Raw genomic sequence first — 144,179 nt, forward strand, 5'->3', positions numbered from 1 at the left:
CATATCAAAGTTTGCAGATGATACTAAGATGGGAGGGAAAGTAGTGAGTGAGGAGGACATAAAAAACCTGCAAGGGGGCAACGGCAGGCTAAGTAAGTGGGCAGAGATTTGGCAGATGGAATACAATACTGGAAAGTGTGAGGTTATGCACTTTGGCAGGAAAAATCATAGAGCAAGTTATTATCTTAATGGCAAGAAACTGGAAAGTACTGAAGTACAAAGGGATCTGGGGGTCCTGGTGCACGAAACTCAAAAGGTTAGTATGCAGGTGCAGCAAGTGATTAAGAAGGCCAATTGAATGTTGGCTTTCATTGCTAGGGGGATAGAATATAAAAATAGGGAGGTATTGCTTCAGTTGTACAAGGTATTGGTGAGACCGCACCTGGAATACTGCATACAGTTTTGGTGTCCATACTTAAGAAAAGACATACTTGCTCTCGAGTCAGTACAAAGAAGGTTCACTCGGTTAATCCCGGGGATGAGGGGATGGACATATGAGGAGAGGTTGAGTAGATTGGGACTCTACTCATTGGAGTTCAGAAGAATGAGAGGCGATCTTATTGAAACATATAAGATTGTGAAGGGGCTGGATCGGGTGGATGCGGGGAGGATGTTCCCGATGATGGGTGAAACTAGAACTAGGGGGCATAGTCTTAGAATAAGGGGCTGCTCTTTCAAAACTGAGATGAGGAGGAACTACTTCACTCAGAGGGTGGTAGGTCCATGGAATATGCTGCCCCAAAAAGCTGTAGAAGCTACATCATTACATAAATTTAAAACAAAAATAGACATTTTCCTAGAAGTAAAGGGAATTAAGAGTTATGGGGAGCGGGCAGGAATTTGGACATGAGTCTAGTTTCGGATCGGTCATGGCCCTGTGGGTGGCGGAGCGGGCCCAGGGGCCGTGTAGCCTGATCCTGCTCCTATTTCGTGTGTCTAATTCTGTTAGATTCAGGAGATGGTTCTGTGATAGTAGATTGGCGGTTAGGATCAGATCAGCCATGATCTTATTGAATGGCGGAGCAGGCTCGAGGGGCCGATTGGTCTACTCCTGCTCCTATTTCTTATGTTCTTATGTTCTTATGTTTTCTGTTAACATTATAAGGTGGATTTACATTGTATCTTGCCCATTAATTTTATAACAACTGAGCTCTGGTTTGTTGCTCAGAACTTTCACGTCAAAGGTTATAGCTTAAAAATTTGGCGGACTCTTTTGAATCCCGCCACCACCATGGCATGTCATCGAGTCTGTGCCAAATCCAGGGATTGGGGTCTTTTAAATATTAGGGGTGGATCTGTGGTCTGCCCCAAATTGCAAATCCTGCCAGGATTGCACACCCAGTTTCAGCACCGCCCCCCCATACCCCGAACAAAATCCCTATCCTTATATCAGCAATATCAGATGTTGCCAATGACAAAGATTCCGTTTCTCAGTCAGATTCAGAGTCACTCTGAGCTCCATTGCTGCAGACTTCTGCCTCATCTGACTGAACCTTATTGCTGCTGTAGTCTGTACTGGAGTTTGTTTAATGCGTCATCTCTGGAAGTTCCAAAGTGTTGGAATGGCTGCTCACCTGGCCGGGTCACATTGCTCCACCTTCTTCAGCTCAAGTCTACTGTCTTCTCATTGAACTGTGTGATTTGCAGCTATTTGGTATAAAGGGATACCCATTGACTGCTAGTTCACCCTTTTCTACATTCCTTTCTATTAGCAAGAAGTATTTAATCCCTTCTATTGAGACACCTTTTACCTTCTGGTCATTATGCTCTGGTATTGATGCTCTTTTGATGCTATTTAGTAGCATTCTTCCATCTGCTGGTAACTACTGGTTAAATCATTCTACTTTCCTATTGTATCTTGGGTTTTCTGAAAAATGGCATGTTGATGCTCTCGGCAAATTACAACAATGACACTTGTGACTTATTATAAACTATCACTGTCAACGTTGGGCATGGTCACTAGGCAGCTGCACAGTCCCTACTGTGAGCAGATGTTCTAGTTTCCCTGGCAGAATTATGACATTTACCTTTACTTGTTCCACCTGTTCAGCACTCCTCGGGGAAAACATACTCAGGGAGGGTGGGGAGGGTTGGAGGTGGTGGTGGTGGAGGGAGTCACAGTTAGAAGGGGAGAAATTCGGTGGCGCCCACTTTGGGGCACTACTTTTAGCGCCCCGAAAAAGTTAGTGCCCCTGCGCTGTAAATTCAGTGGTAGTGCCCCAGGCAGGAGGCGGGGTGCTACTGGAAGCTCTCCACCTCCTTCCTGGGGTGCTACAACTGAACACCTCAGCGCTACGTGCAACAGCACCGCGGTATTGCAGGCCTCCCTCCCCTGATTAAAGGGGAGGGGTCTAGCGCTGCGCGCACCGGGGCCCTGCTAGACAACCGGGGAGCGGGGTGCCGTGAAAACAGCCTGGCACTCAAGAGGAGTGCCGGGCTGAGCGATCGCGGCCGGCACCCCAAATAGAAAAGGGGAAGGGGGCAGGTGCTGGCAGTTGGTCTAAAAAAAAGGCCGCCCGACACCTACCCTTTAACTTGCGCCGCCGCGGCTGCAAAAGTGGCACCCTGACCCTGTCGGACATAGCGTCTGGCGATAGGTCAGGGGGCGCTACCGAAGTTTGCGGCCGGGGCATGAGCGGGGCGCTGTGCACCGCAATGACATCATCGCCGGTGGCGCAGCACCACGGGGCACTACCAGCCACCACCGTCGCTAACCTCCTGATGAATTTTGCGGGAGGCGTTAGCGGCACCACGCAAGGGTGCTAGGGGCTTTGCGCCCTGTTAGCGCCCCCCCTAGGGCACAAAGCAGCCCAATGTTTCCCCCTAAATCTCTGAGGTGTTCTTCTGTCTAAAACCTTGTCTTGGTCTCAACACCAGAGTTTCCTGGGTTGACTAGAATACTCCCCAATTAATTTATTCTCTTGGAGTTTCTAACTTAACATCCTTATGTAGTAACCATAGTTGCTAACTGCTTTTGGAGCTCTTCAACAGTCAGCTTTTCTAGTCCCTGTTTGTGCTGGTTCCCTAAAAACAGTTTTTTTCTATTCCTGGCTGAACTCGCACAATATTCCACAGGGATTCTTTCTTCTGCTCATGTGCGGAAATGTCGTCCATGCACAGAAGAGGCGAGTCCCTATGCATTATGGGGGCAGGTTCAGCCAGAGCCAGAAAGGCTGTTTTTCTGACCTATGAGCAGTGTGAACGAGGACCGACAGGTATGTTAACATAACTTCAATATGGGGGGGTTTTCCCGCTCCGCCGCCATAACTTCACTGGAAATCCTGTTTACACACTTATGTGAACTTTCGCCGAAGTTATACCGGTGTAGTGGGAGAAGCCGCAAGGAAATCCATCCCCATAATTATCTCCTTCGCAGGAGCTGAAATGGAAAATAACCTCAATGTACAGGATTGCAGCTTTGCAGCTCTCGATTTTGTGCCGTTTTCTGTTTGCTGCTATGGGAGGGGAAATCTCGAACTGAATTATTTCTCTTCTAAATACCACATGGTAGACACTGTCAGAGACGACATCATTTAATAAAAATAAAAATCGTGGTTGATTCCCATGCCTGTAACAATACTTAATTCCAGTATCCTTCTGAAACAAACCTTCTGTGCGACTAATATCTTTATGAAGGCAAAAGGCTGCAGTCTGATTATACCAGTGTAAGACACTCCAGAAACTGTTTCTCATAGTTTCATTAATATTTATTAATCATTGTCAAACACTTCATGGCACTGAATAATAAGCAATTTAATGAATGCCACACCAGTGTACTGCTAATTCATACAGTTCAATCCAATGGATTTAAATGTTGTCCCTTGACGGGGAATTTACATAATGGGAGTGCATTAGGAGTAGTTTGGTATATTGAAAGTCTGTTTTTCCATAGTTTATTATGTAGTCTCATCAGATAAGCTTAAGCACTGAATTCTAATGTGTCAAAGCACTTTCTATTCACAATTTGGCTACCATTATAATCTATGAAACTTTAAGGTCCATTTGCTCATAGGGTTATGGCTTGTACAGTGATGGGCTGGAACTGAGAGGCTTTCTGCACTACTGTGTATTTCAGACTGGGATGTGGGTCTCAATATGTGGATGACAATCTTTCAACTTTGCAAAAATCTGCAGAAAAGGTCTCTTCGAAATGCCATTAAAATGCCGTTGCCAACCATCCACTTTTAGAGGAGAGGATCAGCTATTGCAGCCTCTGTTCATGCTGTTTGTATCAATCCCAGAATTCTCAGTCTTACTCACTTCCACGTTACTGCTGCTTTATTTTTCCTTCTAGCCGGGTTGACACCCACCACGGCTCATGTCTGTGAGAGCAGAGGGTGGGCTTGCACCGCCCCTCCCCTGCACCGTATGTCTGAGAGAGGGCCGTGTGTGTCTGTGGCCATGAGAGCAGCAGAGGGTTCTGCCCCGAAGCTGGCAGCTGCATTTCCACAAGAGGCATTTAGGATTGATGAGGTTCTGGATCTCCGTCAGCCAAGCCCCCTGAGGTACCAGCTTCAGGCTGTGACACATCTACAACAACAACACCAACTTGTATTTATATAGTGCCTTTAATGTAGTAAAACGTCCCAAGGCTCTTCACAGGAGTGTTATAAGACAAAAATTTGACACCGAGCCACATAAGGAGAAATTAGGGCAGATGACCAAAAGCTTGGTCGAAGAGGTAGGTTTTAAGGAGCATCTTAAAGGAGAAAAAGAGGTAGAGAGGCGGAAAGATTTAGGGAGGGAATTCCAGAGTTTAGGGCCTAGGCAACTGAAGGCACGGCCATCAATGATTGAGTGATTATAATCAGGGATGCTCAAGAGGGCAGAATTAGAGGAGCGCAAATATCTCGAGTGATTGTGGGGCTGGAGGAGATTACAGAGATAGGGAGGGGCAAGGCCATGGAGGGATTTGAAAACAAGGATGAGAATTTTGAAATCGAGACATTGCTTAACCGAGAGCCAATGTAGGTCAGCGAGCACAGTGGTGATGGGTGAACGGGACTTGGTGTGAGTTAGGACATGGGCAGCCGAGTTTTGGATGACTTTAAGTTTTCGTAGGGTAGAACGTGGGAGGCCAGCCAGGAGTACATTGGACTAGTGTAGGGGGAGCATCTATTAACTGGTTTATGGTAACATACCTGGCCAGCAGCCTTTTTGCCTGCTGCACTGTAAACCAATTTTAACAGCGGTTCCGAATCGCTACCCCACCTTTCAGTTCTGACTGGAGGACTTATAATGAATGATGTTAAAGCGGACAATTGGTTTGGATATGAGACAAGTCAAAATTTATTAAACTAAAGAAACCATAATCAAATATAAACTATACCACACGAACACAGTAAATGCAGTAAAAGTGTATAACAGAAGAGGGGGTACAGACGGCAAAAACGAGGGATACAATGACTACAATGTTATTTAAACAATCTTAGCAATTCCCTTAAATCACCACCCCAAACTCCTTGCTAGGTTGTCTTGTTGAGGAGTCAGAACACCCTGCTCACCTGTGGTCCAGCGAAGTAAAAAGAGAGAGAAAGATAGCTTCTCAGCAGCTATCTTTATACCTGTGTGCTGCTGCCGCTCTGTCTGGAAAAGTTCCCACCTAAAGTTCCAGTACACAAACAAAAGGACTATGATTGGTTGCTGAATTGCTTGTTTAAACATAGCCAGCCATAATCGGCCTCGGGTCAAGTGGGCAACTCCTGACCTCCCTGGTTTGATTGACAGGTCTTTCACACAGACACATTACAAGCTGCCTAGCTGACTGTGATTGGTTGCTGAACATAGCCAGCCATAACAACCTGTCTCTGTGGCCTCGGGTCAAGTGGGCAACTCCTGACCTCCCTGGTTTGATTGACAGGTCTTTCACACAAACACATTACAAGCTGTAAACCTCTGTGTTTGACCGGGCTCAAAAGAACAAATTTTAATCAAGATGTTCTTTCTCAATGTGTGTGAATACTTCCACGAATTTCCTTGATTCCGTTGTAGTCCAGCTCAGCCCAGCTCAGCAGTCTTTCGTGGTTCTGAGCATGCTTTAAAACATTGATCTGACCCAGAGGCAATTCAAAACACATAGGCCTGGAAATTGGGTTGGTAGCGCCGGCGCTGAGCGCCTAAAGAGACCTAGAATTGGGGCGAAGCCCTATGTTGGGGCGAACGCTATGAGGATAGCGCCGACTCAGAAATTGACTATACATTTAGCGCCTGCGCTAAGTGTTTGCGCGCGCCCGCGAGCGCAAGCAGCTCATGATGTCATTTCAGTGTGCAACGCCTTTTAGGAGCGCCTGAGCGCATATTGGGTGGCGCCCGGAGCCTTAGCGCCCAGCGCTATTAGTGACAGTTCGAGGGAGGGCTAACAGGCCCTTCTCGGAGTAGGGTGGCGCTATTTAAAGGGGACAGCTCTAGTGCAGAATCTTCTGCCACTTGGCCTGCTCATTGCGATCGTTGCTAGAGAGAGTTGGCGAGCTAATGTGGAGCGGAGTTCTGGGAATTTAGCTTTACAGTACTTGGGACCTTCAACCCTGTCCGAAGCACTTGCAGCACTACACCTAAAAGCCTTTTGACCAACTGGCATCGGAATGGGAGCTTGTTTGGAGGGCGATGGCCTCATCGCCCAACACTGTGAAGGGGCAGAGAGACGGCGGGAGAGAGGGCCGGGATTGGCAAGAAGGAGGAGGGGCAATGGAGGTCGGCCAATCCGACGGGATGCTGCGAGGGTCTTTAGGCAGCAGGTGACAAGCCTTGACATGTCGGAGGAGCAGTGTTTGGGAAGGTTCCGAATCTGGAGGGACATTGTTACTGATCTGTGCCACCTGCTTGGTCAGGATCCGCAGCCGCGTGAACGCTGCAGAACCTCTCTGTCCGTGATGGCTACACTGATTGATGGCCTCCATTTTTATGCCAACGGATCCTTTCAGTCAGCCATTGGGGACAATGCGACTGTCGCTCAGGCTGCAGTCCGCTGTTGCATCCGGCAAGTGACAGATGCCCTTTATAGGCGAACGCGTCCATTCATTACCTTCCCTCGGACCCTGCACAAGCAGGCGGAGGAGGAGGAGTATGAGGAGGAGGAGTATGAGGAGGAGGAGGAGGAAGAGCAGGCAGAGGAGGAGGAGGAGGAGGAGGTAGATGGAAGGGCTGCTGAAAGTGCAAGGTCCATACGTCAGAGGCTCCTCTGGACTCGTATCGACACCCCTGTGGCGGAATGATGAGAGTCTTAACTCATGCGCACTTTGGATGTTTGAGGGCCTCTGCATGCCAGCATCACTGAAAGTAGTCACATGCACCAAGCAACATTGAAACTTCTGTTTATTGACACAAAAGTCTTTAATTACAGCTAAACAACGTAATATGACCAGAAACCATAACTTTCAAAATAACTGTGACCTGTTCGGCAAAGCCGCAAAATTCAACAACCCTTCTGCAACTATAACAGCAGGTGAGGGTGTCCTTGAATTTGGACAAACAAACGTCTCAGCACCTCCCTCTACAACTGGCCCCTTGAGGGAGAACGACTTCTCTTTCGCGCCCGGCCCCTTCCCTCCCTGCTGCTCCTATGTAATTGCACCCCAGTGGCGGGCTCAAGGCTGGGGGATGCTTGCTGACTGTCTGGAAGCGCAGAAGCCCCTGAGGTACGGCCTGGCTGACCTCTGGGCTTGGAGGGTGCGGATGCAGGATGCTTGCTGTGAGCATGGCTGGAAGCAGTGTGGCCTGCAGGTGGTGGCACCTGCAATGCAGACGTCCCAGCGCTGGCATGTGCAATGGTCTCCTGACGAGAGAGGACACCTGCACCATGGTCGGACGACACACTGGCTATCTGAGGGGAGTGGCTCGGCTCATCTGCCACAATCGCAGGCTCCACAGATTCCTGGCCTTGTACGGGAGTGGAAGGGCCCGGGGTGATCCTATCTGATGCAGAGAGGGTGGCTGCAGTGAGAGATCGCGTTGCGTCAATCTGGCTGTGGAGGAGCCCAGCAAGTGACTGCGTGGCAACAGTGAGGACCTGTGTGCCAGGTGCCAGTGCCTCGGAGAACGCCTGGACAGTTCTTCCCATGGCTTCGGACAAGGCAGGAGCCGACCGCTCCACTGCCTCGGACAAGCCCTGCACAGACTTTTCCAGGGATTGTCCGAAGCCCTGAACAGTCCTTTCCATTGCTGACTCAAAGCCATGGACAGTCCTCTCCATTGTTGGGCCGAAGCCCTGGATAGTCCTGTCCATTGTGGCCCCGAAGCCCTGGATAGCCCTGTCCATTGTTTCCCCGAACACCTGGAGAGTCCTCTCCATTGTTGCCCCAAAGCCCTGCAGAGTCCTCTCCATTGTTGCCCCGAAGTCCAACATAATCCTAGCCAATGAGTCTATTGACTCAGGTATCTTCTCCACTGCAGCCATCAGCTCCGTGTGTCTGACCCAGGCCTGTTTGCTCATCTCTGCCAGGCGACGGACCTCATCTGCACTCTGTGCAGCAGTCATGACGACCTGCCTTGCCCTGCGGGGAGACGGTGGCCGAACTTGCCTATCCCCCCTGTGTTGCTCCATGCCGCTTGGTCCGGCAACTGGTTCATCCTCAGAGCCACCCCCCCTCCCCTCCAGGGGACTACTATCCCCAGTCTGCAGATGTCTCCGCTCCCCGGATTCTGCAATGGCTGGTCCGGATTCCTCCTGGTCCTCGCCTCCGGTGGCACTGGCACTGGCAGCTTCAGCGCGTTGAGCCCGAGTTGGTGCTGCTTCTTCTGAAAGTGGGAGGTGGAAGAGTGGCTTTAGCTAAAGGACAGGTTTGCTGAAAGGCATGCCAGATTGCGGTAAGGCTCTGACATGGCTGCACACTGAGGATGCATGCTGGCGGGGGGACCAAGTGGAAGGCAACAGGTGGAAAAGGTGAGAGTCTTACCCTCACTGTCGGTAATGGGGTCGGCAGATGCAGTGGTCACTGGACCAGACAGACGTCCTCCAAGTATCTGGTGCACTCTCTCCTCCAGATCCGTGAGAGTGACCACTTGTGCAGGTCTGCCACCGGTTCGACGCTGCTCCTTTCTAATCTGCGCCATCTTGGACTGCAGGGGAAAGAAGGGGAGGTTCTGTTACATGAGGCCTTGAGAGATCATCGCATGCCCCCCATGGTGCAAGAGCCCTTACATGAGGCCTTGAGACATCATCGCATGCCCCCCATGGTGCAAGAGCCCTTACATGAGGCCTTGAGACATCATCGCATGCCCCCCATGGTGCAAGAGCCCTTACATGAGGCCTTGAGACATCATCGCATGCCCCCCATGGTGCAAGAGCCCTTACATGAGGCCTTGAGACATCTGTCCATGTGCGTGGCCAGAAAGGGCCATGGGTGCATACTGACAGATGGCCATTGGCACATCATTGCAGCAGGGTGCCCGAAGTCAGCTGCAGATGGAGGGAAGCACAAGTTTGGTAAACCATCACTCACCCTAACGATCCGTGTGAGGTCGTTGAATTTCTTCCTGCACTGAACAGGGGTCCTGGTCGCCATGCTGCTGGAATTCACCCTCACAGCAACCTCCCTCCAAGATCGTCGATAAGCCTTCTGATTTGGCCTCTTGCCATTATCCGGATACAGGACCTCTCGACGGTGTTCAACTGCAGCCTCCAAGTGGTCCAGAGACTCAGTGCTGAAGCGCTCTGCTCTCTGCCTAACCTTCTCCATAATGCACAAGTTTCTAACGCCAGACAAGGACGAGCGCCAAATCTGAGGCCTACAGGGCGTTGGGTGTTGAAGCTCAGTCTGACTGACCCACCCCTTTAAGAGCCGGCCGGCGCCTGTAGGTCTCGTGCTTTCCCGTAATTGAGTTCACCTGCGCTGCGCCCGTCCGCGTCGAAATTGAGTAGCGCCTGACCTTTTGCGCCTTAAGAGCACCGTGCAACGGCTGATTTAGCGCCTCAATCCCCTTTGGGGGCGATGCAACCCAATATTGCGCCAGGCGGTGATAAGTTTCATCTGGCTATAAACTTTGCGCATCGCCAGTTCTAACGCCTCAAGCGGGGCTATACCCAATTTCTAGGCCATAAATCTTCATCCACGATGTGGACCAATGTTTCTCTTGTTTTCAGGGAAATTAGGGAAATTTTGCGAAACCCCTACAATAGTCAAGTCTAGAGGTAACAAAGGCATGGATGAGGGTTTCAGCAGCAGATGGGCTGAGGCAGGGGCGGAGATGGGCGATGTTACAGAGGTGGAAATAGGCGGTCTTAGTATGTGGTCGGAAGCTCATTTCAGGGTCAAATCTGACACCATGGTTACGAACAGTGTGGTTCAGCCTCAGACAGATGCTAGGGAGAGGGATGGAGTCAGTGGCTAGGGAACGGAGTTTGTGGCGGGGACCGAAAACAATGGCTTCGATCTTTCCAATATTTAATTGGAGAAAATATCTGCTCCACCAGTACTGGATGTCAGACAAGCAGTCTGACAATTTCGAGCCAGTGGGGGAGTCGAGAGAAGTGGAAGTGAGGTAGAGCTGGGTGTCATCAGTGCAAATGTGGAAACTGAGGCTGTGTTTTCAGATGATGTTGCCAAGGGGCAACATGTAGATGAGAAATAGGAGGGGGCCCAGGATAGATCCTTGGGCGACATCAGTGGTAATGATACGGGAGCGGGAAGAGAAGCTGTTGCAGGTGATTCTCTGGCTACGATTAGATAGATAAGAATGGAACCATGCGAGTGCAGTCCCGCCCAGCTGGACGACGGTGGAGAGACGTTGGAGGAGGATGGAGTGGTCAACCGTGGCAAAGGTTACTGATGTCGGTTCAGCCTGGCCCTCCTTGCTTACTGGATCCAGTGAAGTCATGAGAGGTGCGAGGAAGGACTGCACCGGTAGTGTTTCAACCATGAGAGACAAAAATCTCATCTGCCTGCAGTTCTACCCATCCCTTGCTGGGGGTCTGTGTGTCATTGTGCCTTAGGCTTTGTGTGGGAGCAGAGTCCATTAAAGCAATGACAGTATTGAAACCACTATCCATAGCTTTCCCCATTCAGCCAAGCTCATTTGACAACCTGTTCAAGGCATACATTATACTGCTGCCTAAGGCCTTCATGGCTTCAGCCTGAGCATTCAGGAAGAATGTAAAGACAAGCATAATGTCCTCTAATGCCATTAGAGACCACACAGTGAAGCCAACACTGCCTCTGTAAGGTGACATGGGTCTTTAAGAGCTGCAGTGGAACTGCAATTTCCTGGAGTTACTGTGCGTCCCGTGTCTAGTTCATGTAAATTAAGGGGTCTAGTAAATTGGTGGGCTCTTACAGTGCTTTGTGATAAATGCAGACTGCTGTTGCACCCCCTGCTACCTCCCACTCCCGCCAGCAAAATCAGAGCAACATTATGGCCTAGAAATTCACTGGCCTTAGCGCCGCTTTTGAGGCGCTAGAGGGCCTAGCGGCGAAGTTATGGCCAGTTTTGAAATTGACAGGGGCCCTAAATCGGCGTTAGGCCGGTAGCGCTGCGCCGGCACCGATGACGTCATCGGTGTGCGCAGCGTCCCGGTTGCCATGGTAACCCGCCCGAACTCGGAAATTGAGTTGCGGCCGCCTCGCCCGTGGCAGCCGCAAGCAACGTTCTGGCAGAGGTGCCTTACAGAACGTTGCGCCGGCGCATTAAAGGCCCCGCGGCGGCCGGCCGCTTTCCCGCCGCCCGCCTGGCCGCAGCTCCCTCCCCGGACTTCCCCCCCCCCCCCCCCGGAACAGAAGCAAGCCCGGCACTTGTCCGAGGTGCCGGGCTCATTTTTAAAAAGATTATCGCGGGCCGCGGCCGGGTGCAGGCAGCTCCTCCTTAAGGGAAGGAGGAGGCCTGCACTTCCCGAACCTGCCGCACCGCAGCGGGCGCCGCAGCGCCGGAATAGCGCCGAAATTCAGCGCATAGTGCCAGTTTTCAGGCGCTAACAGCTTTCAGCAGCGCCGGCAGCCGTTTGGGCGCAGAAGTAGTGAATTTTTGGCCCGCCCAGCGCGACTTAGCTCCGGCACTAACTTCCGGCGCTAAAGCCGTCGCTGCGCCAAAACCCAATTTCTAGGCCATTGTTTTTACATTTTTTTTATTTGTTCTGGGATGTGAGGGATGCGAGGCCAGTATTTATTGCCCATCCCTAATTGCCCTTGAGAAGGTGGTGGTGAGCTGCCTTCTTGAACCGCTGCAGTCCGTGTGGTGAAGTACTCCCACAGTGCTGTTAGGGAGAGAGTTCCAGGATGTTGACCCAGCGACGATGAAAGAACAGCGACATATTTCCAAGTCAGGATGGTATGTGACTTGGAGGGGAACTTGCAGGTGATGGTGTTCCCATGCGCCTGCTGCCCTTATCCTTCTAGGTGGTAGAGGTAGTGAGTTTGGGAGGTGTTGCCGAAGAAGCTTTGGCGAGTTGCTGCAGTGCATCTTGTATATGGTACACACTGCAGCCACGGTGGAGGGAGTGAATGTTTAAGGTGGTGGATGGGGTGCCAATAAAGTGGGCTGCTTTGTCCTGGATGGTGTTGAGCTTCTTGAGTGTTGTTGGAGCTGCACTCATCCAGGCAAATGAAGAGTATTCCATCACACTCCTTACTTGTGCCTTGTAGATGGTGGAAAGGCTTTTGGGGAGTCAGGAGGTGAGACACTCGCCACAGAATACCCAGCCTCTGACCTGCTCTTGTTGCCACAGTATTTATGTGGCTGGTCCAGTTAAGATTCTGGTCAATGGTGACCCTCAGGATGTTGATGGTGGGGGATTTGGCGATGGTAATGCTGGGTGGTGGTTAGACTCTTGCTTGATGAAGATAGTCATTGCCTGGCACTTGTGTGGTGCGAATGTTACTCGCCACTTATCAGCCCAAGCCTGAATGTCATCCAGGTCTTGTTGCATGCGGACACGGACTGCTTTGTTATCTGAGGAGCTGTGACTGGAACTGAACACTGTGCAATCATCAGCGAACATCCCCACTTCTGACCTTATGACGGAGGGAAGGTCATTGATGAAGCAGCTGAAGATGGTTGGGCCTAGGACACTGCCCTGAGGAACTCCTGCAGCGATGTCTTGCTTATACATAAGAACATAACCAGGAGAACAGCATCAAATCAGATGCAGCATGTGCATAGAGAACCAGGAAGTAAAAGATCCAACCTCTGTAAATTGCAACTGCTGCGTAGTTTATTAATCCATCTCTATAGAAGGCATATATGTGCACAGGCATTATAAAATCTGTTTGTGCTGGTTGAAAATCCCATGGTATGAGTTACAAAAAAATTGAACTACTCCTTGTACTGTGTCCAATTTTACTGCAAGCAAGATCTTTACAGGTAATTGCTTCTCACCAGGAACCAAAGAAGATCCCAACACTGACTCGTGTACTTGGAAGGAAACAGAAATTCAGATATGTCTTTTTCAGCTGGCACAGACATGATGGGTCAAATGACCTCCTTCTGTGCCGCAAATTTCTATGATTCTAAGTGCCGTAACCTACAAGGCTACAGACCGAGAGCTGGAAAGTGGGATTAGGTGAGATAACTCTTTTTCGGCCGGCACAGACAGGATAGGCCGAGTGGCCTCCTGTGTCGTAAATTTCTGTGATCTATGAAAGAGAAAAGAGTCAATTCCAACTTTTGACCACTGGTAAAACAATGCCATTGACTCCTTACGCTGTCTCCTTCCTATTCTTTGACATCACAGGGGTAATTTTCACCTTACCACCTGGCGAGTAATCTGGCAGAGCGGATTTCAATGGGTTGAGAATTGGGCGTGTTATAAAACATGGCGGCCAATCCATGCCGCCACATTGTTGCCCAGGCGATGAAGGGGAAAATCACCCCCACTTCAGATACGTGGCAGTCGATTTTCAACTTGCCAGCTAGACATAAAAGTTGCTTTGCGGATTGGCTGCCCGATATAGAAACCACCCAATTTTCATTTCATGACTGGAGGTTGATCCGCAACTCTAGCTTTGCACGCAGGGAGCAAGTTGAAAATATACCTTGTGGTTTCTCACAGAACAAAGAAGGTGTTGAAGAGCTGGAGACCGAGCTTCAAACACTGAGACACATCAGGGAGGGGGAGAGTTACCTGGACACTGTGTATCAGGAGGTAGTCACACCAATTAGATTAATTAATTCAGATGTAGTCCGTGGCCAGGGTCAGGATGGTGTGACTAGAAGTGAGGCAGGTACGGGGATCCAGGAGGTAGTGTTGGAGGAGCCGCAGCCCTTGCACTTGTCCAACAGGTTTGAGGCTCTTACTCCCTGTGAGGATGGGAACAGGGACTGCGGGGAGGATGAGCAACCTGGCCACAGCACCGTGGAGCGGGGGGCCATTCAAGTGGGGGGAGTTAAAAGAAATGTTGTAGTGGTAGGGGATAGTATCGTCAGGGGGATAGATAGAGTTCTCTGCAGCCGAGAGCGAGAGTCCCGAAGGCTGTGTTGCCTGCCCGGTGCCAGGGTTAAGGACATCTCCTCTGGGCTGGAGAGAAACTTGGAGTGGGAGGGGGAGGATCCAGTTGTCGTGGTCCATGTTGGTACCAACGACATAGATAGGACAAGGAAGGAGGTTCTGCTGAGGGAGTTTGAGCAGCTAGGGGCCAAATTAAAAAGCAGAACCACAAGGGTAATAATCTCTGGATTATTACCTGAGCCACGAGCGAATTTGGCTAGGACAAATAAAATTAGAGAGTTAAATGCGTGGCTCAAAGACTGGTGTGGGAGAAATGGGTTTTGCTTCCTGGGTCACTGGCACCAGTACTGGGGCAGGAGGGAGCTGTTCCATTGGGACGGGCTTCACTTGGCCAGTGCTGGGACTAGAGTCCTGGCGGATCATATAACTAGGGCTGTAGAGAGGGCTTTAAACTAACTAGTGGGGGGGAGGTTCCTAGAGAGCAAATAATACAAATGACAACAGAGAAGGTCATAGACTTAGGTAGCAGTGGGGAAATTAAAAACCAGAGCATGTCAGGAAGGGGCAGAAGGTATGGAGTAAAAGGTAAAGTAATAAAAAGGGCAAAAGCAGGAACTAAGTGTCACAAAACATCTTTGAAAGTTCTCTATCTGAATGCACGTAGCATTCGTAACAAAATAGATGAGTTAATGGCACAAATAACTACATATGGGTATGATCTTGTCGCCACTACAGAAACATGGCTGCAGGGTGACAATGCCTGGCAATTAAACATACCAGGTTATTTAACGATCAGGAAGGACAGGCAGGAAGGAAGGGGAGGTGGGATGGCTATGTTAATAAAGGAAGGAATCACTGTAATACAGAGAAATGATATTGGGTCAAAAGATCAGGATAATGAAACAGTTTGGGTGGAGGTAAGGAATAATAAGGGGAAAAAAACACTAGTGGGCGTAGTCTATAGGCCTCCGAGCTGTGGCAACTCTGGTGGACGGAGTATCAATCAGGAAATAGTTGAGGCTTGTAATAAGGGAACATCTATAATTATGGGGGATTTTAACTATCATATTAATTGGACAAATCAAATTGGGCAGGGCTGCCTTGAGGATGAGTTCATTGAGTGTATTAGGGATGGGTTTCTTGAGCAGTATGTAACTGAACCGACCAGGGGGCAGGCAACCTTAGATCTGGTCCTGTGTAATGAGACAGGATTAATTAAAAATGTCCTAGTAAAGGATCCCCTTGGAATGAGTGACCATAACATGGTTGAATTCCACATTCAATTAGAGGGTGAGAAGGTTGGATCTCAAACAAGCGTGCTAAGCTTGAATAAAGGAGACTATGAAGGTATGAGAGCGGAATTGAGTAGAGTGGATTGGGAAAATAGATTAAAGGGTAAGACGATACATGATCAGTGGTGTACATTTAAGGAGTTATTTTACAACTTCCAAAAAATATATATTCCACTGAGAAGAAAGGGGTGTAAAAGAAAAGAGCCATCCGTGGCTAAGTAAAGAAATTAAGGATAGTATTCGACTAAAAACAAGGGCATATAAGGTAGCCAAATCTAGTGGGAGGATAGAGGATTGGGAAAACTTTAAAAGACAGCAAAAAATAACAAAAAGATTGATTAAGAAAGGGAAGATAGATTATGAAAGTAAATTAGCAAAAAATATAAAAACAGATAGTAAGAGTTTTTATAGTTATATAAAAAGAAAAAGGGTGGCTAAAGTAAATGAATGATAAGGTTGGCCTTGATGGTGCTGGCGTAGTCACACTGCGAATATTTATAAGGCTTCTCATTGGTATGAATTCTGAGGTGAGCTTGAAGTGAGTGCATGGTTTTATGAAGGGGAAGTCATGTTTGACAAATTTGCTGGAGTTCTTTGAGGAAGTAACGTATAGGGTGGATAAAGGGGAGCCAGTGGACGTAGTGTATTTAGACTTCCAAAAGGCATTTGACAAGGTGCCACACAAAAGATTATTGCTCAAGATAAAAAATCACGGGATTCGGGGTAATATTCTGGCATGGATAGAGGATTGGCTATCTAACAGAAGGCAGAGAGTTGGGATAGATGGTTCATTCTCAGACTGGCAATCAGTAACTAGTGGTGTTCCGCAGGGGTCAGTGCTGGGTCCCCAACTCTTTACAATCTATATTAACGATTTGGAGGAGGGGACCGAGTGTAACATATCAAAGTTTGCAGATGATACTAAGATGGGGGGAAAGTAGTGAGTGAGGAGGACATAAAAAACCTTCAAGGGGACATAGACAGGCTAAGTAAGTGGGCAGAGATTTGGCAGATGGAATACAATACTGGAAAGTGTGAGGTTATGCACTTTGGCAGGAAAAATCGTAGAGCAAGTTATTACCTTAATGGCAAGAAACTGAAAAGTACTGAAGTACAAAGGGATCTGGGGGTCCTGGTACACGAAACTCAAAAGGTTAGTATGCAGGTGCAGCAAGTGATTAAGAAGGCCAATGGAATGTTGGCTTTCATTGCTAGGGGGATAGAATATAAAAATAGGGAGGTATTGCTTCAGTTGTACAAGGTATTGGTGAGACCGCACCTGGAATACTGCATACAGTTTTGGTGTCCATACTTAAGAAAATACATACTTGCTCTCGAGTCAGTACAAAGAAGGTTCACTCGGTTAATCCCTGGGATGAGGGGATGGACATATGAGGAGAGGTTGAGTAGATTGGGACTCTACTCATTGGAGTTCAGAAGAATGAGAGGCGATCTTATTGAAACATATAAGATTGTGAAGGGGTTGGATCAGGTGGATGCATGGAAGATGTTCCCGATGATGGGTGAAACTAGAACTAGGGGGCATAGTCTTAGAATAAGGGGCTGCTCTTTCAAAACTGAGATGAGGAGGAACTACTTCACTCAGAGGGTGGTAGGTCCATGGAATATGCTGCCCCAAAAAGCTGTAGAAGCTACATCATTACATAAATTTAAAACAGAAATAGACAGTTTCCTAGAAGTAAAGGGAATTAAGGGTTACGGGGAGCGGGCAGGAATTTGGACATGAGTCTAGGTTGGGATCGGTCATGGCCCTGTGGGTAGCGGAGCGGGCCCAGGGGCCGTGTAGCCTGATCCTGCTCCTATTTCGTGTGTCTAATTCTGTTAGATTCAGGAGATGGTTCTGTGATAGTGGATTGGCGGTTAGGATCAGATCAGCCATGATCTTATTGAATGGCGGAGCAGGCTCGAGGGGCCGATTGGCCTACTCCTGCTCCTATTTCTTATGTTCTTATGTTCTTATGTAAGGTATTGTGACTCCAGTCAATCCATTCTTTCACTTTAGAGACTTAGCAGCCATACTGCAAACATTGATATTGGCCTTGATGCAACACATCCAATCTTCCCACAATGGAGTAAAAGGTTGCTTGAGAAGAGCATAAAAATGTGTTTATTGTTCTAGGATGAATGCATACTAACAGATTACATTAAGAAATGTGATGCTGTCAAAAAACAGGAACAAGACAATGAGGCCGACTCCACCTCTACTTACCATTCTGATTTTCCTCCCAACTTTCCTGCCCACCACATATAAATCTCAGCAGGAATGCAGGGAACATAGAAATATAGGAACAAGAGTAGGCCATTTAGCCCCTCGAGGCAGTTCCGCACCGGTGTCCCAGCAGTATTTCCTCCTGTCTGTCCTTCTTATCATTGCTCCACAGGATTGCCTGGTAGAAGGTGGTAACAGGCCTAGGTTATCGATGGTAATGGCCCCAAGGTCTTCTGATGGAAGGAGTAGGCCCAGTTGAAGCATCCTCTCCCTCCATTTCAGCTCAATAGACTCACTGGGGGAGATTTGCGGTTTGGGTGCTGAACAAGCTTGATATTGGCGATGTGCCCGTGGTGCCCGCCCAATGCGTCAGTTGGGAGTCCCAAACCACTTTCAGGTTTGCACCTCATTAACATTTTGTCGGAGGGCTGCGGGCACCGAACGGGCCGATCAACTGCAGCGCTCCGTCTGTAAGTCTGTTCCAAGTGTTGATCGCTCTCTAGAGGAAGAAGACCCTCACAAAGTCACTTTTTACTCATTTCAACCTGTATGCTCTTGTCCTACTCTCATAGTTTAATTTAAAACAGTATTCTGGATTAACCTTATCCATACCATTTATTAACTTACAAATCTCTATAAGAACACCACTCAGATCCCTCCTTTCCAGGCTTAGTAGCCCTTAGGGGGTTCAATTGGATAACCTCTGAAAACGGGCTCGGGGATTGCGGTACGCCCTTTCAATGCGCTGCAGGCAGGACATTAAACTCGTGCTGCCTGATGATTTAAATGAATACTGCATGCAGCCAGTCATACCTACGCTGTTCATTGGCTGCAGGTGTCAGCAGGGAGCCTGATATTGTGAGTAGCCAGCGCTACTTAAAGGCAGCCTCTTAAAGGGGAGATGCGCTGTGGCTGCAAGAAGGGGGGGGAGTCGTTTGTGAAGTGAACTTGTACTCTAATATTTTGAAGAATGGCTGAAGCTGGGAGAACGCATGCACCAAGGTTATCTGGTGCGGCACTGAAGGCCTTAGTGCAGGAGGTGGAGAGAAGGAGAGACATCCTGAATCAACCAGGGGCAGGAGGCCCTCAAAATATATGACGAGGAAGCAGTGGGCAGAAGTAACAGAAAGAGTAAACAAGGTTAATGTAATGGATGTAATATATTTGGACTTTCAAAAGGCCTTCGACATAACATCATGACTAAGGCCAGAGCATGTGGAGTCAGGGACAAGTAGCAGAATAGATCCCATGGCAATATTCGAAGCAGAGCAGGGGAATTCTCCCGGTGTTCAGGCCAATATTTATCCTTCAAACAATATCACTAAAAAAAAATGATTATCTGGTCATTACCACATTGCTGTTTGTGGGAACTTGCTGTGCACATATTGGGGCCGATTTTCCCGCAGGTGCGGGGAATTGTCGGGTTCCGACACGAATCTAAATGGGTCTGCCAGCTGGACGCAATTTTCCCTCAATTGGCCAATTAATTTCCAGCGTGTGGGCACCCTTGCTAATTGTCCATTTCCAGTCAGAAAGCCCCACAGTATGATGTCATCATTTGTGGTGCTTTTAAAGTCTCCAGCAAGCTTTTCAACCTCTGCAGGCTTCCCAACCAGTCGTACAGAATGGCAGAGGAGCCTGCACCAGCTGCTGCCAGCAGCAGAGGCCGAGCTGCCGCCAAATTTGATGAGACGTCACTGCAGACATTGGTGGATGGGGTTAGGGCCCACAGGGAGGCCCTCTTCCCTAGCTCAGGGAGGAAAAGGCCTCCCAAAGATACCAGGGCTGCTTGGATGGAGGTGGCTGCAGAGGTGAACTCTCAGGGAGTCACCCGCCGGACCTGGATGCAGTGCAGGAAGCGCTTCCATGACCTTCACCGTACAGGAAAAGTAAGTATGAAGTTTCCATCACCCTCAACCTGATCCACATTCCCTTTCCCCAACAGCACTCAGCTTCAGCACTCTCTTCCTCCACATCCCACTTCACAGTCACATCCATGCACCCTTACCCATTCCCTCTCTATGCTCACATTCACATAACTATTCCAACATGCAGCCCTCACACTGCCTCTCACTCTGATGCTTGGAACACAACTGACAACACACAGGGAGGGCCCTTGGTCTTGCAGCCTCACACCATCTTTGTCTCCTTCTAAGTATCTATGCTATGCAATCTCTACTCTCACTCCTGCACTCTCACTCAAACTCCACTTGTCTCCCTCATTGCAGGAAAAGAGAGCTCACAATAGGAGAGAGCGAGCGAGGACTGGAGGAGGACCACCCTCAATCGCCCACCTGACCCCTTGGGAGGAAGCAGTGATGTAGATTGTTGGGGCTGACGTGGCTGCGGAAGCTGGGGAAGGAGAGACAGGAGCAAGCCCGCAAGCTGGTGACAGAATAGTTCCCCATCTCTCTCATTGACACAGCATGAGTCGCTGATATGATTCTGAAGCTACATCATTTGGACTTATGAGCATCTGCCAAATTCAATGTGCAAGTAGCCTTGGCATCAGATCTCTAACTCTTTCCTTTACTCCCCCACAGGACCATCCAGAGCCCCCGTCCCCACTGTCGAGGAGGAAGAGGCTGTGCAGCCAGACTCCTCAGAGGAAGCTCCAGCCTCTGAGGGCACAGCGTCAGCAGAAGTAAGCGCACCCAGCACCAGCACAGACACTCACACCGCGGGGGGGCCTTCGGGACATAGAGTAGTGTTGTCACCTGGTGTTTCACAGCTCACAAGTGAGCATCAGCAGATTGTGGAGACAGGGACAGCAGTGGAGAGTCCTCGTTGGAGGGCGCAGGCCTCTGCCAGCTCAGCTCAGCTGCATGTCGACCCTATGCCTCTGGGTCCATCCGCAAGAGCGAAGGTGATGGATCTCCATGCACAGATGCAGGAGTCTCTGGCAGGTTTTGTCTCCAGGGTCGCTGCAAGTGTGGAGCGAATGGAGGAGTCCATGGCGAGCATGAGCAGAGCCTTATTGGAGTCATTGGCGCATGAAAGCATCACCACGGAAAGGATGGCTACCTCCGTGGTAAGGCTGGCTACCACCGAGGAGAGGAGGGCTGCGGCCGAGGAGAGGAGGGCTGCGGCCGAGGAGAGGAGGGCTGCAGCCATGGAGGAGCTTAGTCGCCAGCGTATTGAAAACTTGGTGAGTGCTCAGAATAGAATGACATCTCTTGAGAAGCGATGGGCATCTATTGAGCACCGAAACCAGACCTTCACGGAAGTCCCTCTGAACAGGACTTCCAGTGCAGATACAGGTCTCCATGGCCCTCCTGATGTGCAGCAAGGTGCTCTCCAGCCACTTGCAGGTGCTGAGGGGGAGCTGACCCATGAGAGGGAGGTTGTTGGCACACCTCAAGGAAGTGGGGGCTCCTCTCCACGCGCTCACACTTCCATGCCACTTCAGAGCCCTCGGTCAGAGCCCCACCGGAGTCCACACCCAAGTGAGATAGGAGTCTCAACCCCTGCACAGCCGCAGGAGCAGCAGACTGCTGGCGAGCCCTCACAGGCTCGCCACCCCAGAGGACGCCCGCCAAAGGTGTCAAGACCGGAGCAGCAGGAAAGTGAGCAAGGGGCCTCCACATCTGCTGAAGCCACAGGGGTACCACTACGTAGGAGCACGCGTAAGAGAAAAATAAAGCACCACTAATCACAAGGGTAGTCACTTGGGTGAAAAGTCTTGTGTATATAGTTTTAATGCCATCAGTTTGTTGTACATAAAAAATCTGGTGGCAACTGCTGCAGTTGTGGCGTCTGTCATTTGGCGAATGGGGATTTCACATTGAGGCCTTAGGATTACTTGCAGATGTCAGCAAGCTGGTCAAATAGGTAGAAATGCGCAGGGATGGGCCACTGTCCATGGTCAGTTAAGAAGCAGCGAGGCTACAGTGTTTGATGTACCAGGCTACGCAAATCTGGCCAGGATGAGTGCGTTCCTTGCATTCCGCCCAGCAATGTTCTCGCGCACTGGTGCCGCTGGTTGACAGGCCTCTGCAGGATGCTCATTTCTGTCCTCCTCCTCCTCCTCCTCCTCCTCCTCCTCAGCATCATCCTCATCCGAGGCGGCTCTGTGAGGAGCCTCTTGATCCTGCGGAATCGGCAAGCCATGACGCTGTGCCATGTTGTGAAGCACACAGCAAACCACGACAATTTTGAAGATCCTGGCTGCTGAGTACTGTAGGGCTCCACCTGATCTATCGAGGCATCTGAAGCGCATCTTTAGCAATCCGATGGCTTGCTCGATAATGCACCTGGTGGAAATGTGGCTGGAGTTGTAGCGCTCCTCAGCTTCGTTGGCTGGTCTCCTCAACGGTGTCATTAGCCAAGTCCGCAGGGGATATCCCTTGTCTCCAAGTAGCCATCCCTGAAGTTCGTTTGGTGGACTGAATAGCAGAGGCACAGTAGACTGGCGCAGTATGAGAGAATCATGGCAGCTGCCAGGGTACTTGGCACAAACATGCAAAATCACCTTCTTGTGGTCACACACCAGCTGAACGTTAAGGGAGTGGAAGCCCTTGCGGTTGACAAAAACTCCTGAATTGCGGTGGGGTGCCCTAAGGGCCACATGTGTGCAGTCAATGACGCCCTGCACCCTTGGAAAGTCTGCCAGCTGAGCTAATCCAATCTCTCGCGCCCTCACACTTGCGCGATCCCGGGTGAAATGGATGTGATTGCGCACGAGGGCAAAGAGGGCATCGGTGACTTGTTTGATGCAAGTGTGCGTGGCTGCCTGGGAGATGCCGCTGATGTCTGCTGCTGATCCCTGGAAGGAGCCTGAGGCATAAAAGTTGAGTGCGGTGGTGACTTTGATGGCCACTGGTAAGGAGTGTCGACCTGGTGCTCTGGGCTCCAGGTCTTGCTGTAGCATTGCGCAGATGTCAGTCACTACCTCTCGCGAAAGTCAGAGCCGCCTTTGGTACTGCTGCTCAGTCATGTTGAGGTAGCTCACCCGGTGTCTGTAGACCCTGTTTGGGGGGTATCACCTGCGCCGACGGCCTTCCATGCGCTGGCCCCTTCTGGCCTGTGCTGCCTCAGGTGGCTGAGCCGCAGCCTATCGCTCCTGCTGGTGCTGCTGTTGCTGGTGCTGCTGTTGCTGGTGCTGCTGTTGTTGGTGCTGCTGTTGCTGGTGCTGCTGTTGTTGCTGGGTCTGCTGCAGCCTCCTCTGCTGTTGAAGATCCTCTAATGCCAAGAAGGGAAGGAACAAAAGGCCTCCCATGCTTCTGGCAGATGCCTCCGTTGAGGAAGCGCTGAGTTAGGGTGGTGAGAGGGGCTTCCCAGGAGCTCACACTGGAGCAGTGTGTGAGGCTCCAACCTTCCACAGCTGTGCCTAAGCCTTGAACAAGTTGCCCCAAGCCTGGAGCAACAAGGTCCTGCAGCCTACAAATGCTGTCTGATTAAATCTCTTCATTCCTGATTGACCTGCAGCTAAAAGTAAGCAAGCCGACATTTTTCACGCCAGGTTTCATCAGTGGTGTTCCCACCAGGCGTGGTTTACGTGGGGAAAGGCTGAAAATTGCAAGGGCCCCTTAAAATTGGATTACAGATGCCAATTATTGCTGATTAGGCTCCCGATGACCAGTCCCACCTGCTGCGGGCGACCAGTCCTGCCTGCTGCGGGCGAACTGATTCAGGTCACTTTGAAACACCAGGGCGAAAGTCGGATGGGGTGGGGAATCGGGCGGTGGGGGGGGGGGTCGCGACCCCCTATTTCTGCGATTTTCAACCCCCGCCCGCCTGAAACCCCGCCTGACAGCTCCAGAAAATTCGAGGCCATTGGATGCCGTGTTTCCTACATTACAACAGTGACTACACACCAAAAGTACTTAGTTGGCTGTAAAGCACTTTGGGACGTCCTGAGATCATGAAAGGCGCCATATAAATGCAAAGTCTTTGGGGGTGAAGTTGGGTACCTTTGTGCTTCCCGTTAGCACCCCTGGGGGGCACTAACGGGCAGCAAATGGCTTTGCGACCGGGCGCGGCACTGACACTGACTCCCGCCATATTCAGCGGGAGTTTTGCGGCGGTGCTACGGCGTTGTGCCCTAATCTCCTTCGCCCAGAGATCGTGACGTCATCGGCCTGCGCATCACCCCGGACCCAAAATTGACTTCCGCCCCCTGCAGCACCGACAGCTGCAGAAGGCGTGCATCGGGCGGCCGGCCGCTTTGGGGGCGATGATTAAAGGCAAGGTGGCCGAGGTAAGTAAAAAAATACTTACATTTCTTGTTCAAGTTTTTTTCACAGTTTCCTGCCTGCGATCGATCATCCCGGCACTCTGCCGACTTTTTATATATATAAAAGCACCCAATTTCACCCTCAAAAGACTTTGCATTTATATAGTGCCTTTCATGACCTCAGGACGTCCCAAAGGGAGGGAAGGAGCCTTTGAACGCGGCAGCGCTGCACGGCCCATTGTGCAGTGCTACACACCTCCTGCCCCGCCTGCTGCTGATTGTGCTCCAAGAAGGAAGTGAAGCGCTTGATTTTGCGCTCCACTTCCTTCTTGGAGCGCAAACGGTGAATTTTTCACCTGGCAGTTTTTGCCACTAGCACGCTTAACTGTGGGAAAATGGAGGGGGAAGAATCAATAGAGGGGCCCCTTCACGCCTTCACCAAACAGTCCCCTATCCCGAGAGAAAGCCACCTGTACATTTGAGACACGATTCAGACTCTTGTTCAGCAGGGTGTTCTTAGACCTGGCACTTTCACAACCAATTCACCTGCCTGGCCTGTAAAGAAGCCAGACGGAAGCTGGAGGCTAACCATTGACTATCGAAAATTGAATTCAGTAACTCCAGCTTGCTAATGTTCCAGAGAACAGCTGACGCCTGGCCGGCGGTGTGTGTGTGACACCAGTGGTGGGCGAGGAACTACTCTCCCTGTTCCATTCCCACCCGCTAGGCGGGCACTATTCGGCTTCAATGTTAGATAAAATAGCTGCAACGGCAAGGTGGCCTGATATGCAAAACACAGTAAAGCTATACGTATCATGGTGCCTACCCTGTTTGCAATACAACCCTCCTGCACATACTAATTGAGCCCTCCTCAGGAGCGCCCCTCCTCCAGAGGGACCGTGGGCCCACCTTCAGATTGATTTTATTGGCCCACTTCCTAAAACACAGGGCAACTACTCGTATGGCTTGGTGGTGGTTGGCCAGTTTACTAAATGGATAGAGGCATTCCCGTGCTGCACCAACACGGCGCTCACTGCCGCTAAGATTCTATTGAGTAAGGTGTTCTGCAGGTGGGGACTGCCATTACAGGTAGACAGCGATCAAGGGTTACACTTCACGGGAAAAATATTCACCCGTTTGCAGGAAATGATGGGAATTAGACATTAATTACATATTTCTCACCATCCACAGTCACCTGGAGTAGTAGAAAGAGGAAATCGAACCCTGAAGACCATGTTAAAAAAGTTATGTGCAGACCACCCCACGCAATGGGCTAATATGTTGCCCATGTGCGGCATCGGCAGCGGGTGGAGGCGGAGCTGAGCGGCAGAGCGACTACAAGAGGCCCCAGAGGCTCAGGTAGGCCCCAGTGCAGCATCGGCAGCGGGTGGAGGCGGAGCAGCGCGGCAGAGCGACTACAAGAGGCCCCAGAGGCTCAGGTAGGCCCCAGTGCGGCATCGGCAGCGGGTGGAGGCGGAGCTGAGCGGCAGAGCGACTACAAGAGGCCCCAGAGGCTCAGGTAGGCCCCAGTGCAGCATCGGCAGCGGGTGGAGGCGGAGCAGTGCGGCAGAGCGACTGCAAGAGGCCCCAGAGGCTCAGGTAGGCCCCAGTGCGGCATCGGCAGCGGGTGGAGGCGGAGCTGAGCGGCAGAACGACTACAAGAGGCCCCAGAGGCTCAGGTAGGCCCCAGTGCAGCATCGGCAGTGGGTAGAGGCGGAGCAGCGCGGCAGAGCGACTACAAGAGGCCCCAGAGGCTCAGGTAGGCCCCAGTGTGGCATCGGCAGCGGGTGGAGGCGGAGCTGAGCGGCAGAGCGGCTACAAGAGGCCCCAGAGGGTCAGGTAGGTTTACCAATCTGCAATCTCAGGGAAGGAGAGAGGTAAAAAGTATTCAAGGTGTGACGTCACCACAAAGCGGGTAAGTGATTGGTTGGTAAGTATTTCTCCCTTTTTAAGCTTAAATCTCCTTGCTTTATAGTTTCTAAGGTGTGATATTCACCATCTAGAATCGAGGCAGAGGGTATTTAAGAATAATATTAATAAATTTAATTAATTACATAGAATGGGAGATCAGGCGATGTGTTGCTGCTGCAATATGTGGGAGCTGGTGGACACCATTGATGCTCACGGTGATCACATTTGCAGTAAGTGTTGGCTGCTCGAGGAATTCCGGCTCCGTGTTGAAGAGCTGGAGTCCGAGCTTCAAACACTGAGGCACATCAGGGAGGGGGAGAGTTACCTGGACTCTGTGTATCAGGAGGTAGTCACACCAATTAGATTAATTAATTCAGATGTAGTCCGTGGCCAGGGTCAGGATGGTGTGACTAGAAGTGAGGCAGGTACGGGGATCCAGGAGGTAGTGTTGGAGGAGCCGCAGCCCTTGCACTTGTCCAACAGGTTCGAGGCTCTTACTCCCTGTGAGGATGGGAACAGGGACTGCGGGGAGGGTGAGCAACCTGGCCACAGCACCGTGGAGTGGGGGGCCATTCAAGTGGGGGGAGTTAAAAGAAATGTTGTAGTGGTAGGGGATAGTATCGTTAGGGGGATAGATAGAGTTCTCTACAGCCGAGAGCGAGAGTCCCGAAGGCTGTGTTGCCTGCCCGGTGCCAGGGTTAAGGACATCTCCTCTGGACTGGAGAGAAACTTGGAGTGGGAGGGGGAGGATCCAGTTGTGGTCCATGTTGGTACCAACGACATAGATAGGACAAGGAAGGAGGTTCTGCTGAGGGAGTTTGAGCAGCTAGGGGCCAAATTAAAAAGCAGAACCACAAGGGTAATAATCTCTGGATTATTACCTGAGCCACGAGCGAATTTGGCTAGGACAAATAAAATTAGAGAGTTAAATGCGTGGCTCAAAGACTGGTGTGGGAGAAATGGGTTTTGCTTCCTGGGACACTGGCACCAGTACTGGGGCAGGAGGGAGCTGTTCCGTTGGGACGGGCTTCACTTGGCCAGTGCTGGGACTAGAGTCCTGGCGGATCATATAACTAGGGCTGTAGAGAGGGCTTTAAACTAACTAGTGGGGGGGAGGTTCCTAGAGAGCAAATAATACAAATGACAACAGAGAAGGTCATAGACTTAGGTAGCAGTGGGGAAATTAAAAACCAGAGCATGTCAGGAAGGGGCAGAAGGTATGGAGTAAAAGGTAAAGTAATAAAAAGGGCAAAAGCAGGAACTAAGTGTCACAAAACATCTTTGAAAGTTCTCTATCTGAATGCATGTAGCATTCGTAACAAAATAGATGAGTTAATGGCACAAATAACTACATATGGGTATGATCTTGTGGCCATTACAGAAACATGGCTGCAGGGTGACAATGCCTGGCAATTAAACATACCAGGTTATTTAACGATCAGGAAGGGCAGGCAGGAAGGAAGGGGAGGTGGGGTGGCTATGTTAATAAAGGAAGGAATCACTGTAATACAGAGAAATGATATTGGGTCAAAAGATCAGGACAATGAAACAGTTTGGGTGGAGGTAAGGAATAATAAGGGGAAAAAAACACTAGTGGGCGTAGTCTATAGGCCTCCGAACTGTGGCAACTCTATTGGACGGAGTATCAATCAGGAAATAGTTGAGGCTTGTAATAAGGGAACATCTATAATTATGGGGGATTTTAACTATCATATTAATTGGACAAATCAAATTGGGCAGGGCTGCCTTGAGGATGAGTTCATTGAGTGTATTAGGGATGGGTTTCTTGAGCAGTTTGTAACTGAACCGACCAGGGGGCAGGCAACCTTAGATCTGGTCCTGTGTAACGAGACAGGATTAATTAAAAATGTCCTAGTAACGGATCCCCTTGGAATGAGTGACCATAACATGGTTGAATTCCATATTCAATTAGAGGGTGAGAAGGTTGGATCTCAAACAAGCGTGCTAAGCTTGAAAAAAAGGAGACTATGAAGGTATGAGAGTGGAATTGAGTAGAGTGGATTGGGAAAATAGATTAAAGGGTAAGACGATACATGATCAGTGGTGTACATTTAAGGAGTTATTTTACAACTTCCAAAAAATATATATTCCACTGAGAAGAAAAGGGTGTAAAAGAAAAGACAGCCATCCGTGGCTAAGTAAAGAAATTAAGGATAGTATTCGACTAAAAACAAGGGCATATAAGGTAGCCAAATCTAGTGGGAGGATAGAGGATTGGGAAAACTTTAAAAGACAGCAAAAAATAACAAAAAGATTGATTAAGAAAGGGAAGATAGATTATGAAGTAAATTAGCAAAAAATATAAAAACAGATAGTAAGAGTTTTTATAGTTATATAAAAAGAAAAAGGGTGGCTAAAGTAAATGTTGGTCCCTTAGAGGATGAGACCGGGAAATTAGTGGTGGGAAATATGGAGATGGCAAAAACACTGAATGAATATTTTACATCAGTCTTTACAGTAGAAGACACTAAGAATATCCCAACACTGGACAAACAGGGGGCTAAAGGGGGGGAGGAGCTAAACACGATCAAAATCACTAAGGAAGTGGTACTCGATAAAATAATGGGACTCAAGGTGGATAAATCACCTGGACCCGATGGCTTACATCCTAGGGTCTTGAGGGATGTGGCGGTAGGGATTGTGGATGCATTGTTAATAATTTTCCAAAACTCCCTGGACTCGGCAATGGTCCCGGCAGACTGGAAAACTGCTAATGTAACACCCTTATTTAAAAAGGGCAGTAGACAGAAGGCTGGAAACTATAGACCGGTTAGCCTAACATCTGTGGTAGGTAAAATTTTGGAGTCCATTATTAAGGAGACAGTAACAGGACATTTGGATAATCATAATTTAATAGGACAAAGTCAGCATGGTTTTATGAAGGGGAAGTCATGTTTGACAAATTTGCTGGAGTTCTTTGAGGAAGTAACATATAGGGTGGATAAAGGGGAACCAGTGGACGTAGTGTATTTAGACTTCCAAAAGGCATTTGACAAGGTGCCACACAAAAGATTATTGCTTAAGATAAAAAATCACGGGATTGGGGGTAATATTCTGGCATGGATAGAGGATTGGCTATCTAACAGAAGGCAGAGAGTTGGGATAAATGGTTCATTCTCAGACTGGCAATCAGTAACTAGTGGTGTTCCGCAGGGGTCAGTGCTGGGTCCCCAACTTTTTACAATCTATATTAATGATTTGGAGGAGGGGACCGAGTGTAACATATCAAAGTTTGCAGATGATACTAAGATGGGGGGGAAAGTAGTGAGTGAGGAGGACATAAAAAACCTTCAAGGGGACATAGACAGGCTAAGTAAGTGGGCAGAGATTTGGCAGATGGAATACAATACTGGAAAGTGTGAGGTTATGCACTTTGGCAGGAAAAATCGTAGAGCCAGTTATTACCTTAATGGCAAGAAACTGGAAAGTACTGAAGTACAAAGGGATCTGGGGGTCCTGGTGCACGAAACTCAAAAGGTTAGCATGCAGGTGCAGCAAGTGATTAAGAAGGCCAATGGAATGTTGGCTTTCATTGCTAGGGGGATAGAATATAAAAATAGGGAGGTATTGCTTCAGTTGTACAAGGTATTGGTGAGACCGCACCTGGAATACTACGTACAGTTTTGGTGTCCATACTTAAGAAAGGACATACTTGCTCTTGAGTCAGTACAAAGAAGGTTCACTCGGTTAATCCCGGGGATGAGGGGATGGACATATGAGGAGAGGTTGAGTAGATTGGGACTCTACTCATTGAAGTTCAGAAGAATGAGAGGCGATCTTATTGAAACATATAAGATTGTGAAGGGGTTGGATCGGGTGGATGCAGGGAAGATGTTCCCGATGATGGGTGAAACTAGAACTAGGGGGCATAGTCTTAGAATAAGGGGCTGCTCTTTCAAAACTGAGATGAGGAGGAACTACTTCACTCAGAGGGTGGTAGGTCCATGGAATATGCTGCCCCAAAAAACTGTAGAAGCTACATCATTCCATAAATTTAAAACAGAAATAGACAGTTTCCTAGAAGTAAAGGGAATTAAGGGTTACGGGGAGCGGGCAGGAATTTGGACATGAGTCTAGGTTCGGATCGGTCATGGCCCTGTGGGTAGCGGAGCGGGCCCAGGGGCCGTGTAGCCTGATCCTGCTCCTATTTCATGTGTCTAATTCTGTTAGATTCAGGAGATGGTTCTGTGATAGTGGATTGGCGGTTAGGATCAGATCAGCCATGATCTTATTGAATGGCGGCGCAGGCTCGAGGGGCCGATTGGCCTACTCCTGCTCCTATTTCTTATGTTCTTATGTTCTTATGTTCTTAATGGCCATACGGTCAACACTGCACAAAACAACGGGTGTCTCACCATACCAAGCCATAACAGGTAGGCTTATGAGAACCCCAGGCCACCTAACCCTAACCGGGACAAGCCCCCTAACTCAGGAACTGTGTAGTTCTAAGTGGTTGGAACAGGTGGTGGAATACACCAACCAAATGTTTGTGGCCCAAAATCTAGGAACGTCAAAGAAACAGATTAAAAAGTACTCTGACAAGAGAGTATGGCCTTTTGAATATCAGGTGGGAGATACTGTCATGGTGTTTTAAATTATGGGAAGAAGGAGAATGCCTTTGAGCCCAAATGGAGGGGACCCTACCCAATTGTGGACAGGTTGAACTCAGCAGTCTATCTGATCTAATTACCAGAAGGGGATAAAAGCAAGGAAGTGGTATTATATATGTAGCCTGGCGAAATGGAGCAGCACAGGACACGAACTTTCGTTTTTGGGGTTTTTTATTCTGTATTAATAACTTGGGTCTAGGTTTCGGATGAAATTGTAAATACATAAAACACAGTCGACAAAATACGGCAGTGGCTTGCCCAACTCTCCTCAGAGCACACCCCTCACGCTGGATCTAGAAAATGGAGGCTGTGAAGAAAGGGGAGGTTCCTTTGGCATCACATGGCCCTTCCCATAACCCTTTTCTCCTTTTTTCAAATTCTAAAGGGGAAAATGAACCGCGCCATCTAGTGGACTTAAATATTCACTGCATTTTCCCACTTGGCTACATTCTCCCCTGCTTTAAAGTCAACGTCCTCGGTGACTTAGCACCCGTTTTTCACTTCTTTTACAGCTTCTCGAAAAAATGCAGTACCCAGACTCGATAAAACATGAGAGAACACCTCAGGACTGAGTGAGACTGCATTACAGGCTGACTGAGGCAAATGGTATGGGTTAGGGTTTACCCCAGCATTGGCTCTTTTAGTTCTGCGAGGAGCCGGAATGGGTACCTCAACCTCAGTCCCACACTCAGAAGGATCTGAATGCTCTGGCTCAGAAACAGCCTCTGATTCCTGTACATCTTGGGCGTTACCAACAGGATCATTGTTTACTTTTTCCTCCTGAGTTAACTCTGGATAGGTGACTTCCTCTACCACAACAAACTCAGTATCAGAGGGCTCTGGCAACGATTCTGTCAAAAGAGTGACAGGGGGTACGGTGACAGGGGACTTGGTTCTCGTCCGCCTAGGCTCAGGGACAGGGGTAACACATGGCCTAAGATTAACTCTATGGACCCTTTTTAAAGGACCGCCCTCTACAGGCTCAACTGCATGTGTAGTACCCTGTACCTCCACCACTCTGTACACAGTAGGACCCCAAGCATCCTGAATTTTGTTCCTACCCAAAGGCATGTGTCGTAAGTATACCAACTGACCCACCTCAATGGTTGGACAGTACACTTTGTCTTTGTTAAGTTCAATTCTTTGAGCTGATTTCTTTTCAGTGTACTCTCTTGCCCTTGCATGTGCCTCCTTCAAACGCTCTTGGTGGACAACCAACCACTCATGTTTCTTGTCTAACACTTGCTCCTGACCTAATAAAGCATCTACAGGAAGGTGTGGATGAACCCCGAAAAGCAGATAGTACGGTGAGTAGCCAGTCTTAGCATGGGGTGTTACATTGTAGGCATACACCAACTCAGATAAGTGCTCAGGCCAGCGGCGCTTCTTTTCTGGAGGCAGTGTACGCAAAAGATCATGTAAAGATCTGTTGAATCTCTCACATTGAGCATTTCCTTCTGGGTGGTGTGGGGTAGTGCGGGTTTTCTTTACACCATAAAGCTTACACAGCTCGGCAATGATTTCACTCTCAAAATTTCGACCTCTGTCTGAATGCAATCTTTCTGGGACCCCATACTTCATGAACCACTCTTTGAGAAGGACTTTTGCCGTGGTATCAGCCTTTTGGTCCCGAGTAGGGAAGGCTTGTGTGAATTTAGTGAAAACATCGGTCACCACTAACACATTCTCACGACCATCGGAGGCCGGTTCCAGCATGGTGAAATCTACAGCAACTACTTCAAGGGGCCGGGAGGCTAGAAATGATTTCATAGGGGCATGTATCTTGGGGTGGGGCATTTTTGTCAAAACACACCTCTCGCATTTCTTGACCCACTGTTCCACATCCCCATACATCCCAACCCAAAAACATCTCTGTCTCAAAAGGTTCTGTGTGCGCTCTATTCCCTGATGGCCCATACGATCATGCACACCTTCAAGCACGACTTCTTTCAAACAAGAGGGCAGTAGTAGCTGGTGACACTCACCAACATGGACATCCTTGATTACACGGTACAACAAACCATCTTGCTCACAAATACGGGGCCACTGCTTTAACGTGGATAATACTAGCTTGGATAACTGCGACCTCTCCTTGTAAGTTGGCCTTCGCTGCTCACCCCAAAACTTCCTAAACACGCTGAGGGTGGGGTCTGTGTCTTGAAACTTACGTAGTTCCTCTTTAGAGTAACCGGGAAGTGTTGGTGTATTACCCTGCAACTCACTACGCTCAGTACTTTCTTCTGCGTCCGAAACACGGATCTGTCTGACTTTACAGCACTTGACTCCTGCTGTCCCTAAGTCTGGTCCTAGAGCTGTTCCCTTGTGAGTGACATTACATATGGCCACACAACCATCATAGTCCGCATCCCCACTGTCTGACTCGGGCTCCCCTGCTAACGGCTGCCTAGAGAGGGCATCTGCTGCTGCATTACAGCGGCCTGGGCGGTACTTGACGTCAAAGTCAAAAACAGCTAACTGAGCCACCCATCTTTGCTCAACAGCACCTAACTTAGCTGTAGAAAGGTGACACAGGGGGTTGTTATCTGTTATGACAGTGAACTTGGAACCTAGAAGATAACCTCGAAATTTCTCTGAAACAGCCCATTTGAGGGCGAGGAGCTCTAGTTTCATACTGCTGTAGTTTCTGTCATTTCTTTCAGCATTATGGAGCCTCCTACTGGCATATGCTATCACTCTCTTCCTATCTCCCTGCTGCTGGTGGAGGATGGCACCTAATCCTAGGTTACTGGCATCCGTCTCTACAATAAAAGGCTGAGTGAAATCTGCGTAACCTAACACTGGAGCACTGATCAGCTTTTCTTTCAGCTGTTCGAAAGCAGCTTGGCACGCCGCTGTCCATGAACCTTCAAACAACCGTTTTGCTTTTGCTGGGCTGTCTTCCCTAAGGCATGCATTGACTGCGTCATGGAGAGGGCCAGCTCGTTTAGAAAAATCCTCAATGAACCTCCTGTAATAACTACAGAAACCAAGAAATGACCTCAGATCTTTGACTGTACTGGGGACCGGCCACTTCTTTACGGCGGCAATTTTCTCTGGATCTGTCCCTATACCCTCCCCTGAAATTTGATGCCCAAGGAACCTGACTTCCTGCTGCAGGAAGTGACACTTTTCAAGCTTTACTTTCAAACCTGTCTCTTTCAGTCGTCTTAGAGCTGTCTCAAGCCTCTCTAAATGGTCCGGGAAGGTCTGAGAGAACACAAGGATGTCATCTAAATACACTAATAGGATGTGGAACACTAAGTCGCTCATAGTCGCTTGCATAAGTCGTTGAAAAGTCGCAGGTCCATTACAGACACCAAAAGGCATTCTGAGGTACTCAAAAAGGCCAAAAGGAGTTGTAAAAGCAGTCTTAGGCCTGTCACTTTCACGAACAGCAACCTGGTGGTACCCACTTGCAAGATCAATGGTCGAGAAGAACTTTGCACCATGAAGGGCATCAAAACTCTCGTCAATGCGGGGCAAAGGAAATGCGTTACGTCTGGTTTTTGAGTTTAGTTTCCTAAAGTCAACACATAGTCGTATGTCTCCATCAGTCTTACGAACTACCACTATGGGTGAAGCGTATGAACTATTGCTCTCCTGGATGACACGCTTTCTTAAAAGCTTAGTGATGTGGTCCCTCACCTCTTTGTACAGTGTAGGTGGGATACGACGGTATGGCTCTGTAACTGGTGCGTCATCTACCAAGTTAATCTCATGCTCAACTTTATCAGTGTAGCCTAGGTCCTCATCCTTAAAAGCAAATACTTCCGAATACCTGGCTAAAAGTGCACCTAACTCTGCTTGTTGGCCCTGTGTGCCACCTATGTGTAGTTTGTCCAAAAGCAACTGAATGTCTTGGTCTGTCATCTGTCCTTCTTGTCTGCCAACAGTTACTTCCTCTGTGTCAGCGGAGATGCGTTGAAATCGCACCTCACAGAAGTCCTTGTCTACACACTCTGCCTGAGTCGGAATACCAAGCCTGGTCCTGGGGTTTAACCACACATCCTCCTCAGAGAAATTTACCACCTGCACTGGAAATAAATGTCCCTTTGATTCAACTAGAGTGGGGACAACTACCAGGCCACCTGGCAATGGTGTGTTACCTGGCTCCAACAGCATTTTAGTGCTGCCGCCTGACTGAGTTTTAAGTCCCTTTACATAGACTGTAGCTATGGAAGACGCAGGCACATGTACAGCACCCCTACCAGCTACACGGACAGAAGATGACTTTGGAGTGATGTTACACTGTTGTACTTGCTGAAATGCTTCCCTCCAATCTGAATCCAACTTTCCCCCTAGAGTAGTGTCAAACTCAGCATGAACTAGTTGTCTGCATCGGCTGATGATGTTCATACCAATAAGACCTGGTGCTGCAGGCTGTGACTGCTGATGCTCTTTGACTACCAGGAAACCACATTCGGGTAAGGTTATGCCCATAGTTTCAACGTCTAACTCAAGGTAGCCCAAGTAGGGAATGTCCAACCCGTTGGCGGCAGTGATCTTAAGCCACCCGGTTGTAGGCAGCATATCCTCATCCCTCCCAAGTAAGTGCTCTCTGAAAAAAACTTCAGTAATAGTGCTGACTTGGCTCCCGGTATCCAGTAAACAGTTAGCAGTAACCCCCCCAATCTTGAGATCTACTACTGGACATTTACCTACTGCACGGTCAAGAAATCTGTCACGAATACCAGTACTGTTCTGAGAGCCTGCAGGTTTTCCTCGCATTGCCCGGCTCATGGCAATCGCGGGAGTTAGTTTTCCTGCACCCCAGCCAGCATTGGTGGATGTGTTTGCTACCTCGTGCTTCTGAGGACACTGTTTGGCAATGTGCCCCGCCCCGTTGCACTTAAAGCAAATAGGCTGACCTTCATCAGTGAACTTTGGCTTGGCTCTAGATTTCCCAACCTTGTCACTACCCGTGTTTTCCTTCTGTAGAGCAAGACCCCGTACTGCCTCTGTTAGTTCCCCGATAGCTTTACCCTGTTCCGCCACCACTTTAAGAACATCCTGTAAAGTGACAGCCTGGCTGCCTGGTACCCCAATGGCAGAACACTGAAGATCCCTCCCCGTACTGTCACACACTACATTCTTGCTCTTTGCAACTTTAGTGCTACAGGGCTGGTCTTCTAAGGACCATAAGACAGCTTCCTCACGTACATCGAACAGGGTAGACTGGGGGTTGTCTCGTACAAACTTGCGCAACTCTCTCCGAAGTGAGGGATCTCTAACACCATCAACAAATCTGTTTCTGACAACCCGTTTTGTGTCCGGCACAGCATCAGGTGATTGCTTTACCAAAGTTCTAATAATCTGAGAGAGTGCATGTGAGTATTCTTGGAAACCTTCACCCTCTTCTTGCTTGCGTCCATAGAAAGTTTCTAACAGCTGGGACTCACTGCGTTTTTCGGTGAAAGCCCCCCTTAGGTAACTGAACAGGTCACTGGGCTGCTTAGACTCTCCACCCAACCGCAACCTAATTTCCTGTAGGGCTGCCCCCCTCAACAAAGATCGAATGAAATCTACCTGCTCTGCAGGAGTCTGATCTCTAGCTCGTAGTACACTTTCAACCTCTTCAATGAACTCATCAACTGAACGACTATCTTTAGATACCTCACCACTGAATGGTTGGATCTGACGCTCTCTGGGTACATACACATATGACTTGGTTGCCCCATTACCTAGAGTGGCAATAATTGCCATTGCTTGGTCATGGTTTTTTTTCAACTCTGAAATCTGTGCCTTGAGTTGATCTATCTGGTTGCCCTCACCCACACTCGAGGTATTGTCCTCACTATCCGAATTGTGAGCTCCACCCGCCTCCTCAGGAGGGTCTAACATTTTGACTCAGTTCACAAGTCCCTGACAGTCACTGAATGGGATGGCCGCTGTGACGATTCTTCTCCAATGGTGTCCCTCCTCGGTGCCTTGATGGGTCCTCTCCCAGATTGGTCCTGGCGCCCTCTGGATCCCGTCTGTCTGGTCTGGTCCTCCTTAGCAACCCCAGGCAGCACTCTCCATCCGTCTCCAGGTCCACTTGGCACCACACCGCTCTTCCCCCACTGCCGTATTTTATGTAACTTTCCCAAACCTGAGAAACTCCAAGCTAACAGACCCCACTCCTGGTACCAAAATGTGTAGCCTGGCGAAATGGAGCAGCACAGGACACGAACTTTCGTTTTTGGGGTTTTTTATTCTGTATTAATAACTTGGGTCTAGGTTTAGGATGAAATTGTAAATACATAAAACACAGTCGACAAAGTACGGCAGTGGCTTGCCCAACTCTCCTCAGAGCACACCCCTCACGCTGGATCTAGAAAATGGAGGCTGTGAAGAAAGGGGAGGTTCCTTTGGCATCACATGGCCCTTCCCATAACCCTTTTCTCCTTTTTTCAAATTCTAAAGGGGAAAATGAACCGCGCCATCTAGTGGACTTAAATATTCACTGCATTTTCCCACTTGGCTACATATATAAATCAGCTAAAAACTGTGAAAAATGAATATTATACTCTACATCAGGAAAATGGTGACGTGTCTAAAGAGATTCCAGGTGTAGGCGATGAAAGACCATGGCGGGATGTAGGATTGGATATTGACATTCCCCCCTGGATACATATGATTTCACACACCTTGGTTATCCTGCAGGTGCTTGTGTTGGTTGTATTATTAATTATTATATGTCGCCTAAAAACTATGGTCAAGGAAGTAAAAATTAAACTGATCATCGCTACCACTGTAAACCCACATCCGCCATTATATCAAACATTAAAGCATCGCCTCCAGTAAGAAAGTGAGGAATCGGTATGAAACCTCATCCTCAAGGTGGGGACTCTGTAAGGGTTAATGGCTGTACAAACTATGCTACTGTAATCATGTTAAAGGCTGTACCAAGTATACGCCTGTAATCACGTTAATGGCTGTACAAACTAGACTACTGTAATCTCGATATGAAGCATGTATGTTTTGAATGACTGTACAAACTATACTACTGTAATCATGTAATCATGTTATGAAACATAGATCGAGAACATGATGATCACGTTCTGTGAATGGTATAAAGGAAAGACCTGCCGGACTCTTGGGCGGCTATAAAGAAGAAGAAACACATGGAGAAGGAGAAAGAAGTGAGCAGCCAGTAGTTACAACTACTGAGCCAACGCGCTCCGTCGTCCCTGGTTGTACGGGAAGTAAAACCTGTATTTTTAACCAGCTAATTACTGTCCAAGTTTGTTAGTGCATGTTGTGTGCGTACAATAAACTGTTCTGGATTGCCGGACAAGTGCCCTTGTCGTCAATATTTATGCCAGTCGAAACCGAGTGAACAAGGCAAGTCCTTTTGCCTACACAAGACCACTCGGCTCCCGACCTCATTACAGCCTTGGTCCGAACATAGACAAAGGAGCTGAATTCCAGAGGTGAGGTGAGAGTGACTGACCTTGACATTAAGGCAGCATTTCGAGTGTGGCACCAAGGAGCCCTAATAAAACTGAAGTCAATGGGAATCGGGGGGGAAACTCTCCACTGGCTGGAGTCATACCTAGCACAAAGGAAGATGGTTGTGGTGGTTGAAGGTCAATCATCACAGCCCCAGGACATCGCTGCAGGAATTCCTCAGGGCAGTGTCCTAGGCCCAACCATCTTCAGCTGCTTCATCAATGCCCTTTCCTCCAACATAAGGTCAGAAATGGGGATGTTCACTGATGACTGCACAGTGTTCAGTGCCATTCACAACTCCTCTGATAATGAAGCTGTACATGCCTGCATGCAACAAGACCTGGACAATGTTTAGGCTTGGGCTGATAAGTGGCAGGTAACATTTGCGCCACACAAGTGCCAGGCAATGACTATCTCCAACAAGCGAGAGTCTAACCACCACCCCTTGACATTCAACAGTATTACCATCGCCAAATGTCCCACCATCAACATCCTGGGGGTTACCATTAACCAGAAACTTAACTGAACAAGCCACATAAATACTGTAGCCACAAGAGCAGGTCAGAGGCTAGGTATTCTGCGGCAAGTGTCTCACCTCCTGACTCCCCAAAGCCTTTCCACCATCTACAAGGCACAAGTAAGGAATGTGATGGAATACTCTCCACTTGCCTGGATGAGTGCAGCTCCAACAACACTCAAGAAGCTTGACACATCCAGGACAAAGCAGCCCGCTTGATTGGCACCCCACCCACCACCTTAAACATTCACTTCCTCCACCACCGGTGTACCGTGGCTGCATTATGTACCATCTACAAGATGCACTGCAGCAACTCGCCAAGGCTTCTTCGGCAGCACCTCTCAAACCCGCGACCTCTTCCACCTAGAAGGACAAGGGCAGCAGGCGCATGGGAACACCACCACCTCCAAATTCCCCTCCAAGTCACACACCATCCTGACTTAGAAGTATATCGCCGATCCTTCATCGTCGCTGGGTCAAAATCCTGGAACTTCCTACCTAACAACACTGTGGGAGTACCTTCACCACACGGACTGCAGCAGTTCAAGAAGGCGACTCACCAAAATACCGGTGCTGTCAGCGCTATTATTGCGGGCGGCCATTAACTGCAGCCGACAGTGGCACCAGCGGGTTTCCAACCTGCTCCAATTTCTAGGCCTAACCTTTTTTCTGGGCCTCGCTTATCCTCTTAGATTATCCTTTTAACTTGTTTCTGTGTGATCCTATATTTATCCCAGTGAGCCCCTTCTCCTTCCTGCAGGATTTCTGCAGGTCATTTTTCCTCTTTATTTCATTTTTAATTTGTTTGTTAATCCATTTGGGGTCGCATTTGTTTAGTCCAAACTTGTTGACCTTAGTTAGGTGTTTGTTCTGCAATCGAGCATTATTACTTTAAAGATGTTCCATTTGTCATCCACCTCCAATCTATTTTTGTCAATTCTTCCCTCATCTCTTTGAATTTAACTCTTCTAACGTTATATACCTAGCTTCTGGTCTTTGCTGTAATTGGGTCCCAGATCATGTTAAACTTGATCATTCTGTGGTCACGGTCCCTCAGGGGTGCTATGACTTCCACTTCTTGTGTGTTGTCTGGGTAATTTATCAATACCAGGTTAAGGTGTGCACTGCCGCTTGTGGCTTCCCTTACGCACTGAGTCAAGAAGCAGTTATATTTAGCTGACTCAAAACTGCTTCAGTTGCCCAATTTAAACCGAGTTGCTTGAAGGCTCCCATTAAAGTAATTCAGCTAGCGAGTTCCATTGAGGCCCTTCAAGGCCATGGAGAGCAGAATTTCCCACGGAAGTCCAGTAACTCCCAGCATGAACTACTTGATGTAGGAGGTCAGGTGGAAGATCTGCCCATGCTCCCCAGACCCGAATTTAAAGGGATGGTCTTAGAGGAGCAGCGTTCCAACAAAACTGGTTCCACAAACCACACCACCCCCCCAACCTGCCCTCCCCTGGTTAAAAATCAGGCTTTCCTTCTTCTCCAGCCCAAGAATTTTGGGGTCTATGGGCTAGATTTTCAGTTGCTTGCGCCAGCAGTTAGCGCCTTAAGAGAAGTGATTTTTGGGCGCTATTCGTGTAGCGCCCGGGCGCAGCGCAGTTTGCGCCCCGCCCCAAATTAAGTTGGCCGTTAGCGCCGGCGCAAAGTTTAGCGGCCGCCCGGATGCGCGCGCAGAAAATGATGTCACATCCTCGTGCAACGCCCTTTGGCCGCCCCGATTCCAAACTTCAGTCGGACCGCCCCATTGTGCGGCTGGCATCCAGAGCGTTTGTAAAATGGAACGCAACACACCCTGGGGAGCGCAAATTAAAGGGCACTCCTCCTGCACTATAAACGGCAGTTTGCATGTGTTGTGTGGAAGGATCCAGTGTGTTGTTGTGAACGGTGTATTTATGTTTTCCTCCTCCTCCTCCTCCTCCTCCTCCTCCTCCTCCTCCTCCTCCTCCTCCTGCTGTTCTGTTTTGTCCCCCAGACTCTGCCTTTGAAAAAAACACATGCACCCTTCCCCTTTAAGAGCTCACTGGCACCAGAGTGTCTGCCGTGCGCTGCGCCCGAGCTCGGGTGCTGCGCTCTGCACCGCCGGCTTAGCGCCTAAAGGTAGGAGTGGAACGCCTCTTTTACCGCTCCACCAATCTCTTAGGGTGAAGCCACTGAATTTCCGGCAACGGGGCGCTACTTTGGAGCGGGCGCTAACTTCGGGCGGGCGCTAAGGTTAGCGCCCCAAAACTGTCTATACTGAAAATCTAGGCCATTGTGTTTTAGGCCATGCCTGCTCTGACTTACATGTGCAATGCCATGAGAGATTGGTTAGTACAGTATAGTGTTGAGTCGAGTGCATGTTTGGTCTGTCACACTTTGTGCTTCATATCTCCTATGTCACACCTTGGATGTCATACCTCAGGCATGAAATTTGATAAGCAAAGCCTGGCCTGGATTTTCCATGATGTAATTACCCATATTTGGATAATATAGAGGCAGTCTTGCATGTAAAGTGGGGCACAATTTCCCTCTGTTACCTCAGCGTAATCTTGATCCATCTGCCCGAAGCTGCATTTGAACGTGGCGGTGTTGGGTCCAGGTCAGGAATCAGAATCAGGAAGATCAAAGTTTACATAAAGCAAAATGCTGCGGATGCTGGAAATCTGAAACAAAAACAGAGAATGCTGGAAATACTCAGCAGGTCAGGCAGCATCTGTGGAGAGAGAAACAGAGTTAACGTTTCAGGTCACTGACCTTTCATCCCAATTTTCCAGGCATAAACTTAGAGGAGAAAATTCTGAGGGAAATTACCAACATAAACATAGAAACATAGAGATAGGAACAGGAGTAGGCCATTCGGCCCTTCGAGCCTGCTCCGCCATTCAATGAGATCATGGCTGATCTTGGGTCTAAATAATGACACTCAGTATTTAGCATTAGTCATCATTTTAGATGTAAAATTGCATAAAATATTGACATTTACATTATATTCCAAGAAAAATCTTTACTCATAAATTATCCGCTCAAATGCGAATTGTTGCGTGAACTACAGTTCTATGACAGTAACTGTTGCTTTATTTCGATTGCTGCCACCAGCCCAACTGGCTTAGGAACAAATACGGAGCAATTGCGTAATTGTGTTCAACATGCTGAGACAGCTAATATAGATTACAGATGTATCCAGGGAGAACTTATGACTAACATGTTAAATGTCAAGGTGACTATGTATGTTTCCTTAATACAAGCAAAGATCCCATGCTGTTGCTGGCAATGAGTCAGAGGCTACATTTTTGCAAAGGAAGGGGTGCTTGAGTGTGCAAGTGGAAAAAGTTGGACATCATCGCTGAAAGAATTTGGAAAGAAGTTTATACAAAATTCACTCGCCATATTCCACCGCCCCTCCCCCCCCACCCCCCACCCTCCCCACTGTTCCTGAAACACTGAAGTAGGTATTTTAAATCAGTTCTAGAAAATAGTGTTTTCAGTATCTATTGTAAGTAGTTAAATAAATATCACAGTTAATTAAATACATTTCTGCATGTAATGTATGGGAGTAGCTATTTACTATCAGTCTGTTTAGGTTGTAGCTTTTTAAAGCGAAGGCTAAGAAATATAAAAAATATTTATTATTTACATCTTTTCTTTTAACAAATATCACTAACAGTAATTAGTCTATTTAAACAGAAACTGTTGTTAAAAACTTTTGAAGTTCAGAACTTTTATTCAGAATTCCTTCCAACCTTGAATAATGATGCCGCCCTTCCAGACATTGTAAGATGTTTAAATTCACCCTTGCCCTTTAACCCGTCCAACAGTTTCCAAAGTTCAGACCCGTGGAGCAGACAACACAAAACACAAGGATTCGAGAATAACTTTCTTTTTACTTAAATTCAGCAAGAGGTTACAAGTAAGCTCACACAAAACTGTTGCATATAATACTCCTGATTATATCTAAGCATACACAGGTTCATTCCCTTACTTTAAGATCAAGCGATAATAAGCCAACACTACATACATACTAACACCAGCGAGTGGTCAGTTCGGTGATGGCTAGACGTATAGCTTTAACTGGCAACTGACCAGGTCGCCTCCCCCGACTGCAGCCCTGAGTGTCTTAAAACAGCATCTCTTATACCCTAAAAACAGTGGGCAGGTTCCTCAATGCGTATGTGTCCCAAACTGTGTGACAAATGGTCGGCAGTTGTTTTCCTCTTATCAATGGGTCCCAAGGCCCTTCACACCACTTGCCTGAAGATGTTCCTGTCTTTGTAATGCCCAACCATTTGTTCCTGCTCAGGGTCTGTCGCTTCCTTATTTGATTAACAGCTTTCGTACAAAGTTCCCACAGGAACCAATCTCTCAGCCTCCCGAAGCATGCTGGGATATTAAATTTGGTCTGTAGGAATTGATGTATTCCTAACTAATAACTGCGGTCGACTCAGGAGAACAATCAAACAGGTCTTTAATGTTGGATTTGACAAATTCCAGAAAACAACAAAGATCGATGCAGGAGAGCCATGGAGCATGGCAAGGCAGTCCCGTGGTTCACGTCGTGACGTCATCGCGTTTGCCCGCATTTTCCCACGCTTGGGTGGTAACGTGATTTGCGACGTGACGTCATCGCGTTTGGGCGGTCACATGATTTGCGACGTGACGTCATCGCGTTTGCCCGCATTTGGGCGGTCACGTGATTTGCGATGTGACATCATCGCGTTTGCCCGCACTCTTAAAGGGGCCACGCCCCGTACATGCAAACTCTGTATACAAAACCCAGTAATGCCCAACTGAATGGTACAGGTTAAGGCTGGTGTTAGAACATCATTAAAGGGAATTATATACAGTTAGCTAGCTTAACCCAGTGGTACCACCACATGCGCCCCCTCAGAATTCGCTTTAACGGACAAAGTCAAACGGTGAGGTGGTCTGACGAGCCTGTCCGAACGACTCCTGTAGTCTCGAGGCGGAGGTTGCTGGGCGGCTGGCGGTCTGGCGGGCGGTCGCACTTGGTCTGCCGTAACGACGATGGGTGTCCAACCTCATCGCGGCGGTTGTGCTTTCTCGACGTGGCGGTTGAGGTCCAAAGGTGCTGGTCCCAAGCAGTCGACCGAAATGTGGTGGTCTTGAGCGGATCCTTACGTGCGGCATGGCGAATAAAACGTATTCAGCCTTGTGAAGGACCGTAGAAACATGAGGCCTCTGCAGCCCGTGGTTCGAAACAGGCACCAGTGTGAAACAGCTGGCCGCCTCGTAGTGACTGGCAGGTTGGGTAGACATGGACCATGGCTCTGTCGATGCTGTTAGAAAGTCCCCTGTCGAACAAAATATCTGTGGCAATGCCAAAACAGGCGATCCAGGAGGAAATGAACGTGAGTCTTGTCAGGTCGGGGAACTCGCCGAGCAGGCAAGCAAACTCTTCAGGAGTCGGGAACGCACAAACGGTGTGTGCAGTAACACAGAAGAATTAACAGTTGCTGCGTTGATCAGTCGCCGGTTCAAGGGTGAGGCCGTGATCAGTGATGACAGCAATTTTCCCGCGTGGCCGATTGCCATCGCGGCCGCAGGAGGCCCGTTAGACCCGTACCTCGTTCGTCACAGTGTTGGTTGTTGTTTCGTTCTTGGGGAAAACTGCCGGGAGGGCGGCAACGCTTCGCTTTCGCGCCGGACTGCACGTGGTAGATTACACAACCCAGCAGGCTGAGGAGCTGGGGCGGTGTCTGTGGGGGATGAGTCGTCGTGGTTCGCAAGGGATGAGTCCTCGTGGTTTGCGAGGGGTGCGTCCTCGCGGGTTGTGAGGGGTGAGTCCTCGTGGGTTGCGAGGGGTGAGTCCTCGTGGGTTGCGAGGGGTGAGTCCTCATGGGTTACGAGGGGTGAGTCCTCGTGGGTTGTGAGGGGTGAGTCCCCATGGCATCTCCGCGGGGGCGCGCTCCGATCTTGTGGGCCCGAAAACCTGCAGTACCCGCGTTTCGAGGGATTCATACTTGCTGTTCTGTTGGGGGATGTCGAGGAGGTGGACGATCCGAGAGGCGGTAGAGCTGTCGAGTGCGGAGACCACGCACCGGTGTTTGGTCTGCGCCGCATCGATGTTGCACAAGGCGAACGGGGCTTCTACCAAAATAAAGCACGATGGCGCTTGCTGCTCCCTGAAATGCGGTAGCTTTTGTGAAACGGCACTTGCTTCCATGGCGTGCTTCTTTTGTGAAAAACGTTCACAAAAATCGGGGTCCGGCTGCGCTGCTTTCGTGAAAAACGTTCACGAAAAACGGGGTCACCAATGTAGGAATTGATGTATTCCTAACTAATAACTGAGGTCGACTCAGGAGAACAATCAAACAGGTCTTTAATGTTGGATTTGACGAATTCCAGAAAACAACAAAGATCGATGCAGGAGAGCCATGGAGCAGGTCTTTACCGAACGGGAATGCCACAAGGACTGGCTAAGCAGTCCCGTGGTTCGCGTCGTGACGTCATCGCGTTTGCCCGCGTTTTCCCGTGCTTGGGTGGTCACGTGATTTGCGACGTGACGTCATCGCGTTTGCCTGCGTTTGGGCGGTCACGTGATTTGCGACGTGACGTCATCGCGTTTGCCCGCGTTTGGGCGGTCACGTGATTTGCGACGTGACGTCATCGCGTTTGCCTGGGTTTGGGTGGTCACGTGATTTGCGACGTGACGTCATCGCGTTTGCCCGCGTTTGGGCGGTCACGTGATTTGCGACGTGACGTCATCGTGTTTGCCCGCGCTCTTAAAGGGGCCACGCCCCGTACATGTAAACTCTGTATACAAAACCCAGTAATGCCCCACACAATGGTACAGGTTAAGGCTGGTGTTAGAACATTGTTAAAGGGAATTATATACAGTTAGCTAGATTAACCCAGTGGTACCGCCACAGGTCAACTTTTTAAGTTTGGTCAAGTTATAGCAAATTCTTACAGCAAGTGGCTTATTCTTACAACATTAGAATTGTAAAATCATAGAGCATTACAGCACAGAGGCAATCCACTGATCCCATTAAGTCTCTGTTTTAAAAAAAAGAAAGACTTGCATTAATATAGTGCCTTTTACGACCTCAGGATGTCCCAAAGCGCCTTGCAGCCAATGAAATACAGCCAGTGAAGTTATTCTCTACATGAGTCATAGCATTATAGAATCATAGAGATTTACGGCACAGAAGGAGGCCATTCGGCCCATTCTGTCTGTGCCGGCTGAAAAAGAGCTACCCAGCCTAATCCCACTTTCCAGCTCTTGGTCCGTAGCCTTGTAGGTTATGACACTTCAAGTGCATATCCAAGTAGTTTTTAAATGCAAAGAGGGTTTCTGCCTCTACCACCCCTTCAGGCAGTGAGTTCCAGACCCCCAACACCCTCTGGGTGAAAACTTTCTCCTCAATGCCCCTCTAATCTTTCTACCAATTACTTTAAATCTATGCCCCTGGTTATTGACCTCACTGCTAAGGGAAATAGGTCCTTCCTATCCACTCTATCTAGACCCCTCATCATTTTATACCCTTCAATCAAGCCTCCCCTCAGCCTCTTCTGTTCCACAGAAAACAACCCCAGCCTATCCAATCTTTCCTCATAGCTAAAATTCTCCAGTCCTGGCAACATCCTCATAAATCTCCTCTGTACCCTCTCTAGTGCAATCACATCCTTCCTGTAATGTGGTGACCAGAACTGTACGCAGTACTCTAGCTGTGGCCTAACCAGTGTTGTATACAGTTCTAGCATAACCTCCCTGCTCTTATATTCTATGCCTCGGCTAATAAAAGAAAGTATCCCGTATGTCATCTTAACCACCTTATCTACCTGTCCTGCTACCTTCAGGGATCTGTAGACATGCTCTCCATGGTCTCCCTGTTCCTCTACACTTCTCAGTACCCTACCATTTATTGTGTATTCCCTTGCCTTGTTTGCCCTCCCCAAATGTATTACCTCACACTTCTCCAGATTGAATTCCATTTGCCACTTATCTGCCCACCTGACCAGTCCATTGATATCTTCCTGCAGTCCACAGCTTTCTTCCTCACTATCAACTACACGGCCAATTTTCGTATCATCTGAAAACTTCTTAATCATGCTCCCTACATTGAAGTCTAAATCATTGATGTCAACCACAAAAAAGAGTCACCCAGTCTAATGCCACTCTCCTGCCTGCTCCCTATATCCTTTAATTTTCCATCTTATTCCACATTCTAACTCCGTTTCAAAAGACCTCACACTAATGGATGATCTCATACACTAGATCCAAGACCTCACACTAATGGATGATCTCATACACTAGATCCAAGACCTCACACTAATGGCTGATCTCATAGAATCATGCAGTATTACAGCACAGAAACAGGCTATTTTAAGGAACACAACTTGTGTGAGTTTCAATACATGTAGTGCTCTGCCTCCCCAGCTTCACAATGATGTGAGTAGGTAATGAAAGCATGGCTTCCACTTCTATCAGTATAATATTAATACTTTTGCCTCTTCTGTTTCTCTACTTTTTCTCTTTCTTTCATATTTTTCTTTTCCTCACTTCTTTTCCTTCCATTTACCTGTTTCTTTCTATTTTTGTCTTCACATTCTGCCCGGCTGCAGGATAGCTTATTTGAAATAAGAAAGAAAGACTTGCATTTCTATAGCACCTTTCACGACCTCACGACGTCCCAAAGTGCTTTACAACCAATGAAGTACAATGCGTAGGGATGGCATGATTAGAGGGCATGCATATAAAATCGGTAGGCAGAGAGCTAGTTTGGATGCCCGGAAGTATTTCTTTTCACAAAGTCATCGCCCGCTGGAACCGACTGTAATGGAATTTACTACTGTCTTTTAACAGGGAACTTGATAAATTCCTGAGTGGAAAGGACATTTCCAGTTAAAGAGGATAAGTTGCTAGTTAGCTGTGATTGTGAAGAGTTATGGGCTTTTGGCCTTAGGCAGTGATAGAGAAGAATTTCTCACAATTTTTCCTGAATTGACCGCAAGAGCATTATCAAACAAACTTTGACACTGAGCAAACATGACGAGATATTAGGACAGGTGACCTGGAGATCAACAAACTCAGCACAGCACTCTGCAGCCTTCCGGACTCCATATCGAGTTCAACAATTTCAGATCATAAGCTCGGCCCCCATTTCATTTTCTCTTGTAATTGTTCCACTCCTTTCCCCCCCCCCGCCCCTTTCCTTTTGTTTCTCTCTCACACCTGGCAGCTATCTTCTGCCCTGCCAGTACACTTTACACCTAATCTCAGCCTATTACCATCTCGTCTAGCTTCTAAACTCTTTTACTTCTTTTGTTTCTTTTATTCTTTTGTCCGATCGCAGCCCTGCCTTCGATCTAGTTTCTTTTCTTTCCAGTTTTGAAGAACGGTTCGACCCGAAACGTCAACTCAAATTTCTCTCCACGGATGTTGCCTGACTTGCTGAGTTTTTCCAGCATTTTCTGTTGTTATTTCTAAAGATGTCCCTGATTGGTATGGGTCTGTTCTGGACCAAGCTGTGTATTTGGCATGTGAGCCATTAGGATGTTCCCCGAATGTATCTTGAATGTTTCTGGCCATTTTTGAATAAAGGAAGGTTCACAGACTGCCGTCTTATACCTGGATAATTATACAAAACGTTTCCAGCCAATACTGGGCCAAGTTATCATTTTTTTTCCACAGTAACAGATTTCACAAGTTACAGGAGACAAAAGATGTACAGTGGCTTCAGGACAAAGATTGCTTTGCTTACCTTGGCAAATTTTTCATGAATGAGATGTTATAGTGATCACGCTAATCATCACTTTTTGATTACCTGGACTGATCTGTTTCAGCATGTTTACATGAGTAGTAATCCCTGCATTTCCCCTGGTGCTAGTTGGGTCAGTGAATAAAGGCCCTAGATTTTGACTTTGCTCCTCCTCCACGTGGAATGGCAGGGATTAGGTGAAAGTTTACCGAATGTTTAAGCTTTCTAGATCATTGTGGTGTCTTCACGAGACATTGTAAAACCAACAGTAGAAATCAATGTTGGCAATATTAGAAAACACTTAACATGCTTGTATGATATTACTTGATCATCCATTTCAGTCCAGACTTCGACCAGTTTATTTGAAGCAAGTTAACACCACTTTTAAAACAGTGGGTAGTGTAATTTGTTTCAAAATTTGTTTCAGTTAAGTGTGTCTCAGACATAAATTTCTTTTGCTTTGTGGTAGGGACATAAAATAGCTCAGATATCTGCATTTTGATGAGTTGTGGTGAGGGGAGGGTGGGAAAGCAAGAGGTGCATGCCAGAAGGAGGATAATGCATGAGAATACCAGCATCTTGTATCCTTTCTGCCCCGCCGCTGGCCAAGGGCTCAGCCATGCCCCTGCCAGGAATGGCCTGCACCGTCTCCTCCAAGGGGGTGAGGTGAAGCTAGGAATGGGAGATGTGCCTCGTGATTGGTACAGATTGTTGGTAGATGAGTGATTGTGAGGGGTGGGGCAGGGGAATTGTGCATTGAGTAGTGTGTGAGGCTAGTGGTGCAGTTGGTAGGAGACGGCTTTTGAAGATGCATTCACTGACCCGTGACCAGTGGTCTGAGGTCATGAAGCTTCTTTGGGCACTGGAGCCAGGTTGTGGGGGGACGACACTGCTGGCAGTGACGGCCTCGGTAATGCGGTCCCATCTGGAGGGTCTTTTGGCCCCTGTGGGTAGAGGACCTCTCTTGCAGTGTTGCCCCCCTGCACAAAGCTGGAGACCCTGAGTGCCTCTTCCCTGGATTGCTGAACCATTTGTGTTAGTGCTGAAGCACTTTTCCCATTTTATGAGGTTTGGAAGGGAATTCAGCTTTAAGAGCTGAAGACTCCCATTGGGGACTTCTTTCCGATGTAAATTTTTTTTTAAAAAGGCAGTAAGGGCTGAAAGCTGCATTTTTTTCACTGCATTTTAATTTTTATTAGTTCAGAAGGCATTTTAATGCATTGCCCTTTTAATTTCCCACAATGCCTAGTGAACTCTATAGCCTCGCTCCCAGAGTCTGCTAGAAGCTGGAATGCTGGTCCTGGATGGGAACTTCGACTTCCATGCCTGCAGTAACGCCACCAGGAGAGTATTACATGGTAAGTTAGCGTGGGGCTAAAAATCTTTAGCCCCCCCAGTGTGAATTTTTCTCCGGTAGTGCTTCATCCATTTTCAGCGGCAACTCCCGTGGCGGCCACGAATTTTTCACCCAATAACTTTTGGTTGGTGCTACAAGAGCAAGGCCTCCATTCCTTTGACCACTGCTCTCCCAAGTGCAGCCCAGTCATTCATGTCCTTTTTTCCTTAATATTAAGTCATTGTGGTGTTGTTATAAATTGTTGAATGTCGTGATAGAATGGTGTATAGGCCAAGTTGTGTGGTTTGGAATGTTTGTTGTTCTGTAGTCTTGCAATGTATCATAGCCAGTATATTATATCATACGCATCATCCTTGAGACCGTCTTCTTCTATTCAGTAATCAAAGATAACAAGGACTGCCTGTGACACTCTTTGCCTTTTCTGAGGATGCAGTAGTTTGTCATTGAGGTGCTGTCACTTCCCCATTATTTGAAAGCTACACAAAAATGATGAAAGGTCATTGACCTGAAACGTTAACTCTGTTTCTCTCTCCACAGATGCTGCCTGACCTGCTGAGTATTTCCAGCATTTTCTGTTTTTATTTCAGATTTCCAGCATCTGCAGTATTTTGCAATTGTACAAAAAAATCGTAGTTACACTCATACAGCATTTCGGGATGACTGTGTACTTTTATTGGAGCAGCAACTTTTCAAGGTTACAGGACAAAACCGATGTTAACAGGCTGTATGTTTATTGAGTATCTGTGCTGGGAATCTTTTCACCACTTTTTGTGAGGGGTTACCAATAGATTCAGTTTTTCTTTTAGAAATCCCCATTGTGTTAATGTATTATATGAATGTGTACAATAAAATAGATCTGGCTTTGCACCATTCAAAAGCTTGTCTTGCGTCAGACTATGTGCTATCAAAATACAATCAGGTCATTGAGAAGTGTGAAAAAACTATTAAGCAAAATTATAACTGAAACTGCCTTAATTTATATTTAATTTATGATATGCATAACAATTCATTAAACATATTAAAAACACATAAATAACACTACAGAAAATGAAACTATTGGTGCATTTGTATATTTACCGAGGCACAGGTATTGATAAAAGTGTCTTTGATTTTGGGCATCTGCCACTGACGTTTAGGACCTGCATTCCTGATTTTCAGTTATGATTTCTAAACTCACCTAAATGAACAGTTCACTTCCCATTATATTCAGAGGAAATTAATCTTCAAAAAGGAATTTAAACACATCTTTGCCACGGTCATGTAGCATGTCAGTGAAACGGAGTCACAGTAAATTAGGCGTAACAAGGAAAAAAGGATATGAATGACTGGGCTGTCTTTACTTATCTTACTTGAAAGCTACTGTGTGTATAGTCTTACAGTTTGCCTAAGGTGGAAAATAACTTGCTTATGGATGGTAAGTGAGTGGGAGTTTTCTATGCTGCTTTCACAAGACATTCTTTCCTAATCATTCTAATAAAGCTGAAACAGCAAAGAAAGACTTGCATTTATATAGCGCCTTTCACAATCTCAGGATGTCCCAAAGCGCTTTACAGCCAATGAAGTAGTTTTGAAGTGTGATAACTATAATAATGTAGGAAACGTGGCAAATAAGATCCCGCAAACAGCAATGTGATAATGACCAGGTAATGACCTGTTTTCATGATGTTGGGGAATAAATATTGGCCAGGACACCAGGGAGAGCTCTCCTGCTCTTCTTCAAAATAGTGCCATGGGATCTTTAACGTCCACCTGAGAGGACAGAAGGGGCCTCGGTTTAACATCTTATCCGAGAGACGGCACCTCTGACAGTGCAGCGCTCCCTCAGTAATGCACTGGAGTGTCAGCCTAGATTTTGTGCTGAAGTCTCTGGGGTGGGACTATGAACCCACAACCTTCTGACTCAAGAGGTGAGAGTGTTATCAACTGACCCACAGCTCTCTCCAATTAAAAAAAAAATTCTCCCTAGGATGTTAAATATGGATTCTCTTTCCTCTTCATATTTAAGAGGACAGCCGGGGGCTCAGACCCCGGTAGCACGGTACTGCATCCTTCCTTGGGACATTGTAGCAGAAACAGATCCTACTTATGTGAGAGCACATTAAATTAGGAAAAAACTGGAACATATTCCAACTTTATAATGACAGCCACAGATCATTCTTGGATAAGTGGATAACTGCAGAGCTTAACATTCAGCTCTCAAAAAGACTACGGGAGCTCAACGGCATTTTAGAGACTAATGCTTTAACTAACGCCCTCTCCTAACAGTGACCAACTGTTTGGGAGTAAACAAGGTGCTGTTGTCGATTTCAAGTGCTACTTAAAGGGATATGCACCACTTAAAGGGATACTCACATTTTAATGTTCACTTGCTGCTGGAGCTGTGAAGAGGATCTCTGAAATACACTGGGAGACTTTCTGGGACACTTTGTCAAGACTTCACCAACACTTGAGCAACTTTTATTCAGGAAATTCTCTGAGGACATCACCTAAAAAGAGTAAGTGCTGTGCTACTCCACCTTATTGGATACCTTATAGGGGTCACCAGGAGAAAGGGAGTGCTTGGTCATGGGATCTTACTAGGGGTCTCCCTTGGTCTGGATGAGGAATGGGAGGAGGACATGAAGTCAGGCAGAGCAGCACCAGCTGCTGCAGGAGATAAGAATAAGAGACCTCCAGTGCCACGTTTGAGAACCTGTGCACCCTCTCCCTCAGTCCCTTAGCCATCCTGCAATGTGCCACTGTGTGCCAGCCAGAGCACTCCACACCTTCAGTGGAAGTGGGTGCGAGGAGCCCACATATACTGCTCCATAAGAAATAGGAGCAGGAGTAGGCTATTTAGCCCTTCGAGCCTGCTCCACCATTCAATAAGATCATGGCTGATCTTCTACCTCATCTCTACTTTCCTGCACTAGCCCCATATCCCTTGATTCCCTTAATATTAAAAAATCTATCGATCTCTGTCTTGAATATACTCAATGACTGAGCCTCCACAGCCCTCTGGGGTAGAGAATTCCAAAGATTCACCACCCTCTGAGTAAAGAGATTTCTCCTCATTTCAGTCCTAAATGGTTGACCCCTTATTCTGAGACTGTGACCCCTGGTTCTAGACTCCCCAGCCAGGGAAAACATCCTCCCTGCATCTACCCTGTCAAGCCCTGTAAAAATTTTGTATATTTCAATGAGATCACCTCTCAATTTTCTAAACTCTAGAGAATATAGGCTCAGACTACTCAATCTCTCCTCATAAGTCAATCCCCCCATCCCAGGAATCAGTCTGGTGAACCTTCGTTGCACTCCCTCGATGGCAAGTATATCCTTCCTTAGGTAAGGAGACCAAAACTGTACACAATACTCCAGGTGTGGTCTCACCAGGACCCTGTATAATTACAGTAAGACGTCTTTACTCTTATACTCAAATCCTCTTGTAATAAAGGCCAACATACCATTTGCTTTCTTAATTGCTTGCTGTACCTGAATGTTATCTTACAGTGATTCGTGTACAAGGACACCCAGGTCCCTCTGAACACCAACATTCCCCAATCTCTCACTATTTAAATAATACTCTGCTTTTCTATTTTTCCTACCAAAGTGGATAACTTCACATTTCTCCACATTATATTCCATTTGCCATGTTCTTGCCCATTCACTTAGCCTGTCTATATCCCCTTGAAGCCTCTTTGCATCCTCCTCACAACTTACATTCCCACCTAGCTTTGTATCATCAGCAAACTTGGATATATTACATTTGGTCCCCTCGTCCAAATCTTTGATGTAGATTGTGAATAACTGAGGCCCAAGCACTGATCCTTGCGATACCCCACTAGTTACAGCCTGCCAACCCAAAAATGACCCGTTTATTCCTACTCTCTGTTTTCTGTCTGTTAACCAATCCTCAATCCATGCTAGTATATTACCCCCAATCCCATGAGCCCTAATTTTGTTTAATAACGTCTTGTGTGGCACCTTATCGAATGTCTTCTGAAAATCCAAATACACCACATCCACTGGTTCCCCCTTATCTATTCTGCTAGTTACAACCTCAAAAAACTCTAACAAATTCGTCAAACACGATTTCCCTTTCATAAATCCATGTTGACTCTGTCCAATCCTATTATTATTTTCTAAGTGCCCTGTTACCACGTCCTTAATAATAGATTCTAGCTTTTTCTCTACTACTGATGTCAGGCTAACTGGTCTGTAGTTCCTCGTTTTCTCTCTCCCTCCTTTCTTAAATAGTGGGGTTACATTTGCTAACTTCCAATCCACGGAAACCGTTCTAGAATCAATGGAATTTTGGAAGATGACAACCAATGCATCCACTATCACTATAGCCACCTCTTTCAAAACCCTAGGATGTAGGCCATCAGGTCCAGGGGATTTATCGGCTTTTAGTCCCATTAATTTCTCCAGTACTATTTTTTTACTAATACTAATTTCTTTCAGTTCCTCATTCTCGCTAGACCCTTGGTTCTCCACTATTTCCGGTTGTTTTTGCATCTTCTTCCATGAAGACAGACACAAAGGGCACGATCTTGCCTGCCCTTGGGAGGTGGGTTTGGAGGCGGGACTGCCGGAAAATGTCAGGATCTGGGAGCAGGTGCCCAACCCACCCCCAACCCGCCTCCGTGCCATCTTCCCAGGCGGCGGGTAGCCAACCCGCACTGTGTCCCATCTCCTGGAGGCGGGAAGGGGGTTACAGCCACTTAACTGCCTGTTAACAGGTAGTTAACAGGCAGTTAAGAGGATTATCACCATTTTACCAACAGAGGCGCGGGCTTCCTGACATCGGGAAACCCTGCCAGGGTCATTGAGGCGAGCAGTGGGTCTGCGGGGGTTGGAGGGGTGCAAAGGTGCACTGTGAAGGTAAGTGATGGGTGCAAGTGTGGAGAGGTAAGTATGTGAGGTGAGTGGAAAGTGATAGAAAATGTTTACTTACCTTTGTTTCTTCCTGCAGGCTTCAACAGTTGGGGATGCGGAGAGTCTCGCATCTCACTGGCAGAGATGACAGATGGCTGCTGCATTCTCCAATGCAACAACCATCTAATTTCTGCTCACAAAAGAGATTTGATGAGTCTGGAATACAAGAACTCATCAAACAACATAGAATGTCAGTGTTTGACAGCTTCACAGAGCTGTCAAATGATGACAATTCATTTGTCAAACATTTTTGACAGATGAAACGTCATACGCTGACATTCTCTGTAACCGGCTTCCCCTTAATTGGCCTGCTAAGCCCGCTGGTCAATCAAGGAAAAATAGCATGGGTTGGCCACAAGTCGATGGAGACGGGACTGAAACCCAACAAGCAGCAGCCCTGCCTCCAACACGCCCCCATTGACAAAATCACCCCTAAAGTATTTGTTTAATTTCTCTGCTATTTCCTTATTCCCCATTATAATTTCTCCTGTCTCAGCCTGTAAGGGACCCACATTTACTTTCGCTAATCTTTTCCATTTTACATATCTAAAGAAGCTTTTACAGTCTGTTTTTATGTCTCTCACTAGTTTACTCTCATTCTATTTTCCATTTCTTTATCAATTTCTTGGTCCTCCTTTGCTGAATTCTAAAATCCTCCCAATTCCCAGGCATACTGCTTTTTTGGCAACATTATAAGTCTCTTCCTTTGATTTAGTACTATCTTTAACTTCTCTTGTTAACCATGGTTGGACCACTTTTCCTGTGGGGCTTTTGTGCCTTAAAGGAATGTATATTTGTTGTAAATTATGTATTGATTCTTTAAATGCTATCCATTGCTTGTCTACCATCATATCTTTGAATGTAGTTTCCCAATCTACCTTAGCCAACTCACCCCTCATACCTACGTAGTTTGCTTTGTTTAGATTTAAGGCCCTAGTTTCAGATTTAACTAAATCACTTTCAAACTTAATATAAAATTCTATCATATTATGGTCATTCTTCCCTAAGATCCCCTTTACTATAAGGTTATTAATTAACCTTTTCTCATTGCACAATACTAGATCTAAAATAGCCTGTTCCCTAGTTGGTTCCTCAACTTACTGATCTAGAAAACAGTCTTGTATACATTCCATGAATTCGTCCTGCACACAATTACTGCAAATTTGGTTTGCCCAGTCTATATGTAAATTAAAGTCCCACATGATTACTGTATTACCCTTGTTACATGGGTCTCTAATTTCCTGATTTATATACTGCCCTACATTACAACTACTGTTTAGAGGTCTATAAACAACTCCCACCTATGTTTTCTGCCCCTTGCTGTTTCTAGCTCCACCCAAATTGATTCTACTTCTTGAATTTCGGAGCTAAGATCCTTTCTCTCTACTGTCTTTATCCCACCCTTTATTATCAGGGCTACCCCTCCTCCTTTTCCATTTAGCCTATCTCTTCTAAAAGTTAAGTATCCTGGAATATTTAGTTCCCAACCATGGCCACTTTGCAACCATGTCTTCGTTATGGCTATTAGATAAAACCTATTAATTTCTATCTCTGCTATTAATTCACATGATCGCTTTGCATGGCGGAGCAGGCTCGAGGGGCCGAATGGCCTACTCCTGCTCCTATCTTCTATGTTTCTATAAAGCCACTGTTACATTTCATTTAATCAGTATATATCTTTGTAAAACACACTACACCCTCCTAGCTCTAGCACTGGGCCATTTTCTGCCAACCAACATATTTCTGCCCTCCCAATAATGTCAACATTTCACTTGCCGCATATAAATTTAATTTCAAAAATGTATTCCTAATCCTCTTTGCAAAAGTATCAAACAATAGAACTTTTCCATCATTACCTTCTTATGCCTGGTTAATCCTTTTATTATCTTCGTATATTCTTTCCTTACCCTGAACAATATTAACCTCCTCTTGCCTCCTAATCAGCAACAACCATTTGCTCATGTATGCTTACAAAGTATTAGGCCAACTCCTTCAAATCTAGTTTAAATGGACCACAATTACAGTTCTTATTTTTTATGCTAACAGTTCAGTAGCCGTTAAGATCCACAGAAAGAATGTGCTGAGTAGTTTATAGACTGTAGTTAGCAATGCTTGGAGATACCCTTAACTAACAAAGAATAATATGGAATATAGAGCTAGCCAAGGGTCTAAACATAACATTAATGGAGGCATTAACACATCCAAAATAAACAGACTAATTCTCCTATTAAAATATATCACAGCTCCCCGAATGGTTTGGGAATATAATTCAGTGCAGCTATTCGGACCAGGAATGTCAAAGGGGGCGATTTTCTCACTGGAGGCAAGATGGAGGCAGCTTTCATTTTGCATGACTTTGAAACCCACCTCCACTGATAGTTTTCAAAAATTTGTGATTTTCCCCTGATTGGTCACTTGATTTCAGAGGTGTGGGATGCCTTTGGTCAATTAATATTTTGGGACTGAAACTCGCCTCTGCTGACATCACTTTTCCTGTCTGATTTAATGGTTTCTTGCTGCCTTGGCTCATTCCACAGCATTTCTGTCAATGCTGCACCACCTGCAACATATTCTGAAAAACCACTATGTCCAATTCCAAGGCAAGGGCCTCCCCGAGGCTCTCGGATGAGGCACTGCAAATGTTGTTTGAGGGGGTGACAGCTAGCATGGAGGTGCTCTTCCACTCATCTGGGAGGAAGGGGCCTGCCAAAGAAACCAAGGCTGTGCGGGTACAGCTGGCAAGGGATATAACCTCCAGATCTGTGTGCAGATTGGGAGAATGTTTCTGTGTATTGATGAAATGCCATCCCTGTTGGAAAGCATTAAAATGATTTGAAGCCAAAATGTTGGCGTTATGGCATCTGTTCTTTCACCTTAGGCAGCGCCACATTGCGGGCTCCACCACACTTGCGTTGTCAAGTTGGTGGCCTGAGTGAAAGGAGGCCAGAGAGCCATGTCCATTGTCAATGATGTCCTAGGATGGAGCCAAGGACATGTGCCAACTTGGGCAACCTATGCAAATCTGGCCATGATAAGTTCATCCTTTGCATCTCAGGCAGCCATGTGCTCGCGTGCTGCTGCTGCCGTTGGTTGATACACCGGCGCTCTGACCTCCTCCTGCTCCTCCTCCTACTCCTGCTCCTCCTCCTCCTCCAAATCCTCCTCCTCCTCCTCAGCCTCCTCCTCCTCCTCCTCATCCGAGGAGGGCTGGAACTGAGCCGCTTGCTCATCAGGAAGCTGCAAGCCACGACGCTGTGTGATGTTGTGCAGTGTACAGCAGGCCACGGCCATTCTGGAGACCCTGTATGGTGTATACTGCAGGGTTCCACCTGATTGGTCAAGGCAATGGAAGCGCATCTTCAACAACCCAATGGTTTGCTCTATGATGGACCTGGTCAAAGTGTGGCTGGCGTTGTAGCGCTCCACAGCCTCGTTAGCTGGCCTCCTGATCGGCGTCATTAGCCACTTCTTCATGGGTAGCCTTTGTCACCAAGGAGCCATCCGTTAAGTTGGTTTGGTGGATTGAAAGGCGGAGGAACACTAGAGTGCTGCAGGATGAAAGAGTCATGGCAACTACCACAGAACTTGGCGCAAACATGCAAGAACTCCTTCTTGTGGTTACACACCAGCTGTACATTGAGGGAGTGGAAGCCTTTGTGGTTGACAAAGATAGCTGGGTTGTGATGGGGTGCCCTAAGGGCCACATTTGTGCAGTCTATGACATCCTGCACCATTGGCATGCCTGCCATATTTGCAAAGCCAACCGAACGGGCAGTTATACTTGCTTGATCCCTTGAGAAGTGGATGTAATTGTGGGCCTTAGCAAAAAGGGCATCGGTAACCTGGGTGATGCAACTGTGGGTGGCCGACTGGGAGATGCCGCTGATGTCTGCTGATGATCCCTGGAAGGAGCCTGAGGCAAAGAAGCTGTGTGCGGTGGTGACTTTGACAGCCACTGGTAAGGGGTGTCCACCCGTTCCTCTGGGCACCAGGTCTTGCTGCAGCAGGCCGCAGATCTCTCGGACAACCTCTAGCGAAAGTCTCAGCCTCCTTTGGCACTGCTGCTCACACATGTTGAGGTAGCTCATCCTCTGTCTGTAAACCCTCTGTTGGGGGTATCTCCTGCGGTGAGGTTCCTCGATGTGCTGGTGCCTTCTGCCCTGTGCAGCATCAGGTGGCTGAGCAGGAGGTTGGGGCTCCTGCTGATGTTGCTGCTGAGCTGCCTGAGCAGGAGATTGGGGCTCCTGCTGCTGTTGCTCCTGAGCTGCCTGGGCAGGAGGTTGGGGCTCCTGCTGATGTTGCTGTTGAGCTGCCTGAGCAGGAGGTTGGGGCTCCTGCTGATGTTGCTGTTGAGCTGCCTGAGCAGGAGGTTGGGGCTCCTGCTGCTGTTGCTCCTGAGCTGCCTGGGCAGGAGGTTGGGGCTCCTGCTGATGTTGCTGCTGAGCTGCCTGAGCAGGAGGTTGGGGCTCCTGCTGATGTTGCTGTTGAGCTGCCTGAGCAGGAGGTTGGGGCTTCTGCTGCTGTTGCTCCTGAGCTGCCTGGTTCTGCTGCTGCCGTGGATGCTCCTCATCCTCATCTGAGGTCCATGCAGAAAGAAAATGAATGGTTCCCATGCTGCTTGCAGATGCCTCCTTTGGGGAAGCACTCATAACAAACGGGGAAAGGGTCTTCCAAGGAGGTCCCACAGTTGATAGATTCAAGCTGCAGCACCTCTGACTTTGGAAGGCCTTTTAAAATGCTCAGAGACCTTTTAAAGCAAAGGTCTGGCACCTGCAAGTAATCCTTGATGCAATAAACGATGTCTTGTTGGACCTGCAGCTATGAGTCAACCTGCCAGGTTTACCTGGCATGGTTTAGGTGTGTGGAGCATGCCAAAATGCTCGAAAAATCACAAGGGCCTCTCAAAATAGGCTTAGAGAGGCCCTTAACGAGCATTTAATGATCATAAGTGTCGCTATGGTCAGCTGGAGGCGGGACCGTTTCCTGACCTCTAAAACCGGCACCGGCAAAATCTCACGGAGGCGGGTTGGAGGTGGGTTCCGAACCCACCCTCATTGAATCTGATTTTCCCGCCTCCAAATCCGCCTCCTCCGACGTCAGAAAATCGCCCCCAAAGGTTCGAACCCTGATCAATGCTGACCTAACTGATCTCAGCCAAACCGAGAGTGCAGGCACAATTGACTTCAGTGTCCCTGAGCTAAGGAGGGGAAAATCAGCCAGGGTTCCTGCTTCTGATTGCCAACTAACCACCCAGCTGGATGTACACGTGTGAGCACATTAGGTCAATACAAGATTGCACTCAGCTGTGATTTTCCTGCAGCTCGATAGCTTATTGACACACAAGTCCCAGTTTTAACTGGGAGGGATTCGGGAATGTTAATCCTTTTATTATCTTCCTATTTCTTTCCTTCTAGGACCTGAAGTATGGTTTCTTGGGGCGACGATTTCCATGTCCCTGCCACCTCAGTTGTGCTGAAGAATGGGGCGGTCGTGGGACCAAAATTGAGAGCACAACCAAAGTGTCAACTTACTGACAAGTCCCCACCCCTGGCAAGAGCTGCCGCCAAAATCAGGCAGGAGCCTCGTAATAAATACAAATCAGTATCGAATGACATAGTTACAAACCCTGTCAGGTAAAACTCTAGAAAGTTTTGGGAGACATTTTATTGGATTTTATTATTGTATTCATTTTTTTTAAAACTTGGATAATTTCAAAGTGTTCATAGTCGCTGATGGACATTTTGAACTCTTAAGGGACTTCTGGCAGTGCCCTTCTTTCTTCTGGTCATTCTGGGATTTCCACTCTGGCAAGAGAAGGATGAGGAGGAGCAGGAGGAAGAAGTATATGGAGCTTCAGTTGGCAGGAGACCAGTTAGAAGGAGGTGTACTCACAGGAATATTTACTCCTAATAGAGATCATAGGTTAAGGATAACATACCATGCAGTCCTCTGAGGAGCAGTGCAAAAGGAGGCTGCGCATCCCTCGGGAGGCTGTCACAGAGTTGTGCCGCCTCCTGCAACAAGACCTGCAACCAACTGCCACAGCTAACACAGCATTGCCTGTTGCTTCAAGGTCACTGCAGACCTCAGCTTCTTTGCCTCTGGCTCGTTCCAGGCTGCCACAGGGGATAGCAGCAACATCAGTCAGTCTGCAGTCCATGCTTGCATTGGGCTGGTGACTGATGCCTTGGCATTGATCACCTTTTGCTATGGACATTCAGAAGAAGAAGGATAGGGTTCTGATGTTTGCGCAGGTTGCTGGGTTACATCAAGTCCATAGTGTCACTGACTGCATCCACATGCCTTCAGCCTGGCCAACTCCGATGCTGCCAATAATGCCGATGGTGGCCTCTTCCAATGGTCAGTATCTGTAGTGTGGCAGGATGTCCTCCTATGCTGGAACTCTCCATGCTGTTGTGTGTCAACTTCTCCTGCAGGAAGAGAGGAAGTGGATTAATATATGCCTGCTTAAGGAATTTCAAGATGTATGAGGCAGCTTTGCATAGTGTGCATGATGACAAGAAGGAGTGGCAGGGATGGCCACAAAGGAGATGCACTTGTGAGGGCAGTAGCAGGTTTGATAAGTGCTTGATAATGATAGTGCTTAGGCTAAAGTAGGGTTGTGCAGGTCTGTGCATAGTGTGTGAGATGGGAAGGTGAGCCTGACTTTGGCAGTCCTGGTCAGACCATTAAATGTTTTCTGCATTTTATCCAGGTGCTGGGGCAATGCTGGACACATTTACATTTTCTGACCTCTCTCTCCACATGCCTTGACTGATTTGTCTTGTCACCCGTGGCCCATCCGTTGGGAACATGATCTGTTTCCTGCTGGTTATTTGTTTAGTCAGCAATCCAGTACTGCATTGAAGAACTTTGGGGCCCTGTTACAAGTCATTTTGTCTGTTGCTGCACAATCTTGCTTGTTTCTGTCCCCCACGAGAAAAGGTACCTCGCTTTAAGGAACTGCCGCAGGCCTTTAAGAAGCAACCACCCTACTGGATTTCCCAGCCTCTTAATTGTCAGACTGCCAATTGGAAGTGTGCTTTGTGCTGGCAGTTCACGGATCTAATTCAAATCAGGGCTGACAATGAAAATTGCACAGGCTGCAAGCGATTCCTCCAGGTGACTGCCCCCCTCCCCCGATCCACATGAACCTCATCCCCTTGATGTTTACAATGGTGCTACTGCAGTCTAAATACCATTGCCATTCACCATCGCTGCAATAAGGCAAATTTATTGAAGTAATGACTTGAAGTAAAAATATTACAGGCTTCACTGATTAAGGATACATCCTCAGAACTGTACTGAAATCTCAGCCTGAAATTTTGGGGCCAAATACTGGAGTGGGCCTGAAACCACAACCTTCCAATGTAGAGGCAAAGGTGAGGGCAACTGAGCCCACTTTACGATATGCGCTTAAGATGTAAACAACTTTGATTGTTCTTCGTTCCTCAAAGCCTCATATTTCTAGTTATATAAAGGATTTTTTTGTTGTACCTCCTGTTAAGTCTGTGTGTTATAATGAGAATTATTACACAGACCACAAGAGTAAATTTTAACAGGTCTTTACTAGTCGAAGGTCAGGGCAGAACTGCCCAATAAATCATCACACAGCACTTATATACCGGTGTGGTCACCACCGGTATTACAGTATACAGCAGCCAAGATAAAGTAGTGCAACTCTTAAAATAGTTCTCTTAAAGGTGGAACGGTTCTCTTAAAGGTGGAACGGTTACATACACTACAATCCTCCCTTTTTAGCTTAACCGTATATATTCCCCATTAAACATAACATCATAACATATATATACACAACTTCATGTAAAAACAGTTCACAGATTCAGTCTCTGAGGCGGCGCCTCCTGCGCCTCCTGACTCGGTCCGGATAACGCCTCGGTGGTGTAGTAGTTTTCGGTGGTGTAGTAGGTTCTCGTTGCTGGGGTGACTCATCTAATAGTCCTTCACTGGACTTAACAGCTTGAACTTTCGTAACTTCAGAACCAGCATTGCTGACTTCTAAAGGCTCGAGTACCTTGGGAAGTTTTTCTGCTTCCAGACTGATTTGGCTCAGTTCGGAGGGACCACGTGCGTGACCTGGTAGGGGTGATAATGGTACAGATGAGTCATCATCTTCTGCTTCCTCTCTATTGTCTTCTATTTCCTCCATCACTTCAGCTTTTGCCTCTGCCACCAATTCCCTGAGTGGCTTATTACTGCTGACACTGCTCACAAAAGGGTGCTCGTTCTTCTTAGCTTTCAACTGATCGATGAATTTGACATATTCCCTTTCTTGCTCAGCTTTGATTCGTTTGGCCTCATCGCGCAGACGGTTTGTGTGTTCCTGCTCCATTTTCTCAATCAGCTGCTTCTGCTGTCTTCCCAGATTCTCCAACTCTGTGTCAAAGAACTTTTTCTTTGCATTCATCTCTTGCTCAAAATGGCGAATCATTTGTTCTAATTGCTGTTGTAGTTTGAGATTGAGTTGAGTTCGAGCCCGGTGTTCCTCAGAAATGTGCATGTCTGTAGACTGGACAGACTCAGAATTCTCTGTCAAACTATGTTGTTGTTGTTCAGTGGAATTCTGTTCTGATACTTTGTTCTCTTCTGAAGCATTTATGCACTCCATCGTTTTTCCATCATTAGTCTGCAAGTCCATTTTAGACTTGTCTTTTGCACATGGGCTGGTCTTACCATCATCAGTTCCAGAGTCTGAGCTGATTGTCTTCACCGAGTTCTCAATCTCTTCTTTGTCACTGTCACTGCTGCATATGCCCTCATCCAATATTCTGGACAATCGTGCAGGTTTGACATTTTTTTTCTTTCCGGAATCTACCGTTATTGCTTTTAGGGAGTGCCAGTCCATATTTATTTTCCTGATCCACTCCCATCCCAGAAGTGGTGGACCTCCCTCAGGTAATACATATATGTCCATTCCTTGGTGTTCTTTGCCCTTGTGTACCACCTTGACTTTTATCTTTCCAATGGGGTATACTCTTTGCCCCGTGTATGTCTTTAATACTATCTCCGTATCCCGTAGGGGAATATGTGTGAATAACCTTTTGTAATCTTGCTTATTCATGACCGTCAACACCGATCCGGTGTCCAATTCCATCTTCACTTGGACTCCTGCTATCTGCAGTGTGGCCCAGATAGTTTGTCGGTCAGCTTCCTTACTCACATTGTGAATTCTCAGACTACCCAGTTCCTTGCTGTTGGAGTCTGAATCCGAATTCTGTTCATCCGAACTCTTCTCAGCCACCTTATGTACCTTTCTGCACTTTTCCTGCGGTGACTTTTTGTTGCTGGTCTTCTTTCCTGACCGGCATACTTTAGCTATGTGACCAAGCTTGCCACATTTTCTACATTCCTGGTTTTTAAACCAGCATTGGTTCTGATCGTGTGTTGTCTTCCCACAACAATAACATTTCGTTGTACCCAAAGCCATTTGATCTACGCTGAGTACCGCTGCCTTCAGCTGCATTTCCACAGTGCCTCTCGCTGCGGCTTCGTGCGATGCTGCAATAGTGACAGCCTTATCAAGTGTAAGATCATTCTCTTCAAGCAGCCGCTTTTGTGTTCCTTCTTTTGACAATCCACACACGAATTTGTCTCTCAGTGCCTCTGTCAGTCTTTCCCCAAACTGACAGTATTTCGCTAGCTTACGCAGTTCAATTAAATACTCCGCGTTGCTTTCCTCTTTCAGTTGCGTTCTCGCATAAAATTTAAATCGTTCCGCTAACATCAGCGGTGTGGGGTTCAAATGATTTTTCAGGACAGCAACAATATTAGCGAAAGTCTGATCCGCCGGTTTAGCTGGTGATAGAAGATGCTTCAATAGCCCGTATGTCTTCGCACCCATTGAGTTTAGTAAGGTTAGTGCTTTATCTTCATTTGATATTTTATTTGCCTTACAATATATCTCTATGCGTTCTACATACGTGGCCCAATCTTCAACATCGGGATCGAAATCGTTGATGTTACCACGCTTAGGCATCCTCGCAATCTTCTTGAGAGACAAAAAGAAATTTTTCTTTTATTTTTTTTTAAAATGGCGGTTTCCCGCGCTCGTCTTCTTCCCCCGCCTACGAAAATGGCGGCTTCCTGCGCTCGTCTTTCTCCCCCGCTGGCTGTAATGGCGATTGCCGTATTGCTGCGTTCGCCCTCCCCAGCGGTTTTCAAATCGTGCCTCCCAGCCCCTCTTGCAGTCCGGTCCTTTCCCCCCCCGGCTGCGGCTGAGTTCTCCGCGTTTTTTAAAAAATTTTCTCCCGTGCTTACGCTGTCCCGGTCGCTGCGCCTCGCGGCCTCGGTAGCTGCCCGGCCTTTTTCACCGGTCGCGGTCGAGCTCTCTCTCGACGCTGTTGCGTCTCCCAGCCCGCTATTTTCTCCCGCGCCTTACGCTGTCCCGGTCGCTGCGCCTCGCGGCCTCGGTAGCTGCCCGGCCTTTTTCACCGGTCGCGGTCGAGCTCTCTCTCGACGCTGTTGCGTCTCCCAGCCCGCTTGTAGCCCGGTCTCTCACACCGGCTGCGTTTGCATTCACCGCGGCTTCCGTGCCTTACGCTGCCCCAGTCTCAGCGCCTCTGGCCCCGACTTCTGTCCGGCTCTTTTCCCCGGCCGTGGTCGAGTTCTCCGCCCTTATATCCTCCGTTTTTCCCTCCCCTACTTCACAGCCAACGTGGCCGACTGGCTGCTCGTCGCTGATCGGCTTACCCACCGTCGTGATAGAAGGGATGATCACTGCCTGTTGCTGATGGAAGGCTTCGTGTCAGAATTCTTCCTTTGCTCTGCAGACCCGAGTCTTTTCTCAGCAGAATGATGAGGGCGGATGCCTCTTCTCAACGCCCGTTAAACTGCCTTGGATGTATCTCTGCCGCAGGGTAAGATCGTACTCGTCGCCACTGTTAAGTCTGTGTGTTATAATGAGAATTATTACACAGACCACAAGAGTAAATTTTAACAGGTCTTTACTAGTCGAAGGTCAGGGCGGAACTGCCCAATATATCATCACACAGCACTTATATACCGGTGTGGTCACCACCGGTATTACAGTATACAGCAGCCAAGATAAAGTAGTGCATCTCTTAAAATAGTTCTCTTAAAGGTGGAACGGTTCTTTTAAAGGTGGAACGGTTACATACACTGCACCTCCCATGGTGGTTTTGTAGTATTGCCTTAACTTTCATTTCTTCATTTATTTTGAACAGGTGATTGTTCCCATAGTCTGGGCCTGACTGACTGATGGACTGCCTGGCTGCAATGTTCAAGGACTATAGTAAAGTTCTGCATAAACACCCCCGTCTGACCCTGGCACAAACATCATTGCCCCCACCCCCCACCCAACAACACAAAAAAAACCTTATCCCAAACGTCACCATTAACTCAGACTTTTTACCCAATGATTGAATCATATAAAAAGCTAAAAAAAACGTTTTACTTTTCTGCAACTCCCCTCTCATTGTTGCTATTTGTAAATTTTCTGCACTTTTCCTCACAGCTGGTGTGGGATGAAAACTACAACTCCCATAATGCATCTCCGACACAGACACACAGGAGCTAGAATCCCCTGGCCTTGCTGTCTCTCAGTCATTGGGCAGGTCTTTCTCTGGTGAACTTTGCCATTTGTGGTTCCACAGGATCAGATTAAAAACGACGGGGTAGAATTCCACCATAACTTCTGCTATTTCCGCCGTTTCTCAGGAGTTTCCACCACAGTTACGGGAGATGATCACAAGAGAACCCACGTGGAAATTACTGCCGTACATTTCCCACACTGCAACTTCCTCACACGCGTGTACACATACAGTGCACACACACACACAAAATACGCACACAACATAACACACAACACACACATACACACCATAATACACATGCATACACAACACATGGTAGCATAATGGTTATGTTAGTGGACTAGTAATCCAAGAGATGTGAAGTTCAAATCCCACCATGGCTGGGGAATTTAAATTCAGTTAATTAAATAAATCTGGAATAAAAAGCTAGTATCAGTAATGGTAACCATGAAACTACTGGATTGTTATAAAAACCCATCTGGTTCACCAATGTCCTTCAGGGAAGGAAATCTGCCCTCCTTATCTGGTCTGGCCTATATGTGACTCCAGACCCACAACAATGTGGTTGACTCTTAATTGCCCTCTGAAATGGCCTAGCAAGCCACTCAGTTGTCTCACCACCAGCTTCTCAAGGGCAATTAGGGATGGTTTATAAATGCTGGCCTTGCCAGCGATGCCCACATCCCATGGACGAATAAAAAAAAAGGGACACATTTAGAATGATGTGGTTTTAACTTTGATGGTTTTTTCTAGCTATGTACTCTAATGTAAGTGAAAAATAAAAGTAGTGGATGAAAATTGTGCACCTTTCACTGTAGGTGAGGTTAACATATCCTAGGGGTCACACATTCCCACAGAGAGTCAGAGACATGTTCAGTGGCTAATAAAATAATTTTAAAAACATGCGCCAAAGATTCTTTCTCAGCTGCAGTAATGTTTGCTGAAAGTGTCTGCATTCTTCAGGCTCAAATATTCCTCACTTCTGTAACTCGTACAGCTGAAAAATCATTCTAAGTGACTCTGGTGTATTGAGAGCATAACTGTTAGAACTTGAGTGCACCAATGCCACTGGCCTTGATTTAAATATATTTAAGGTTGTTCTGTGGGGACTCGGGGCAGATTGTGGGAAGGCCCAAAACACAATCGTGAGCCTGGGCATTCGAATTTGGGGTCTAGTAAAGTGCCCAGCCCTGATTTTCAGCCCCACAGATGGCAAAAAGTAGCAAAAAGTTTCAATTCCAATACTTCTTAGCTTTATGTACTTTCAAGGCTCAAAAGGAAACTTTGACAATGATGATACGTCAACAAAGTTACAAAAGAGACATTGAAGGGATAATTACTAGTCCTAGCCCTTTTCAGGCTACCCTGGATCAGGCATATTCCCCAGGCGTTCACCTTCAACTAAAGTTAGAGATAGCCGAATTCTATAAGGTGCTTAATTGGGTCTAACGGTCCAGGCTATCTCTCTCTAAAGGAAAGGAACGACTTGAAGACGTTACCATCCTTCAGATAGCACTTTTAATAAGTTTAACTAGACTGTAACCTTCCGGATATTATGAGGGTCTGGAAAACTCCCTCAGAATTCTGTAACTCCTCACCAAAGAGTGTACAGAAATTGAGTTCGCGAGTTTGATACAGAAGTACTCCGTGTGACAATTCTAAAAAAATATATAGATTTATTAAAGAACCGACATGTAGTTAATAGCTGGTGAGTCAATCGCAACTTTAACAGTTCAAAATACAAATAGCTTACATTTCTTATTATCAGAGATCCTTATTCTCAAATCTTAACTTCGTTACATTTTACATTTCTACTTATTTCTAATCCAGGATATCCACCAAAATCAAATAAGAGCACCTTTTGATCCCCGAGACTCAAAGAGTTAAAAACTTACAGAGCCTGCCTCTGAAGTTGAGAATTGCTTGCCCCTTCCAGCGACTTCTGACTTCCTATCTGAACGTTCCATATTTTATACTCTTTTTGCGGGGGTATATCCTTTGAAGTTTTCTGCTGATGTAAGCTAATTATCTCTAGTCATTCTTTCTGTTGACTTCTTTCTAACCTTACTGTCAGTTCAGCTGTTAACTGCAGAATCCTGTCTCTGCCTTTAGGTGTTCAAATTTTATCATAAAAAATGGTTATGACAGATGTATCTATTTGATGCCATTCTTACGAAGTTCTTTCATTCAATTATTAAATCACCTTAGCTGGTTATAAGCCAGACTTAGTGTCTCCTAACTGTTCCAAGTTCAATACAAAAACCATGTGATTGCTTGGTCCATCTATTGAAGTCATATTTGCAAAATCTTCTGTTTGTACCTTTTACAATATGTAAATCAAAAACACTTCAACTAGGGTGTTCTATGCATTTCTTAGCTACTTCAATTGGTTGTATTAAGAATTATGTCTCCTGTCTTTCATTTGATATTACTTTTACAAAGGCACATGTTCCTTTAATGTTCTGTGTTTCTGTTCGAAGTGTTAGTTTTTAACACTTTAAACTGGGTAATGGTGTTGTGTTTCTACCAAACTGCAGACTTCTTGGAAACTCCAACCCTTTGCTTCAATAGGGCCATTGTCCCAGTTTAAACAACCAATTCCCATTTCAAAAGCTTGTATGGTGTTTATAGCTCGTGTTAAAACTTCATCTTATCTCAGAAGCCTGTATTCTGTTTACAGCCTTTTAGATTTTTAAACCCAGTTTTCATGTTTTAATAAAGTCAGAATTCTGTTCATAGGATGGTGTATCTCTTGGAATATGGCTATTTCCTTTACAACATGAAGCACTACTATCTGTATCAAAGCTCTTATTATTGAATAGCTATGGTATGAGAGGTTTGAATTGCTGATGAAAAGGTATTATTGCTATGGCTTAACAAAAGGCAGTAACAGACTTCAGGAGGACATAGACAGACTGGTAAAATGGACAGACACACGGCAGATGAAATTTAACGTGGGTGTGAAGTGATGCATTTTGGTGGGAAGAATGAGGAGAGGCAATGTACATTAAATGGTCCTAATTTAAAGGGGGTGCAGGAACACAGAGAGCTGCGGGTCTATGCACACAAACCTTTGAAGGTTGCAGGATAAGTTGAGAAGGCTGTTAAAAAAGCATACGGGATCCTCGGCTTTATAAACAGAGGCATAGGGCTCGATTTTGCCATTGGGGGTGGGCTGGGGGCGAGTCAGGTGGTCGTCGTGTCAGGATCCCGACTCCGATGTGAAGTGGGATAGAAGTGCGATTTTGCCCTAATTGGGCACTTGATTTCCAGCGTGTGGGGACCACTGGCCCAATGAGTCTTTTCATACAGAAAGTCGCCTCCGATGACATCATCAATGCTGCTGGATTTAAGGCCTGCAAGCAGCCTTGCTTCTTTTTCAGCCTTTAAACTTTATGCCCATTGTCCTTAGCGCTTCCTTCAGCAACTATGTCCAGCAGTAGGCCAAAGTGTGCTCCAAGGTTTGATATGGAACAGTTCCCATGGATTGGAGGGTAGCTAATGTTACCCCACTATTCAAAAAAGGTGGTAGAGAGAAAACGGGGAATTATAGACCGGTAAGCCTGACATCGGTAGTGGGGAAAATGCTAGAGTCCATTATAAAAGATGTAATAGCAGAGCACTTGGAAAACAGTGACAGGATCGGACAAAGTCAACATGGATTTACAAAAGGTAAATCATGCTTGACTAATCTACTGGAATTTTTTGAGGATGTAACTGGTAGAATAGATAAGGGAGAACCAGTGGATGTGGTGTATTTGGACTTTCAGAAGGCTTTCGATAAGGTCCCGCATAAGAGATTAGCGTGTAAAGTTAAGGCAAATGGGATTGGGGGCAAGGTACTGACTTGGATAAAGAACTGGTTGGCAGACAGGAAGCAAAGAGTTGGAATAAACAGGTCGTTTTCCGAGTGGCGGGCGGTGACTAGTGGGGTACCGCAGGGATCAGTGCTAGGACCTCAGCTATTCACAATATATATAAATGATCTAGACGAGGGAACTAGATGTAATATCTCCAAGTTTGCAGATGACACAAAGCTCGGTGGGCATGTGTGCTGTGAGGAGGATGCCGAGAAAATCCAGGATGATTTGGATAGGTTAGGTGATTGGGCAGAAGCATGGCAGATGCAGTATAATGTGGATAAATGTGAGGTTATCCACTTTGGTGGCAAAAACAGGAAGGCAGATTATTATCTGAACTGCAATAGATTGGGGGAAGGGGAAGTGCAATGAGACCTGGGTGTCCTTGTGCACCAGTCGCTGAAGGTAAGCATGCAGGTGCAGCAGGCGGTTAAGAAGGCGAATGGTATGTTGGCCTTCATAGCGAGAGGGTTCGAGTACAAGAACAAGGATGTCTTGCTGCAGTTGTACAGGGCCTTGGTGAGACCACACCTTAAGTATTGTGTGCAGTTTTGGTCGCCTTATCTGAGGAAGGATGTTCTTGCCATGGAAGGAGTGCAGCGAAGATTCACCAGACTGATACCTGGGATGGCAGGAATGACGTATGAGGAGAGATTGGGTCGATTGGGCTTATACTCGCTGGAGTTTAGAAGAATGAGAGGGGATCTCATTGAAACTTATTAAATTCTAACAGGACTGGACAGACTGGATGCAGGAAGGATGTTCCCAATGGCCGGGGAGTCCAGAACCAGGGGTCACTGTGTAAGGATAAGGAGTAAGCCATTTAGGACAGAGATGAGGAGGAATTTCTTCACCCAGAGAGTGGTGAACCTGTGGAATTCTCTACCACAGAAGGCAGTTGAGGCCAATTCATTAAATATATTCAAGAAGGAGTTGGGTATATTTCTTAAGGCAAAAGGGATCAAGGGATAAGGCAGGGACAGGGTACTGAAATTGGATGATCAGCCATGATCTCATTGAATGGCGGAGCAGGCTCGAGGGGCCGAATGGCCTACTCCTGCTCTGGTGGAGGGAGCAAGGTCAAATAAGGAAGTGCTCTTCCCTTCTTCAGAGAGGAAAAAGCCTCCCCAGCAGACTAAAGTTGTGTGGCTACAAGTGGCCCAAGAGGTAAATGCAATTTCCATGTGCAGCAGAACCTGTCTGTAGTGCAGGAAGAGGTTTCATGACCTTCTCCGCACAGGAAAAGCGAGTATGACATTCCCATCAGCCTCAATCTGATCCTCATCGCCTCTCATCACCAGCACTCTGCATTGCCAACCTCTTCCTCCACATCCCACTTGACCCTTACATCCCTGCACCCTTACCCATTCCCTCCCTCTCTATGGTCTCATTCACTTAACTGTTCGACCATGCAGCCCTCACACTTCCTATCACTGTGATGAAATGACAACAACTTACAACACACAGGGAGGGGCCTTTGTCTCCTGCTAAGCATCTATGCTATGGATTCTCTACACTCACTCCTTCATTCTCACTCAAACTCCACTTGTGCCCCTCATTGCAGGAAAAGAGAGCCCACAATAAGAGGGAAAGAGTGAGGACAGGAGGAGGGCCACCCTCAGTAGCCCAGCTCACCATTTCGGAGGAGGCAGCCCTGGAGATTGCCAGAGTGGAGGACGATTTGCAAGTGGGGGATGGACAGACGGCGCATCACAGCAAGTTGGTGACAGAATAGTTTAGCATCTCTCTCATTGACATTGCATGAGTGACTGATAATGATTCTGATGCTCTAACAGATTGACTTATAATCATCTGCACAATTCAATGTACATGCAACCTTTAACTCACGTCTGATGCGCTATCAATTACTGAGAAAGACTGGAAGTTAAGAGAGTAACAAACAGGCTTTTATTAGCTAAAGAACGAAGGCATGCCTCGAGTGGTCAACCGGTCCTGAATGCCTGGGGAACTGCAGAGCAGCCGCCTTTATACCAGGGCATATGGGTGGAGCCAGGGGCGGAGCCAGCTGAGGCATGCACAGACAGGTACAACAATGGGCAAGAGTGAACAACAGTGAAGTGAACAACAGTGAACAACAGTGGAGTGAACAACAGTGAACAACAGTGGTTTACCACAACATCTCTAACTGTTTCCTTTACTCCCCCACAGGACCATCGAAAGCCCCCATCCCCACTGTCCAAGAGGAACAGCCTGAGCCTCAAGACTCCTCAGAGGAAGCTGCAACCTCTGAGGGTGCAGCGTCAGCAGAATTCAGCGCACCCAGCACCAGTGCAGACACTCACACCTCGGTGGGACCTTCGCAAGATAGAGCAGAGTTGTCACCTGGTGTATCACAGATCACAAGTGAGCATCAGCAGATGGTGGAGACAGGGACAGCAGTGGAGAGTTCTCGTCGGAGGGTGCAGGACTCTGCCAGCTGAGCTCAGCTGCATGTCGACCCTGTGCCTCCGGGTCCATCCAGAAGGAGAGAGGTGCTGGAACTCCAGGAACAGGTACAGGAGTCTCTGGCAGGTTTTGTCTCCAGGGTCGCAGCGAGTGTGGAGCGAATGAAGGATTCTATCACTAACATGAGCAGAGCCTTTGTGGAGGCATTGGCGCATGAACACATCACCACGGAAAGGATGGCAACCTCCATGGCAAGGCTGGCTACCGTAGAGGAGAGGATGGCTGCGGTAGAGGAGAGGATGGCTACGGCCATGGAGGAGCTTAGTCGCCAGGGTATTGAAAACATGGTCATTGTTCAGAATAGACTGACATCTCTTGAGGAGCGATGGTCAGCTATTGAGCAGAGAAACCAGACCTTCATGGAAGTCCTCTGGAGTAGGTTCGCAACCCCAGAGGACGGCCACCAAAGGTGTCAGGACAGGAGCAGCAAGAAAGTGAGCAAGGGGCCTCCACATCTGCTGAAGCCACAGGGGAAGCACCATGTAGGAGCACGCTTAGAGGAAGATAAAGCACAAGTACTCACAAGGGTAGTCACTTGGGTGTTCTGTTGTATTGATATTTGACAAGCCATCCTTGAATTGTTATGATAAACAGATTTGATGGCAAACTGTTGAAGTTGTGGCCTGTGTCATTTTGCAAATGGGACTTACACATTGAGGGCTTAGGGCGACTTGCAATTGTCAGAGTGATAGGAATCCGCAGGCTCTTGTCCATTGTCGATGCTCTGGTAAGAAGGTACGAGGCAAAAGTGTTTCATTGTGCAGGCTAAGCAAATCTGGCCAACATGAGTGCGTCCCTTGCATGCCGGCCAATGTGGTCGCACGCTGACGCCTTCTGGCCTGTGCAGCTTCAGTTGGGTGAGCAGCAGCTTGGTGCTCCTGTTGTTGCTCCTGCTGTTGGTGGTGCTGTTGTTCAGGGTTCTGCTGCTGCCGCGGCTGGTCTTCGTCCGAGTCTGATGTCCAGGAGGAAAGGAAATAAATGTTTCCCATGCTTCTGGTATATTCCTCAGTTGAGGAAGTGCTCAGTCAAGGTGGGGAGAGGGGTTTCCCAGGAGGTCACACTGGAGATGGGTGTCAGGCTCCAAACTTCCACAACAATGAGTAGGCCGCTAAAAGATCCCCCAGACCTGAGACAACAAAGTTCTGCTGCCTGCAAATGATCATTGGTGAAAACTCCTTTTTAATGGTGGAGCTGCAGCTGTTACTAAGCAATCCAATTGTGAGGCCGCCAGGATTACCTGGCATGTTCCAGAGGAAACGTGCAGGACGGGGGAAATGTGTTAAAATCAGAAAGGCCTCTCAAAATGGGATTATAGAGCTAATCAACTGGTTGTTAAGGGCCTATCCCGCCTCTTGGAGGCGGGATGGAAATGGGGTCTGAAACCACAAATGTGGGAAAATTGCTCAGAGGCGGGATGGAGGCGGGATCGGACCCACTTGCCATTTTTTGTGATTTTGACCACTCACATGCCTCCAAACCCGCCTCCTCGGGCCTGGTAAAATCGAGCCCATAGAGTACAAAAGCAAGGAAGTTATGCTGAACCTTTATAAATCACTAGTTAAGCTACAGCTGGAGTAATGTGCCCAACTCTGGGAACTACACTTTAGGAAGAATGTCAAGGCCTTATAGAGAGTGCAGAGGAGATTTATTAGAATAGTACCAGGGATGAGGAACTTCAGTTATGTGGAGAGCCTGGAGAAGCTGGGGTTGTTCTCCTTAGAACAGATAGGGTTAAGAGAAGATTTAATAGAGGGGTTCCAAATCATGAATGGTTTTGATAGAGTAAATAATGAGAAACTGTTTCCAGCGACAGAAGGGCCGGTAACCAGAGGACACAGATTGAAGGTGATTGGCAAAAGAACCAGAGGTGACATGAGGAAAACATTTGTTTACGCAGCGAGTTGTTGTGATCTGGAATGCCCTGCCTGAAAGGCTGGTGGAAGCAGATTCAATAGTAGCATTCAAAAGAGAATTGGATAATTACTTGAAGGGTAAAAAAACACAGGGCTATGGGGAAAGAGCAGGAGAGTGGGATTAATAATTGGATAGCTCTACCAAATAGCCGGCACAAACACGATGGCCCAAATGGCCTCCTGCAGTGCTGTATCATTCTATGATTCTAAGTGAACACTTTTGGAATGCCAGCTGTTCATGTAGAGAGTTTGCATGTATGCTGAAGCTAAACAAGAAACAGTCAGTGAGATTGAATCTGGAAATAAAGCAAGTGAACAGCCATTAAAGCTATCTGTGGACCTGCTGATGTTCTTAGAATACTGCATTGTGTAATACTGTTCTTAGCGTCAAGCACGATGGGTGGGGTACTTTAACAACCGGGAGAAAAACACTTTCAGCTTATAATTAGTGGAGCTAGTTAAAGCTAGGATACCACAACACAGATGACAGGTGAGAAGCACCAGCAGTTAGTTCAACTGTTGAACAGTTTGATCAATGGCGGAAATCCATAACTGCCAACAAAATAGCTCTTAGCCATTTAGGAGTATATTTAATCTCCAGGTAAGTTTAACTGAGAAACAGGTATGAGTAAACCGGTGAGAAAACTATTGGAAAGTGTATTCACTGCAGATTACAGCTTTGCTTCCATGCTGAAATGAGATAACAAAAATAAACCAAGCAACCATTTTTCTTACTAAGGATTCTTAAAGTCTTGCTAAAGGATCATTTTACAGGGATAAAGGGTTAGAACCTTTTACAGTCACTCAACTCAGTCTAACAACGCTCTATAGTCACATCGAGACCTACGAGTTATAATGCAAAGGTAAACATGCAACACTTTCACCGAAGCATACAAGAGCATAGGCCTTACACTAAACATCCGTAAGACAAAGGTCCTCTACCAACCTGCCCCCACCACACAGTACTGCCCCCCGATTATCAAAATCCACGACGAGGCCTTGGACAACGCGGACCACTTTCCATACCTCGGCAGCCTACTGTCAACAAGGGCAGACGTCGATGACGAGGTCCTACACTGCCTTCACTATGCCAGTGCAGCCTTCGGTCGCCTGAGGAAGAGAGTGTTTGAAGACCAGGACCTCAAACCCGGCACTAAGCTCATGGTCTACAGAGCAGTAGTGATCCCCGCCCTGCTGTATGCCTCAGAGACATGGACTATGTACAGCAGGCACCTCAAACCACGGAAAGGTACCACCAACGCTGCCTCCGCAAGATCCTGCAAATTCATTGGCAGGATAGGCGCACCAACATCAGTGTTTTCGCTTAGGCCAACATCCCCAACATCGAAGCTTTGCCCACGCTCGATCAGCTCCGACGGACGGCCCACATTGCCCGCATGCCCGATACGAGACTCCAAAAACAAGCACTCTACTCGGAGCTCCGACACGGCAAGAGAGCCCCAGGTGGGCAGAGGAAACATTTCAAGGACACCCTTAAAGCCTCCTTGAAAAAGTGCAACATCCCCACTGACACCTGGGAATCCCTGGCCCAAGACCGCACAAAGTGGAGGCGAAGCATCCGGGAAGGCGCCGAACACCTTGAGTCTCTTTGCCGGAAGCCAAGCGCAAACAGCGGAAGGAGCGCACGTCAACCCAAGCACCCCACCCACCCACCCCTTCAACCACCGTCTGCCCCACCTGTGACAGAGACTGTAGGTCCCGCATTGGACTCATCAGTCACCTGAGAACTCATTTTTTAATGTGGAAGCAAGTCATCCTCGGTTCCGAGGGACTGCCGAAGAAGGAGAAGAAGGAATTGGAGATTGTCAGTATCATCCATTTAAATCATTTGTAAGGCAGGAGTGGGTGCTGTTAGAACCAATCAGATGTTACAATCGCCTGCTGTTGCTTGAGCACAATAGTGAATTGGAAAAATTAAAAGTGAGCTAATCGTTGCTGGAAGCTGCAGTTACAGGAGGTTGTTTTAGTGTTTGTCACCAGATAAGTCAAATAATTTAAATAAGCTGATACAATAGAGGTCTTAAAAACTCCTCACAGCAGATTTTCCTGTTCCTATGCATGGACGTATTAGACCACCTGTGTTAGATCCGTGTATCTTAATGTTGTGTCCTTCAATAATCAGACAAAAGACTGCAGGGAACGATCAACAGGTGTTTACTGAATGAGGGTTCAAACTGCAACTGACTACAGATCACTACTCAGGGTTTATATACAGGTGTGGTCACTGCCGGTACTACAGGATACAGGAGCTGTAAAAAGTAGTTCTCCCCCTTAAAGGTACATACATTACAACCTGGGCACCGTGGACACAGGAAAATTGGGCAGGGCGATCACACGCCCATTATAGAGACCACCTGACATGCTGCCCATTCCTTACAGGCATGTGCTCCTCCCTGCCCAATTTTCCACTGTGCCCAGAAAGTTCAAAGCACCCAGGTTCAAGAACAGGAAAATGTGCCCCATCACTTTTCTCAAAGGAACTTTCTGGAGCATGGACCCCTTTGTTTTTTGGGGAAAGTTTTTTTTCAAGGCTGGTACCTGCTTCTCTTTAAGATAAAGCAGATAGTTCCTGACATGACTGTACTAACTGGTTTTATATTTCAGCATTTCTGTAATTGCTGTGGTTTCTAAATAAAATGAGGAGTGGAATGGAAAGTGCTGCAATTTAATTAATTTTAATAGAACACAGATTTACACTCAGAGTTTACAGTAAGCTTCAAAATGCTGGAAAATGCACCAAATCATTGTCAAATTCTTGAGTGGGGTGATGACCTCAAACAACCCCTGCCCCTAGAAAATAAACCTCATGCTTTAAGAATTCACATACCCTTCAACAACTTCAAATCCACCACTGCTGTAAACTATGTTTTTGTTTGTTCCAATTAAATTGATAGAATTTATAAGGGTACACCTGCAACTTAAGTACAACAAGCTCACGTCCTGCTGCACACTCCTTTTTTCGCAGTTGGTGGCAGAGCCTTCAGCCACCTGAGTCCCATTCTCTGGAACTGCCGCCCTAACCTTCTCCAATTCCCCGTCTCTCACCCCACCTTTAAAAGCCTTCTGAAAACCCATCTCTTCAGCCACACTTTTGGTCATCCCTCCCAAGCTCTCATTTCCTCGTACCTATTTGTGCAGTTTCTTTAGCATAAAGGAACTATAAAAATGTCAGTTTGTAGTATTCTTTGTCCAAATATATAAAAGGGCTATCACATCCTTGGGGTGGTGTCAGCTCTCCTCTTAAAGATGTTGGCCAGTTTTTGCGAGTTTCCCGCGTTAGCATGTTTCTTCTTCTTAGGCACCTTCTTCTTGGCCCGCAGTGGGGTAGGACCTTGGCTGCTTGGGCCATAGGTGGTCTTGACTGCGCTAAACAATCCATGCACATCGTGGTTGTCGGCTAGCTGCTGGATCTCCTGTGCCTTCTCCACCCACCATCTGTTCTTTAGGTCGCAAGTTTTTTGATGAACCTCAGCCTTCAGGCATCTGTAGAGCTGCTTTCTTGCTCTCGAGTTCTGTTGCTGTTTCCAGATCAGGAATGACTTGCGCTTGCGGCTTATTAGCTCCTGGATCTCCTGGTCGTTCTTGTCGAACCAGTCTTGGTGTTTCCTGGTCAAATGACCAACATCTCTTCCCAGGTGCTGATTTTGGAGGCCTTGACTGCAGACCAGGCGCTGTGGACACTCTGGGCTGGATTTTGTTAATGGAGACGTGATGGAGGCGGGACTCCCACTTTTTGGGTTGTAGTCCCCCCTCCATCGATTTGTGGCCAACCCATGTGATTTTCCCTTGATTGACCTTGTTGAGCTCGTCAGTTAAGGGACACCCGGTTACAGGTGACGTCAGGGATTGACATTTCATCTGTCAAGAGCTTTTGACAGATGAAATATCAGCATTTGACAGCTCTGTGAAGCTGTCAAACACTGACAATCTGTCTTCTAACTTGAGTCCTTCTCCACAGACTCAGTTAGAAATCTCTCCAGAACAGAAAGCTGAATGCTGCAACTTTTGACAGCTCGCGGCCATTCTGCTTTCTGTGCCGGTGAGATGAGGGGCTCCCGAGATCTGAAGGAAGGAAGCCTGCGTTAGTAAGTAAAGGTAAGTAAAACTTATTTAAACACTTTACACACATCAAACACACTTACCTCTGCACTCATGCACCCATCACTCACCTGAACACCGGACATCTCGAACCCTCCAAGCTCCAAGCCCTTCAGCCCGACTGTCCGCCTCGCTAACTTGGCGTGGTTTGGAGCCGTCGGGAAGCCCACACTTCAGGGATAAAAATAGGGATTAGGCCAAAAACTGTCTGTTAACTACCTGTTAACAGGCAGTTAATTGGTACTAATCCCCTTCCCGCCTCGGGGAGGCGGCTCCCAGCACAGGTCGGGTACCCGCCTCCTGGGAAACGGGCATGGAGGCGGGTTGGGGGCGGGAAGGGTTCGTGCCCCTCGATTCTGCAATTTTAACACCCCGCATGCCTCCATTCCTGCCTCCACGGCCCTGTGAAATTCGAGCCCTCTGTGTCTCTGAATCACTGGGGGTCGTCAGGTTAGTTGTGAGGCGCAGGCTGAATAGGGATTTCTTAGCGGGGTCTTTGAGTGCTCCAGCTTTGATTTTCCTGTGGCATTGCTTCTGTTGCCACCACAGTTTTGGGGCTATGTTGATGGAGATGACAGAGCGGATTAAGCGGTGGTCTATCCAGCAGTCATCAGCTCCTGTCATGGCGCATGCGATGCGGACGTCCTTGCGGTCCCTCGCTCTGATGATGACTTAGTCCAGCAGATGCCAGTGTTTGGAGCGAGGGTGTTGCCATGAAGCCTTGTATTTGTCCCTCTGACGGAACAAGGTGTTGGTTATGACAAGGCCATGTTCTAAGCATTTCGACAGGAGGAGGGTACCATTGGAGTTGGCTTTCCCCATCCCCTCTCCGCCGATCACAACTCCCCAGAGGTCTGTGTCCTTTCCAACTCTGGCATTAAAGCCGCCAAGGAGGATCAGCTTGTCGCCCGTTGGGACTCGGGACAGGGATTGTTCAAGGCTGGAGTAGAATTCTTCTTTGGTCTCGTCTGTGGCTTCCAGTGTTGGGGCGTACGCACTGATGACCATAGCGCACTGGTTCTGGGCTAGGGTGAGCCGAAGAGTCATGAGGCATTTGTTTATTTCACAAGGGGAGTCTCTGAGACGTTCAAGTAGATCATTTTTTATGGCGAAGCCTACCCCATGGAGGCGGTGTTCTTCTTCAGGTTTACCTTTCCAGAAGAAGGTGTAACCACTGCCTTGCTCCTTGAGCTGGCCTTCCCCTGCCCACCAGGTTTCACTTAGGGCGGCAATGTCTATATCGAAACGTCTGAGCTCCTGGGCAATGATAGCAGTACGGCGTTCTGGTCTGTCGCTGTTGGGGTTGTCCATGAGGGTCCTGATGTTCCAGGTCCCGAACTTCATTTTAAAGGGTGGAAGATGCCTGTGCGTAAATTTTTTTAATGTGAGGTGGCCGTTGCACACCAGCTACCACACAGGCTTGACAGAGCAAGGTCTTGGTCCAATGGCAAGGGGATCCAAGATGATTGGAGACCAGGCTCTGCTACATCGGCCTAGCACACATACACAAACATACTCCTACTGTCCTCCTCCCTCCTTCCCACAGGTCCTCTCTGCCTGGGTTTCATAGGCTGCAGTGTGGTCCTCCCGACCCCGCTGCTGGTCCACGCTGCGCCACTCCTGGGCCTCGACCTCGCCAATTCCAGTGACTTACTGACAAGCCAACATGAGACTTGAAACACTGACTGTTAGCAAGGTGTCCATGTTTCCCCACGGCATTGGAAGAATTGAATAAACAGTAAGCAGAGTTTTCATCATTATAATCTGGGTTCATTGGCAGCACACAAACACTGCAGCCAGGGAGACCTGTGTGACAGGGGCCTCATAGCACTGTGCATAACACTGTGCTCTGCTATTGGGTGCTGTTAAAATTGATTGGATATATTTACAGTCACAGAACTGCTCATTGTTTTACCTATTTGTGCCTAACAATTTCCTACGGTTGTTATGGAAAAACTCCTTTTCAACACACATTGCAGGAATGCAAATAACATGCATTCCAATATGTGGGTCTGATATTTTAGTGCATGTGACTTTCCAGTCCATCGAGTGTGAGTTTTCGAAGTGCTTCAGTGCTTTAAAGTGCCCTTTGTGACTTGTGAACTTCTTGTGTGCCCTGTTCTGAAATACTCCCCTAGTTGATGGATTAGCAGTGGGGGTTGACAACTGGTCCAACTGGTGAGCTGCCTGAGAGCCGGATGGCTCACTATCTGCATCTGCAAACTGTATATCATCCAGTTCGAGTGTCCATATAGGGCAGAACATAACCTGGAAACATTAGCTGGGAGATCTATATTTTTTTAAGTGCTACCAGATACCATTGGAAGCAAGGTGGTGGCACAGAAATGACATGACCATCAATCGACTGATCCTGTGCTTCAGGTAAGCCACTACTGAAGGCCATTGTCGCACAAGGCCCAACGATCTGAAACCTGATGGTTGCCTTTAACTCCATGTGCTGCCCCAAAAAGCTGTAGAAGCTACATCATTACATAAATTTAAAACAGAAATAGACAGTTTCCTAGAAGTAAAGGGAATTAAGGGTTACGGGGAGCGGGCAGGAATTTGGACATGAGTCTAGGTTCGGATCGGTCATGGCCCTGTGGGTAGCGGAGCGGGCCCAGGGGCCGTGTAGCCTGATCCTGCTCCTATTTCGTGTGTCTAATTCTGTTAGATTCAGGAGATGGTTCTGTGATAGTGGATTGGCGGTTAGGATCAGATCAGCCATGATCTTATTGAATGGCGGAGCAGGCTCGAGGGGCCGATTGGCCTACTCCTGCTCCTATTTCTTATGTTCTTATGTTCTTATTGACCGCTTCTTCGATATAGTACCACAAAAGTATCTGCACCAATAGTGCTAGCATTCATGAGATACCACTACTGTAGCTATGATGACCATTGTCACTGCAGGTGGTTTGGTTGCAAAATATGCTGGTGCACCAACAGACTGGTCGACAAAGCATTTTCTCCCCGTACAGGTTCCCAATCTCAACTGGGGCATATGGCAGAGTTGCCAAGTGGAGGTCCATCCTCAGAGATGTGAATAATAGACAATTCAGCCCACATAGTCATCCACACCGCTGAGCATTAGCTCAAGAAGTGTCTTAGTTGGGATATGGCCAGTGGCATTAGGGGAACTAAAGAGGGGCAGAACATAACCTGTAAAAGAGGTCATGGGGTAGATTTTAGCTTTTACTACATGTGTATTAAGCATCACCTGGGTGGAGTGCAGAACGATAAATCTGTTAGGGAGGATCATAGGCTGATAACAGAATCTGCTGGATTTTCCTTCCATTTAAATGAGTGGGAGGATAATTTGGCAGATCGAGTTAGGAGCGCACGAATCTCCTCTGCGTGCCCCACACAGGCAATGATTAACGCCTAGGTGGAAAAGATGAAAAGCCCCCAATGATTCTTATTCACAAGGCTTTTGCTGATCTACTGAAGTGCAGTTTTCTGCATTGTTTGTCAGGTATTTTGTGGACAAGTTTATAGCAAATTGACTGTAGTAGATGTGCAGAAGATCTATGGCCAATATGTTTTGCATCTCTTATGTAGTGGAAAAACTTTACAAAATGATTTAAAATCAAGAATCACCCATTTCCTTAAGAATGTATTGAATCTCTAACATATAAGCAGATTATATATGTCTGAGATAATGCAGGATATTAAAGACTTTTGCTAATTTTACTCCACCACAAGCAGGAGTTGATTTATGCAGTTAAATGATGATGTCCCATACTGAAAGACTAACTACCTGTGGCTCCCTTGCAATTAAGTCATTATTCATTGGTAACGCATTTCGAAACATTACGTGAAAGTGAAACTGCACACTTCTGTTGTCTTGCAGTTAAAAGATAATTACCTATGTAAATTCAATAAGCAAAGGCACGACAGCAAATAACGCAGAGAGGTTTCACCAATATAGTAAACATTTTGGGTTTCCTGCAGTAAATGTTGTAATAAAACTGACGGGTCTGGTAGCATAGTGGTAATTACTAGACTAGTAATCCAGAGACCCAGACTAATGATCCGAAGACATGAGTCCAAATGCCACCACAGCAGCTGGGGAATTTAAATTCAGTGAATGAAATAAATCTGGAATTGAAATGCAAGTATCAGTAACCATGAAACTATTGGATGGTTGTAAAGAAACCCTTTAGGGACGGAAATCTGTCATCCTTACCTGGTCTATATGTGACTCCAGACCCACAGCAATGTGGTTGACTCTTAACTGCCCTCTGAAACGGCCCAGCAAGCCACTCAGTTGTACACAATCGCTACAAAGAAGTATACTCACAATGGGAGTACCTTCACCGCATGGACTGCAGTTCTTCACCACCACCTTCTCAAGGGCAATTAGGGATGGGCAATAAATGCTGGCCAGCAACACCCACATTCCATGAACAAATAAAAAAAACTTGGTGGATTTGGACTATGAAGAATGAACTTTTGCACAGTGGTGTTTGTATTTGTGATTTATTCATGATGATAACTACAGATTATGTTGAAGTATTATGTTGAATTCCCTAATGGACAGCTTGAAATACACATAAATTAATGCATTTAAACTACGTACGGTCCCAATAATCCATGGTAGACACGCATAAAACCCATAAAGATGAAGATTATGGATGCGCCTGCTCTACGTAACTTGATGAATGTCTACAGCGTTATAATAAAAGCAATAGTGCATTAACAAACTGGAGCAGGTAACACCAGTGAGGTGGCAATACGAAACACCACACTCCAAATTTCTATTCTTGTGAACACAATGGAGGGGCTTTGGCATGTCATCGATGGTAAGAAAACTGCTTCTTTTAAGTTGGTTTGCGAAGAAACATTTATGCATATGAACATAGGAATAGGAGTAGACCATTCATCCCCTCATAAGAATATAAGAACATAAGAAATAGGAGCAGGAGTGGGCCATTTGGCACTTTGAGCCTGCTCCGCCATTCAATAAGATCATGGCTGATCTTCTACCTCATCTCCACTTTCCTGAACTATCCCCATATCCCTTGATTCCCTTAATATTCAAAACCTATCGATCTCTGTCTTGAATATAGAGTCATAATGGCACAGAAGGAGGCCATTTGGCCCATCGAGTCTGTGCAGCTCTCTGTAGAGCAATCCAGTCAGTCCCATTCCCCCGCTCTATCCCCGTAGCCCTGCAAGTTTATTTCCCTAAAGTACCTATCCAGTCTCCCCTTGAAAACATTGAGTGTCTCTGCTTCCACCACTTCCATCGGCAGCGAATTCCAGGTCCTCACCACTCGCTGCATAAAAAAGTTTTTCTTCACAACCCCCCTGTATCTCTTGCCCAAAACCTTAAATCTGTGTCCCCTAGTCCTTGTACCATCAACTAGTGGGAACAGCCTTTCCCCATCTAGCCTATCCAAACCCATCATAATCTTGTACACCTCTATCAAATCACCCCTCAACCTCCTTTGCTCTAATGAAAACAAATCCAGTTTCTCCAACCTGTCCTTGTAACTAAGATCCCCCATCCCCGGATCATTCTGGTAAATTTCCTCTGTACCCTCTTAAGGGCCTTCACATCCTTCCTAAAGTGTGGTGACCGGAACTGGACGCAATACTCCAGTTGTGGCCTAACCAGCTCTTTATAAAGGTTCAGCATAACTTCTCTACTTTTGTACTCAATATCTCTATTTATGAAGCCCAAGATTCCATATGCTTTGTTAACCACTTTCTCAATATGTCCTGCCACCTTCAGGGACCTATGCACATTAACTCCCAGGTCCCTCTGTCCCTGCACACTCTTTAAAACCGGGCCATTAAGTGTATATTGCCTCTTCCTGTTCCATCTGCCAAAATGCATCACCTCACATTTCTCAATATACTCAACGACTGAGCCTCCACAGCCCTCTGGGGTAGAGAATTCCAAAGATTCACAGCCCTCTGAGTGAAGAAATTTCTCCTCATCTCAGTCCTAAATGGACGACCCCTTATTCTGAGACTGTGGGGGTGATTTTAACTCAGGTGCGGGTTGGTGTCGTGTTATCCAAATTTCGTGTTTCCCACATGAATCTAAATGGATGTGGGAGATTGATGCAATTTTAACACAATTGGCTAATTGATTTCCAACGTGTGGGAAGCCTTTGCAAATGGGTTTTTCATGACTGAAAGTCCCATCCGATGACATCATCATTGCTGCTGCATTTAAGGTCCACAGCAAGCCTTGCTTCTTCTGCAGACTGCCAAGCTGCTTGACTGTGCAGTGTGAGGGAGCTGCAGCAAATATGACAAGCGGGAGGGCCACATCAGCTCCTCGCTTTGACAACGTGGAACTGCAGGCATTAGTCGATGGGGCTAGGACCAACAGGGAGGTGCTGTTCCCTTCATCAGGGAGGAAGAGGCCTCCCACTCAGACCAAGGCTGTGTGGATGCAGGTGGCTGAGGAGGTCAACTCCTTGGGAGCCACCCGCAGAACCTGGATACAGTGCAGGAAAAGATTTCATGACCTTCAGCGCACTGGGAATGTGAGTATGAATTTCCCATCACCCTCAATCTGATCCCCCATTGCCTTTCCTCACCAGCACTCAGCTTTAGCAATCTCTTCCTCCACATCCCACTTGACACTGACATCCATGCACCCTTACCCATTCCCTCTCTCTCTATGCTCACATTCACATAACTATTTGACCATGCAGCCCTCACACTCCCTATCACGCTGATGCTTTGAACACAACTGACAACACACAGGGAGGGCCCTTGGTCTTGCAACCTCACTCCATCTTTGTCTCCTTCTAAGTATCTATGCTATGCAATCTCTACACTCACTCCTTCATTCTCACTCAACCTCCACTTGTCTCCCTCATTGCAGGAAAAGAGAGCTCACAACAAAAGAGAGCGAGCCAGGACAGGAGGAGGGACAGCCTCAATAGCCCACCTGACCCCCTGGGAGGAGGCCGTCCTGGAAATTATGGGAATAGAGGATGATTCGCGCGTGGGGGACAGACAGATGGGTGTAACACAGCAAGCTGGTGACAGAAAAGTTTCCCATCTCTCTCTTTGACATTACATGAGTCGCTGATAATGATTGTGAAGCTGTAACAGATGGACTTATGAGCATCTGCCAAAAGCTATGTGCATGTAGCCTTTGCATCACATCTCTAACTCTTTCCTTTACTCCCCCACAGGACCATCTCAAGCATCCGTCCCCCCTAGCCAGGAAGAAGAGGCTGAGCAGCCAGACTCCTCAGAGGAAGCTGCAACCTCTGAGGGCGCAGCATCAGCAGAATTCAGCGCACCCAGCACCAGCGCAGACACTCACACCTCGGTGGGACTTTCGGGACATAGAGTAGTGTTGTCACCTGGTGTATCACAGCTCAAAAGTGAGCAACAGCAGATTGTGGAGACAGGGACAGCAGTGGAGAGTCCTAGTCGGAGGGCGCAGGACTCTGCCAGCTCGGCTCAGCAGCATGTCAACCCTCTGCCTCTGGATCCATCCATAAGATCAGAGGTGATGGAACTCCAGGCACAGATGCAGGAGTCTCTGGCAGGTTTTGTCTCTAGGGTCACTGCGAGTGTGGAGCGAGTGGAGGAGTCCATAGTGAACATGAGCAGAGCCTTTGTGGAGTCATTGTCGCATGAACGCATCACCACGGAAAGGATGGCTAAATCCATGGAAAGGATTGCTACCTCCGTGGTAAGGCTGGCTATCGTAGAGGAGAGGATGGCTACGGCCATGGAGGAGCTTAGTCGCCAGGGTATGGAAAACATGGTCATTGTTCAGAATAGAATGACATCTCTTGAGGAGCGATGGGCATCTATTGAACAGAGAAACCAGACCTTCATGGAAGTCCTTCTGAGTAAGACTGCCATTGCAGATACGGGTCCCCATGGCCCCTCTGATGTGCAGAAAGGTGCTCTCCAGCCACTTCCAGGTGCTGGCCCCTTCTGGCCTGTGCAGCTTCAGGTGGGTGAGCAGCAGCCTGGCGCTCCTGCTGCTGCTGCTGTTGCTGGTGCTGCTGTTGTTCCTGGTTCTGCTGGTGCTGCGGCTGGTGCTCGAGCTCCTCTAATGCCCAGATGGGAAGGAAATAAATGGCTCCCATGCTTCTGGTATATGCCTCCATTGAGGAAGCGCTGAGTGAAGGTGGCGAGAGGGGTTTCCCAGGAGGTCACACTGGAGATGGGTGTGAGGCTCCAACCTTCCACAGGTGTGGTTAAGCCTTCTAAAAGTTGCCCTAGACCTGAGACCACTAAGTCCTGCCACCTGCAAATCATGGCTGATCAAATCTCCTCTCTAATGGTTGACCTGCAGTTGACAGTCAGCAATCCAATAGTGCTCCCGCCAGGTTTCACATTCGTGTTTCCCACCAGGCGTGTTTCATGTGGGAAAAGGGTTAAATTCGCAAGGGCCTTTCAAAATTGGATTATAGAGGCCATTTAGTGGTTGTTAAGGACCTTAACGACCAGTCCCGCCTGTTGGATGCGGGACGGAGTCGGGACCATCAGACACGCCTGAGTTAAAATTGCTCGGAGTCGGGAACCAGGCGGGGGGGGGGTCCCGCCCGCCAGTTTTTGCGATTTTAACCCCCCGCACACCTCCAATCCCGCCTCCACAGCTCAATGAAAATCCAGCCCTGTGACTCCTGGTTCTAGATTCCCCAACGAGGGGAAACATCCTCCCTGCATCTACCCTGTCAAGCCCTGTAAGAATTTTGTATGTTTCAATGAGATCAGCTCTTATTCTTCTAAACTATAGAGAATATAGGCCTAGTCTACTCCATATGTCCTCATAGGACAATCCCCCCATTCCAGAAACTAATCTGGTGAACCGTTCTTGCACTCCCTCTATGGCAAGTATATCCTTCCTTAGGTAAGGAGACCAAAACTGTACACAATACTCCAGGTGTGGTCTCACCAGGGCCCTATATAATTGCAGTAGGACGTCTTTACTCTTATACTAAAATCCTCTTGTAATAAAGGCCAACATACCATTATATTCCATTTGCCATGTTCTTGCCGACTCACTTACCCTGTCTACATCCCCTTGAAGCCTCCTTGCATCCTCCTCACAACTTACATTCCCACCTAGCTTTGTATCATCAGCAAACTTGGATCTTTTACATTTGGTCTGCTCATTCATATCATTGATATAGCTGAGACCCAAGCACTGATCCTTGCAGTACCCCACTAGTTACAGCCTGCCAACCCGAAAATGACCCGCTTATTCCTACTCCCTGTTTTCTGTCCGTTAACCAATCCTTAATCCATGCTCCCTCAAGCCTGTTTGCCATTTAATTAGATCATGGCTGAAATGTATCTTAATTCAATCTACCCGCCTTGGTTCTGCAACCCTTAATACACTTGCCTAACAAAAATCTATCAATCTCAGTTTTGAAATTTACAATTGACCCCCCCAGCCTCAACAGCTTTTTGGGCGAGACAGTTCCAGATTTCCACTACCCTTGTGTGAAGGAGTGCTTCCTGACATCACCCTGAACGGTCTAGGTCTAATTTTAAGGTTATGACCCCTTGTTCTGGACTCTACCCTATCAACTCCTTTAATCATTTTAAACACCTCAATTCGATCACCCCTTCTATACTCAAGGATATACGTGCCTAGTCTATGCAGCCTGTCCTCATAATTTAGCCCAGGTATCATTCTGGTGAATCTACGCTGCCCCCCCTACCCCCGCACTCCAAGGCCAATATATCCTTCCTGAGGTGCTGTGCCCAGAATTGAGTACAGTGCTCTAAATGGGTTCTAAGCAGAGCTTTATTACCGTAACATAACTTCCACTCCTTTGTAATCCAGCCCCTTGAGAGAAAGGCCAACATTCCATTAGCTGCGCAAATAGAGGTAAACGAATATGATTTGGTTGGGATTACGGAAACGTGGCTCAAGGATGGCCAAGACTGGGAACTCAACATCCAGGGGTATTCGATATTCAGGAAAGATAGGCAAAAAGGAAAGGGAGGTGGGGTAGCATTACTGGTTAAAGAAGGGATTAATACAATTGTAATGAAGGATATTAGCTCTGATGATGTGGAATCTGTATGGGTAGAATTGAGAAATACCAAGGGGAAAAAAACATTAGTGGGAGTGGTATATAGACCTCCAAACAGTAATGCGGAGGTTGGGGATGGCATTAAATGGGAAATTAGAGATGCGTGCAATAAGAGCACAGCAGTCATCATGGGTGACTTTAATCTACATATAGATTGGGCCAACCAAATTAGTAACAAAACTGTGGAGGAGGAATTCCTGGAGTGTTTACGGGATGGCTTCCTGGACCAATATGTCGAGGAACCAACCAGAGATCAGGCCATCTTAGACTGGGTATTATGTAACGAGAAAGGATTAATTAGCAATCTTGTTGTACGAGGCCCCTTGGGTCGGAGCGATCATAATATGATCGAATTCTTCATTAAGATGGAGAATGAAGTATTTGACTCAGAGACTAGGGTCCTGAATTTAAATAAAGGAAACTACGATGGTCTGAGGAGCGAGTTGGGTAGGATTGATTGGGGAATGGCACTCAAAGGGTTGACGGTGGATAGGCAATGGCAAACATTCAAAGATCGAATGGATGAGCTACAGAATTTGTTCATCCCAGTTTGGCATAAAAATAAAACAAAAAAGGTGACTCAACCGTGGCTAACAAGGGAAATTAGGGATAGCATAAGATCCAAGGAGAGGACATATAAATTGGCTAGAAAAAGCAATAATCCTGAGGATTGGGAGCAATTTAGGAGTCAACAAAGGAGGACAAGGGGATTAATTAAGTAAGGGAAAATAGAATATGAGAGTAAGCTATCAGGGAACATAAAAACTGACTGTAAAAGCTTTTATAGATATGTGAAGAGAAAAAGATTGGTGAAGTCAAGCATAGTCCCTTACAGTCAGAATCAGGGGAATTTATAATGGGAAACAAGGAAATGGCAGACCAACTAAATACATACTTTGGTTCTGTCTTCACAAAGGAGGACACAAATAACCTCCCAGAGATGCCGGGGAACATAGGGTCTAATGAGAGGGAGGAACTGAAAGAAATCAGTATCTGTAGGGAAATGGTGTTAGGAAAATTGATGGGACTGAAGGCCGATAAATCCCCAGGGCCTGATGGTCTACATCCCAGGATACTTAAGGAAGTGGCCCTAGAGATAGTAGATGCATTGCTGGTCATCTTCCAGAACTCGATAGACTCTGGAACAGTACCCATGGATTGGAGGGTAGCTAATGTTATCCCACTATTCAAAAAAGGTGGTAGAGAAAAAGCGGGGAATTATAGACCGGTAACCCTGACATCGGTAGTGGGGAAAATGCTAGAGTCTATTATAAAAGATGTAATAGCAGAGCACTTGGAAAGCAGTGACAGGATCGGACAAAGTCAACATGGATATACAAAAGGTAAATCATGCTTGACTAATCTACCGGAATTTTTTGAAGATGTAACTTGTAAAATAGATAAGGGAGAACCAGTGGATGTGGTGTATTTGGACTTTCAGAAGGCTTTCGATAAGGTCCCACATCAGAGATTAGCATGCAAAATTAAGGCACAAGGGATTGGGGGCAAGGTATTGACTTGGATAGAGAACTGGTTGGTGGACAGAAAGCAAAGATTTGGAATAAACGGGTCATTTTCCGAGTGGCAGGCAGTGACTAGTGGGGTACCGCAAGGATTGGTCCTAGGACCCCAGCTGTTCACAATATATATTAATGATCTGGACGAGGGAATTGGATGTAATATCTCCAAATTTGCAGACGACACAAAGCTGGGTGGGAGGGTAAGCTGTGAGGAGGATGTCGTGAAACTCCAGTACGATTTGGACAGGTTGGGTGATTGGGCAGAAACATGGCAAATGCACTATAATGTGGGTAAATGTGAGGTTATCCACTTTGGTGGCAAAAACAGGAAGGCAGATTATTATTTGAATGGCAATAGATTGGGAGAAGGGGAAGTGCAAAGAGACCTGGGTGTTATTGTGCACCAGTCGCTGAAGGTAAGCATGCAGGTGCAGCAGGCGGTTAAGAAGGCAAATGGTATGTTGGCCTTTGTAGCAAGAGGGTTCGAGTACAAGAACAAGGATGTCTTGCTGCAGTTGTACAGGGCCTTGGTGAGACCACACCTTGAGTATTGTGTGCAGTTTTGGTCACCTTACCTGAGGAAGGACGTTCTTGCCATGGAGGGGGTGCAGCGAAGATTCACCAGGCTGATACCTGGGATGGCAGGAATGATGTACGAGGAGAGATTGTGTCGATTGGGCTTATACTCACTGGAGTTTAGAAGATTGAGAGGGGATCTCATCGAAACTGTTAAGTCTGTGTGTTATAATGAGAATTATTACACAGACCACAAGAGTAAATTTTAACAGGTCTTTACTAGTCGAAGGTCAGGGCGGAACTGCCCAATAAATCATTACACAGCACTTATATACCGGTGTGGTCACCACCGGTATTGCAGTATACAGCAGCCAAGATAAAGTAGTGCAACCCTTAAAATAGTTCTCTTAAAGGTGGAACGGTTACATACACTACAATCCTCCCTTTTTAGGTAAACAGTATATATTCCCATTAAACATAACATCATAACATATATACACAAGTTCATGTAAAAACAGTTCACAGATTCAGTCTCTCTGGAGGCTTCCTGACTCGGTCCGGATAACGCCTCGGTGGTGTAGTAGTTTTCGGTGGTGTAGTAGGTTCTTTTGGCAAGGTCGATTCGGCTTGAATGTCAGTGTTGGGTTCATCTGGTTCCAGTATCACCGGATCGGAGGTAGATACTATGGGTATCTCTGCTTCATCATTAGACGTATAGAGTTGTGGTGTAGGTTGTCCCTTTTCGGATGACGCTATGATCTGGTCAGCATGGCGCCTTATTATGCTTTCACCAATGTCCACGGTATACATCAGCGGCCCTAGTCGTGTGCAAATAGTTTCAGGCTGCCATTTCTCGGTACGGTAGTCCCGGGCCAAAACTTGTTGACCTATCTGGAAGGTTCTAGTTGACCTTTCATTCATGCTTTGAAATTGCCAGTTCTCTACGTCCCTTCTGATGTTTGGCTTGATCAAATCCAGCCGGCATCTTAGTCTTCTATTGAAAAACATCATGGCGGGAGTTTGGTTTGTGACCGCATGTGTTGCATTCCTGTACGCCAACAAGAAGTTATCTACCTTATGTTGTAGATTTATGTCTTCATTACCCATGGCCTTTATGGCCTTCTTGAAGGTCTGGACAAACCTTTCAGCTAATCCATTGGTGGCGGGATGGTATGGGGCGGACGTGTAGTGCTTAACCCCATTGTTTTTTAAGAACTTCCTGAATTCTTCGGACACAAATTGCGGTCCATTATCAGAACAGATCTGTTCCGGCAGCCCATTCCTGGCAAATATGGTCCTTAATACTGTGATGGTTTTTTCCGTGGTGGTGGAGGACATCTTTATTACCTCCGGCCACTTGGAGTGTGCATCCACCGCGATTAAGAACATTGAGTCCATAAATGGACCAGCAAAGTCGATATGTACCCTTTGCCATGGAGATGAGGGCCACTCCCATGGATGCAGAGGAGCTTGTGGTGGGGCGTTTTGGACCTTCTGGCATCCTAGACAGCTCTTGGTCATTTCTTCGATGTCTCCATCGATACCTGGCCACCACACGAACGCTCTGGCTAGGTTCTTCATTTTTACTCCACCCAGATGCCCCTCGTGAAGCTCCTTTAGCACTTTATGCTGGAGTTTGGGTGGAATCACCACTCTGGATCCACACATCAACGTTCCTCGGCACACTGACAGCTGTTCTCTTCTTTGCAAAAATGCTGGCAACAGTGGTTCGCCATGTGCTGGCCATCCCTTCACCGTTAAATCGTAGACTCGTGAGAGAGTCGGGTCATTTCTTGTTTCCTTTTCGATCGTAGAATTTGTTACTGGTAGACATTCCACTATGGTTGAGTGGAACATCTCCACTGGGTCCACTGTAAGCGCCTCTTCTACCGTTGGCAACGGTAGGCGTGATAAACCGTCAGCATTCCCATGCTGTTTTGATCCTTTGTATTCTATGTCATATTGGTGTGCCCCTAGGAAAAGGGACCGCCTCTGTAGCCTTTGCGCTGTCATAATGGAAACGCCCTTTTTAGGGTTGAATATGGATACCAACGGCTGGTGGTCTGTCAGCAGTGTAAACTTCTGGCCCTGCAGGTAATGATTAAACTTCTTTACTCCCCACACCAGGCTGAGAGCCTCCCTATCTATCTGAGCATAGTTGCGCTCAGCGGAGGTCAATGATCTGGATGCAAATGCGACTGGCCTTTCCGAGCCATTTGGCAACTTGTGTGAGAGTACTGCTCCAATACCATAAGGAGAAGCATCACAAGCTAAACGAATAGGTAGCGTTGGGTTGAAGTGAGCCAACACTTCCTCTGAGGTGATCAATGTCTTGCTTTTGCGAAAGGCCTTCTTACAGTCCTCGCTCCACTTCCATGGTCCTTCTTTCTGCAAAAGAGCATTCAGCGGGTGCAGCACTGTGGATAGATTTGGCAGAATCTTATGGTAATAGTTAATCAACCCTAGGAACGATCTCAACTGGGATACATTTTCCGGAGCGGGAGCCTTCACAACAGCTTCGATCTTGTCAGGTGACTTGTGCAGCCCCTCCTGGTCAATGACATGACCACAGTACGAGATCCGTTTCTGAAAGAACTCACATTTCTGGCGATTAACTCGAAGGCCATATTCCTTCAACCTGGTGAGCACCAGTTTCAAATTTGCAAGGTGTTCCTCATCGTCATCTCCTGTAATCAGGATATCGTCCAAGTAACATTGAGTGCTTGGAATTCCCTGTAATACCTGCTCCATGGCCCTCTGCCAAATTGCTGGAGCCAAAGCCACTCCAAAAAACAGTCTATTATATCGATACAAGCCTCTGTGCGTGCTGATTGTGAGATACTGGCGCGACTCTTCCTCAACTTCCATCTGTAAGTACGCTTGCGCCAGGTCTATCTTGGTGAAGCGTTTCCCGCCAGACAATGAAGCAAAGATATCCTCAATCCGCGGAAGCGGATATTGCACCGTGTGAAGCACCGGATTAACTGTGATCTTGAAGTCTCCACAGATGCGGACCTTCCCCGGTTCCCCTGGCTTGTTACTCGATGAACGCTTCATGACGGGAACAATGGGCGTGGCCCACTCACTCCAGTCCACCTTAGACAGTACTCCTGAACGTTCCAGCCCTTCCAGCTCAGCTTCCACAGCAGGTCGTATCGCATACGGTACCGGTCTGGCTTTGAAAAATTTTGGGTTTGCATGTTCTGCAATCTTGATTTTTGCCTTAATTCCTCTCAGTGTTCCCAGTCCCTGTTGGAACACCTCTTTAGCCTCATCCAATATTCTGGACAATCATTCAGGTTTGACATCTTTTTTTCCGGAATCTACCGTTATTGCGTTTAGGGAGTGCCAGTCCATATTTATTTTCCTGATCCACTCCCGTCCCAGAAGTAGTGGACCTCCCTCAGGTAGTACATATAAGTCCATTCCTTGGTGTTCTTTGCCCTTGTGTATCACCTTGACTTTTATCTTTCCGATGGGGTATACTCTTTGCCCCGTGTATGTCTGCAATACTATCTCCGTATCCCATAGGGGAATATGTTTGAATAACTTTTTGTAATCTTGCTTATTCATGACCATCAACGCCGATCCGGTGTCCAATTCCATCTTCACTTGGACTCCTGCTATCTGCAGTGTGACCCAGATAGTTTGTCGGTCAGCTTCCTTACTCACGTTGTGAATTCTCAGACTACCCAGTTCCTTGCTGTTGGAGTCTGAATCCGAATTCTGTTCATCCGAACTCTTCTCAGCCACCTTATGTACCTTTCTGCACTTTTCCTGTGGTGACTTTTTGTTGCTGGTCTTCTCTCCTGACCGGCATACTTTAGCTATGTGACCAAGCTTGCCACATTTTCTACATTCCTGGTTTTTAAACCAGCATTGGTTCTGATCGTGTGTTGTCTTTCCACAACGATAACATTTCGTTGTACCCAAAGCCATTTGATCTACGCTGAGTACCGCTGCCTTCAGCTGCATTTCCGCAGTGCCTCTCACTGCGGCTTCGTGCGATGCTGCAATAGTGACAGCCTTATCAAGTGTAAGATCATTCTCTTCAAGTAGCCGCTTTTGTGTTCCTTCTTTCGACAACCCACACACGAATTTGTCTCTCAGTGCCTCTGTCAGGCTTTCCCCAAACTGACAGTATTTCGCTAGCTTACGCAGTTCAATTAAATACTCCGCGTTGCTTTCCTCTTTCAGTTGCGTTCTCGCATAAAATTTAAACCGTTCCGCTAACATCAGCGGTGTGGGGTTCAAATGATTCTTCAGGACAGCAACAATTTTAGCGAAAGTCTGATCCGTCGGTTTAGCTGGTGATAGAAGATGCTTCAATAGCCCGTATGTCTTCACACCCATTGAGTTTAGTAAGGTTAGTGCTTTATCTTCATCTGATATTTTATTTGCCTTACAATATATCTCTATGCGTTCTACATACGTGGCCCAATCTTCAACATCGGGATCGAAATCGTTGATGTTACCACGCTTAGGCATCCTCGCGATCTTCTTGAGAAACAAAAGAATTATTTTTCTTTTTTTTTCTTTTACAAAATGGCGGTTTCCCGCGCTTGTCTTCTTCCCCCGCCTCCGAAAATGGCGGCTTCCCACGTTTGCCTTTCTCCCCCGCTGGCTGTAATGGCGATTGCCATATTGCTGCGTTCGCCCTCCCCCAGCGGTTTTCAGATCGTGCCTCCCAGCCCCTCTTGCAGCCTGGTCCTTTCCCCCCCGGCTGCGGCTGAGTTCTCCGCGGTTTTTTTTATTTTCTCCCGCGCCTTACGCTGACCCGGTCGCTGCGCCTCGCGGCCTCGGTAGCTGCCCGGCCTTTTTCACCGGTCGCGGTCGAGCTCTCTCTCGACGCTGTTGCGTCTCCCAGCCCGCTTGCAGCCCGGTCTTTCGCACCGGCTGCGTTTGCGTTCACCGCGGCTTCCGTGCCTTACGCTGCCCCAGTCTCAGCGCCTCTGGCCCCGACTTCTGTCCGGCTCTTTTCCCCGGCCGTGGTCGAGTTCTCTGCCCTTATATCCTCCGTTTTTTTTAAAATTTTCTCCCCTACTCACAGTCAACGTGGCCGACTTGCTGCTCGTCGCTGATCGGCTTACCCACCACCGTGATAGAAGGGATGATCACTGCCTGTTGCTGATGGAAGGCTTCGTTTCAGAATTCTTCCTTTGCTCTGCAGACCCGAGTCTTTTCTCAGCAGAATGATGAGGGCGGATGCCTCCTCTCGACGCCCGTTAAACTGCCTTGGATGTATCTCTGCCGCAGGGTAAGATCGTACTCGTCGCCACTGTTAAGTCTGTGTGTTATAATGAGAATTATTACACAGACACAAGAGTAAATTTTAACAGGTCTTTACTAGTTGAAGGTCAGGGCGGAGCTGCCCAATAAATCATTACACAGCACTTATATACCGGTGTGGTCACCACCGGTATTGCAGTATACAGCAGCCAAGATAAAGTAGTGCAACCCTTAAAATAGTTCTCTTAAAGGTGGAACGGTTACATACACTACAGAAACCTATAAAATTCTGTCAGGTCTGGACAGACTAGATGCAGAAAGGATGTTTCTGATGGCCGGGGAGTCCAGAACCAGGGGTCATAGTCAAAGGATAAGGGGTAAGCCATTTAGGACAGAAATGAGGAGGAATTTCTTCACCCAGAGAGTGGTGAACCTGTGGAATTCTCTGCCACAGAGGGCGGTGGAGGCCAGTTCATTAAATATATTCAAGAAAGAGTTGGATATGTTTCTTGAGGCTAAAGGGATCAAGGGATATGGGGAGAAGGCAGGGACAGGGTACTGAATTTGGATGATCAGCCATGATCTCATTGAATGGCGGAGCAGGCTCGAAGGGCCGAATGGCCTACTCCTGCTCCTATCTTCTATGTTTCTATGTTTAATTAGTTTTTGTACCTGTCCACTAGCTTTTAGTGATTTCTGTATTGGACCCCTAATTCTCTCTGCACATCCACAGTTCCTAGCTTGTCACCATTTAGAAAATACTCTGATTTATCTTTCTTAGGTTCAAAGTGGATAACCACACACTTAGCCACATTGAACTCCATCTGCCACAGTTTTGCCACTCACTTAATCTATCAATATCCCTTTGCAGCCTTCTGCTCGATTCTACATTATTTACTGTGCCACCTAACTTGGTGTTGTCAGCAAACTTGGATATAAGGCTTTCTATTCCTTTATCTAAGTCATTTATAAATATAGTGAAAAGCTGAGGTCCCAGTACAGATCCCTGGAGACACCACTAGTCACATCCTGCCAATTGGGGTACATACCCATTATCCCTCCTCTCTGTCTCCTACCTCTTAACCAATTCCCTACCCATGTCATTATATTGACTGCGCTCTCATTTTTGTTAACAATCTCTTGTGTGGAACCTTATCGAACGCCTTTAGGAAGTTCATATAAATAACATCCATAGACATTCCCTTATCCACCACATCAGTGACCTCCTCAAAAAAATTCAACTAGGTTTGTGAGACAAGACTTACTCTTTACAAATCCATGCTGCCTCTCTCGGATCAGTTCATATTATCCAAGTGCTCAGTCAAGCTGTACCTGTATACATTCTTACAGACCAAGCGATCAATGATTCTCCAGATTTGTTTGCTTTATGCTGCAATGTCCAGATCGCATAAATGTCTTACCTTTCCCTGTGGTGATCAGCAATCAGATTTTTTTCAGGTTTCACCTGGGAAAGCTTTATAATGGGAATTAAGGACAATGTAAGCATGGAGCGCAAAAGGGCTATTTTGCCATAAAGCTTGCTTCTTCCACAGACCAGGAATAATCTATCCGTACAAAAGCAAAATACTGCAGATGCTGGAAATCTGAAATAAAAACAGAAAATGCTGGAAATACTCAGCAGGTCAGGCAACATCTGTAGAGAGAGAAACAGAGTTAACGTTTCAGGGCGATGACCCTTCATTAGAACTGGAAAAAATTGGAGATGTAACAGGTTTTTAAGCAAGTGTAGGGACAGGGAGAGGGGGGAGGAGAGGAAAGAACAAAAGGGAAGGTCTGTGATAGGATGGAAGGCAGGAGAGATTAAGAGACAAGAGGGGTGATGGTGCAAGGCAAAGGGAGATGATAATGGGACAAGTTAAGAAACAAAAGATGACTCTAGATGAGGTGTAAATGGCAATGGCAGAATGATCGACAGCTGCCATGTGAGAGAGAGAAAAAAAATGATAGGGGCCGAGGTTATGGTCTGAAATTGTTGAACTCGATGTTGAGTCCAAAAGGCTGTAAAGTGCCCAATCGAAAGATGAGGTGCTGTTCCTCGAGCTTACGCTGAGCTTCATTGGAACAATGCAAGAGGCCGAGGACGGAGAGATCAGAGTGGGAGTGGAGCGGAGAATTAAAGTGACAATCCATTAGGGATTGCACTTTTTCTACCACCATAATGATGTAATGATGGTTTCCATAAGCAGACGGTGTCTCTTACAAACTGAAAGCTGCATCTTTTATTCTTTGCCACTCAAACATAGCTTAGCACAGGTTATCCCACTACTCAATTGGTCAGTGTTGCGCCCATTTTACACCTGAGAAAGGGGCACAACGCATACCAGTTTGTCAGTCAGTCTTTTTGAAAAGATGGTAAAGCAAGCAGAATTTTAACAGCATCAACAGCTCTTGGGAAACACTGGGAGGATAGTATGGGATTCAAGCCTGAACTCTGGGAGTTAACCACATTTTCAACAACCCATCTTAACACAGCTTAGCAAACAGAAATTACATATTAGTTTATCCTCAACACCAGGAAGAATTCACATAGAATGTTCATGTAGACTACAGCGTCTATGAAATGTTCATCAGAAGTAAGCACTATGTTTGGATTTCAAACATCATGTTCCAGTTGATAATAATTAGAGGTACACAATCTTATTGACATCTAGGATGAAAGATACCATTGGGTTTAGTAGGCTGTAATTAAGACACAAGCCAAAAAATACTTTCGATAATTAGTGGACAAATGTTTATAATGTTATTTAATGTTATTTTAATGAAGACATTAATCCATTTAAAATAATTAAAATAAACAAGTTAACCCCCAAATTAGAATAGGGGGCAAATCGGAATGTCATGCAAGTACAATAAGTATTCGTCTGCTAATATTGTCAATAGTCTTAGAATAGCCATTTCAGTTCTCAGTACAGTGCTTGGAATCCATCTCACTTATTACTAGCTTCAAAAGAATGCATTAAAAATCTACATGTCCTAACAGGGCAAAAAATTCATTTTCTTTCATACTGATCTATTGGGGACTGTACCTCACACATTTAGGTGGCAATATAATGGCAGGTGCCCGATGCGCTGGCACCACCCCAGAAAACCATATGCTGAGTCCTGACGTCTGTAAGTCACCCAGTGCACCCCAACGCTGAATGTGCACATAAAGGGATCAGTGAACAAGCCTGCTGAGGACAATAGGCTCTTTACGTTAAATGTTGATTAGGCCGGGATCAAGCCACATTTAGCCCATTTGGAACAGATATTGAAGGGAAGGCTGCTATTAAAATTTGAAAAGAAAATTCAGGCATCCCTGCCTTTTTGCATTCTTGCCATTTCTGCCAAGCTGGCATCCTTGCCCAGTGCCACCCTATGCCATTCTGCCCTGTGCAGCCCTCTTGCCTCATGTTTTGTGCCTCTCCCCCCCACCACCACTAGACAATTGCCTGACACACAATGTGCCTTTCACTGGCTGCTGATGGCCCTGATACTCCTAGCGTGTCACTGGAGATGTGCCCAGTGTGTCACATAATTATGCAAATGAGCTGACCTCATTTAATCCATTGGCTATTTGTGCATAGGTGAAACAGCGCATAGGGCTCATTATCAGCCAATTAATATAATGCAAGAAACATCTACACAAATACAGACTGATCCTCAAACATCACCAAACAAATTATTCATCCACACTCATATCTCAACTGTTCAACACAGGCCTATTGCCTTCCAGAAGATCGTGCCCTTTTGGAGTCGATACTGAACCATTTCTCACTGCTAACAAGATATTTCACCTGTTCTTTTTAAACGAGCTGATAAATTCAGTCGCAACTGATTCTGCTGGGGGTCTGTTCCATCTATTCACTAGCGACTGGTATAAAAAAGCTTTCTGACCTCAACACTTTCTTGAAGCTCATTAATGTAACACCAGTGTCTTCTAGACTTTAGCTGATAATGTAAAGTTAAAATCCTTACACACTGGATGGGCCAAAAATCATGAAGGGAGCCACTTCTTCCTCAGATGTGGATCAGTAAATCTGTTTCACGGTACTCAAGTGAAGTGCCTCATTATTTTTCATAATTGGACATGTCAGATGTATTCAGTAACCTATTGGTGCGAATTCTGCATAGTTACCCTCCTGTACAGAACTGACGTGAGCAGCATGAATTTCATTTCTTGTGCAATGCCTGATGGTAAATGGGATTATATATTTCATTTTGTTTCAACCACATTGAACCACAAAGCCAATGACTCAGATTTGCTCTGTGACTCACTGCAGAATCAAGTTCCACACAAAGGACTGCGTCACCCAGTGAGTCTGTTACTTTATGTCCACTTTGAGATAAATTTTTTACAAAAACACCCGCCTCCCAGTATTCCTACAGTTTCCACCAAAAATATCTACAGTTCTTGCCGAATCTCTCTCAGATCAGATAATCTGTGGCTACTCGAAGCGTACATATTTTTCTCAGGAGTGAACTAATTGAGTAATTCATAATGACAAGATTAGCCATGTAGATGTAACACCAATATATAAATAACAATGAAAAACCAGGCTAAAAGTTTTGGGTGAACCTATTACTCAACCATTGTGGAGCCAACACTCTGTCCAATAATGATACCTTTGTGCACCTGACAATAATATGTTGTTACCATCAACTCATCTAATTATATTACACGTGAGTGGTGAGATGGTTGTGAAATGAGCTTCGGGTAGTCTGACCCTGTTCCGAGCAGATCTAAAGAAATATTATTTTAGTATAAGTTTCCAGAGTGGCCCAGGGATTCACTTTATTGGACAAAGGACATGGAGACCAGAGTGAGGAGAAGGGGAGCAAAGATTCCCCCAATATGCTCAACGGACATAATGGGATTGAACGCAAGAAGTGGCTGCTCTCCACCCCCAGGGTGCAATTTAGGATGGAAGTTACAAGGGTCAAAAAACTCAGTGGATCCGGATTCTGTCCCAAATTCTGGTCCCCTTATGTCAATCTACCTGTTTAGCACCCTCTCCCATCCCAGGAATTCCAGGCCCCTAGATTTTGGGGTAGAAATTGGTCAGGATTGCACCTGTTTCCTGGACAGAAATGATCAATGGCCCTGTTCCTCAAGGACACCTGAAAAATATCTGATGCCACATTGGCCTCAGATGTTTTTCAGGCATCCGGGGCAGCCTAAAACAAGTGTTAAGCTGCTTGCATATGGTAATGAAGGGCCTAACCCTACCCTAGAAATTGGGCTGCCTTGCATGGAGGAGGTGTTGGCCCAGCTCTGTTCAGCTTTTTCAGGTTTACATACAGCCTAGCAAGTGGCCACCAACAAAAAGGTAGGTACATATTTGTTTACGGTTGAGGTGGATCATCAGGAGTGTTCCTCCCAGCTCCACTTCCAAAGGCCTCTGATGACCTGTGATTGGCTTCTTCCTTTTGTCCTCAGCCCCTTCCTCTCCAGGAGGTTATAGAGATAAAGAGATAGAGAGGAGCAAGGCTGTGGAGGGATTTAAAGGCAAGGACAAGAATTTAAAATTTGAGGCACTGGGTGAATGAGATTCAATGTAGGTCAGAGAGGACAGTGGTAATGGGTGAGCAGGACTTAGTGTGGGACAGGATACGAGCAGCAGGGTTTTTGATGAGCTGAAGTTTACAAAGGGTAGATGTTGGGAGTCTGGCAAAAAGAGCATTGGAATAGTTGAGTCTGGAGGTTGCAAAGGAATGGATGAGGGTTTTGCAGCAAATAGGCTGAGATACGATGGGGATGGATGATGTTACGGAGGTGGAAGTAAGTGATCTTGGTGATGGAGAGGATTTGGGATTGGAAACTCAGCTTGGGGTCAAACAGGTCACTGAGCAGTCTGGTTCAGTCTGGTTCAGTCCCAGTGGCCGGGGTGGTGGCTGAATTCAATGGCGCGGATACATGGCAGGAGCCAAAGGCTTCAGTCTTCCGAATGTTTAATTGCAGGAAGTTAAGGCTCCTCCAAGACTGGATGTCAGGCGAGCAGTATAACAGTACAGAGGCAGTAGAGGGGTCAAAAAAGCTGGTGGAGTGGTAGAACTGGGTGTCATTGACATACATGTGAAAGCTGACCCCATATCTGCAAATGCTAGCAGAATATAGATGAGGAAAAGGGTGGAGCCAAGGCTAGATCCTTGAGGGACTCTGGATTGACATGCAGGGGTGGGAATAGAATCCACTGTGAAAATGCTTTGGCCGTGATGAGATAGGTAAGAGTGGCACCAAGCAAAGAAGTGCCATGGAACTGGACAGCGGTGGAGAAACATTGGAGGAGGATGTTGTGGTCGATCATGCCAAAGGTTACAGAGAGGGTGAGGAGGGATAATACACAATCACAGTGAATGCTAGTCATGACTTTTATTAGGAAAGTTTTGGTTCTGTGGGAATGACAGAAGCCAGAGGGGAGAGTCTCTGTTTTTACTTATAACTTTGAATCATGGCCTAGAAATCTGACTCGGATGGTGGCACAGCACCGGCGGTATTGGATCGGCCGCCCGTTATACACAGCACCTGATATTCAGTTCCATTGCAGTCAATATCAGACGCTGTGTAGAACGGGCGGTCGATCCGACACCGTCCGTTTAGCGCCACTGCCTGAGACAAATTTCTAAACCCTTGGGGGAAAAATTTCTTAGCGACCATTTTGGGTCACTAACATCGCCTTAGCGCCCAGCGAAAAATAGCGCCGGCGATCGCTAACTTCAGTTTTAGCGTCCCAAGAGGGAGGTGGAGGGCTAATTCAAGCGCTCCACTTCCTTCTTAGAGCGTCAATCCCGAATATTGGGGTGGTGCCTTCTGCAGCGCTACGCACTGGGCCACGAAACACTGCCGCATGGAAGGGCTCCTCCCCTCATTAAAGGGGAGGGCCCAAGTCCGGGGGTGCTAACGAGAGGCACAAATGCACCAAATTTCTAGCCCAACCAGGTATTTACCAGCTGCTTTTTAAACAACTTAGTCAATGTATCATTCATTGCTTTTGACAAAAGCAGATTCAGCATGTCCTAGGAACCTTATGAAGAAAAACAGTCTTTGTAAAATATCTGAGCTGAAATGTGCTTAAACAACATTAATCCACAAAAGTAACATTTAAAGTGAATCAGTCAGGCGATGGTACAGTGAATTACACTAATTGGGGACATATGCACAAACTACTTAAGCATAACTACATTTGTATATTAGAGAAATACTTCAGCAGGGTTGATTATAGCTATCAGGATCTGAATGATAATGGGTACAAACCTACTAATGTCAGAAGTTTGCTGTTACGTGATTTGGAAACGTCTGGTCCAAATTTTAAGTCATGTTATTTTGCCTTTGGCTTTGATTTTTTTTTAAGCCTCATTAGATTTTTCATTTTGCACAAGAATCGTTACCAGTAAGGTTGTGATTTTCAAATTCCTTTCAGCATGTAATGATTCTTGTTATTCTGACAATACACAAAAAAACTGCTTAAATTCCAGGAGGCTGGATTACATTTCTGTGCAATGTCTGATGGTAAATGAGATAATAGGGGTAATTTTCAACTTCAGAGTAGGTGGAACACTGGCAGCAGTGGATCAACCGCCTGTTACACCCCGCCCCATTTTCCTTTCCATTGAACACTTAGCCCCAATTTTACCACTACCCACCTGACAGAGGGAAGTTAAAACGAGGGCAGTCACTTACCTCCACTGATCCCGCTGTGTCCCGATGTTAACCTGCTCTTTTCAGCAGGTGAGTGGGACACCCGCAGGAAGGAAGCCATTGCTTAGAAGGTTGGGAGTTCAAGTCCCACTCCAGGAGAATGGGGACTCAGGGAGAGAGAGAGGGGAGGCTGGGGAATGGGGACTCGGGGAGAGAGGTAGGGGAGGCTGGGGAATGGGGACTCGGGGAGAGACATAGGGGAGACTGAATAATGGGGACTCGGGGAGAGAGATAGGGGAGACTGGGGAGTGGGGACTCGGGGAGAGAGATAGGGAAGACTGGGGAATGGGGAGTTGGGGAGAGAGATGGGGGGACTCATGGAGAGAGATAAGGGAGACTGGGGAATGGGGACTCGGGGAGAGAGATAGGGGAGACTGGGGAATGGGGGCTCGGGGAAAGAGATAGGGGAGACTGGGGAATGGGGACTCAGGGAGAGAGATGGGGGAGACTGGGGAATGGGGACTCGGGGAGAGAGATAGGGGAGACTGGGGAATGGGGACTCGGGGAGAGAGATAGGGGAGACTGGGAAATGGGGACTCGGGGAGAGAGATAGGGGAGACTGGGGAATGTGGACTCAGGGAGAGAGATAGGGGAGACTGGGGAATGGGGACTTGGGGAGAGAGATAGGGGAGGCTGGGAAATGGGGACTCGGGGAGAGAGATAGGGGAGACTGGGGAATGGGGACTCAGGGAGAGAGATAGGGGAGACTGGGGAATGGGGACTTGGGGAGAGAGATAGGGGAGACTGGGGAATGGGGACTCGGGGAGAGAGATAGGGGAGACTGGGGAATGGGGACTCGGGGAGAGAGATAGGGGAGACTGGGGAATGGGGACTCGGGGAGTGAGAATAGGGGAGACTGGGGAATGGGGACTCGGGGAGAGAGATAGGGGAGACTGGGGAATGGGGGCTCGGGGAGAGAGATAGGGGAGACTGGGGAATGGGGACTCGGGGAGAGAGATAGGGGGGACTGGGGAATGGGGACTCGGGGAGAGAGATAGGGGAGACTGGGGAATGGGGGCTCGGGGAGAGAGATAGGGGAGACTGAGGAATGGGGGCTCAGGGAGAGAGATAGGGGAGGCTGGGGAATGGGGACTCGGGGAGAGAGATAGGGGAGACTGGGGAATGGGGACTCGGGGAGAGAGATAGGGGGGAATGGGGAATTGGGGAGAGAGATAGGGGAGACTGGGGAATGGGGACTCGGGGAGAGAGATAGGGGAGACTGGGGAATGGGGACTCGGCGAGACAGATAGGGGAGACTGGGGAATGGGGCCTCGGGGAGAGAGATAGAGGAGACTGGGGAATGGGGACTCAGGGACAGAGATAGGGGAGACTGGGGAATGGGGAATCGGGGAGAGAGATAGGGGAGACTGGGGAATGGGGACTCGGGGGGAGAGATAGGGGAGACTGGGGAATGGGGACTCAGGGAGAGAGATGGAGGAGACTGCGGAATGGGGACTCAGGGAGAGAGATAGGGGAGACTGGGGAATGGGGACTCGGGGAGAGAGATAGGGGAGACTGCGGAATGGGGACTAGGGCAGAGAGATAGGGGAGACTGGGGAATGGGGACTCGGGGAGAGAGATAGGGGAGACTGGGGAATGGGGACTCGGGGAGAGAGATAGGGGAGACTGGGGAATGTGGACTCGGGGAGAGAGATAGGGGAGACTGGGGAATGGGGACTCGGGGAGAGAGATAGGGGAGACTGGGGAATGGGGACTCGGGGAGAGAGATAGGGGAGACTGGGGAATGTGGACTCAGGGAGAGAGATAGAGGAGACTGGGGAATGGGGACTCAGGGAGAGAGATAGGGGAGACTGGGGAATGGGGACTCGGGGAGAGAGATAGGGGAGACTGGGGAATGGGGACTCGGGGAGAGAGGTAGACGAGGCTGGGGAATGGGGACTTGGGGAGAGAGATAGGGGAGGCTGGGGAATGGGGACTCGGGGAGAGAGATAGGGGAGACTGGGGAATGGGGACTTGGGGAGAGAGATAGGGGAGACTGGGGAATGGGGACTCGGGGAGAGAGATCGGGGAGACTGGGGAATGGGGACTCGGGGAGAGAGGTAGAGGAGGCTGGGGAATGAGGACTCGGGGAGAGAGATAGGGGAGGCTGGGGAATGGGGACTCGGGGAGAGAGATAGGGGAGACTGGGGAATGGGGACTCGGCGAGAGAGATAGGGGAGACTGGGGAATGGGGTCTCGGGGAGAGAGATAGGGGAGACTGGGGATTGGGGATTCGGGGAGAGAGATAGGGGAGACTGGGGAATGGGGACTCGGGGAGAGAGGTAGACGAGGCTGGGGAATGGGGACTTGGGGAGAGAGATAGGGGAGGCTGGGGAATGGGGACTCGGGGAGAGAGATAGGGGAGACTGGGGAATGGGGACTTGGGGAGAGAGATAGGGGAGACTGGGGAATTGGGACTCGGGGAGAGAGATCGGGGAGACTGGGGAATGGGGTCTCGGGGAGAGAGATAGGGGAGACTGGGGATTGGGGATTCGTGGAGAGAGATAGGGGAGACTGGGGAATGGGGACTCGGGGAGAGAGGTAGAGGAGGCTGGGGAATGAGGACTCGGGGAGAGAGATAGGGGAGGCTGGGGAATGGGGACTCGGGGAGAGAGATAGGGGAGACTGGGGAATGGGGACTCGGCGAGAGAGATAGGGGAGACTGGGGAATGGGGTCTCGGGGAGAGAGATAGGGGAGACTGGGGATTGGGGATTCGGGGAGAGAGATAGGGGAGACTGGGGAATGGGGACTCGGGGAGAGAGGTAGACGAGGCTGGGGAATGGGGACTTGGGGAGAGAGATAGGGGAGGCTGGGGAATGGGGACTCGGGGAGAGAGATAGGGGAGACTGGGGAATGGGGTCTCGGGGAGAGAGATACGGGAGACTGGGGAATGGGGACTCAGGGAGAGAGATAGGGGAGACTGGGGAATGGGGACTCGGGGAGAGAGATAGGGGAGACTGGGGAATGGGGACTAGGGGAAAGAGATAGGGGGGAATCGGGACTTGGGGAGAGAGATAGGGGAGACTGGGGAATGGGGACTTGGGGAGAGAGATAGGGGAGACTGGGGAATGGGGACTCGGGGAGAGAGATAGGGGAGGCTGGGGAATGGGGACTCGTGGAGAGAGATAGGGGAGACTGGGGAATGGGGACTCGGGGAGAGAGTTAGGGGAGACTGGGGAATGGGGACTCGGGGAGAGAGAAAGGGGAGACTGGGGAATGGGGACTCGGGGAGAGAGGTAGGGGAGACTGGGGAATGGGGACTCGGGGAGAGAGAGAGGGGAGACTGAGGAATGGGGACTTGGGGAGAGAGATAGGGGAGACTGGGGAATGGGGACTTGGGGAGAGAGATAGGGGAGACTGGGGAATGGGGACGGGGAGAGAGATAGGGGAGGCTGCGGAATGGGGACTCGGGGAGAGAGATAGGGGAGACTGGGGAATGGGGACTCGGGGAGAGAGTTAGGGGAGACTGGGGAATGGGGACTCGGGGAGAGAGATAGGGGAGACTGGGGAATGGGGACTCGGGGAGAGAGAGAGGGGAGACTGGGGAATGGGGACTTGGGGAGAGAGATAGGGGAGACTGGGGAATGGGGACTTGGGGAGAGAGATAGGGGAGACTGGGGAATGGGGACGGGGAGAGGGATAGGGGAGGCTGCGGAATGGGGACTTGGGGAGAGAGATAGGGGAGACCGGGGAATGGGGACTCGGGGAGAGAGATGGGGAGACTGGGGAATGGGGACTCAGGGAGAGAGATAGGGGAGACTTGGGAATGGGGACTCAGGGAGAGAGATAGGGGAGACTGGGGAATGGGGACTCAGGGAGAGAGATAGGGGGACTGGGGAATGGGGACGGGGAGAGAGATAGGGGAGGCTGCGGAATGGGGACTCGGGGAGAGAGATGGGGAGACTGGGGAATGGGGACTCAGGGAGAGAGATAGGGGAGACTGGGGAATGGGGACTCGGGGAGAGAGATAGGGGAGACTGGGGAATGGGGACTCAGGGAGAGAGATAGGGGAGACTGGGGAATGGGGACTCGGGGAGAGAGATAGGGGAGACTGGGGAATGGGGACTAGGGGAAAGAGATAGGGGAGACTGGGGAATGGGGACTTGGGGAGAGAGATAGGGGAGACTGGGGAATGGGGACTTGGGGAGAGAGATAGGGGAGACTGGGGAATGGGGACTCGGGGAGAGAGATCGGGGAGGCTGGGGAATGGGGACTCGGGGAGAGAGATAGGGGAGACTGGGGAATGGGGACTCGGGGAGAGAGTTAGGGGAGACTGGGGAATGGGGACTCGGGGAGAGAGATAGGGGAGACTGGGGAATGGGGACTCGGGGAGAGAGATAGGGGAGACTGGGGAATGGGGACTCAGGGAGAGAGATTGGGGAGACTTGGGAATGGGGACTCAGGGAGAGAGATAGGGGAGACTGGGGAATGGGGACTCAGGGAGAGAGATAGGGGAGACTGGGGAATGGGGACTCAGGGAGAGAGATAGGGGAGACTGGGGAATGGGGACTCGGGGAGAGAGATAGGGGAGACTGGGGAATGTGGACTCAGGGAGAGAGATAGAGGAGACTGGGGAATGGGGACTCAGGGAGAGAGATAGGGGAGACTGGGGAATGGGGACTCGGGGAGAGAGATAGGGGAGACTGGGGAATGGGGACTCGGGGAGAGAGATAGGGGAGACTGCGGAATGGGGACTCGGGGAGAGAGATAGGGGAGACTGGGGAATGGGGACTCGGGGAGAGAGTTAGGGGAGACTGGGGAATGGGGACTAGGGGAGAGAGATAGTGGAGACTGGGGAATGGGGACTTGGGGAGAGAGATAGGGGAGACTGGGGACTTGGGGAGAGCATAGGGGAGACTGGGGAATGGGGACTTGGGGAGAGAGATAGGGGAGACTGGGGAATGGGGTCTCGGGGAGAGAGATAGGGGAGACTGGGGATTGGGGATTCGTGGAGAGAGATAGGGGAGACTGGGGAATGGGGACTCGGGGAGAGAGGTAGAGGAGGCTGGGGAATGAGGACTCGGGGAGAGAGATAGGGGAGGCTGGGGAATGGGGACTCGGGGAGAGAGATAGGGGAGACTGGGGAATGGGGACTCGGCGAGAGAGATAGGGGAGACTGGGGAATGGGGTCTCGGGGAGAGAGATAGGGGAGACTGGGGATTGGGGATTCGGGGAGAGAGATAGGGGAGACTGGGGAATGGGGACTCGGGGAGAGAGGTAGACGAGGCTGGGGAATGGGGACTTGGGGAGAGAGATAGGGGAGGCTGGGGAATGGGGACTCGGGGAGAGAGATAGGGGAGACTGGGGAATGGGGTCTCGGGGAGAGAGATACGGGAGACTGGGGAATGGGGACTCGGGGAGAGAGATAGGGGAGACTGGGGAATGGGGACTCAGGGAGGGAGATAGGGGAGACTGGGGAATGGGGACTCGGGGAGAGAGATAGGGGAGGCTGGGGAATGGGGACTCGGGGAGAGAGATAGGGGAGACTGGGGAATGGGGACTCGGAGAGACATAGGGGAGACTGGGGAATGGGGACTCGGGTGGTGACAGATGAAGACTTGGCAGGGTGAGATGGGGAATGAGGGCTTGGTGGGAGACTGGGGATGGGGGCTGGGGTTTAAATGGAGATTGGGGAATGGGGCTGGGGAGACATGGAGATTGGGGGCTTGGAGGGAGACTGGGGATGGGGACTGGGGTTGAAATGGAGATTGGGGAATGGGGCTGGGGAGAGATGGAGACTGGGGAATGGGGGTTCGGGGCAAGAGGGAGACTCGGGGCCAGGGGGTTTGCTACTCGAGTGGGGGCTAGACAGGGGGACTGGGGAATGTGGTGGGCGTGGGGCCTAGTATTTCCCACAGAGCCTGTAACAGCAGCAGCAATCCAGTGAATGGGGGCGACGCTGAGAGAGGAGCATCAATAATGGGGTAAGTGAAACCTGGGGACCTTACTGTGGGTAAATAGGGATGGTGGCTGAGGATTCCCACTGGAAGAACCAAGATGGAAGATTCTATTGGACCATGGGATACGTCATCACATGGCTATTGAGGCAAACCAGACCGTTGTTTAAAAGGGAAGGGGATAAATATTTGAAAAGGAGGGATATATAAGGATCTGGGGTAATGGGGTTACATAAGAGAGCGAGAGCACGGGGTACGGGGGCCGAATGGCCTCCCCCTGTGCTGTAATTTCTATAATTCTACAGAAACTCTCCTTTTATCGAGTCTGAGCTCAGGGAGTGGTTTAGAAATGTTGGTGCTGGGCTGAGTTTAGGACAATGTGTCCTGTGAGAAGTGGCCCAAACACAGCCCACTGCCCTTTGTGGGATCTCTCGGTTTTGTTCCAGTTGGTCTGTACCACCCGGTTTTGATGTGTGAAGTCCAATTATGGATCAGCTCTGACTGAGGTTCACAGTTCAGAATTGTTACCTTCACATGGAACTGGAGTCCAAACCTGAGTCTAAGGTGATAGGGAGAGAGAAGAGGCCCGTTAAAAGTGACATTGATTGAGAAGCCTGATCGAACCTTGTGCAGTGCAAGGGGAGTCGTGGTTATGGTTTCAAGGTGAATATCAGGGGGTTATAAGATTACTACTCATTACAGGTAAGATATTGGCTGATGTGCCTCAATAATCCCGAGACTCGATGTTAGCGGAACAAAACAAGGCTTTTATTAACTTAGAAGATAACACGCAGTGGAGAGAGGTATCTTCCATCTGGAGCTCTGCAGTACTGGATATGAGGCCAGACTGAGCTGGTTTACATAGAGGCCAGGTATGGGCGGAGCCCTACACACAACACATTCCATACATTCCAATATACAATACAATGGTGAGGAGAAACCTGAAACCAACCACAGTCACAGGCAATACAATGGTGAGGGGAAACCTGAAACCAACCACAGTCACAGGCAGTGATGAATGGAATATTTCATCACATTCACCCCTTCTATAGATTTAGTCTGTTCGGGGGTTTGGTAGTCCTCTGCGACCGACGTGGCTGTTGTGGTGTCGCGGGTGTCGGCTGGGTGTCCCCGGTGGCCTCCTGGGTCTCTGCCGGGGGTGCCGCCAGGGTTGTTGAAGGGGTAGTTGGTGGGGGTGCCGTTGGTCGATGTTCTTCCGGGGGTGATGAAAGAGTAGTGGGTGGGTAAGAGTTGCTGTGGTCGTTGTTGCTGCTATTGCCGTGGTTGTTGTCGTTACCGGCTGGGGCGACGTCTTTTATTGACACGGTGTCCTCCCTTCCGTCGGCGTGCCAGACATACGCATATTGGGGGTTGGCGTGGAGTAGGTGCACTGGCTCCACGAGAGGGTCCGTCTTATGGCCCCTCACATGCCTTCGCACGAATACCGGACCTGGGGTGGAGAGCCATGACGGCATGGATACGCCTGAGGTGGATTTCTGGGGAAAGCTAAACATTCGTTCATGAGGCGTGGCATTAGTGGCAGTACACAATAGCGACCGTATCGAATGGAGCACATCTGAGAGGACTTCCTGCCAGCGGGAGATAGGGAGGCCCTTGGTCCTTAGAGCTAGAGTGACTGCTTTCCATACTGTCCCGTTCTCTCGCTCCACTTGACCGTTACCCCGGGGGTTGTAGCTGGTGGTACGGCTCGTGGCGATACCCCTGGACAGCATGTACTGGCGTAGCTCTTCACTCATGAAGGATGCCCCCCTATCCGTGTGGATGTAGCTCGGCATACCGAACAGGCAGAACAGGCTGTTGAGGCATTTAATGACCGTGGCGCTGGTCATGTCTGGGCAGGGGAAGGCGAATGGGAACCGGGAGTATTCGTCCACAATGTTCAGGAAGTAAACATTGCGGTCGACGGACGGGAGGGGGCCCTTGAAATCTAAGCTGAGCCGCTCAAAGGGCCGTGTAGCTTTGATTAAGTGGGCTCTATCAGGGTGGTAGAACCGAGGCTTGCACTCAGCGCAAGTGCGGCAGTTCCTGGTCAGAGACCGAACTTCCTCAATCGAGTAGGGTAAGTTGCGGGACTTTATGAAGTGGAACAGCCGCGTGACCCCTGGGTGGCAGAGGTCGTTGTGGAGGGTCTGTAGCCGATCCCCGGTGGCGCTGGCACACATCCCTCGTGAGAGGGCATCTGGGGATTTGTTAAGGGCCCCTGGCCGGTAAATGATGTCATACTCGAAGGTGGAGAGCTCGATCCGCCACCTAAGAATCTTATCATTTTTGATCTTCCCCCTCTGTTTATTATTGAACATAAACGCTACCGACCGCTGGTCGGTAAGTAGGGTGAAGCGTTTGCCGGCTAGGTAGTGGCGCCAGTGGCGCACTGCCTCCACGATGGCTTGGGCCTCCTTTTCCACGGAGGAGTGTCTGATCTCGGGCCCTTGGAGGGTCCTCGAGAAGAAAGCTACGGGCTGCCCCGCCTGGTTGAGGGTGGCCGCCAAGGCAAAGTCAGACGCATAACTTTCCACTTGAAATGGAGTGTTCTCGTCCACTGCCTGTAGCGTGGCCCGCTCAATATCCTGCTTAATGCTTTTGAAGGCGGCGTGGGCCTCAGCAGAGAGCGGAAAAGAGGATGCTTTCAAGAGGGGGCGGGCTTTGTCGGAGTAGTTGGGGACCCATTGGGAATAATAAGAAAATAACCCCAGGCACCTTTTCAGGGCTTTGGGAGTGTTGGGCAGGGGCAGCTCCCGTAGGGGGCGCAAACGGTCGGGGTCTGGTCCGATTTCCCCATTCTCCACCACGCTGCCTAGTATGCAGAGGCACGTGGTGTTGAAAACGCACTTGTCCTCGTTGTAGGTGAGGTTGAGTTTTTGTGCGGTTTTCAGGAACCTCTCAAGGTTCGAGTCGTGATCCTGCTGATTGTGACCGCAGATGGTGACGTTGTTGAGGTAGGGGAAGGTTGCCTGCAAGTGGTGGTCATCGACCATGCGATCCATCTCCCTCCGGAAGACCGAGACCCCATTCGTCACCCCAAAGGGGACTCTGAGGAATTGGTAGAGGCGTCCGTTCGCCTCGAAGGCGGTGTACGGGCGGTCCTCTGGTCTGATAGGGAGCTGGTGGTACGCTGACTTGAGGTCGATGGTGGAGAACACCCGGTATTGGGCGATTTGGTTCACCATTTCTGATATGCGGGGTAGCGGGTAGGCGTCTAGTTGGGTGTACCTGTTGATCGTTTGGCTATAGTCGATCACCATCCGTTTCTTCTCGCTACCCCTTACCACCACCACTTGGGCTCGCCACGGGCTATTGCTGCATTCAATAATGCGCTCTTTCAGGAGCCTGTCTACCTCGGTCGCGAAAAACTGCCTGTCCTCCCAGCTGTACCTCCTGCTTTTGGTCGCTATTGGCCGGCAGTTAGGGGTAAGGTTCGCGAATAGCGAAGGCGGCTTTACCTTCAGGGTAGCCAGGCCGCACACTGTGAGGGGCGGCTGGGACCCACCGTACTTGAGCGTGATGCTTTGGTGGTTGCACTGGAAATCCAGGCCCAAGATCACGCTCGCGCATAGATTCTTCATGATTAATACTTTAAAATTATCGTATACAGTCCCGTTAACGGACAATTGTACCGTGCAGTAACCCAGAATGGTCGATGTCTGGGTTTTATCAGCCATAGAGATGGTACCCCGAGTAGGGACCACCTTTAGGGAGAGTTGTTGTGCCAGTTCAGGGTGGATAAAACTCTCCGTGCTTCCGCTGTCAATTAAACATTTAACCCGGCACCCGTTTACCTCGATGTCCACCATTGATTTGGATAGCGGGTGGGGCCTGGTCTGGTCCACTGTGACCGATGCCACTGTAGGGCCCTGATTGAGACAAGATGGCGTCCACGCTGTCTGCTCACAAGATGGCGGACCCCACGAGGTCGGGCAAGATGGCGTCCAAGATGGCCGCTCCCACGGCGCACACGCGGCGTTGGCGGGTTTTGGTTTTCCGGCGGGGTTCCCTCTGCACATCTTCCCGAAGTGCCCCTTCTTACTGCACTTAAAGCAGGTGGTGCCTTTCGCCGGGCACAGGTTTCTGGTGTGCTTTGGCTGCCCGCAGAAGTAGCAGTTGGGTCCCCGACGCGTCGCGGCTGTCGTAGGGCTTCTGGGGGGAGAGCGGGGCTCCGACGGTGTCGGGCTGCCGGGCGGGGAAGATGCCTTCCAAGATGGCGGCGCCCTTGGTGCACACGTGGCGGCGTGGACGGCGCGGGCTGAAGAGTAGGCGTCCGAGTTTCTCTGGGCCACATCCAGGGATCGCGCGGTGTCCGCAGCCTGTTTCAGGTCCAATCCCGTTTTTTCCAGCAGTCTTTGCCGGATGTAAGTGGAGCTGAGGCCTGTGATAAAGGCATCGCGAACAAGCTCGTCGGTGTACACTGCGGCTTTTACATCTCGGCACTTGCAGTCTTTGCCAAGCATTTTCAGGGTGCCTAGGAACTCCTCCACCGATTCCCCAGGTCGCTGTGCGCGAGTGGCGAGCAGATGCCTAGCATACACCTCATTCGTAGGCTGCTGGTAATGCGCCTTTAAGATGTCGCACGCGGCCAGGTACGTGTCGGCGTCTTGGATGAGGGGGTAAACCCGGTGGCTTACCCAATTCCGCAGAATTCCGAGTTTCATACTCGCAGCGTCCGTAGCGTCTTTGACGGCTGCGGAATTGCCCAGGAAGAATTCCATACACATAAACCAGTGTCCGAAGCATGCTGATGCGTCCGGAGCATGCTGATCCAAATCCAAACGTTCGGGTTTCAGGAGTTGATCCATTGTGTTGAAAAATAAGTTAATAAAATTGATGTGCCTCAATAATCCCGAGACTCGATGTTAGCGGAACAAAACAAGGCTTTTATTAACTTAGAAGATAACATGCAGTGGAGAGAGGTATCTTCCATCTGGAGCTCCGCAGTACTGGATATGAGGCCAGACTGAGCTGGCTTACATAGAGGCCAGGTATGGGCGGAGCCCTACACACAACACATTCCATACATTCCAATATACAATACAATGGTGAGGAGAAACCTGAAACCAACCACAGTCACAGGCAATACAATGGTGAGGGGAAACCTGAAACCAACCACAGTCACAGGCAGTGATGAATGGAATATTTCATCACATTGGCATTCTCGATTTATTATTACCAGCTACATACAGACTATCAGTGAGTTATCGTATTACTGTTGGTTATGAGTGAAATCTGAGTGTTACCAGTATTACGACTGGTTATCAGTGCAATTCGTGCCCTGTAAACAACAAATTAAATGAATGGTCATTTAATGCATTTTTGATGGTCTCAGTTGAGGGAAGATTGTTGGCTTGGTTCAGAAGAACTCCTTGTTCTTCTTCCAATAGTGCCACGGGATCATGTATATTCACCAGAATAGGCCTCAGTTTAACATTCCATCTGAAAGACAGTACCTCCAACAATGCAGCACTCCCTCAGTATTTCACAAATATCAGCTTATAGATCATGTGCTCCAGTTCCAGCAGGGAGTGTAATGTATATACCTTTAAGGGGGGAACTATCTTTTACAGCTCATGTATACTGCAGTACCGGCAGTGACCACACCTGTATATAGCAATGAGTAGTAATCTGTACAGATCAGTTCCCGTGTGAGCCACGTTGAGTAAACACCTGTTATACCGTTCTCCTGCAGTCTGTGTTTTATTATACACAGACACAACATTGGCGACAAGGCAAGTTCGAACCTACCTGCAACTCTGCATCACCTCCCGGGGATTCGTTCCTGGAGATCAGTGGATTGGAGGTCAAGGCCAGAGACTCGGGCGTCGACCACGGGCAACTGCCCAGTCATCAAGCAGAGACTCGAGAATGGCGGGGGAGGCTGTCGAGAGCCAGGCTTGGCTTTCCAGTCGAGGTGGTCCAGTGAAACGGGCTGGCAACAGGTAGTGCGCTGACCCTTCCCGGACAGCGGCGGGCTAGAGCCCGACCGAGCGGCACAGCAAAGGGCCGAGCAGCGTCGACGGGGGAGAGAGAGAGGGCAGAGCGCACAGGGTGCAGCCGGTGTTCGGGGGCCGAGCAGCATCGAAGAGAGGGAAAGAGAGACGCACAGGAACTCGCGAGGCGCCGCCATTGCCATGAGGACCGCCGAGAGCGGCGTTGGCAGCAGCGCAGGAGAAGCACGCGAAACCTACAGGGCGCCGCCATTGTCACGAGAACCGCCGGGAGCGGCGTTGGCAGCAGCGGTGGAGGAAGGAAAGCGAGGGAGACACCATTTTAAGCCATTGGGAGACGCCATTTTAAACCACACCCAAAATGCCGAAGAGTGGCAGTATCACCGTGTTTGACAATGAAGTCGAAGATTGGACTACATATGTCGAACGAATAGAGGTATACTGCAAGGCAAATGAGGTGTCAGATGACAAGAAAGCATCGGTATTGTTAAATTTAATGGGTGCAAAGACGTATGGTTTATTACGAAATCTAGTAACCCCAACGAAGCCAATGGAAAAGAGTTTTGAAGACATAGTAACGATACTACAGGAACATTTAAACCCCACACCGCTGCTGATAGCAGAAAGATTCAAGTTTCACAAACAGAACCAGCATAAGGATGAAAGCAATGCTGATTATTTAACAGAACTGCGCAAACTATCGAAACACTGCCAGTTTGGAGCGGGACTGGCAGATACCTTAAGGGACAAGTTTGTGTGTGGGCTTCAAAGTGAAGGAACCCAGAAACGGCTTTTATCTGAAAAGGACCTTACGCTGGAAAAGGCTTTCAGCATTGCGGTATCATATGAAGCAGCAGCACGGGGCGCTGCAGAGATACAACAGAGACCGCAAGAATATAGCACAAACGAAATGTCATATAGAACAGAGAAGTGCTATTGCTGCGGCAGAACAACACACGACCAGAATGATTGCTGGTTCAAAGACAAAGTGTGCAGACAGGGTGGAAAAGATGTGCGGGTTAGGTTGATTGGCTATGATAAATTGACCCTTAGTGTTAGGGGGATTAAATACGTGGGGTTACGGGGATAGGGTGGGATATGTGTTGGTGTAGGGGTTACAGGGATCGGGTGGGATATGTGTCGGTGCAGGCTCGATGGGCCAAAATGGCCTCTATCTGCACTGTGGGGTTTCTGTGATTCTGTGATTCTGTGAAAAGTAGGACACATAGCATGAGTCTGCAGGTCGGGAAAGAAAACCAGCAATAAGAAACCTACCAAAGGAAAGTATAAGAAGGTACATAAGATGATGGAGAATAGTACAGATGAACAAAAGAGTGATAACGACTCCGAAAGCAGGGAACTGAGTTGTCTGAAACTACATAATGTGATCACAATGGAGGATCACCGAAACATTTGGGTCACTCTCAAGATAGCAGGAGTCCAGGTAAAGATGGAATTGAACACAGGATCAGCCCTAACAGTCATAAACCGATGGGACTACGAGCGGCTATTCTCACACATACCCTTGAGAGACACAAAAATTATTTTGAAGACGTACGCGGGGCAAAAAGTCTACCCCAAAGGAAAAATAAGGGTGACCGTTATATATAACGGTAAGGAAACACCAAAACTAGACCTGTATGTATTGCAAGATGGAGGACCACCATTACTGGGACGTGAATGGATCCGGAAAATACAACTGGATTGGCATTCCATACAGGCACTGACTGTGGCTGACAAAAAGGATGATGACGTCATACCTGGGCGACTGTCAAAGATCCTAACTGACGCGAAAGAAGTGGTCCAGCAAGGACTCGGATCACTAAAAGGCATGACAGTGACGATTAAAATTGAAGAAAATGCAAGACCAAAATTTTTTAAGGCCAGACCGGTACCTTATACGATCCGCCCAGCCGTCGAAGCAGAGCTGGAGAGTCTGGAACGTTCAGGTGTACTGTCCAAGGTAGACTGGAGCGAGTGGGCTACACCCATCATCCCTGTGATGAAAAAGTCATTGAGCAGCACACCTGGGGAACCAAGGAAGGTTCGCATCTGTGGGGACTTTAAGGTAACAGTGAACCCGCTCCTTCACACCGTACAATATCCACTTCCGCGGATTGAAGAAATTTTCACCTCGCTATCTGGAGGGAAACGCTTCACTAAGATTGATCTGGCCCAGGCGTATCTGCAAATGGAGGTAGAAGAAGCATCAAAAAATACCTCACAATCAACACCCATAAAGGTCTCTACCAATACAACCGGCTGGTATTCGGGGTGGCATCAGCTCCGGCTATTTGGCAGAGGGCAATGGAACAAGTCCTGCAAGGGATCCCAGGGACCCAGTGTTATTTGGACGACATCCTGGTCACGGGCGAAAATGACAGTGATCACCTTGCCAACCTGGAGCAGGTGCTCACTAGATTGCAGGAATATGGTCTCCGAGCTAACCGCCCCAAATGCGAGTTTTTAGAAAACAGATCTCGTATTGTGGCCACGTTATCGATAAAGAGGGGTTACATAAGTCCCCAGAGAAGACTGAGGCAGTAGTCAAGGCTCCAGCACTGGAAAATGTGTCACAACTGAGGTCGTTCCTCGGGCTGGTAAACTACTACCATAAGTTCTTGCCAAATTTGTCTACAATACTACACCCACTGAACACCCTACTGCAAACATGGGGTGCCATGGAAGTGGAGTGACGAATGTAGACGAGCTTTCCAGAAGAGCAAAACACTAATCACATCGAAAGAGGTATTGGCCCATTACAACCCGGCATTACCAATTCGGTTGGCATGTGATGCGTCACCCTACGGCATTGGAGCGGGGCTGTCGCACAAATTCTCAGACGGCTCAGAGAGGCCAATAGCCTTTGCATCACGATCACTAACCTCAGCCGAGCGTAACTACGCCCAGGTTGACAGGGAGGTCCTCAGCCTAGTGTGGGGAGTGAAAAAGTTCAATCACTATCTGCACGGGCAGAAATTCACCTTGCTGACTGATCACCAGCCTCCAGTCTCCATTTTTAATCCGAAGAAGGGCGTTCCGGTGATGACTGCGCAACGACTACAAAGATGGTCACTTTTTCTAGGGGCGCACCACTATGAGATTGAATATAAGGGCACGAAACAGCATGGAAATGCTGATGGGCTATCATGCCTGCCACTGCCTACTGCGGAGGAAGCACCAGCAGTGGATCCTGTCGAAATATTCCATTCGACTATAGTTGAATACGTACTGGTAACTAACGCTTGTATCGAAAAGGAAACCCGAAATGACCCGACACTGTCTCGGGTATATGATTTAACGGTGAAGGGATGGCCAGCACATGGCGACTCACTGTTGCCAGCATTCTCGATAAGGAGAGAACAGCTGCCAGTGTGCCGGGGGACCTTGATGTGTGGATTCTGAGTGGTAATTCGACCCAAGTTAAGGGATAGATTGCTCAATGAGCTTCATGAGGGTCATCTGGGAGGCGTAAAAATGAAAAGCCTAGCCAGGGCTTATGTGTGGTGGCCAGGAATCGATAAACAAATCGAGGACCTGACCAAGAGCTGCTCAGGATGCCAGAAGGTCCAAAATGCACCACCACAGGCCCCTCTAGACCCATGGGAGTGGCCCTCATCTCCATGGCAATGGGTGCATATTGATTTTGCTGGTCCATTAATGGATTCAATGGCCTAGGAATTCAGGAGGCTTTGCGCCCAGTTTTCGCCCAAAGAGGGCTTTTGCGCCACTTGCTGAGCTTTCGCCGATATTCAGCGCTGCGGAAATGGCGGCATTAGCCAGTAGCGCTGCGCCGCCACCGATGACGTCATCGGTGTGCGCAGTGCCCCGCTACCGCCCCGCTACCGGCCCGACCGCCATATTTAGTTGCGGCCGCCTCTTCCGCAGTGGCCGCAAACAGCGATCAGAAAACGGGGCCGTACTGTAGCCTTAGTGGGGCGCTTTAAGGTGGAGGTGCGGCCGGCCGCTTTTTCGGTGGCCGCCTGCCCGCACCTCCTTCCCCGGCCTCCTCCACCCCCCCCCCGGCGGCATTGCCGGCTGCTTTCCGCGAACCCGGCACTTCTCCGTGGTGCCGGGCTCATTTGCCGGCACTATCCAGCGGTGATCTCCCCGTTGCAGGCACCTCCCCCTTAAGAGAAGGAGGAGGCCTGCAGTACCGCAGCCTGCCGCTCCACAGCGGGTGGTGCAGCGGCGCCTAGAGCGCTGAAATTCAGTTTCAGTGCCCGAAGCGGGGGCTGGCACACCCTGGAATAGCGCCCGGTTCCGACTTGGGGCGCAAAAACCGAATATCTGACGGGCGCAACTGGCTCCGCGCTCAGCGCTAACTTTTGGGCGCACGCCAGCTGGCGCGCCCAAAGTGTATTTCTAGGCCAATGTTTTTAATAGCTGTGGATGCGCACTCGAAATGGCCTGAGGTCATCAAAATGTCCTCCACCACCACGGAGAAAACTATTGCAGTCCTATGGACCATTTTTGCCAGGAATGGCTTGCCAGAACAGATTTGCTCCGACAACGGACCACAGTTTGTGTCCGAAGAGTTCCGGAGGTTCTTGAAAAAGAATGGGGTAAGGCATTACACATCCGTCCCGTATCATCCAGCCACAAATGGATTGGCTGAGAGGTTCGTACAAACCTTTAAGAAGGCAATAAAAGCTATGTACAATGACAACGTTCCACTGCAGCACAAGGTGGACAATTTCCTGTTCGCCTACCGGAATGCGACACATGCAGTCCCCAACCAGGCCCCAGCCATGATGTTCTTTAACCGAAGGTTAAGATCTCGCCTGGATTTGCTCAGACCAAACGTACAAAGAGATGTTGAGAGTAAGCAATTCCAGCACATCCATGAGAAGCCAACAAGGAGCTTCAATGTAGGGCAACCAGTCTTGGCCCGCAACTACCGAACAGAAAAATGGCAGCCAGGAACGATATGCACATGGCAGGGCCCACTAATGTACACAGTGGACGTTGGGGAGAGCATCGTGAGATGCCATGCTGACCAGATCCTAGAGTCACAGGAACAAGTCAACCCCATGCCTCGCCCATACGTACCTGGTGATGAACCCGACGTACAGGTCGCATCTACCCCAGAAACAGTAGCATCGGAAGCTGATGAAGCAACCAACGACAGGGGGCCAGAATCGCCTCCGCACCAAGAGCAAGACACTCGGGAAAGGCGCTATCCAGAAAGGATCAGGAAGCCTCCCCAAAGACTGAATATATAAATAGACTATTTTCAGCTAATGTTGCATGTTAAAAGTGTTAATTGTAATTAGTTTTATATTTAATTGTTAAATGAGTGTTATGGTACTGTTAATCTAAAAGGGGAGGAATTGTAATGTATACACCTTTAAGGGGGGAACTATGTTTTACAGCTCATGTATACTGCAGTACCGGCAGTGACCACACCTGTATCTAGCACTGAGTAGTAATCTGTACAGATCAGTTCCCGTGTGAGCCACGTTGAGTAAACACCTGTTATACCGTTCTCCTGCAGTCTGTGTTTTATTATACACAGACACAACAGGGAGCTTGATACCATAACCTTCTGACCAGAGGCAAGAGTGCTACTGAGGCAAGCAGAAGAATGGAACTAAGCACTTAAAATATTGACTAAAACCTGTTTAATAATTGTGTTGTTTTTTATTTTCTCTGCTCTTCCCCCTTCTATCATACTGTGACAACAATGGGTGCTCTCCAGCAGCTTTCACGAGTGGCTATTCCTCATGTGTGAACAAGGCGGTGGATGTTGGCAAGCTATTCAATTATAGAGCGCGTCACAATCAAGCCTAACCTTGTCCTCATCTGATGTCCACACAAGCACATCTTCCAGCGAGGCAGTAACTGGATAGCAAACACTACCAGGAACTCTGGGTGATTTCCCCGCAACCCCCTCCCCCCACCACCCTTGCTAGCATAGGGGTGTTGGTGCCAATTGTAGCACTCTAACTGCTGCCCTATCTAAGGTAAGCTAGCTCAGTCCAGACCGGAATTCAAACCCGGAAGCTTACTGGTCAGTAATGCTCAGGCCTACATCACGCAGTTTTTTTTCTCTATATATGGGGTCTTGTCGAGAAGAGAGACCAGCCAGACTGGCGAGCTTAATTTCCTTCAACATAATTGACACAGTAATGGTTTTGTGATGCTATGAGCAAACAGCAAAAATACTGCAGATGCTGGAAATCTGAAACTAAAACAGAAAATGCTGGAAACTCTGAGCCCGTCGAGCATTATCTCTGGAGAGAACGGACTAAGTTCTGATGAAGAGTCCACTCCTGAAATGTTAACTGCCCTGATGCTGCCTGACCTGTTGTGTATTTCCAACAGTTTCTGTTTTTGTTTGTGATGCAATGATCTGTTTCGGTGCGTTTGACAAGTGCTGGGGAAAAACAATTGTTAAACACTATTATTAAAGCCTTTAACATGTCTTTAAAATGTCTGGCGAAAGACAAGTATGAATCAGCAGTCTGAATGTGGAACTGTATTTTGGTTGTAAATAAAGGTACTGTGATAATTCCATGAATAACTAAAGAAATAAAGGTAAACTGTAGGATTCGCAAAATTTCCACATTTCCCCAAGGTTATTAATAAAAGGGACCCTATGGACAATTTAAAAAGGGTACCCAAAGATGGCGTCTGCACCTCGTGACCAAAGGCCTGTAAGATTTTAAAAGGCTGGACTCTGCAGTTCAGAACAAGCAGCTTTGGGAAATCGAAACTTAAAATGCATTTCTGTGAAAAGGACTTTTGTGTTTGAAGGGCTAGACAGCTAAGCAAACATTGAATATGCATTTTCGTCAAATTGGAACAGATCAACCCAGTTAGGCCTAAACATGAGGCCATTAGTTTGTCCGCATAAATAATCGGAAACAGCTTAAGGAAGCCATCAAGGCTGGACAGGCTGATCAAAATGCATTAATGACAATACAGCCTGGACATCAGGCCATTAGGTGCAATAAACGGCCATCTAAAACCAGTTATTTTAGATTGGTATAATCATTTAAAACAGCCCGCCAAAAGTGAAACAATGGACTGACCTGATTTGGCGCGCAGATAAGGGGCCATCGAAAGGAGTATAACTGTAGGCCCTTAGTAGCAATCGCTCTCTGGTCTTGTCTCTTGACTCTTGCTCTGCTCTCGACTCTGACCTCTTGTTGGGCCTTGGGCTGCCGCCGCTCGCACTTGAGCCCTGGCCTCATGGCGGGTTCTCTTTTCGCTTTCCACATTGGTTTCTCAGCAGTCAAGGACATCCATACCAACAGCAGGGGAGGGGAACGAGACCCGAGTCCAAAGTCACCCAGGACACCCAGGCCACGAGAGAGGGCAGAGGAAACGAGGCGAGACGAACCGAGACGAAGAGTAAGGTAGACCCGACAAAGAGTAGAGAAGGGCATCAGAAGACGTATTAATTAAGGACTGAGCACCGAGTTATAAGCTGATGCTCGGGGAAGAAAATATCTGAGGACAATGAGACTAAGTTGGCTAGTTGAACACTGCAAATAAGCTGGCGTTAAACGCAGGTGTCCATGCCATAATGAATATACCGACGTTCAAAGAATGGGTAGGAAAATCTAAGCAGTGAAAACTGCCAACTGTCTCGCTGACGCAACGTTACCGCCGATGACCGCCCGAGGGAGAAGAAGAGAACCCATCACGACGAGACGACAACGGTAGCTGAGGAGAAGAAAGGTGTGTCGCAGCAGCAGCTCCAGCATCGCGCCCTGAGACCACGTGGCGATGGAATACCCCAAAGGACAGCAGCCCAGACCTCAAAACTCGTGATTGCTAAAACAACAGGTTTTGCCTTAGATTGGTGAGCATGAATTCCTGGCCCCTCGTAGCTTAATCTAGCTAGGTATAGGTGTGGGATAAGGATAAGAGGATTGTTAAAGTAGTTGTTTTTTCCCTCGATGTGCCATGTGTTCCCCATTCCCTGTATAAGTATAATTATAGTGTTATATGCCTCTAATTGTTCTCTACCAGTAATTTTCTCATAAGACTGTGTTTTTGTTTCTGTTTTAATAAAATCTTGGTTTTCTTACACCAAACCACCTGTCTACTCGAGTCTTTCTGTATCGCCGCCTCTACCTAAGTCCGGTGTCTAGAACCCAGGGGCGTGGGAGCGATTCGAACCGCTCACAGGCAGTCAGGGACATAACTGACTGGGCGCACGTGCCACCCGCCACCCCCTACAAAACTCTTTATTGTTGAAGATAAAATTGTCTTGAGGTAATGTTTGCTTAGCTGCTTGAAACTGAGCCATATTTGTATTAAAATGTATTTATCCCTTAGTGATATTAAGCATAAATGTGTATTTTTTTCTAATATCATACTCTTCCAGATCAAAGGTATTTGACATTTAAATGAATCTATTGAAAACCGACACCAGGATTTTTCCCATATATGCCGGGGACACCTGAAAGGGGAATTATAGCTAAAAATCAGCTAAAATTTCCATAACTAACCTGCTGATTAGAAATACATTTTCATGGGCAGTCAACGTGGAGTCCGCTGTGATCTATGTTGCAGAAATGTTTCTGAAGAACATTGGCGTTTCCCTTTGTTTTACAGCTGCCAATGGAAGGCAGAACTTTTACAGTAGGATTGCGATAGACTTGTTGCCATCTGTTCTGGATGACAGCTAATTGTGTAGTTGTGGTAATAACTGAGTCTGTTGAAAACATGTTTTCATAATTGTATTGCCTCCACACCTTAAAGGCTCATGAACTTTGCAGGGATCAGAGTTCACATCTTGTTAAACAGGAGGAGGATATGACTGTCAGAGTTAGGGATGCCACCTTTTACCATGTCCAAAACTGAGCAGGGACATGTGTAGGTACAGGGCTGAGCGGAAAGGGTGGCTGGTAGGGTCATGATAGTAATTACAGGAAACTTTGGTTCATCCGGAGGTTGTATGTCCGGAAACCTCGATCTACCGGCAGAAATCAGGAGCCGTTTTGTTAGGTTTTTTTTCTTCTCGTGGCTTTTTTTTCAACAGTCAGGCTCTGCAAAGTCTCTCTGAAGCTGTTGCTAAGCCACAGAGACGCTTCCAAGGTACGGCCGACTGTTTAGAAGCTGTTGCTAAGCAACAGTGTTTGTTGCCAGATACGGAGCTGCAAATCTCCGTATGCTTCAACATTAACGCTGGAGTGTCCGGCAGTTTTGATAGATCGGCAACAGCTCGGTCCCGTCGGTGCCGGATATCACAAAGTTTCCTGTATGATGTTTGCTTTGGTCATGAAGGAAATTCACTGCAAATTTTAAGAACTTAACTAATCATAGGAAGCTGAGAAAAGTGAACTTCTGTCATAAAAAACTGGATATTCGACTTTCAATTCACATTTCAGCAATTTCCAGACAGACCACTCATAAACTGGGGAATCAAATCAAAAGTCAGATGGGTGACAGTCCTAGTCAGTCTCCAATGTCTGTTGTAGACTGCCCAACCCTGCTAATCCAGATGACACATGGACACTGACAAATAAGAGGCAGTTTTGTCTCCTGGCATTTTCTATTTTTATTTCAGATTTCGAGCAGTCACAGTATTTTACTTTTGTATTGGTGTTTAATTCACTGCCATTCTCTTCCAGGAATGCCCACCTTGAAGAAGTTCTGCTCTTCTCTCCAACGGGATTTCCCTTTGTCTCTTTTACCTTGTTACTTGTTTAAAACTTTTAAGTCTCTAACTTTTTTCCAGTTCTAATGAAAGGTAATTGACCTGAAACGTTAACTCTGTTTCTCTCTCCACAGATGCAGCATGACCTGCTGAGTGTTTCCAGCATTTTCTGTTTTTATTTGTCTTTTCTTGGTCTGGTAGCTGTCCCTTTAAATCAGGCACAATACATTAGATTTTCAAAGCCACCTGTAGCCCCAACTTATTGTTATCTATGTTATCAAGTTTGTTGTTATAGTCCCTCTATATCAGACTTCAAGGCAGTGTCAGTCATGGCTCAGTTGGTAGAATTCTCACCTCTGAGTCAGAAGGTTGTGGGTTCATGTTTTGAGAATCGAGGCTGACACTCCAGTGCAGTACTGAAGGAAGTGCTGCACTGTCGGAGGTGCTGTCTTTCAGATGAGACGTTAAACCGAGGCCCCATCTGACCTCTCAGGTGGGCGTAAAAGTGTAAAGGAAATAGCCATATTCCAAGAGATACACCATCCTATGAACAGATTTCTGATATTATTAATACATAACATACTGGGTTTAAAAGTCTGGAAAGCCTCGGCGACACAGGCTGTCAATACAGGCTTCTGAGATACAATGAAGTGTTAACACAAAAGTTGTAAACACCACACAAGCTTTTGAAATGGGAATTGATTGTTAATACTGAGACAATAGCCCTGTTGAAACAGCAGGCTGGAGGTTCCTCTATGTCTGAACATTGGAACCAACACAATAGCTATGCCCAAGTAAAGTGTTAAAAACTAACACTTCGAACACGAACACAGAATATTAAAAAACCATGTGCCTTTGTAAAAGTAACATCAAATGAAACAGGAAACACGATTATATATACAACCAATTGAAGTAGCTAAGAAATGCAAAGAACACCCTAGATGAAGTGTTTTTGATTTACATGTTGTAAAAGATACCTACAGAACACTTTGAAAATATGACTTCAATAGATGCATCAAGCAATCACATTGTGTTTGTATTGAAAATGGAACAGTTAGTAATCACAACGTCTGCTTTCAAACAGCAGAGGTGATTTTAGAATTGAATGGAAGAACTTCAATGAGAATGGCATCAAATACATACTACTGTCATATTGTTTTTTTATGATAAGTTTTGAAACACCTATACAGCAGACAGGATTGTGAGAGTTGGCAGCTGAACTGACAGTAAGATAGAGAAAAGTCAACAGAAAGAATGACTGGAGATAATTAGCTTATATCAGCAGAAAACTTCAAAGGATAAACCACTAAAAAAAAGGTGTAAAAATAGAGCTTTTCAGATGGAAAGTCAGAAGTTGCTGGAAAGGGCAAGCGATTCTCAACTTCAGACGCAGGCTCTGTAAGATTTTAATTCTTTGAGTCTCGGGGATCAAAAAGTTACTCTTATTTGATTTTGGTGGATATTCTGGATTAGAAATAATAGAAATGTAAAAATGTACGAAGTTAAGATTTGAGAATAAAGATCTCTGAGAATAAGAAATGTAAGCTATTTGTATTTTGAACTGTTAAAGTTGCGATTGACTCAACAGCTGTTAACTGTATGTCGGCTCTTAAATGAATCTATATATTTTTAGAATTGTCTCAAATAGTATTTCTGTATCAAACTCACAAACTCAATTTCTGTACACTCTTTTGTAAGGAGTTGCAGAATTCTGGGGGGGGGGGGTTTCCGGACTCTCATAATATCCGGAAGGTTACAGTCTAGTTAAACTTATTAAAAGTGCTATCTGGAGGACGGTAACATCTTTACATCATTCCTTTCCTTTAGAGAGAGATAGCCTGGACCTTTAGACCCAATTAAGCATCTTATAGAATTCAGATATCTCTAACTTTAGTTGAAGGTGAATGTCTGGGGAATACGCCTGATCTGGGGTAGCCCGAAAAGGGCTAGGATTAGTAATTATCCCTTCAAAAGATCCTTTGGCACCATTTCGAAGAGGAGCAGGGAACTTCTCCTTGGTTTCCTGACCAATGTTTATCCCTCAACCAACATCATTAAAATAGATTATCAGGTCATTATCACATTGCTGTTTGTGGGACCTTGCTGTGCATAAATTGTCTGCCACGTTTCCTACGTCAGTGGTTCTCAACCGGGGGTCCGCGGCCCTCTAGGGGTCTGCAAGATAATTTCAGGGGGCTGCCAGTTGGTTTGTCCCATCAATATTTATGCCATAATCATCAGTAGTCTCCCCTATATACTGAGACGAGTAGAAAAGTCTCAGCGATACAAAAACTGTGCATGCGCAGTCAATTCAGGTTCTTACTGTTGGACATTATTTGAATGCTTAGACAAGTCCCTTTGCTGTCACTGACTTTTACAGCAATATTTATCTTGGTAAGTTTTATTTTGATCCAGCCGCCATGTTCATAAACCACTCGCCGCTATTAACTATTAAATGAAATAATGGAAGTTTTAACTTCTCTTCTAGGGGATTAAAACCTAAGTTGGGGGTGGGGAAATCCGCAAGCTAGGCTGGCGTTGGATGTGCCAGTTGGAAGCGCTCGCACGTTTGAAAAGAGCGCTGTCACAGGAGAGAGTGCGTGGGCGCCACATGGCCTTGGAGTGGGGAAGGAAACAAAGAGACTTTCCAGCCTGGACCTGCGGCAAGGTGGTAATAATCGGGATCCAATGTGACTCTCTCCTTCAATGTCTTCAGTCTGAGTTAATAAAATTGCTGAAGGTGTTATCACGATTTGTGGCTGTGGCTGACTGTCGGCTGCGGCTCATTGGGTAGCACTCGCTAGGTGGGAGGGTCTAGGAGTGAGCAGGTGCTGCTGGGTGCTTGATTACTGCAGGGAGTTGGAGTGAGTTTGTAAAAAGTTTGTAAAAAGTGCCAGGCCCCTCAGAGGACAATGTTCCCAGAATGAATTTAATTATGGGAGAAATGTTGTGGAAGGGAGAAAAAAAAGGTTCAACGATTTGGGCTGGGACCCCAGGATTGGAAAAGAAAACGTGGTGGTGGTGGTTCAGTGCGAGGATAAGGAGATACGAGCTTGGGATATTATCCAGGTGGTACATGAGGAGTGTGGCGAGGGAAGCTGCTTTGCCTGCCGACCAAAGCCGAATGTTGGGTTCGAGGTGACGTCAGTGGCCAAGAGGAGGTGGAAAGACTTTTACTGAGTTTGAAGGTTAGAGATAAGTTCTTGGAGGTATCTCTGCTATATTTTGAAGAGGTGCTGGTCTCATTCTTAAACCTGCTGGTTTATATTGAGGACGATGTGCTAATAAAATATTTGGAGTCGTGGGACATTAAAATTTGCTCAGCAATAAAGGAACGCGGGTAGCAGATGGAACCCATTATGTAAAGGTGCGGTTCCCAGCGGGGGCGAAGTCATTGCTGTATAGCATGAAATTCGAGACAATGGAAGGAGTGCAGTACTTCCGGGTACTGCATGATAACCAGGTGAAGGTTTGTTATTATTGTTTTGGACACGACCATCATGCAAGAAGCTGTCCAGACTTGTACTGTTATATCTGTGGTGCGTCTGGACACATCACTCGGAGCTGCAAAGTGGAGAGCTGCGGGGTGTGTCACAAAGGCCCTAAAGAATCTGGTGTCTGTGGGGGGGGGCCAGCGGGAGAGGAGGCAGGAGCGGGGTGCAGGGTAAGGGGAAGTACTCCAAAGAAAGACGGGGAGTCGGACATCTCGGGGAGCAGGAGGGGGAAAGACAAGCAGAGGGTGCAAGAGGCAGGGGCCTTAAAGGGGCAGCAGGACGGGAGCAGGGAGACAAAGACACCAGTATGGAGCAAGATAGGTGCAGATGCGCCATTGTCCCAGAGAGAGAAGAAATGGGGAGCAAGGGTCAGCAGTGGAGATGCGGCCGAAGGGAGTGGCACTGTTGGAGAAACCGTGACAGCAGGAAGACTCTCTAAGGGAGATTATGTACCTGACAGGGAGCAAGGATTGGAGGTTACAGAAGAGCTCGAGAGTGAGGAGTCAGAGGGGGGCAGAGACATGGAAGTGGGGGTTGGGGTGACATCGTGTGGAAAGGGAAAAGTTAGTGAGGGGCAGAAGGAGGGAGAAGAGGCAGCTCCTTGGCCCAAATCTAATGTAAGGAAGAGACTGAAACTGCAGGGAAGGTTCAAACAGAAGGTGAAAAAAGCTGGAGGTTGCAGGAGAAAGCAACAGCTGCCTGAAAAGTTGGGAAGGAGCATGAGAGGAGGGAAGGGTCGGAGAGTAAATGAAGGGGGTTTATCAGGCACACTTCCCTTATTCAGAACCATGATTACATTGGTCTCGATTAATCTGAAAGGACTGAGGGGTGAGAAGAAATTGCAGCAGTTGTTGCAGTGTTTTAAAGGCACAGACTTGTTGTGTCTGCAAGAAGCCTTTTGGGGTGAGGATATCCTAGAAAGCGTTCGGCAGGTTTGGATGAGAGAGGTGTTTTGCAAGTTGTGCAAACAATAACTGTAGAGGGGTGGCTGTTTTGATGAGTCCGTCCATAAAAGAGAACATTGCCTTGGTGGACAAGGACACTGATGGGAGATTTTTACTGCTAAAGGTAAAAATGGAGGAATTTAATTGCGATCTCTTTAAAGTAAAATAGATTAATATATGTTACAGGAGACAAATTAAATTTCAGGATTTGATGTTAATATGTGGTGGAGGAATGGCTGTGCAGAGCTGCGGAGTGGATTTGTATGATACAATGGAATGATCATGATGTTGTAAATGTTTTTAATGTTCAATAAATACATTTAAAAAAATGTGGGTAGCACTCTTGCCTCTGAGTCAGAAGGTTGTGGGTTCAAGTCCCACTCCAGACTTGAGCACAAAAATCTAGGCTGATATTCTAGTGCCGAGCTGAGGGAGTGCTGCACTGTCGGCGGTGCCGTCTTTCGGATGAGACGTTAAACCGCGGCCCCGTCTGCTCTCACAGGTGGATGTAAAAGATCCCATGGCACTATTTTGAAGAAGAGCAGGTGAGTTATCCCCCGTGTCCTGGCCAATATTTATCCATCAATCAATATCACCGAAAATCAGATTTCTAGGAAATTATCACGTTGCTGTTTGTGGGAGCTTGCTGTGCGCAAATTGGCTGTCGCTTTTCCTACATTACAAAAGTGACTACACTTCAAAAAAGTATTTCATTGGCTGTAAAGCGCTTTGGGACGTCCTGAGGTCGTGAAAGGCGCTATGGAAATGCAAGTCTTTCTTTTTTTTCAAATTGGCTGGCAAGTTCAGGGGATGAAGAGATATGCCGTGAGTTCGGAATCTCCAGAACGTGCTTCACACAAACAGCATCTCACCCTTAGCCGCCCCTTTCTTTTTAAGAACTTGCTGGATTTGCACGTTAATTGCTCATTAGTCTGGTAAATAACAACGTTAGTAACTTTTTAACGTGATAATTGTTAATGCAAGGCCAAGTAATCCCTCCAGACCAGAAATTAAAAGAAAACTGTTGAGTCTCATTCCTTCAGGTGGTAGAGTTGTTCTTAGAAATTTTTAAAATGTCAAATTTTAATTTTTTTCTTACTTTTCCTTTTTTGTCTCATTTTTCTCTCTGAACCCAAACTTGCTTTCCATCTAATTATTTCTCTTTCTGTACCTGATTTGACTCTCATTCACCCTCCTTCTCAGTTGTTCCTGTTTCTTTCTCAATCCTTAAATCTCATTGGTTAAGGAGATAGACTATTCGTCCCGCCATTCACTGGGGCCTCAGATGCCCTGTTGCCCTGGCCACGCCGTTATCAGCTCACATTTCCAGAAAGTAATGAAGCAAAAAATTGTTTGAGCTGAAGGGTGCAGAAAGTCTAACTGATGGGGCACGCCATGAGATGTCCCGCTCCAACAAGATCTGGCCCAATGAATGTGATTACTGATACCAGCCAATGAATTGCTCATTGTTTACAATCTTGGGGGATAACAACCTTCAATAGCATATTAAACACCTATCGCCTCAGGGTCTTTTCATGTGTTCATATATTTAACTTGTGTAAATACACCATGCCATAAACTACAACACTGTAAAGCACCTCTTTTTCTAAATCCTTTCCCTGGAAATATTGGTCAGAAAAACCCAAAATGTGACAGTATAGTTGAATCAAACACACTGAGATCTTTATTGCAAGGCAGGTACATTTTATCTATCTCTCACAGCTCTTAAGGAGTTAAAAAAAGGGAGAGTTTTTTATACAGCAGTTGTTTATAGGCAGCCAGTTGAGAACGGAGAAGCTTCAAGCACTGAGGCAAGTCAGTCTGAATGGCAGGTGGCCTTGTTCGGAACTTCATCAACTTTGCTCTCAATTTCCACCCTTCCCTCACCTTCACATGGACCATCTCTGACTCTTCTCTTCCTTTCCTCAACTTCTTTATCTCCATTTCTGGGGATAGGCTGTTGATCAATATCTACACTGACTCCCACAGCTACCTTGACTACACTTCCTCTCACTCCACTTCCTGCAAGGACTCTGTTCCATTCTTCCAGTTTCTCCGTCTCCATCGCATCTGTTCTGATGATACCACCTTCCATACTAGTGCTTCCGACAAGTCTTCCTTTTTCCTCAACCAAGGATTCCCCTCCACCGTGCTTAATAGGGCCCTTGGACACGTCCGCCCCATTTCCTGCACTTCTGCTCTCACCCCTTCCCTTCATCTCCAAGACCAAAATAGGGTTCCCTTTGTCCTCACCTTCCACCCCACCAGCCTTCACATTCAATGGATCATCCATTTCCACCTCCTCTAGCATGATGCCACCACCAAACAAATCTTCCCCTCCCGTTTCAGCATTCTAAAGGGACCGATCCCTCCACAACACCCTGTTCCACTCTTCAACTGCCGCTACCCTTCCCATGGCACCTTCCCGTGCAAGTGCATGAGATGCAACACCTGCTCTTTTATTTCCTCCCTTCCCACCATCCAGGGCCTCAAACACTCATTCCAGGTGAAAAAGCGATTTGTTTGTACTTCTTTCAATTTAGTATACTGTATTCGCTGCTCATGATGCGGTCTCCTCTACATTGAGGAGACCAAACGTAGATAGGGTGATCGTTTTGCGGAACACCTCCGTTCAGTCCGCAAGCAGGGCCCTCAGCTTCCGGTCGCCTGTAATTTTAATTCTCCACCCCACTCCCACTCTGACCTCGGCCTCCATCACTGTTCCAATGAAGCTCAATGGCAGCTTGAAGAACAGCACCTCATCTTCCAGACTCAACAATGAGTTCAACAATTTTAGATCGTAACCACTGCTCCCATTTTCTCAGACAGCAGCTGCTGATGATTCAGCTATTGCCATTTACATCTCCTCTAGACCCATCTTCTGTTTCTTTACTTGTCCCATTACCACCCAATTTTTGCCTTGCAACATCATCCCTTTTGTCATATAATCACTCCTGCCTTCCACCCTACCACAGACCTTCCCTTTTGTTCTGTCCTCCACCCCCTCTTTCCCTGCCTCTGAATTTGCTTAAAATCTGTTACATCTGTAACATTTTCCAGTTCTGATGAAAGGTCATTGACCTGAAACGTTAACTTTGTTTCTCTCTCTACAGATGCTGCCTGATTTGCTGATTATTTCCAGCATTTTCTGTTTTTATTTCAGATTTCCAGCATCTGCAGTATTTTCCTTTTGCCCTTGTTAGCAAGTTAGGTGCTCAGTCAAGTGAGCTACTGTCATACAATATCCCCAAAACAGTATTTGGCATGAAATCTTGGCAGCCTGTTAGTAGATGAGAAGCATGGAAACTAGTCGCACAGGCAATAGGTGCTTTTCTCACAAAGGTAAACAGGTAACGCTCAAGTTGGTGCACCTCTCTCTGATGCCCACCTGGTACCAGAGTGGTTAAGATCATCAGATCGCATTTCAAATGCTTAGCTGAAGTGCCCTATGTTAGCACGAAGATAATGACAGGTGTGCCTTATGATGGCAGGACTATGAAGAAAGACATGGAGGAAGAGGAGAAACAACATCTTACATTTCTATAGCATTAATTATGTACAAATAAACATCTTAGCGCGCTTTACAGGGCAGTAGATAGCAAGTGGAAACTTTGGTATGTGGGGCAGGGCTAGGAGGAGGCAAAAGCACATGGTAGAGTGGTGCTAGAGTGTCCATTTTGGATAGATGAAAAATAAGTAAGAGTTTGAATGCCATTAAACTCCGTTCCCTAGCCACTGACTCCATGCCTCTCCCTGGCAACTGCCTGAGGCAGAACAAAACTGTTTACAGCCTTGGTGTCTATTTGACCCTGAGATGCACTTCCGAACACATATCTGCTCTGTCACCAAGACCGCCTACTTCCACCTCCATGATATCACCCTACTCTGCCCCTTGCCTCAACTCATCCACTGCTGAAACCCTCATCCATGCCTTTGTTATCTCTAGGCTCGATTATTCCAATGATCTGCTGGCTGGCCTCCCATCTTCCACCCTCCATAAACTTGAGCTGATCAAAAACTCTGCGGCCTGGATCCTAACTCGCACCAAGTCCCGTTCAGCCATCACCTCTGTGCTCGCTGACCCACATTGGCTCCCGGTCCAGCAACGCCTCGATTTTAAAATTCTCACTTTATTTTCAAATCCCTCCATGGCCTCACCCTTCCCTACCTCTGTAATTTCCTTCAGCCCTACAACCCTCCCATGATCTCTGCACTCATCCAATTTTTTTTTTTTTTTTTTCACAGTGCAGATAGAGGCCATTTCAGCCCATCGAGCCTGCACCGACACATATCCCACCCGATCCCCGTAACCCCACGTATTTAATCCCCCTAACACTAAGGGTCAATTTATCATAACCAATCATCCTAACCTGCACATCTTTGGACTGTGGGAGGAAACCGGAGCACCCGGAGAAAACCCACGCCAACACAGGGAGAATGTGCAAACAATTCTGGCCTCTTGCGCATCCCTGATTTTAATCACTCCACCATTTGGTGGCCGTGCCTTCTGCTGCCTAGGCTCTAAGCTCTGAAATTCCCTTCCAAAACGTCTCTGCCTCTCTACCTCTCTCTCCTCCTTAATGCTCCTTAAAACCTATCTCTTTGACCAAGCTTTTGGTCACCTGCCCTAATATCTCTTTATTTGGCTCGGTGTCAAATTTTTGTTTGATAACCCTCCTGTGATGTTTTACTACATTGAAGGCGTTATAGAAATGCAAGTTGTTGTTGTTAATGAAATGTTTTAAATGTTGCTGTAACTCTAGCCTGAGCAGTTAATAGGGAAGCATCTGAAGCTAAAGAACAGAGCCAAACCAGGACAGGCTCAGTGCAGCCAGCCACAGTGGAGGCTCCTGGTACTGTCCATCGGCAGGGGCTGCACCAACTTGAACCAAGGTCAGGATGCCAGACTGTCTGGAAGGAGGGGATCTGCTGCATTAACTCGCACAGCACAATTAACACAGCAGAATGACAGAGTCCCCCACAGAATGTTACTCATTATACTGATGTCCATGGTAGCCTGGGGTAGAGTGAACTGGCAGGAGTGGGAATGTTCAGCATTCTGACCCTTCGTGAGCAACCTAATGGAGGCAAATGGAGAGCACTAAGCTCTGAGCTCACATGGTCATTTTACCCAGGAAATACGTTATTGCATCATCAGAAACACCCAATGCAGCACAATAGTAGATGGGTACCACACCTTGTCTGTGATGAGGTAGCTTTGTCTGTCTTACATACTCAAAGGAAGGATCCAGGAAGTAACACCATTGCTGAATTAGCTGGGAGCAGAGCGAGTTTCTCAGTGATGGGCGTTGCTCTAGTTAGACAGCAGTCATACAGACAGGAGTTGCAAGCTTTCAGTCATTGTCATGGGGAAGATCCGTCTACACAAGGTAATTTATTGGAAAGAAAAATATGGGCAAACTGCCACCAGCCAAGCAGCATCCAGATTCCATGCCATTTAGTGTATGAGACCATAAGAAGTACACAATACAGGAGGCAATAGCTGCAAGGAGCACAGTAACTGGAATGGTTTGTCAATATTGCCCTGGGCTGTGCATCCAAGCAAGACACCAGTCCAGTTCTCGTAAGCAGCACCAACAAGTAATGGTCTTCCTGGAGGGAAAGTCATATGACAGAAGCAGAGTGTGTCATATCTTAGCGGTTCAAGAAGAAGGTCCACTACCACCTTCTCAGGGCAACTTGGGATGGGCAATAAATGCCGGCCTCTTGCATTTCTATAGTGCCTTTCATGACCAACAGACATCCCAAAGCGCTTTACAGCCAATGAAGTACTTTTTGGAGTGTAGTCACGGTTGTAATGTAGGAAACGTGGCAGCCAAATTGTGCACAGCAAGCTCCCACAAACAGCAATGTGATAATGACCAGATAATCTGTTTTTAGTGATGTTTATAGAAGGATAAATATTGGCTAGGACACCATGGATAACTCCCCTGCTCTTCTTTGAAATAGTGCCATGGGATCTTTTACGTCCACCTGAGAGAGCAGACGGGGCCTCTAGCAGTGCAGCACTCCCTCAGTACTGCACTGGAGTGACAGCCTAGATTTTGTGCTCAAGTCTCAGGAGTGGGACTTGAAATCGTGTTTAACTAACTTGTTTGAGTTTTTTGATAACAGAGAGGGTTGATGAGGGCAATGTGGTTGATGTGGTGCACATGGACTTCCAAAAGGCGTTTGATAAAGTACCACATAATAGGCTTGCCAGCAAAGTTGAAACCCATGGAATAAAAAGGACAGTGGCAGCATGGATACGAAATTGACTAAGTAACAGGAAACAGGGAGTAGTGGTGAATGGTTGTTTTTCGGACTGGAGGAAGGTATACAGTACTGTTCCCCAGGGGTTGGTACTGGGATCACTGCTTTTCTTGATATATGTTAATGACTTGGACTTGGGTGTACAGGGAACAATTTCAAAATTTGCAGATGACACTAAACTTGGAAGTATAGTGAACAGTGAGGATGATAGTGATAGACTTCAAGGGGACATAGTCAGGCTGGTGGAAGGGGCGGACACGTGACAGATGAAATTTAACACAGAAAAGTGTGAAGTGATACATTTTGTTAGGAAGAACAAAGAGAGGCAATATAAACTAAAGGTTATAATTCTAAAGGAGGTGCATGAACAGAGAGACCTGGGGGTATATGTGCACAAGTTGTTGAAAGTGGCAGGGCAGGTTGAGGAAGCAGTTAAAAAAGCATACGGGATCCTGGGCTTCATAAATAGAGGCATAGAGTACAAAAGCAAGGAAGTTATGATGAATCTTTATAAAACACTGGTTCAGCCTCAACTGAAGTATTGTGTCCAATTCAGAGCACCGCACTTTAGGAAGGATGTGAAGGCCTTAGCGAGGGTGCAGAAAAGATTTACAAGAATGGTTCCAGGGTTGAGGGACTTCAGTTACGTGGATAGACTGGAGAAGCTGGGTTGTTCTCCTTAGAGCAGGGAAGGTTGAGAGGAGATTTGATAGAGGTGTTGAAAATCATGAGGAGTCTAGACAGAGTAGATAGAGAGAATCTGTTCCCATTGGTGGAAGGGTCGAGAACCAGAGGACACAGATTTAAGATGATTGGCAGAAGAACTAAAGGCGATATGAGGAAAAACTTTTTTACACAGCGAGTGGTTAGGATCTGGAGAGAGTTTGCTCCAAACACTTGCAACCTTCGTAAAGCTCAATCTGTGTTCCAAATGCAGTGAGCAACAGCTTCTGAGCTTGGAAAGTGAACAGCTATGAGGTGAGAGCTTTTATAGCACATTTCAAGCTGTCAAGTAATCAGATGATTCAATGGCCATTCATCTCCCACCTCAGTTTAACAGACATGATCCCCGAACAGCGAGGACCCTGTTGGTGAGCACATAAAGTCAAAAGGTAAGATAAAATGTATTCTTAATGATGTCTAAACAAGGTCATAATTGGGTCCCCTGCTGCTGTATGTCGGGTCTGCTCAGTGCTGACAGACTTGACATTGGGAAAGGTGCATGGCAGCGGCTTCACAGCGGGGTCCCGACCCGCTGGGAGAAAAATACACTTTCCCACTCGACCCGTCATTGATTGCGCCCGCTGACCCCCACCCCCCCACAAAATTCCAGCCAAACAGTCTGACAGTGTGAAATTTATCATCTTCCACAGTGAACAGAAGGGCCTAGTGGATAGCTCATGTAGTGTCTGGTGCATAATGCCATGGTAAAAGTGTCATTATTAGCCTGTAATACATGGTGCTATTGTTAGGCTGTGACACACGGTGTCATTGTTTGCTTGTGACACGCGGTGTCATTGTTAGGTTGTGACACGCGGTGTCATTGTTTGCCTGTGACACGCGGTGTCATTGTTAGCCTGTCGTATGCAAGCTCACTGTTAGTCTATGACACGCAGTGTCATTTTTAGCCTGTAATGCATGGTGTCATTGTTAGTCTGTAATACGCTAACCCATTTACCGCATGCATAAGCTATAGGTCATGAGAAAGCCAGCCTGCTTATGGCAACTGCCTTTTGTTTTGCCAATGCAAGATTGAAGCTTTGAGATAGAGCCGCAATTGTAACAAGCAGAATAATGCATAACAGTTTAGGACAATGCCTTCCTATGTTGGCAGGAAGGGTGCCAGTATCTAAACAAATGTCAACATCTTGAGGAGAGGATGGGAGAAAACTGGAATTACTGTTGGTGATAATTGCAGACAAATGTTTAATGCATTAAGATAAATGGGCTAACACCTCGCTTAAAATAGCGCACAGCAGGATGTCATATGTGTAGTGTAAGTACCTTTAAGGGGAGAACTACTTTTTACAGCTCCTGTATACTGTAGTACCGGCAGTGACCACACCTGTATATAAACCCTGAGAAGGGATCTGTATGTTTAGTTTTAGAGTAACCCTCATCCAGTAAACACCTGTTGATTGTTCCCTGCAGTCTCGTGTCTAGTTATTGAAGGACACACAACATCAGAATACACGGATCTAACATTGGCGACGAGGCAGATTCGAACCTACCTGCAACTCTGCATCACCTCCCAGGGATTCGCTCCTGGAGAAAGTGGAAGAAGGTCGAGTCCAGAGGCACGGGCGTCGACCACGAGCAACCGCCCAGTCATCCAGCGGAGAGTTGAGCATCGCAGGGGAGGCTGTTGAGAGCTGGGCTTGGTTCTCCAGTCACAGTGGTCCAGCAAAACGGGCTGGCAACAGGTACGGCGCAGACCCTTCCCGGACAGCGGCGGCTAGAGCCGACCGACGTCACAGAAAAGGCCGAGCAGCGTCGAAGGGGGAAGAGAGAGGATAGAGCGCACAGGGCGCAGCCAGTGTTCAGGACCGAGCGGCGTCGATGGGAGAAAAGAGAGGGCAGAGCGCACAGGGTGCAGCCGGTGTTCAGGACCGAATGGCATCGACGGGAGAAGAGAGAGAGGCGCGAAGGAAAATGCGCAGAGTGCAGCCGGTGTTCAAGGGACGAGCAGCGTCAGTGGGGAAGAAAGGGAAACGCGCAGAGCGCAGCCGGTGTTCAAGGGCCGAGCAGCCGCAGCAGAGAAGAAGGGAGAGCGCAGGGAACGCCATTTTGAGCCACAGCGGAGAAGAAGGGAGAGCGCGGGAAAACGCCATTTTGAGCCGCAGCGGAGAAGAAGGGAGAGCGCGGAAAAACGCCATTTTGAGCCGCGAGAAGAAGGGAGAGCGCGGGAAAACGCCATTTTGAGCCAGTTTAACCACACCCAGGGATGCCGAAGAGTGGCAGTATCACAGCGTTCGACAATGAAGTCGAAGATTGGACGACATATGTCGAACGCATAGAAGTGTACTGCAAGGCGAATGAAGTGCCAGATGAGAGGAAAGCGCTGGTATTGTTAAATTCAATGGGTGCAAAAACATATGGCTTACTGCGAAACCTAGTGGCCCCAGAGAAGCCAGTGGAAAAGGATTTTGGAAACATAGTGTCAATCCTACAGGACCACTTAAACCCCACACCGCTGCTGATAGCAGAAAGCTTTAAGTTTCACAAAAGGAACCAGCATAAAGATGAAAGTAATGCTGAGTATTTAACGGAACTGCACAAGCTATCGAAACACTGCCAGTTTGGAACGGGACTAGCAGATACTTTAAGGGACAAGTTTGTGTGTGGGCTTCAAAGTGAAGGAACCCAGAAACGGCTTCTATCAGAAAAGGATCTTACGCTGGACAAGGCTTTCAGCATGACAGTATCACACGAAGCAGCTGCACGGGGCGCAGCAGAGATACAAGGGAGACTGCAAGAACATGGCACAAATGAAATGTCATACGGAACAGTGAAGTGCTATCGCTGCGGCAGAATAACACACGACCATAATGATTGCTGGTTCAAGGACAAAGTGTGCAGACAGTGTGGAAAAGTAGGACACATAGCAAGAGTCTGCAGGTCGGGAAAGAAAACCAGCAACAAGAAATCTCCACAGGAGAAGTACAAGAAGGTACATAAGGTGACGGAGAGTAGTTCAGACGAACAGAAAAGTGATACAGACTCCGGAAGCAAGGAGCTGGGTTGTCTGAAACTACATAAGGTGATCAAAACGGAGGATCATCAAACTATCTGGGTCACGCTCAAGATAGCCGGAGTCCAAGTGAAAATGGAATTGGACACAGGATCAGCCCCAGCAGTCATAAACCAAAGGGACTACAAGCGGCTATTCTCACATATACCCTTGAGAGATACAGAGATTGTCTTGAAGATGTACATGGGGCAAAAAGTCTACCCCAAAGGAAAAATAAGGGTGAACGTTATATATAATGGCAAGGAAACACCAAAAATGGACCTATATGTATTGCCAGATGGAGGACCACCACTACTAGGACGTGAATGGATCTGGAAGATACAGCTAGATTGGCATTCCATACAAGCACTGACTGTAGATGCCAAAAAGGATGACGACGCCACACCTGGACGACTGTCAAAAATGCTAACTGACGCACAAGAAGTGTTCCTGGAGGGACTTGGAACACTAAAAGGCATAACAGCGACGATCAAAATAGAGGAAAATGCAAGCCCAAAGTTTTTTAAGGCCAGACCGGTGCCTTATGCGATCTGCCCAGCCGTCGAAGCAGAGCTGGAAGGTTTGGAACATTCAGGAGTACTGTCCAAAGTGGACTGGAGCGAGTGGGCTACACCCATCGTTCCTGTAATGAAGAGGTTGTTGAGTAATACGCCTGGGGAACCAAAGAAAGTTCGCATCTGTGGGGACTTTAAGGTGACAGTGAACCCAGTCCTTCACACGGTACAATATCCGCTTCCGCGGATTGAAGACATTTTCGCCTCGTTATCTGGAGGGAAACGCTTCACTAAGATTGATCTGGCCCAGGCGTACCTGCAAATGGAGGTAGAAGAAGCCTCGAAACAGTACCTCACGATCAACACTCATAAAGGTCTCTACCAATACAACCGGCTGGTGTTCAGGGTAGCATCAGCTCCGGCTATTTGGCAAAGGGCAATGGATCAAGTCCTGCAAGGGATTCCAGGGACCCAGTGTTATTTGGACGACATCCTGGTCACGGGCGAAAATGACAGTGATCACCTTGCCAACCTGGAGCAGGTGCTCACCAGATTGAAGGAATATGGGCTCCGAGCAAATCGCCACAAATGCGAGTTTTTCCAGAAGCAGATCTCGTATTGTGGCCACGTTATTGATGAAGAGGGGTTACATAAGTCCCCTGAAAAGATTGAGGCAGTAGTCAAGGCTCCAGCACCGGAAAATGTGTCACAACTGAGGTCGTTCCTCAGGCTGGTGAACTACTACCATAAGTTCTTGCCGAATTTGTCTACAGTACTACACCCACTGAACACCCTACTGCAAACGGGGGTACAATGGAAGTGGAATGACGAATGAAAACGAGCTTTCCAGAAGTGCAAAGAATTGATCACATCAAAAGAGGTGTAGGCTCATTTCAACCCAGCACTACCAATTCGGTTGGCGTGTGATGCATCACCCTATGGCATTGGAGCGGTGCTGTCGCACAAGTTCCCGGACGGCTCGGAGAGGCCGGTAGCCTTTGCGTCTCGGTCACTAACCTCAGCCGAGCGTAACTACGCCCAGATTGACAGGGAGGCCCTCAGCCTAGTGTGGGGAGTGAAAAAGTTCAACGACTATCTGCACGGGCAGAAGATCACCTTGCTGACTGACCACCAACCACTTGTCTCCATCCTTAATCCAAAGAAGGGCGTGCCGGTGATGACTGCGCAACGGCTACAAAGATGGTCCCTTTTTCTCGGGGCGAACCAATATGAAATCGAGTATAAGGGCACGAAACAGCATGGAAACGCTGATGGGCTATCACGCCTGCCACTGCCTACTGCGGAGGAAGCACCAGCAGTGGACCCTGTCGAAATATTTTATTCGACTATAATTGAACGCTTGCCAGTAACTAACACTGATATAGAGAAGGAGACCCGAAATGACCCAACACTGTCTCGGGTATATGACTTGACGGTGAAGGGATGGCCAACACATGGTGACTCACTGTTGCCAGCATTCTCATCCAGAAGAGAACAGCTGTCAGTATGCCAGGGGACCTTGATGTGTGGATCCCGAGTGGTAATTCCACCCAAGTTAAGGGAGAGAGTGCTAAATGAGCTTCACGAAGGCCATCTGGGAGGGGTAAAAATGAAAAGCCTTGCTAGGGCTTATGTGTGGTGGCCGGGGATCGATCAGCAAATTGAGGACCTGACAAGGAGCTGCTCAGGATGCCAGAAGGTCCAAAATGCACCACCACATGCCCCTCTACACCCGTGGGAGTGGCCCTCATCTCCATGGCAACGGGTGCATATTGATTTTGCTGGTCCATTCATGGACTCAATGTTTTTAATAGCCGTGGATGCGCACTCGAAATGGCCTGAGGTGACCAAAATGTCGTCCACCATCACGCAGAAAACTATTGCAGTCCTACGGACCATATTTGCCAGGAACGGCTTGCCAGAGCAGATTTGCTCTGATAACGGACCACAGTTTGTGTCCAAAGAGTTTTGAAGATTCATTAAAAGGAATGGGGTAAGGCATTACACATCCGCCCCGTATCATCCAGCCACAAATGGATTGGCTGAGAGGTTCGTACAAACCTTTAAGAAAGCAGTAAGGGCCATGTGCGATGACGACATTCCACTGCAGCATAAGGTGGACAATTTCCAGTTAGCCTACAGAAATGTGACACATGCAGTCACCAACCAGACCCCGGCCATGATGTTCTTTAACCGAAGGTTGAGATCTCGTCTGGATTTGCTCAGACCAAATGTACGAAGAGATGTTGAGAATAAGCAATTCCAGCACATCAATGAGAAGCTGACAAGGAGCATCAATGTAGGGCAACCAGTCTTGGCCCGCGACTACCGAACAGAGAAATGGCAACCAGGAACGATATGCACACGGCAGGGGCCACAAATGTACACAGTGGATGTTGGGGAGAACATTGTGAGACGCTATGTCGACCAGATCCTAGAGTCACAGGAACGAGTCAACCCCATGTCTCGCGCACCTGGTGATGAACCCGACATACAGGTAGCATCTACCCCAGAAACAGTAGCATCGGAAGCTGATGAACCAACTGACGACAGGGGGCCTCCGCACCAAGAGCAAGACACTCAGGAAAGGCGCTATCCAGAAAGGATCAGGAAGCCGCCCCAAAGACTGAATTTATAAATGGACTATTTTCAGTTAATGTGCATGTTAAAAGTGTTAATTGTTAAATGAATGTTATGGTACTGTTAATCTAAAAGAGGAGGAATTGTAGTGTATGTACCTTTAAGGGGAGAACTACTTTTTACAGTTCCTGTATACTGTAGTACCGGCAGTGACCACACCTGTATATAAACCCTGAGTAGGGATCTGTACGTTTAGTTTTAGAGTAACCCTCATCCAGTAAACACCTGTTGATTGTTCCCTGCAGTCTCGTGTCTAGTTATTGAAGGACACACAGCATCAGAATACAAGAATCTAACAATATGACCATGTTCATTGTTTGCTATTAGCATCACAATAATTTCTAGCCTCTGATCAACTATTACACCTAGGTTTTTCTGCCCTGACTGAGGTTTTTAAAGTATATCTTCTTCACTTACTAATCATATCTGTTATTTTTAGTACCATTATATTTTATATATTTCATTATTGACTGTTTGAACAGTGCGGCTAAGTTTACTCATTCCAATGCTGTTGGCTGAATAGGCTCCCAATGACTGTAACAATTAGCAGCCCTCATGTTCGTATGATCTGTGGGTGCGGTTGCAGAAAAAAGACGAGGAAGATTTTATAGTTAGAACACAAAGGAAAATGTTAGAATAGGTGGAATAAATTATTTTCACCAAAAAATGGCAGAATAGAGAAAATAATAAAGAAAAAGGACAATGTGGTGAACACAGACATTTTAAATTCATGCAAGTTATGCAAAATTATGTTTTATGTGTTTAACTAATAGCGTTGGAACCCCACCTAAGACAGTCCTCATGAACAGAGACTGGAGCTCTGGCTCTGAATTCTGGATTGAGGTCTGGTGGGATACTCATGTCCAGTGGGTGTGGGTGTCCCCCCTTATCATATGGGTTGTGGGAGCGGGAATGTTGGTGGGAGCCTTTAAGACATTCCTACTGCATAGGACTAACCAGTCTATCAGCTGGATATGGCCATGGAAGGAACGTTCACTGTCAGACTGTTAATCAGCCTGTGAAGCTTTCCACACTGTTTTCCAAGGGGAAGAGGGTGAAGATATCAAAGTATCAAAACAACAGTAATAACATTAAATAAAAACAGAAAATGCTGGAAATACTCAGCAGATCAGGCAGCATCTGTGGAGAGAGAAACAGTCAATGTTTCAGGTCAATGACCTTTCATCAGAACTGGAAAAAGCTGGAGATGGAACAGGTTTTTAAGCAAGTGCAGGGGCAGGGAAAGTGGGGAGGGGGTGAAAGAACAAAAGGGAAGGCCTGTGATAGGATGGAAGGCAGGAGAGATTAAGAGACAAAAGGGGTGATGGTGCAAGGCAAAAGGAGATGGTAATGGGACAAGTTAAGAAACAAAAGATGGCTCTAGATGAAGTGCAAATGGCACTGGCAGAATGATCGACAGCTGCCATGTGAGAGAGAGAAAAGAAGAATGAGAAAAAAAAGATAGGGGCGGAGGTCATGATCTGAAATTGTTGAACTCGATGTTGAGTCCAGAAGGCTATAAAGTGCCTAATCGAAAGATGAGGTGCTGTTCCTCGAGCTTACGTTGAGCTTCATTGGAACAGCGTAAGAGGCCGAGGACAGTGAGGTCAGAGTGGGAGTGGAGCGGAGAATTAAAGTGAC

Source organism: Somniosus microcephalus, chromosome 9 (assembly GCF_052327205.1).
Source record: "Somniosus microcephalus isolate GS21.2 chromosome 9, FLI_Smic_1.0, whole genome shotgun sequence".
Lineage (NCBI taxonomy): Eukaryota > Metazoa > Chordata > Chondrichthyes > Squaliformes > Somniosidae > Somniosus > Somniosus microcephalus.